The sequence below is a fragment of the Vulpes lagopus genome, chromosome 2 (genome assembly GCF_018345385.1).
Source record: "Vulpes lagopus strain Blue_001 chromosome 2, ASM1834538v1, whole genome shotgun sequence".
Taxonomy (NCBI): Eukaryota; Metazoa; Chordata; class Mammalia; order Carnivora; family Canidae; genus Vulpes; species Vulpes lagopus.
In genome coordinates, this window is record NC_054825.1 from 27596357 (window position 1) to 27734955 (window position 138599).

At 46.4% G+C, this 138599-nt stretch overlaps 8 protein-coding genes and 1 pseudogene across 18 annotated transcripts; 4 read left to right on the plus strand and 5 right to left on the minus strand.

Annotated features, from left to right (window-relative positions):
* Positions 1-4695: 4695 nt before the first annotated feature.
* On the minus strand, positions 4696-12441 carry SFXN3 (sideroflexin 3). Of its 2 annotated transcripts, XM_041746224.1 has the most exons (11): positions 12179-12321; positions 10811-10974; positions 9802-9972; positions 9340-9438; positions 8906-8981; positions 8672-8757; positions 8283-8410; positions 8043-8092; positions 7133-7182; positions 6422-6469; positions 4696-6155 (listed from the first exon to the last, which is right to left on the minus strand). In XM_041746224.1, the coding sequence occupies exons 2-11, from the start codon at positions 10969-10971 to the stop codon at positions 6059-6061; spliced, it is 966 nt and encodes a 321-aa protein (XP_041602158.1). In that variant the 5' UTR covers positions 10972-10974; positions 12179-12321; the 3' UTR covers positions 4696-6058. The 2 variants fall into 2 exon arrangements, 1 of the variants encoding a protein (XP_041602158.1); XR_005986330.1 differs by lacking the exon at positions 4696-6155 and having other exon boundaries at positions 8272-8410; positions 12179-12441.
* Positions 12442-14331: 1890 nt separating this feature from the next.
* Positions 14332-32104, plus strand: PDZD7 (PDZ domain containing 7). Its single transcript, XM_041744118.1, has 16 exons — positions 14332-14696; positions 18578-18718; positions 19054-19228; positions 19784-19960; positions 20170-20317; positions 21636-21696; positions 22081-22488; positions 22961-23158; positions 24693-24743; positions 25301-25476; positions 28788-28879; positions 28974-29065; positions 29205-29276; positions 29767-30378; positions 30690-30790; positions 31197-32104. Exons 1-16 carry the CDS (start codon positions 14474-14476, stop codon positions 31410-31412), a joined length of 2943 nt encoding a protein of 980 aa, XP_041600052.1. The 5' UTR covers positions 14332-14473; the 3' UTR covers positions 31413-32104.
* A 100-nt stretch (positions 32105-32204) lies between these two features.
* On the minus strand, positions 32205-42539 carry LZTS2 (leucine zipper tumor suppressor 2). 4 transcript variants are annotated; one of them, XM_041744121.1, is made up of 6 exons: positions 42204-42539; positions 41253-41774; positions 36473-36922; positions 35183-35845; positions 34388-34645; positions 32205-33562 (listed from the first exon to the last, which is right to left on the minus strand). In XM_041744121.1, the coding sequence occupies exons 3-6, from the start codon at positions 36878-36880 to the stop codon at positions 32879-32881; spliced, it is 2013 nt and encodes a 670-aa protein (XP_041600055.1). In that variant the 5' UTR covers positions 36881-36922; positions 41253-41774; positions 42204-42539; the 3' UTR covers positions 32205-32878. The 4 variants fall into 4 exon arrangements, with proteins under 4 accessions (XP_041600055.1, XP_041600054.1, XP_041600056.1 ...); XM_041744120.1 differs by lacking the exon at positions 41253-41774 and having other exon boundaries at positions 42204-42538; XM_041744122.1 differs by lacking the exons at positions 41253-41774; positions 42204-42539 and adding an exon at positions 39463-39598 and having other exon boundaries at positions 35198-35845.
* On the plus strand, positions 39281-42544 carry LOC121476843 (basic proline-rich protein-like). The gene is made up of 3 exons (XM_041730964.1): positions 39281-40153; positions 41768-41944; positions 42059-42544. Exons 1-3 carry the CDS (start codon positions 39281-39283, stop codon positions 42542-42544), a joined length of 1536 nt encoding a protein of 511 aa, XP_041586898.1.
* A 2092-nt stretch (positions 42545-44636) lies between these two features.
* TWNK (twinkle mtDNA helicase) lies at positions 44637-49762 on the minus strand. 2 transcript variants are annotated; one of them, XM_041737289.1, is made up of 6 exons: positions 49556-49762; positions 47826-49070; positions 47399-47639; positions 47148-47255; positions 46691-46832; positions 44637-45804 (listed from the first exon to the last, which is right to left on the minus strand). In XM_041737289.1, the coding sequence occupies exons 2-6, from the start codon at positions 49066-49068 to the stop codon at positions 45484-45486; spliced, it is 2055 nt and encodes a 684-aa protein (XP_041593223.1). In that variant the 5' UTR covers positions 49069-49070; positions 49556-49762; the 3' UTR covers positions 44637-45483. The 2 variants fall into 2 exon arrangements, with proteins under 2 accessions (XP_041593223.1, XP_041593228.1); XM_041737294.1 differs by lacking the exon at positions 49556-49762 and having other exon boundaries at positions 47399-47662; positions 47826-48228.
* On the plus strand, positions 49739-50966 carry MRPL43 (mitochondrial ribosomal protein L43). Its single transcript, XM_041737306.1, has 3 exons — positions 49739-49926; positions 50014-50120; positions 50253-50966. The coding sequence occupies exons 1-3, from the start codon at positions 49796-49798 to the stop codon at positions 50492-50494; spliced, it is 480 nt and encodes a 159-aa protein (XP_041593240.1). The 5' UTR covers positions 49739-49795; the 3' UTR covers positions 50495-50966.
* A 612-nt stretch (positions 50967-51578) lies between these two features.
* SEMA4G (semaphorin 4G) lies at positions 51579-65926 on the minus strand. Of its 4 annotated transcripts, none has more exons than XM_041737265.1 (16): positions 65723-65926; positions 62208-62335; positions 61958-62106; positions 61611-61673; positions 58315-58413; positions 58128-58221; positions 57863-57976; positions 57502-57671; positions 57249-57418; positions 56815-56959; positions 56451-56673; positions 55957-56072; positions 55658-55821; positions 55443-55504; positions 52797-53852; positions 51579-52660 (listed from the first exon to the last, which is right to left on the minus strand). In XM_041737265.1, exons 2-15 carry the CDS (start codon positions 62329-62331, stop codon positions 53023-53025), a joined length of 2523 nt encoding a protein of 840 aa, XP_041593199.1. In that variant the 5' UTR covers positions 62332-62335; positions 65723-65926; the 3' UTR covers positions 51579-52660; positions 52797-53022. The 4 variants fall into 4 exon arrangements, with proteins under 4 accessions (XP_041593199.1, XP_041593209.1, XP_041593190.1 ...); XM_041737275.1 differs by having other exon boundaries at positions 62011-62106; positions 62208-62687; XM_041737256.1 differs by having other exon boundaries at positions 51579-52656; positions 62208-62687; positions 65723-65924.
* Positions 63413-63525, plus strand: LOC121485987 (annotated as a pseudogene).
* A 4629-nt stretch (positions 65927-70555) lies between the features above and the next one.
* On the minus strand, positions 70556-118473 carry SLF2 (SMC5-SMC6 complex localization factor 2). 3 transcript variants are annotated; one of them, XM_041737221.1, is made up of 20 exons: positions 118075-118473; positions 115469-115512; positions 114251-114984; positions 112714-112771; positions 106271-107256; positions 105214-105284; positions 101618-101740; positions 101053-101220; positions 99982-100084; positions 95336-95411; positions 94377-94518; positions 89981-90083; positions 89186-89362; positions 87287-87384; positions 86611-86698; positions 85033-85164; positions 84499-84576; positions 78880-78966; positions 76025-76093; positions 70556-73914 (listed from the first exon to the last, which is right to left on the minus strand). In XM_041737221.1, the coding sequence occupies exons 1-20, from the start codon at positions 118212-118214 to the stop codon at positions 73879-73881; spliced, it is 3513 nt and encodes a 1170-aa protein (XP_041593155.1). In that variant the 5' UTR covers positions 118215-118473; the 3' UTR covers positions 70556-73878. The 3 variants fall into 3 exon arrangements, with proteins under 3 accessions (XP_041593155.1, XP_041593163.1, XP_041593171.1); XM_041737229.1 differs by having other exon boundaries at positions 106271-107253; positions 118075-118450; XM_041737237.1 differs by lacking the exons at positions 70556-73914; positions 76025-76093; positions 78880-78966; ... (14 more) ...; positions 114251-114984; positions 115469-115512 and having other exon boundaries at positions 115519-118456.
* Positions 118474-138599: the final 20126 nt, after the last annotated feature.

Sequence of the window (138599 nt, forward strand, 5' to 3'; positions counted from 1 at the left end):
GTTTTTTTTATTGCATTTTTTTTTAAAGGGAAGATATGGTGCCTGCTCTTAGGGGAAGTTTCATTTAAACTGGAAAAAATCCTCTGTTTAGGACCAATAATAATACATGCTGTAGTAAATATCAATCATGGTGATTCCCAGCTCAGGGTAATTGCCGTACTTTGGGAATAGCCTCAATCATAGAAGTAGATTTGAAGTAAAGATGTCCAACGTCCTTGTAACTTGACCCTGACCTCTGGCCACCTTCTAGGAGACAACTGATCTAAGCTGTACTGATTTCTGAAACTTTTTTTTTTTAAGATTTTATTTATTTGAGAGATAGAAGAAATGAGCTGTGGAGAGGGGCAAAGGGGGGGGGAGGGAGAGAGAGGCCAACTCCTTGCTGAGCAGGAAGCTGGATTCAGGGCTCAATCCCAGGACCTGGAGATCCTGACCTGAACCAAAGACAAGACACTTAACTGATTCAGGTGCCCCTGATTTCTGAAACTTAAATAGGCAGATCAGAAACTGAAGCTGGTTGAAGCTGCTACCTTAATGGCAGTGTCTATAAACTCCAGTTGCTGAGGTCCCCAGAGATGTCCAGCTTCCTGCTCTTTCCAAAGCCAGGCTAGCTAGCCCCATCTCTGGTTGTGAGAGCTATTGCAGAGTCCTTCCAATACATCTCTGTTCACTGAAGCTAGTCACAATCATTCTCTGCTGCTTTCCGTGAAATAACTGGAATTAAAACTCAAACCAGAAGAGCTTCTGGGGAAATAAAATTTCTGATTGAGGACTTGCTGGTGATAGAAAGGAGGTTATAGGTGGCTGATTGGTTAATTTATAGATTTATACAGCAAACCCTTGTTCCATGCATACACTTTACCTTGAAGGAACTGTTTGTTGCTTGATAACAGGAGCTGGTTACTCAACTATCGGAGGTGTGAGGTGAGGGGAGGAAGCATTCCTCCCCTGTTCTCCTGGTCAGTTGCAAACCTTGCCGGTCTAAGATTGGAGGGTGGAAGGAGAAAGTTGGAGGGGCTGGGACGAAAGGCTGGGGCCTGCCTTGTCCCTCTGGCAGCCTGAGTTGGGAGGAAAAAGGTGTGGATATTTAGAAAGAGGAGGGAGCTGCCCAGAACCTCCCCTGGAGGGAATGATGCAACCAGGTCAAGATTCCTCCACAATTCCTAGCAAAAGAATGCCTCAGCATCAGCATCAGGGCAGAGATCGCTGTAACAGGCAGGGACACTGATGTAGAGGGAATGGAGAGAGAGGCCTTGATGACTGCTGGGCACAGGCTGTGTCCCTGCAGATGGGAAGGGACTCGGTCCACCCAACAGGCCATTTCTACCCAGTGCCGGGCACAGAGCCACTCTTAGCCGAGTTCGGTAAACGTTTCCTTAACTGTGGGATGCAAGTACGTGCAAGAGGCTGCGCCGATAGCCTCTAAGCCGCAGAGAAATCCGTGCTGGCGACCTCGGAGGGGCCTCGCGCGATTCCTCGAAAACCGCCCGGATTTCCGGGCAGGAAGTCCAAGGGCGGGCGCTGAGGCGCTCGTGGCCTTCGGAGCTGGGACGGAGGGAGGCGACTTGGCGGATTTAACGGTCCGGGACCGAGGTCACCCGGAAAGCCGATCTGAGACGTAAGTTCCTAGCTCCTCCAGGGAAGAATGGTTTCCCGGCCCGCGGCCGTAAAGCCGTTGCCTGGGAAACGGAAAGGTGGTGGAGCCGAGCCTTTGACTGACAAGGGCCAGAGCAGGGGCGGGACTCTGCGCCCGACGGGCTCCGCCCCTGGGGGCGTGGCCTCCCTGTGACGGACTGACTGACGCGCTCGAGTGCGTTAGTCAGTGCGCGCCTGGCTTCGCACCGACAGCTTGGTTGAGGGGAAACCGGGCTTGGCTGTGTGACTCGTAGGGCACCGCCAGGGGACCGAGGACTAGGCTAGTCTGGCTGGCATGCGCCCACGGGGCCGGAGCTGAAACTGGCCCTAACCCCGGCCCCGAGATGCTGAGATGCCGGCCTCAGGGACCCTGAAGAAGAGCAGGATATGCACGCTTGGCCCCCTCTCTCTGGCCAGCCTAAGCCAAACAGCAGCCCCTTTTTCTCCTTAGAACATGGGCTGGGAGAGAGGGAGGATTGTGGCCTTCAGGATGAGCAAGGTGGGGACCCTGGAGCAGATGAGGCCAGGCCAGGGGAAGAAGGCTGGGGAGGAAGACCAAGGACGCCGATATAGGCTCCCAAAGAAGGTTCCCAGAGTCTGAGGAGGAAGACACGAAGAGGAGAGGCCCAAGAACGGGGGAGCTTACTTTCCAGGGAAAGAAGTGCTACCTCTGCCCAAATGCTGATTTCTGAGAAAAAGCCCAAGTATGTGGAGGCAGTCTGGAAAAGACTGTCTGGCTAGGATTTGCCCCCTAGAGAGCCCGTGAAGCGAGCCTAAAGCTAACTTTTGCTTGGAGAAACTGGTGTGGAATGAGGAAGGAAAGATGGCAGGAAAGCAGTCCTTCCTAACTGGCCCTTCTGGTGCCTTGGCCGGTCTTCTGTCTGGTATGGTTTGGTGTTATCTGCTGAGCGCAGCTAAGTATGTTATAAAATGTTCTTCATGGGCAGCCCTGGTGACTAAGTGGTTTGGCTCCGCCTTCAGCCCAGGGTGTGATCCTGGAGACCTGAGGTCATGTCCAACGTCGGGCTCCCTGCATGGAGCCTGCTTCTCCCTCTGCCTGTGTCTCTGTCTCTGCCTCTCTGTGTGTGTCTCTCATGAATAAATAAAATCTTAAAAAAAAAAATCTTCTTTAAAAAAATAAAATAAAATGTTCATGATCTGGTTTAACAGAGATTCTGGTACCTCACTCCCCAAGTAGGTTTATTTTATGTGGATTTTCCAGTAAAAGTTCAAGGTCCCCTGTGGAGGGGATTACCAAAGGCAAAAGCTGTAACTCCAGAGAGAGGCTGGAAGAGTTGACTCAGGGCCCCATGGGCTTCATGGGAGGCCCTGCTCAAAGCTGGCAGAACAGGATGGAATTGAAACTGGTTTTCTAAATGTCACCCCATATACATTTCTTTAAGTAAGCTCTAAGTCCAACGTGGGCCCCAAGACCAGGAGTCACATGCTGTACTGACTGAGCCGGCTCGGTGCCCTGTCTAAATATTGCCACATATTTAGTCAAGAATAGGACGGGGTGGCTTGCGTGGCTCATTCAGTTAAGCTGCTGCCTTCAGCTCAGCTTATGAGCTTCAGATCATGACCTCATGATCTCCGGGTCCTAGGATCCAGCCCCACATCAAGGCGCGAGTCAGGTTCCCTGCTCAGTGAGGAGTCTGCTGCTCCCTCTGCACCCCCTCTGCATGTGTTCTTTCTCTTTCTCAGAAAAAAAAAAAAAAAGAAGAATAGGAATCTTTGCTCATGTGCCTTCAGCTATAAAACTTTCAAGTTTGGAAACTCCTCAGTGGCTTTAGTTAAGGTCTGAGTATATTTGTGGGCCTCAGTTTTGCTGGCCTGTAAACAAACTGGGCCCAAGGAGGCGATGCCCTGGAATGTCAAAGGGACCAGGAGAACTATTTCAAGTTTGGCTGGTGGCTGGCAGGTGAGGAAGAAGCTTAGCATAGAGGCTTCAGAGTCACACAGCTCCACTTGAATCCTGGTTCCACTACTTCCTAGTTGTGCAGCTGTGGGCAACTTTTTAAATATCTTACCTAAGCCTTTGTTTTTGCTAAGAATGGACATAACATGTCTGGCCCCGAAGTGGGTTGTGAAGATCCTAAGAGCTAATGGACTTAAAACACTTGGCCTTATTAAGCTTGGCATCACACGCAGGTATCAATGAGCTAGTGTCACTCCCACTGTTTCTTTGTCCACGAGTAAACTTCAACTTCCCAAGAGAAGTGAGCAAGCCCAGGCCAAGGTACCAGGTTCACTTCACACTGTTGTGGGACTGTTTGGACCTAAAGATTTTCTTCATCACCTAGTGTGAGATCTTTAAGCTGAAAAAGGGAAGATGAAGGGTATGTCCTACAGGGAGTAGACAATGGATTTTATTGTAGATTCAACCATGTTTTATTCTTTTGAATCTTCTAAAGAAGGTAAGAGATGCAGTTATTCAACTATTTAATGGTAGCTTTCATTCTCTGTTCATAGACATGAACTTTTGGCCTCATTTTTCCCAGGAAAAAAAAGCGGGGGGGTGGTTACATAAGGAGGGAGTGGAAGGTCCTGGGATCGGGAAGGGGGGGGAAGGGTGTTAACTAGCAAATGGTCTGTAACAGGCTTGTTCCTATGTTGTCCTGTTGGGGGTATGGAGGATGTGCTGGTGACCTAACCTCTCTGATAGAGCTGGACAGTCCTTAGCCCTCTAGCCTTCCTCTCTCCAGAGGCTGCCCTGGGAACCAGAAGCTACCAACCCATGCCAAATGCCTGAAGGGAACACAGATGCCCAGAGCCTGGGTTGGTATGTAGGTATGTGATCAAACCTCCTGGCCAGGACTCTGTCTGCAAAGGGAAGAGAAGGCATCTACATGCCCTGTAGGTTAGTAATACTCAGGGTGCTGCTAGAGGACTGATTTTCTAATCTCACAGCGCCCTCTGCTGGGGGCTGAGGTGCCCTACAGAAGGGGAGGGAAGAGACTAAGACCCACATTTTGTGGGAAGGGAAGAAAAAGAAGGCTTCTGGAGGAGGCCGGCTCTTCCTGGACACTTAGGACACGGAATCAAGTGAAGATCAAGAAGTAGACAGGTTTTCAGTTTATTGAGTAGCAATGGCATCATAGTTTTAGTCACTGATGGCAGATAGTTGAAGGAGCAGGAAAGTACTCTTGGGGGATCCCACTGGGGCCTTCATCTGTCCCACCCATTGCTTCAGCCAGAGCTCATAAGAGTTGAAGTCAAGGTCCAGCCCTGTATTCTATGAGTGTACCTCTACACTCTACACCCCCATTCCCATGCCTATCTCCCATTTAGACCACCTATGGATGCCCAGGCTCTTCTTCCTCTTGGGAGGTGGGAGTGGGAGTGGGGGTAGGAGCAGGGCTAAGCCTCAAAAAAGAGAAGCTAAGGTCAGGGTTCTGCTGAATGTCTGACAAGAGTCAACAGAAGACAAAATTTCCTGTCTTAAGATTGTACACTCAGGGCCTACTTGCCCTTGAGGGTGTCCTAGTTACATCCACTCAGATACCTGTTGAGGTTAAGCACCATTCCCACAGCTGTGTCCCTCTGTAAAAGGGTGCAGTGGGAGCTCTTAAAGGGGAATGTTTGCTCTGCCTTCATGGCTTTTTGGTTTGGGAGAGGAGTTGGGACTGTACGTGTAGATTTGAGGTTATGATGTCAGACCAAGAACTCCTAAGATTGTACCCAAAGATGCCCACACTGCAGTGGGAGTGAGATGGGAAGATGGCAAGAGTGGTACAGGATACTGACACTCCTTTGTTCTGATAGAGGAGAGAAGAGGAAATGATCTACTTCAGGATGTGGAGGATGCATAAAACCCCTGCTTCCCTTATCCTGGTGTATCTTCCTCTGCCACCCCAGTTCCTGGATCAGCTTTGGGAGCCAGGAACCAGAAATCTGAAGGATTCAGCCCAGTTGGGCCTGCTAGTGTCCCTCAGTCTCTGTGCTGTGATCCTAGGGCTCTTCCTGGGTCCAGAAGGGGAGAGGTGCCACTAGAAATGACTTGGCCAGTAGAACTGTTGAGGCAGGAAAGTCGTGTAGCCTGGCTGACTGACAGGTGGCACAATGCCGAGGGGAGAGGCCAGATATCAAAATATCCGAGGACAGTGTGTCTGTTCCTAGCTTCCAGGACGGCATGTACACAGATACACACACGCACGTGCGCATGTCTCGTATATGTATACATGTAGACATAGAAGCATAGGAGAAAAGGATTATGTGGCCCTGCTCTTAGAAACCAGAGAGGACAGAAAAAGGTTTAATTGGGGCACCTCTCTCAGCCTAATGGATTGCTGGTCTCAATGGCTGCTTCCCCACCAAAGCCCCCAACCAGTACCAGGCAGATGGGCAAGTGGCCAGGAGGGTAAGGCTCTGCTAAAGCAGCAGCCCAAGGAGGTGAGGGAGGCGGCCAGGGGCTGATCCTCCGTCAAAGCCCCTTGTTGTAGTAAACCACTTCGATGTCAGGGTTTTGCTCACGGATCTGAGCTCTCAGCTCTGGCTCCAGCCTGCTCACATGTAAGGAGCTGCAACAGAACAGCACAGGTGGGCTAAGTATCCTGTGAGCCCCACCTCATCAGGCTAAACGGTCATCACCCTCCCTCCTCCCAGGCTGAATAATCTCCTTCAACTGTCAGACGGTCCAGCTCACTGTCATATCCTCACCCCCAGAATAAGTTTAGTGCCTGCCAGGCCTCCCCCTGGAACACACTGAAAGACCCCAAGGTTGGCTGTTTCCAGAGATGTGGTGACCAATCCAGAGGGCCCAGCCAAGCCCAGGGGTGGCACTTACCTTCTCTGGGGGAACAGGGCACAGCACAAGGGGGTGGCAAATACCAGGCTGGGGAGAAGAGCATTGGAAAGTTTTGTGAAGTTTTGACCTAAGGTTGTTCCCGCCCTGCACCCCACCTCATCTCCAGAGATAGCTCCAAGAGGTAGAGATTGATTAAAGCCAGTGCTGACATTAGGTTCTGGCTGAGGAAAGAGCCTCCGGAGCAGTGACCCAGAGCTCCACAGCCAGTGAGTGCCAGAATTAGCAATTAAATGTGTATGAAACTCCTGGATGGGACCAAAAGGTACATTCCCATGCTTTCCTCTCAGATGAAGACTAGAATCTTGGGCAGCCCAGGTGGCCAGCAGTTTAGCGCTGCCTTCAGCCCAGGGCCTGATCCTGGAGACCAGGATGGAGTCCTGCGTTGGGCTCCCTGCATGGAGCCTGCTTCTCCCTCTGCCTCTCTTTCTCTCTGTGTGTGTCTCTCATGAATAAATAAGTAAAATCTTAAAAAAAAAAAAAGACTAGAATCTCTTCAATTAGACTTTTGACCTTCAAGGATGGAGATCACCCCCTAACACACACAGTGTGCCCTACAAGTGTCCAAGACCTCTACCAGCCAAATTTATGAATGAATGATGTACATAAACATCTTGAAATCAAGAACTACCTATCACATCCACCATGGAAAGGGTACTCTCACACACCATAGCTGAGTCTCTGCACACTTACCAGAAGCCCACCAGTCCCACCTGCAGGGGTGCCCCCAGCCAAGGGCGACGCTGTGGGGAGACAGAGACAGTGGAATGGCTTTGTGTCCCCTCCTCCCCGGCCCCACCCCATTCCCCCATTGCAGCTCTACCCCACCAATCCTGCCTTGGAGCCTCTGATATGTGGCCCTTTTCTTTGTCCCAAGTCCATAACAGGGATGGAATTTCCAGATCACCACCCTCCACTACAGCCAGGGCCTGCTTGCTGACAGCCTCCCTAGTGTTCCATCACCCAGTCTCCCCTCTGAGAATTGGTTCCCCACTTCCTCTGGAAGCTGCTTTCTTCAGGAAGCCTCCTCTAATCCTCCACTCGCTTCCTCCCGCGCCCAGTGGCATGCATGAACCAGTCCCCTTTCCTGTTCTTCACACACCCTTTTCCATTCACTCCAGCCACAGGAACCACCCCTCTGTTCCTCCAATGGGCACAGCTGGTGCTCAATATATACTTGTGAATAATAAATGATTCAGTGAATGAGCTTGTATCCCTCTGCTTTTCATCTCTGCTCTGTTTGTGCACGTGTGAGCCTGTGTGTCTCACTGTTGGTAGCAGGTGATGGCATAAATATGATGTCAAGTGTGACTGTGGTGTAGTCCATCCCTGTGTGTGTCAGAGGTTCTGAAGTGACACCAGTTCTCTTCAGGACAGAAACCATGTCCTTCCTTCCCTTATCTTCTTCTCCTGCTCCCTTAGTGTTCCTTCACCCCAGCCCAATTCCTTCTTGCTGAATGAATGAAGGAGGGGGCAGCACAGGGGTGGGGCAGTCAACAGGCACATCTCAGACTCAGGCCAAGGTGGAAACAGGCTTGGGGACTGGTCACCTCTGCTTCCAGCCACCACCACTTCCAAGACGGGAAAGGTGAGAGTAACCTACCTTTAGGAAGTCTTTCTTCTCCAGAGTGTCCATGATCACGGGGGGAATGGCTGTGGGGAGAGCAAAGCAGAAAAGGAGGGAGTAAGTGAAAGTTAGGATCCTAAAGAGGGGTGGATCCCCTTCACCGTTCTAACCACTCCCCCCAGAGTCACAGCCTCCAGAGTGCTCAAAGCCCCTCTAAGAGAGGGCCCCCCATTCTCTTAGAGCCTCCCATGCCCCACGTAGGCACCTCTGCCTCACCCATGGCAGGAATGGCCATGCAGATTCTTGATATCACCACCTGGAAGATTCCCTGCTTGGCTGCAGCCACCGAGTGGCCAAGTCTCTGACTTTCCTCATCAGTCACTGGGATGCCCACCTGCAGTTCCCTGAAAAGGAAGGGGGGTGGGAGTCAGATCACAGGCCCCAAATCCTACCTGTAATGCCCTCACAGGCAGCTATTCCCTGGGGTCCCCTCAGATGTCATAGATTCAAAGGCTATTTCTCCTACCCCAGGACCCCAGAGTTAGACTGAGACCATGCCCAGAAACTTCTGTTTGGGGAAGGAGAAGGATTGGGCTTCTCTGCATGGTGGAAGAACGTGCCTACCTGCACACTGGGCATGCATGCCAGGAGCTGGAGCCACTCACCTCTGCCTCATCAGGGGGATATTGATGCAGTTGGCAGCTGCCACCGCTGCAAAGGGCACAAATCTGCCAACCAGGGGGGGCAGGTGCTGGGGGAAGCAAGATGTCACTTAGAAGCCCTAAGGGCCATGGGATAGTGAGGAGCTCTGGGGGGAGAGATGTGGGGAGCCTATAGGTTGGTATAGACAAGTGATGGAGAAAAGAGAAACAAATAAAGGGTAAATGGGGGGCATTTACCTTGGTGAGGGATTTGAGTCCCAGGGCTGTGGCCACCGCACCAGTGGTGGCACTCACATAAGCTGTTCCCAGCTGCCTGTGGGTGGAAGAGTCAAGACACAATGTGGGAGGTGAACAGTCCAGCATGTGGTTCTTTCCTTGAGGACTTGCCAAACCCTCAACACATGAGGCATGGAAGGCAGAGAAATTCCTCCCCTGCTACAGTGTAGACTTGTCTGGAAGCTCCGATCCCTCCCCTTCAGGAGGAGGGGCCCCACCCCCACCCCATAGCAAACATAGGAGGATGCTGTGCCCTCAGGCCAGGAAACTGGGGAAGAGGGACAGGCTGCAAGGAGGCTTTGGGGTCATTAGCTGAACAAGCACTCTGGGAACAGGAGCAAACAAGAGGGAGCAGTGGTGGGCCCCTGGAGAAGTCCCCGGGGACAAGCTCTCACCCCACAGTAATGGGAGCATCGCCACTGCGGTTGGAGTAGTTAACAACAGCGTTGAAGGACTGATTCACCCACTGCCAGAACACCACTGTCGGCGTCTTCCTGAGAGAACAAAGACATTTACTTCCACCCCCTACAGTACCCCTGGTCCTCAAACCTGATAATGAAATCCCAAAAGGTTATTCCCAAGCCTTCAGGAGGGACCCAACTTGTGACCCAAGAACTTGCTCTGGTGACCCCTACATGACCCTCCCCACTTATGCAACTACATACACTGTCTCTGGGGTGGGAGGAACCCCAGGGCTGAGTTCTGAGGAATGTAGGGGATTCGAACACAAGCTCCCACCCACCCACTATTTTCTGCCCAGCTGGCCTCATTGAGTCATCAAGCTACACTCTGGTTGGATAGAGTGCTCAGGAACCCTTCAGGGACTCATGGGAGGGGACACATGGGATGGGACCTGCCTGTAGAAGGTGAGCATGCAGCCAGTGATGGTCATGTTCATGGGCACCTGCGCTGACATACGGCCAATCAGGACCACCTTCTCCCCTGTGTCGGGATGGAAGGCAGAGTCGTACACATACTTGGCCCTCCACAGCTGGTCCTCAGTGAGCCCGGGTGTCACCACGCCAGCCCTGTAGAGAATGGCAAGGAAGAGACAGGTAATTCTCGGCAGCAGATCTGCCCCTGAAAGCCCTGACCAGTCAGCTCAGGGGAAGTCTGGGCAGAGGACCAGGAACTCTGGCCCCCAATCTCAGAATAAAGGAGCTCCTTGGGATCCCTGGGTGGCGCAGCGGTTTGGCACCTGCCTTTGGCCCAGGGCGCGATCCTGGAGACCCGGGATCGAATCCCACATCAGGCTCCCGGTGCATGGAGCCTGCTTCTCCCTCCGCCTGTGTCTCTGCCTCTCTCTCTCTCTCTCTCTGTGACTATCATAAATAAATAAAAAATTAAAAAAAAAATTAAAAAAAAAAAGGAGCTCCTTTATTCTCCTTTATTCTGGTCTCTGGGGGAGAACCACATCATCCCAGAAGGGTAGGTGGGCTCCTATTTCTATTTTCCTTCTAGCCACACAAAGAAGGGTGCCTTTTCTTTCTGCCTAAATCTTGGTTTCCAATGGGTTGAAATGACACACAAGGGATTTTCCTCCTGGAGACTCAACTTTGAGACCCTCTGTCCTTGCAGAGGGTGACTTAGCAGTGGGACAGGTCCCTCTAGAGGGTTTGTGAAGCATATAGCAGCCCCCTACCCACAAAGATCAATGCCACCTCCTCAACCCAAACACCCTAAAATTCTCTGGGTTAAAGTTCTGTGCCATAGTTGTCTGTGATTCCAACACAGTGCCAGGGAATAAGGGGGTTGAGGAATGGGACAGGGTCACTCTCAAGCTTGGGGAAAGAGATGCAAAATGTAATGTATTAATGGCAGGGAATGAGACCCTGGGGTACAGGGTCAGATGGGGTAGCGATCTACCTGTAGTTCTGCACGATGTTCCGTGAAGCTTCCAGCTGTGCTCCAGACAGCAGCAGATTTCGGGGGTCAGTAACAGTGAAGAAGTGCCGGGCTCTGCCCAGGAAAGTGCTTTGGTCCCAGCGAGGTTCCTGGATATTGATATCTAAGGGCAACTCACCCATTTTCTGCAGGGCAAAGACCAGAGTCGGAGGACTCCAAGGCAGTTCAAGAGCTCTGCTTGTGGGAAACTTTGGCGGCCCTGCCCTGGTCCCTGGGCCTACCACCAATCCCTACTAGAGCTCAAGGTGACTCCAGATAGGTAAGCAAGGGTTAGAGGGAGGAGCTGTTTTCCAGGCAATATCCTGGCTCAGAGGGGAGGAGGGGTAGGAGAAAACAAATGGAAAAATAGATCTCCTTTGCACTCTGGCCTGGTACAGATTTTCATCAGTGAGGATTTACATGTGTATGGTTGATGCAAGAGAAGCCACTAATCCTGTGCAGCTTCTCTTGCGCCCTATATGCACAAAAATGTACGTTCTAAGCATTATATATATCCAAGTTCATGTGAGCTTCCGGCCCCAGCTGCCTTGAGACCTAGATGCAAACCCCCAAGGCTGTTTGGGAGGATGGCATAAGCCGTCCCACGCCCCAGCCCCTGATTGGAGGAGACCAAGGGCTCACTGGCCACTCCAGGGCTTATCTATTCCAGATCTCAAATAAGTGAAGCTGCTGCCAGCCAGGCATGTGTGCTCATGGGCATGCACAAGTCACCTCTCCGGGGGCATTTTCTTCAACCCACACTGAATGACCCAAGGCCCTCCTTGTTCCCCAGCTGGACAGGGCTGCCACAGACTCCCAACTCTCCCTGAGCCATCTACGTCCAGAAAGGGAGATTCAGTAAGTGCCCTCTCCACCTAGTACAGAGAGGAAAGCCTGAAGCAGCCATCTGGCTGTGTTAGGCAAAATCCTACAATATGACTAATCCTCTCCAACCACACTTCCTCCCTCACTGGAAGGCACACCCTCCCCTCTCTGACACACTCACACTAACATACCCACACACAAAGATACACACATGCCCTACACAGACATACAGTGGACACGCCCTGCATACACTAGCCCACAAAGACCGTTACTTGCACACTCACACATACACACACAACCCATATCCATCAACTGTAGGCACTTGAATGTGTAACCACATGAGGCCTCACCCTAACATTCCTCCCCCCAACCAACCTCCCCCTGGGCCCCAGAAACCTCCCCAGAACCGAATACTGAATCCGGATAGGACGGAGAGCACACTTCAAGGCAGGCTTCCCTCCCTCCCAGTCCTCAGTCCCCTACTCCCCTGACCGCCGAACCCCACCCCGGGCAGCCAGCACTCACGCTTTCCCGAGCTCCTGGGCGTCTGGCTTCTGCAGCTCCGAGACCCGCCTTCCTCTAGGCGCGTCGCCCCTGCTCCTGCCCTCCCACCCATCACGCGTAACGTCACGCGTGACGCTGACCGGCGGGAGGGGCGGGGGCTCCCCCCTCCCGCGCGTCCGCCGGGCGTGTCCAGGGATTGGCAGAGCTTGGGGGCGGTGGGTGCCATTTGGGGAGACGCCCCCAGCCGAGGCTCCAGGGACCTGGCCCTCCACCGCCTCCCAGAGCCAATGGGGGCTCCGGGAATCAGTTCTGGCCAGTTCCCAGCGGGAGAGGGAGCGGGGGAGGAAGCGCGGGTGCCGCCCCCTTTGCTTGTAGTACCCTAGCTGGCCTCGGGGGCGCAGCCTGCCTCGGCAGCAACCGGCCGAGGTGCCCGGGACGAAGGCTCGCAGCGCGCGGGGCGAAGGCTGGTGGCGTGGAGGGGCCATCCTCGGATGGGGCGCCCGGAGGGACTCGGATTACCGCCCAGCTAGTTTACTAGATGGCTGCCTCGGCAGTGGCCGCCGCCTACTTGCCCCCCTGGGCTCTTACCCCAGTTCCCACAAGCTCTTGTCGCAGCACTTCGGCATTCACAGCCCTTTATGGTCTCGCTCCGGCCTGTGCGTCCTCTACGTTCTCACCTTTTCCTCCTCCAGCCGCCTCCTTACCCTAGCTCCACTGCTCCCAATCACTACATCCGCACCACGGTCCCTACCCTGGGATGTGTCTGCATCAAGGAAGTGGATCAGAAATTTCTTCCTCCCCTAGTGTCCTGGAGCCAGCTGCTCTACCCTGTGCCCTTTCCAGAACTGGGTGGGTGGCCAGAGAGACACTTTGTGACACAGAAGGAGGATGCATGTGAAAGAAGGCAACACACACACACACACACACACACACACACACACACGCTTCACAACTCACCCAGTCACCTTACAGAGCTCGCTGCTGCACATCCAGGAGCCAGCCCACGCTCCTGCCCACTGAATGCTTTTACGCCTCCTCTGCCCAGGTGACATTCCCTCATTGAGGCCTCAGGGGTGACACGGAGGGGTGGCAATTCCAAGAGCCCTAGTGTCTGGCTTGGCCTGGAGAAGACGCGGTTCTGGGTTCCCCTACGCTGAACCGGTAGCTGGAGGGAACGAGGCGTGACCCAAACCCTAAATTCGTGGGGCGGGGTGGGGCATCCGAACTCGAACTGCAGCGGGCAGAACCCAGCGGCCTCAGCCCAGGTGACAAACGGCTGGCTGCGCGCCCAAAGGAGGGGCGGAGGCAGTGACTGGCGGCCCTCGCAGCCAATGGGAGCCCGCGGCTACGCAGGCCAGCCCTATTCCAGCGGGCTGGGCGGAGCGTGGGCGAGATGCCCCCAGTTGCTGCAAGGGCTCGCGCCAGCGGGCGAGGGAAGCTGAAGCCGGCGGCTGCTGCACAAGCAAGAAGGTGAGGGGGCCAAGTTCGAGAATTGGGGGCCGAGAGGACCGACAAGAGTGGGATGGGATGGGATGCTGCGTTCTGAGTCCCAGAGCTGCTCTGGGGGACTTGGCTCCGGGTTTTGTGCACGCTGCTGTGGGACTCTAGGCAGCAGGTCCTCCACCAAAGCCTGGGAGAGGTTCAGGGAACCTCTTTAGACGGGAGACGAGGGGGAATGAAGGGGACGGCAGCCTGGGACCAGCGTATCTCTGGGGTTCAGGGAATCTCTGGGACCCTTGGCTGCACCTGTCCCAGGTCCTGAAGCCCTGCCCTGGAGACCCGAGCCCCCTACCCACATATACACAAAGAGAGGCGTGCAGTTAAGTTACTCTGGCCCCAATTTCTTTAACACCATTTGAAGCCCTAGGGCCCCCAAGAATCCATCTCCACTCTACCCATGACTGGGCACTGGGGTAGATGACTCAGCTGAGAGCCGGAATGAGGGATGAATGCGAGGCTCTCATTGGCCTTATATAAATGGCTCCGACAGCCGACGATGGTGCCTGGACCCGGCCAAGGGTGGGAGAGGTGAGGTGCCTAAGGCCTGGAAGGGCAGGATGCTCAAATCAGGGCAGGAGTAGAAGTTCTAGGGGGGGGGGGGCAGCGAGGGCAGCATTTACACCCTGTCCCAATCCCTGTTCTCCATCCACAGGCCTGGAACACACTCCTGAGAAGCAACAGAGGTGGGGGGCTCCCAGTCACTGAGACCCCAGTCCCACACAGAAGGCTCATGGAGCCCGGAGCGTGCGGGGTCCTTTTCTGGAGGGCTAGCAGTTTCCTTCTGGACTTGTAGGGCGCCTCCCCAGACTAGCCGCGATGGCGCAGGGTTTTGCAGTGGGCTTCGACCCACTGGGCCTTGGAGACCTCAGCTCAGGCTCTCTGAGCTCCCTCTCCTCCCGCGGCCACCTGGGCAGCGACTCGGGCTCCGCAACGCGATACCTGCTGAAGAAGCAGCAGCGGCTGCTGAATGGGCCCCCCCGCGGAATCCGAGCCTCCTCGCCCATGGGCCGCGTCATCCTCATCAACTCCCCCATCGAAGGTGGGGGCGGGGCCCAGCTGAGACCGGCGATAAGGGTGGGGGGAATGGGGCTGAGGCGCTCAGGAGGAGGCAGCAGAGCCACTATGGGGGGAGGAACTGGAGAGATGGGAACCTTAGGGCTGTGGGGGTGGAAAGCCATACACACATCCTCATAATTCCTTTCCTCGTGTTCAGGGCAATGCTTAGGGCTACAGGATTGTAGAGAGGTCAGAAGTGGGAGAGAGGAGCCTGGAGGCTGGGATAGGCGCACGTGATATGCTAGCCCCCAAGTGAGCAAGGGAAGGTATTGAATTGGCTGCTTCATCCTGTGGACTCTACCTTTCTCCAACCCCTTTGTGTATGCCCTGGGACACGGGTACAGGATGGAGAAAGATATCCTCCATCAACCAGCCAGTTGTGTGACCAGCTCTGTGTTGGGCTGTGAGGAGTCAGTGCCCAGCTGGGAGACAGAATTAAAGGTTTCAGTCTCAGGGGCACCTGGATGGCTCAGTCCCAAGAGCACGTGACTCCTGATCTCAGGACATGAGTTCAAGCCCCGCGGGTGTAGAGATTACTTAAAATAAGTAAATAATTTTTTTAAAAAGGTTTCATATGCTGAAGAAAGGAAAGGAGTAGCAAATGTTCCAAAGAGGAGGGAGGAGGGATCCCTGGGTGTTGCAGTGGTTTGGCGCCTGCCTTTGGCCCAGGGCGTGATCCTGGAGACCTGGGATCAAATCCCACTTCGGGCTCTCGGTGCATGGAGCCTGCTTCTCCCTCTGCCTGTGTCTCTGCCTATCTCTCTCTCTGTGTGTGTGACTATCATAAATAAATTTTTAAAAAATTTCAAAGAAGAGGGAGGAGAAGAGGGCTGAGGGTCAGGAAGGGAGCCCCAGATCTGGGCCCTGAAGCAGGGGGCTACCCCATCCTATGCAGTTGCTCAATGCTGTTACATTGCGCACCTGTCCTATATCAACCCTGGTTAGGTCCTGCAGGGAATCTGGAGAAAAATGAGAATCAATCTTCACCTTCCAGAAATTTACAGTGTAGCAGAGCTTAGAGACAGAGCAATGAGAAAGGCTGGTGCTGCAGTGAAGGTATCCCAGGCAAGGTTGGAAGTGGAAAGTAAGAGCACAGGGTGGGGGTGGGGGTGCAATTAGGAGACAGCCTGGCTGCAGTGACAGATGCGAGGCGACAAAGATCCAGTGAGCAAGGAAGGACCTTGAGCACCAGAGGGGGGGTGATGGGGTGCCCCCTGGGGCTGGGCTTTCTGTGGACCAGACACCATATGTGTCTCCAGCTCCCCTTCTGTTTCTCAGCCAGCAAAACTTCCCTGGCTGGCTCCCAGGGTGGACTTTTCAGATCCTCTTCTCCCCTGTGACCCAGCTGGGCATCTCTGTTCCCCTACCCCAGCCATTGGGGCAGGGGTGGAACATGTTGCTCAGGGAGCAGGCTTTCCTGCACCAGTGGCCCAGCATGCTCACTCCCATCATCTATCATGCTGGGCCTCACCCCTAGGTGAGCAGCAGGGTACTGCTGAGAGTCACCACTGTCATTCAGGTCATGGAGCAGAAGTCCTCAGAGGAGCTAGGAGACATGGTAGGGGACAGGGAAGGCACTGGGGCATGGCCCTTTTAAGTCTCATTATATTAAAAGAACATATACTCCTCCTCACACACCCACATACACCATGCTCTGGCTATGATGTAACAGCTCTGTACACTCTCCCTCTAAAGATCCTCTTGCAGAAGTTCCAGGATTGCTCTCACCCCCTGCCTCACCCTAGAGCCCTGGTGCAGCCGGGAGAGCAGCATCTCCTAGCAATGGGAGGACTAAGGTCATGGCTTTAACCAGCCAGCCCCTATCCTGTCTGGGCTGGGAGCCTCTGAGCTCAGAATCTTACCCTCTGCCTGAGCATAAACATCTCCCCACTCATTGCATCCTGGAACCTCTCCCTTTTGTTACTATTTAGACCATTCCAGAGGCCTGAAGCTACTACTGATAAGGGAGACAACAGTGGGAAGGGAGAAACTGCTACCCACATCACCCCCATGAGTTCCTGTCAGCTCCTCAAACTCAACTGATCCCAGAGAAAACACATTCTTTAATCCAAACCAGCCCTTTCTCCTCACTCTCCTTCATCCATTTATTCTTTTACTTGTTCAAAAAATCCTTGGCAGATATCAAGTGCTGTGCAACATCCTGGAGATACACTAGCAGAAAAAGGATTACAAAATCCTTACCATGACAGTTTACACTCTAGTGTAAATTACACTCTAGACAATAAATAATGAGAAAGGATGGTAAGAATCTCGGAAGTACTAGTTTGGATGGTACGATAGAGCAGTGGTTTGCAAACTTTGGAATATATCAGAATTCCCTGGGGAGCTTGTGAAAAGACAAGTTGCTGAGTCCCACACCCAGAGCTTCTTATTCAGTGTGTCTGCAGCAAAGCCCAAGAATACACATTTTTATATACTTTTTAAAAGATTTTAAGTAATCTCTATATGCAGTATGGGGCTCAAACTCACAACCGTGAAATCAAGAGTCACGTGCTCTACATTATCCCAGTGTCCTGGGATCAAGTCCCGCATTGGGCTCCCTGCTCTGTGGGGAGCCTGCTTCTCCCTCTCCCTCTGCCTGTTGCTCCGCCTGCTTGTGAGCTTGCTCTCTCTCTGTCAAATAAATAAATAAAATCTTAAAAGAAAAAAAGAGTCACATGCTCTAATGATTGAGCCAGTCAGGTACCCCAAGAATACACATTTTTAAAAATGATTTTATTTATTTATTTGAGAAAGAGAGAGAGAGACTGCAGGGGGAGGAGCAGAGGGAGAGGGACAAGCAAACTCCATGCTGAGCTCAGAGCCTGACTCAGGGCTCAATCCCAAGATCCCAAGATCATGACCTGAGCGAAAATCAAGAGTTGGATGCTTAACCAACTGAGCCACTCAGGTGCCCCAAGAATACACGTTGTTTTTAAGGTTTTGTTTATTCATGAGAGGCGCACAGAGAGAAGCAGAGACACAGGCAGAGGAAGAAGCAGGCTCCCTGCAGGGAGCCCGATGTGAGACTCGATCCCAGGACTCTGGGATCACAACCTGAGCCGAAGGCAGCCACTCAACCACTGAACCATCCAGGTGCCCCTGTTCCCCTCAGAATCTGTGAGATAGAAGGGGCCTCAGAGATCCTTCCACAACATCCCAGACAGAGATTTATCAAGTGCCAGCTTGTATGCCTCCAACGATGGGAAACTCATTATCTCTCCTGGGAAACTCATTCCGTTGTCTGATGGCTAAAGGTTTTACAAAGTTTCTCCTTACTAAGTTGGCTCCATCTAACTCCACTATGTGGGCTTGAATCTGCCCTCCAGATTACACAGACAAAAGCATCTAGTGTCTTTCTCAGAATAGCTCTTCAACTATGTGAATGAAGATAGAGCTAGCATACTCATTTCTGCTTATGATGAAGAGTCCAAACTTGCTCAACTCTGCCCCATAGAATGGAATCTTGAACCTCTTTTCTATCCATTTGACCCTCAGAGTGACAAGGTTTTTAGGAATTTATCCTATCCCAGGCCTGTGGCATGAGAAGCTTAGTAAGCATTAGAAACACACACACACACACACACACACACACACACACACACACACTCCTCTATATAATAAGGAAGGTGAACAGTATGTTCTAGTCTGGAGTCCTGTCCTGCCTGTTCTCATGCTCTCTCTGACCCATACTTTCAAAATCACCAGCAGAGAACTCAAAAATTGGCTGCCCTTAGGCCTTAGGGCCTTAGGCATCTGTGCTTAGCCTTTGCAGCCCCCAAATTGGGAAGCCCAGTAGTCCTCTGTGCACAGAATGGACATGGGAGTCATGCCTATGTCTCCCCCCACCACCACCACACACAGCCAACAGTGATGAAAGTGACATCATCCATGCAGTCCGGGTGGAGAAGAGTCCAGCAGGCAGACTAGGTTTCAGTGTGCGGGGCGGCTCTGAGCATGGCCTTGGCATCTTCGTCAGCAAGGTGGAGGAAGGGAGCAGTGCAGGTGAGCAGGGCCCCCAGGAGTGAGGTTCTGGCTTATGGTATGAGCCCCTACCTCCATGGGGTTCTGGAGTCCTGTTATCAGCAATGGCAGGAAAGGGTCCTCAGCTTTGGAGGGCTTGCTCCAATGGGGAAGTGGGGCCCCCTCCCAGGGTGGAGCAGGCTAATGGACAGGTCCCTCATCTAACAAGGAACACTCAGACCTCACTTGGGGATCCCCAATCTCATGCGAGAAGTTTTACCCCAGGGAACCTTGCGTGGTGGGGGAAGCTTAGCTTCATCCTGGGGGGAACTTCTCCCAAGTGGCCAGTGCCAGCTGCCCGCCCTCCCTTGGCACAGAGCGGGCTGGCCTGTGCGTGGGGGACAAGATCACAGAAGTGAATGGGCTGAGCCTGGAGAGCACCACCATGGGCAGCGCTGTGAAAGTGCTGACAGGCAGCAGCCGTCTACACATGATGGTGAGGCGCATGGGCCGAGTGCCGGGCATCAAATTCTCCAAGGAGAAGACTACATGGTGAGAATGCCCATGGTGAGAAGGCCCCAGCCCTGACCTTGCCCCACCCCAGCCACCCTATCCACCCCATCCAGCCCATGGCTGAGGGTACAGGGCTCCGCATGGGATTTGGCTAGTATGGCTTCTGCTCTCCTGCCCCACACCCCCCACACCCTGGGCACTGGAAACACAGGGATCCTTAGGCCCCACACTGGAATGAGACAAGGCCCTGTCTCTCCCCCTTGCCCTTCTCTCAACTCTACCCCAGATACCAGTGGCTGCTCCCACCGTGGCTGCTCCTGTGGGCCTAGGGATAGTAAAAGTACCATTCCCTCAGGGTTCTCGTGGGGATTCAAAATGGGTCCCAGCACAATGGAGCTGCTCCATAAAAAGAGGAGATTTGGGTGGTTCCCCAAATTTGTAAAGTCTACATCCCACTGAAGGTCTCAGGACTGGAGAGTCCCCCAAGGCAACCTCTCCTTTCCTGGGCAGTTGTCGAGGATGCTGACAGGAGAGGGGAGGTGGGTGGTGGTGGATGGGGGGGTTCTGACTGAGGGCTCCTTGCCATCTTCCCAGGGTGGACGTGGTGAATCGGCGGCTGGTAGTGGAGAAGTGCAGCTCAACGCCATCTGACAGTGGCTCAGAGGATGGCATGCGGCGCATTGTTCACCTATACACCACATCAGACGATTTCTGTCTGGGCTTCAACATCCGCGGGGGCAAGGAGTTTGGCCTGGGCATCTATGTGTCCAAGTGAGGGCTGGGGCGGGCCGTGCAATGGGGACAGGTCATGTCCCCTACATGTCGGAAGGCCAGGGCAGGGTCTGGGGAGGGATGGGGGGCTCCAGGAGGAGGGTCAAGGAGTTCCGCCGGGGCATCCCCATATCTAAGTGAAGAGTCTGGTCTAGAGTAAGGGAGGGCAGGCCAGGTGGCCTATCAGATCGCCTCCTGTCTGACCCCAGAGTGGATCATGGTGGGCTGGCCGAGGAGAATGGCATCAAAGTGGGGGACCAGGTCCTGGCGGCCAACGGTGTCAGGTTCGACGACATCAGCCACAGCCAGGCCGTGGAAGTGCTGAAGGGCCAAACGCACATCATGTTGACTATCAAGGTGGGCAGGACTGTGGGTGTCAGGGAGACGCCAGACTATAGGAAAGACTTCCCAGATCTCTCTAGTACTTAATGTCCATTGCCCTATAATTTGTATAAAATTTCCACAGCCATTTGAGAGAGCAGGCCTTGAGCTCATCCCTATTTTACGGAAGAAGAAACTGAGGCTCAGAGAGGCAGAGTAACTCGGGAAGCAGAGTCACTCAGCGGGCCAGTAGAGGGCCTGCTTCCAGTCCTGCTCCCCAGGCACCTAGGGCAGCACCCCTTTCTGTGAGTGGTGGGGGTCCAGGCTTGAAAGGAGAAAATGCAGAAGGGGGTGGGTGGTGGCAGCCATGGCTTTGGGTAGGACCTGGGCACGGGGCAAGGACTGCTGGGCCAAGGCCAGGGATCAGATTTCAAGGGAGGCACCTGCATTCATTATTCATGCGGGTCTCACACTTGCCTGGAGATAGGGTCCTTCTCACTCCAGCTGCAGAGGAGGTGATGGCCCCTGATCAGCTCTCCTTCTTTTCCCAAGCCTTCACCCAGCACACCCTTCAGGGCCTCCTCTGCTGTCTCCCCAAGTCTCCTCCTTTGATTTCCCCTCCCACAGTCCTCCCCACATTCTGTTTCTCTCTTTCCTTCATCTCATGTGCTCCCAAACACTCCTCATTTCTCCCACTCGGCCCCTCATCATTCATATATTCAACATTTTTGAGTATGTACTATGTGGTGGCCACTATGCCAGGTACTGCAGCTGCAACGGTGAACAAGACAGACAAGGTCTCTGCTGGGGGGTGGGGCGGAGGAGTGTGGTACGGTGGAGGATGGGGGGAGACAGACTAGGTGTGTGCTGCTGACAAATGCTGTAGGAATTAATGGACAGATAGGAGGGGTAATTCCGGAAGGCCCTTTGAGTCAGGGGGTCAGGGCAGGTCTCTCTGGGGAGGTGACACCTGAAGAGGGAGAAGGAGCTAGCCAGAAGATGAGTGGAAGGAAGAGAATCCAGGCATAAGGAACAGCAAGTGCAAGGCCCTGAGGTATAGAGGCATGTTCAGAAATCAAGTGGCCCATTTTGTCTCGATCATGATGAACTTGGAAAGAGATGGGGATGAAAAGTTTACTCCTGTCCCATCACTCTCCCTTCTCACCCACTCTCCCTTCTCATCCTCCACCCTCCCCTCCTTACCTACTCCGCCTTCTCACCTACTCTCCTCACCCACCTTCCTTCTCACCCACCCCCTTCTCACCCACCCCCTTCTCACCCTCCCCTCCTTCTCACCCACCCTCCTTCTCACCTACTCCCCCATGCCCTCCTGTGCCCACCACGCTCTTCCCAGGAGACTGGCCGGTACCCCGCCTACAAAGAGATGGTTTCTGAGTACTGTTGGCTGGACCGATGTAAGTGGCTCAGGCCCCTGAGTTGGAGGGAAAGGGCTGAGGCCTAAGGGTGGGTTGGAGTCTCTGAGGAATAACTGGGCAGGAGAAGCAAGACCTGCTTGGGACTTCCACACGGCCCAGAGCCATTCCCGGGCTCCCCTCTGAGAAGTGGCAGGTTGAGTTCTAGGCTCCCCTGGGCTCTGAAGAAGTGGCTTGCCCTGGGTCTCTCAACAAGTCAGTGGCAGGACTGCTGAGCAGCCAGTTCCCCAGAGCCTGCACTACTAGCCTGGGCTGCCACCCGACACCCCCCTTCCCCTTGCCAGCCCAAGCCTGTCCGCAACCGTGGCAGGGCCCTGAAGCCCACGGCCTGCCCCTGAGATGGCCCTGCCTTCCCACTGCCCGCAGTGAGCCACGGGATGCTGCAGCAGCTGTCCCCAGCCTCAGAGAGCAGCTCCAGCGTCTCCTCCTATGCCTCCAGCGCCCCCTACAGCTCGGTTGAGGGCTCGGGCTCTCTGCCCTCCGACCGCCTGGATGTGGGCCTTGGGTCTGAGGAGCCTGGTTGTCGGGGGCCTGGCTGGGGGAGGGCGGACACGGCCATGCAGACTGAGCCTGACGTGGGGAGCCGCGTGGAGACCTGGTGCAGCGTGAGGCCCACCGTCATCCTCAGGGACACGGCCATCCGCTCCGACGGACCCTGGCCCACTCGCCGCCTCAATTCTGCGCTCTCCGAGTCCCCAAAGACTGCTCTGCTGCTGGCCCTGAGCCGACCCCGGCCTCCCATCACGAGGTCCCAGAGCCACCTGACCTTGTGGGGTACGTAAGCTCCCAGTCCAATCCCTGCCTCATGCCCAGTCCTGGGCTCCCCACCTCCCTTTGCTCTAGGACTTGACTCAGCCTCAGTTCAACCCCAGAATACACTCATACTTGGCTTTGGGCCCTGTCTTAAACTGGCCCCAGGTCCCAAACCCACCCTCAAATCCAATCCCAGCTCCTGTCAGCTATGGGTCCCAAAGCAGCCCTCATCCATCCCTGCCACCTTACACAAACATGCACACAGACACACATGCCCCAGCCCTCTTGGAGTGTCCTGGCAGAGCTGGAGCTGGGCAGGGAGAGGTGGAAAGTTGGGGGAGCAAGCCCACCTATCTCCATCCCCACCTCCCTACAAGGCTGTCAGGCCCGTCTGCCCCCAGTCCCTCCTCTCCATCCCTCTTCACACCCCTGGCCCTGGGCCTTCCCTTCCGCCCACCACTCCAGCCTCCGGGGTGCTCCCTCCTGCCTGCAGAGGAGAAGAAGCAGCGGAAGAAGGAGAAGTTGGGATCCTCTGGGGAAAAGGGGGCCCTACAGCGCTCCAAGACGCTGATGAACCTCTTCTTCAAGGGAGGGCGGCAGGGGCGGCTGACAGGGGATGCTCCGGGAGAGGCCTGGACGCTGGACGCTGGCAGTCTGGCCAAGCCCCGCCCTCGCCTAGACCTGGAGAAAGGTAAGCCCTGGGCAGATGAGATAGAAAGGAGGTTCAGCCCACTTTGGCATCCAGCAGCTTTGCGTTTAAATCCCACACTGCCTATGATTAGCTGGGAGTAACCCCTTGCCTCCATAAGCCTGTTTTCTCATAAGCAAAGTGAGAGTAACAACCTATATCTTTAGAAATAGTGAGGAATAGATGAATGGGCGTATGTAAATCACTTAAGGACATTGGCATACAGAAGGTACTCAGAAAACGTAGTCATTGTTAAACTGTCTCATCTCCCCACTTTACAGAAAGGAAAACTGATAGGGCCATAACCTAACTAGGGAGTTGAAGGGCTTGGGTCAGATCTCTACGCTCCTGGTGGTAGGGCACTTCTCTCTGGGAATATTTGGCTTCACTTCTCCTGGCCCACAGGCCCCACCCAGTTCTAGAACCATCCTTGAGCCAGGCCATTTCTAGATCAGGGTTCAAGCAGAAGGGCCAGGACAGGCTTCACTTAGGTCAGGGGCCTCCAGGGACCCTCAAAGAGGCCTCTCATCTCTTAAGTGAGGCTCTGAGACTGGACCAAATGTGATGAGTTAAGACTCTCGGGGTTGCATGTGGCAGAAACCCAACTCCAATTAGGTTTAAAAAGCACTCCTTGGCTCAGCTACTGATTTGAGTGGGTCTGAAAGGTTTAAACAATCTCATCAGACATCTGCCCCCTTCATCTTTGGTTCCACTTTCTTCTAGGTTGGCTTTATTGTCATGCAGCTTTGGCCCACTCCAAGGTCAGATGGCCACTGTCGCTTAGCAACCCAGGGGCAGGGGTGCTTCTTAGAGTTCCAGCTAAAGTCCTAGGCTCTTGTTGGCCCAGCTGGCATCACATGCCCAACAGATGGCTGTGCTTTCATGGGCCAGCCTGGGGCATGTGCCCACCCCAGAGTACATGCACTGAGAATGGAGGTCCCCAGGTGAAACCGAAGTGCTGTTTGCAGAGGGAGAGTGGATGTTAGCTGGCAAAAACAACCAGAGGATGAGCAGCTAGACTCTGCCCCTTCTGGGGGCCTCAAGCGAGAGTCCCCTGGAAGAGACAATCTCTTCAGATTAAGCTGGGCCAGCTCCACTTCCTCAACCCATCTCTTTTTCCACAGCCCCCAGGGCCCTGCTCTCACCTGATTCTCCTCCTATCCCTCTGGCCACTCCTCTCTCTCCTTCAAAGGTTCCTCTTTTTTGTTCTGTCCCCTGAAGGTAGGTGCTCCCCCAAGCTTCGTCCTTGGGGATCTTCCCTCCATACATTTGCTTCTGAATGAATCTCCACAAGCAGAACTCAGACTGCACCCTCTCTTGACCTAAAACCTTCCCTAACTCCCCACTATCTAGGAATGAGGGCCCTAGTTGAGCATGACCCCCAAGACCTACATAGCCTAGCCTCTTGCCTCCTGATTCCACCTCCTTCCAGCCTGGCCTCTTCATTCCACCCAATGATCCAGCCATCCCTGAGCCCTCCAAGCCCCATGTTCAGATTGGGAGTCTGAGGTCGCAGCTGAGCTTTTCTTCTTCATAGCAGGAGCAGTGGGGCCTGTACAGAAGTTTGTCACCTGGAGACTGAGACGAGGTAATTCATGCATCCCTTTACCGAGGCCTGGTTGACAGTAGAGCTGCAGATGGGGTGCATGTTGGGGGCAGCTAAGGGGCTTTGGGGTCATGCATGGGGGATTGGGTGCATATTGGGGGCAGCTGAAAGAATTGGACCAAGCTTACCAAGAAAGACAGGGCTGCAGAGAGATATTGGGGTACATTTTGAGGACTGGGGAATTTGATGGGACTCCCAAAGGCAGATGTTGGGGAGGTGAGGGAACCCATGACAGAACTCCACTGAGTACTATAACAGTGAATGTTTGGGGTGCCGGGTGCACTAGACTAGGACACCATTAGGGAATAAAGTAGTATAGGAATCTGTGTTTGGGGCTGAAGAATCTGGATTGGAGCTCTCTTCTTGGGCAGAGTGCTGGAGGAGACCATGCTGGGGAGGTTCCGGGCTAGGCTGGGATTTTGCCGGTGGCATCTAGGCCACTTGGTTGACGTGTTCTGTGGTCTGACCCCAGTGAGAGAAGCCCCCACCTCCCCTGATAGCTCCTGGCTCCATCATACATCTTTGCTCCTTCCCTGCAGAGCGGGAGAGGGGTCGGGCCCTGTTCTCTGCCAGGTCTGGGAGCCCCTCCCGCCAGCTGCCTGAGGTAGATGAGCAGGTGCAAGCATGGGAGAGCCGAAGGCCCCTTATTCAGGACCTGGCCCGACGATTGCTGACTGACGACGAGGTTCTGGCCGTCACCCGCCACTGCTCCCGGGTGAGCTTCCAGCCTGCCCCTGACTCCAGCATATGGTCACCCCATCCTACCCAGCCCCTCATTTGTTCAGGCCACTGTCATTGGTCAGTACCTGGGCTCGATCCCAAGAGGCCAGTGGTCAGTAAAAGCAAAAATCACTCCTGTCACACACAGACACACACTGAGCTCACAGACAGGAAGTGAAGCTACAATAACTAGAACCTAAACACACAAGTGACAAATCATGTGAAGTACTACGAAAGAAAAGAACATGAGAAAATAATCCGAAAGGTACAAATTAGGTGGTATGGTCTAGGAGGGCCTCCTTGAGGAGGTTATATCTCAGCTAAGGAGAGAAGAAGTGGACAGGTGATGAGTGGGGGTCTGTGAGTCTCTGCAATCCCTGCCTTCGTTGTCCGCTAAAACCCAGGCTTCTCCCTGACCTGACCCCTTGTCTCCTTCTGCACCTGGGTCAGCCAACAGGCCCGGCCTCATGCCAGGCCCCCTCCTCTGTTATCCTTTGTCACCCCCACACACCCCAGTTCTCCCTCAACATCTGCACTGTTGTTCTGTTCCCTTCTACTTCAAACAAGAAGTAGGGCTCCAGGACGGGGGTGCAAGTTAGATGTGAAGAAGTCCTTGTGACCTGAATGCTGGGGAGGCTGCGGGAGGCACAGGTCATCCCTTCCCAGGGGATCAGAAGGCCCTCCACTGTCCTGCTGCCTCCAAGCCCCCAGGTTTCCTGTGCTGGACTCCCCGTGAGGTGCCAGCATCAGTGACGTGTGAGCTTGTGCACAAGGACAAGCTGAGGGCTTCCAGGAAGTAGTTTGTGAATCCCCCCCCCACTCCCTCAGCCTGGTCAGGGTGGGGCTGTTGTTGTTTGTCTGTGTGATGTGTACATGTGTGTGTGTGGGGGGGTACCTACGTGTGTATCAACTTAACTGTGTGACCCTTCTATGTGTGAGGTGTGTGTCTAGCTAAGGCATGTATGTTCACCTGGATACCGAGGCACAGTAATTCTTGCGTTCCTTCACTGAGGCCTGGTGGGCAGCAGGCTGCAGATGGGGTGTATGTTGGGAGCAGCTAAGAGCCTTTGGGCTACACTCTTCATCACGCTCAACTCTCCAAGTAGGGTCCAGAGCACCAGCCTCTGTGAACTTGCAAATCTGGGATCTGGCCATTAGGTGGTGCACTGTGTCCGTTTCTTTGTTCCACTCCTTTTGCGTTATTCCACTGTTCCTCCCACCCTGTCCCCGAGCCAGGACCACCTCTCACTACACCCCTCACAGCACCTACATACCGCCCAAACCTGACCCACACCTCACCCACACCAAGAGGCCAGACTGGTGTGGAGCTCTGGCCGGAATGATCAGTAAATCTTCCTTAGTGATTCAGATGTGCAGCCTCAAACTCCTGGCCTCCCTTCTCCCTCCTCCTCTGGGCTCTCATCATCATCTCACCAGACCAGGCTTTATAAGCCACCTCTCAGATCACTTTACACTCCCCAAGCCCCCTTGCAACCTCTTATCTTTGGCGGAAGCGAGTATAAGTTTTTTATGCTCATACTCAAGGGCTTCCCTGATTTGACTCCCCAACCACGAACGTCCCCTGTCCCATGGTCACCACATCACCCTATCGTCATCTTCTGCTGGTCATGGCCTAGGGTTATGTGGGTGATGGACTTCACAGCTCTAGGCACCACTCACACAGTAGTCCCAACCCATGTAGCCTACGTGGAGCCCCTTCTTGTTTTGTTTTGTTTTTTAAGATTTTAATTATTTATTCATGAGAGACACAGAGAGAGAGGCAGAGACACAGGCAGAGGCAGAAGCAGGCTCCATGCAGGGAGCCCAATGTGAGACTCCATCCCAGGACTCCGGGATCACGCCCTGAGCCAGAGGCAGACACTCAACTGCTGAGCCACCCAGGCACCCCATGGAGGCCCTTCTTGTACCCCACAGTCAAGCTGAACTTCTGTCTATCCATTATTCCACCTCACCCTCGGAGCAGCTTCCTCCCAATGTTCCTGAGGTTCTCTGCATTTATCCTTAAGAGTAAAAGTAAATGAAACAAACCAAAAGGGGCCAGGGTAAATGCCACTGCCTCCAAGAAGCCAACTCCAGTCTTCGCACCCTCCTCTGAGACCCCCTCTGCCCCATCACCAGTGGTTCGTTTCTTTGCAGGGGGGCAAAGCCACTCATACCAGGCTCCCTCCCCACTGGGGCACGTGACTCATTCTGCCCCTCCTTTCCCACTAGACTGACTTCTGAAGGATCCAGAACAGGGTCTTTGTCATTGTGCCCCCACTGCCCAGTATAGGGTGTAGCATTAATAGGTGCTAAATGCAAGTTTGTGGACTTGAAATGTGGACAATTGTGACTGATTCTGTGCAGTTATATGTATCTCTCTCCAGAACAAAGGGGGTGTATTTTTGACAAGGGTATATGTGGGTCCCTGTAACTTTGTGTGTGGTTTAGGGGCACATAGTTTATATTTTATTTCCAGGTATTTATGAATGTCTCACTCTGACCACCAGGGCTTGCCGGTGTCTCTGTGTCTATCTATTCCTGTCTCCGATCCTCCGTGGGTCTCCCTGAATTAGTACGTGTCTCCCTTTCACCACCAGGGGGCGGTGTGCTGCCCAGAAAGGGTGGCTCCAAGTGTGCAGTTTACCAGCTTTTCTGCGTTGGTGGGGTGTGGCGGGTGGCGTGCGGGCAGTGCCAGGCAGAAGGGCCTCCACCTCCCACCCCCGGGTACTGACTGGAGAGGCTTTCCGTAGAGCCACCCTTTCCCCAAGGTCCCCATTCCAGCCATGAACAAAGCCTAATTGGAAGGTCTCTGAGGGGACCTCTGCTGGGCCGGCCAGGCCCGCAGCCCAGGGTTTGGCTCCCATTCCTTCTTTCTGCTTGGGAGGTGGGGGCGGGGAGGAGAGTCCGCTCCCTGCGCATCCTTTTCCGGCACCAGCGCAGGCAGGAGCCAGACTTCTCAGGTTCCAGGGCCTCTTCACACTTCCTTATCCGGGTGGCCTAGGGCAAAGTCCTTCCAATTTGAGCCTCAGTTTCCTCATCTGTAAAACAAGAAAAATCAACGTCACCTCTCAGGGTTGCTGAACGCGAGACCATATGTAAAAGGCTTACAAAAGTGCCGGTCCCAGAGCTGCTGCTGCTGCTGTTGTAGGTCTGGTACTACAATTGCAGGCTTCCTCCTCGTCACCAACTTCAGCCCATCCCGGGACAGCCTGGCGATGGGGAGGAGCTTTCCTAACTGTGGGGAACCCCACACATGCCCCAGCAGCACCCCAGCTGTCTGACCTGGGGTGCCTCTCTCTGCAGTACGTGCATGAGGGCGGCGTGGAGGACCTGGTGAGGCCCCTGCTGGCCATTCTGGACAGGCCCGCGAAGCTGCTGCTCCTGAGGGACATCAGGTGGGGTGGAGGTTGTGGGGAACACTTGGGGGGGGGGGCAGAAAAGGGACCTCTGATAACTCCCTGTATGTATTGTCACCTGGCCCTCCCACAGGAGTGTGGTGGCCTCCACGGACCTCGGCCGCTTTGATAGCATGGTGATGCCCATGGAGCTGGAGGCTTTCGAGGCCCTCAAGGGCCAGGCAGGTCAGTGGCTGGGGGTGGGGATGGGAATAGGGTCTCCCAGTGGAGGGGGTGCAGAGATGACCTCCAGCTGTCTGTCAGGGAGCGCTCCCCACCCAGCCCACAGGGGCCCTGCCTCTGATGGGATCTCCTCTCCCAACAGTGCGGCCTCCTGCCTTGCGACCAGCCCGGCAGGACACACCACCCAAGCGTCACCTGGTCACACCTGTGCCTGGTCAGTCAGAGTCTGGGAGCCTGGGGAGGGAGCACACTGTGGGGGTCCTGGGGAGAATGAGCCTTCTGTCCCTGCCCCCACGTAGGGTGTCGTGGCCCTGGGTGAGGGACTTTACCTGGGTTTGAGGGTACTAATACTTTAAAGCTTTCTATTGCAATATGTGTCTTAGAAAAAATATGACTTGCACGCCAGACTGGTAATTTCTCACAGATTATTGCATAGACTAGATTTAAAAAGTGAGTGGGTTTAAAACCAATTATTAAGTAAATAATAGTACAGGTGATGAGTAGATGCGATAAGCATGGCCCCAGTGGACAAGGGATTTCCTTCAGGGAACCAGACAATCTTCTGAAGCCACAAGATTGAAGAGCCTGAGCAAGCGCAAGTTTGGGTCTCCTGGGCCCAAACCAATGAAGGCAAGGACTGGAGCCTGGCAAGGTGGTCTGGGCTGGTGAGGAGGGGCAGCCTGACCTTGGCCCTCTTCCCCCAGACAGTCGTGGAGGTTTCTACCTGCTGCCTGTGAACGGCTTCTCAGAGGAGGAAGACGATGGGAAACTGAGGGAGCGGTTGGGGGGCCTCCAGCTCTCCCTGGGTGCCTCTGCTCCCCACCACACTCATAAAGGGATCCCCCCTCTCCAAGACGTGCCAGTAGACGCCTTCACCCCACACCGAAGCACCTGCACCCCTCCTCCCCAGCCACCCCCTGTCGCTCCCCGGCCCCCAAGGCCTAACTGGCTGCTGACAGAACCCCTGACCCCAGAGGACCCTTGGCAGAGCCAGGGCCAGGGCCCTGCCCAGAGCCGCAGCCGCAGCCACAGCCGCAGCCGCAGTCGCAGCCGGGGCAGGGGCAAGTCCCCAGGACGCAGGCACTCCCCATCCCCAGCACCTGTCCCCACCCCGAGCACAGCCAGTGGGCGCTACCACAAGCCTCGGAAGGCCAGGCCCCCTCTGCCACGACCTGTGGCAGGACAGGTGGCCAAGGCGGGAGGCCATCAAGGCCCTTCTGAGAACGTAACTGGCGGGACAGCCAGGAAGGTAGCCGAGAAGGACCCTGGCGGGGAGCTGAGGACAGTCACACTGTCCAAGATGAAACAGTCCTTGGGTGAGTCCAGGTGGGACTGGGCCTGGTGGGTGGGACTCTTGGGTTTGGGTGAGTTTCCTGGGCTTGGGTTTGAGGCACAACTAGCGGGTCTGGGCTGGAAAGGATTTGGATATGGGGGTATATTTGGGAGGTTCTAGATTAGGAGGTGGGGGAACTAGAGGATTTTTGGAGTCGAAGACTGAGTAGTAACAGAATCTGGGGATTTGGGAGAAGTTGGGGCCTGGACTTGGTGTTGGGGTCCTGGGTTTCCTCTGGGAGCTCTGGCTTGAGGCGTGTGACTGCATTCTCATCCAGTGCTTCTCTCTCACTAGGCATCAGCATTTCTGGGGGCATTGAGTCCAAGGTGCAGCCTATGGTGAAGATAGAAAAGATCTTCCCTGGGGGGGCTGCCTTCCTCAGTGGGGCCCTGCAGGTGGGTGAAGAGCACCCAAGCCCACTCCTGAGGCCCAGAGCTGAATTCTGGCGGGGGTGGGGCTGGAACAAGCTCATCTTTCAGCCAGACAGGTTTAGACCAGGTCATGGGAGGAGGCTGGGGTGCAGAGGGGTCAGGCCTGCAAGATGAACAAGCCTATGGAGAAATCTGTCCCCTCACACCAGCCTGGGCCTGAGGGTGGCTCATCCTGTTCCACCCCTAGCCCCAAGGGACAAAGGGCCATTGTCCATGCTTCACCCTGCCCCCAACAGCTCCAGGCACAAAAGTCCCATTGTCTATCCCCTCCACCCAGATGAAGAGGAGTGTCCTAACTGGTGGAGGTGAGAGGTTGGGTGGTGGGATGACTCGAGAACAGAGGGCTGTGATTTTCCCACCCCCATCCCAGGCTGGCTTCGAGCTTGTGGCAGTGGATGGAGAGAGCCTGGAGCAGGTGACCCACCAGCGAGCAGTAGATACCATCCGCCGAGCTTACCGTAACAAGGCTCGGGAGCCCATGGAGCTTGTAGTCAGGGTCCCTGGGACCAGCCCACTACCCTTATCCCCTGACTTGCCAGCCCTCACCGATCAGTGCCTTCCTGCTGACCATTCCCCTGCCCGCTGACCCCTCCCACTGCCTCCCAGAACCTCCCATTAATGCTCTGCCCACCAACACCAAGATCCCTCCCACTGATGCCAGGCTCCTCTATCAAACTGCCAGCCCCATCCCTTCTCTAGCTCTCCAGACTCCTGATACTAACCCGACTCTCCCCATCCATGCTGTGACTCTTCCCACTGACTTCAGATCCTCTCACTGACTCCCTAGGATCCTCCTGCTATCTTCCAGACCTTACCTGCTAACCTCCTTGGGACTCAGGAACCTCTGTTTCTTGACTTGCCTCTTCTCAAAGCTCCCCACTTTTTTCCGTTTCTAGCTATCACTAAGGCTCCGTCCTTTCCAGATAAACTTGATGTTAAGGACAAGGTGCTACTGGATAGCCTGTGTCACCTGCTCACTGCCCCCCACCTCCCAGGGCAGGGAGAGGTTGGAAGAAAGCCAAGGTCTGGAGCCTGGGATTGGTGGACACTTTCTCATGTCCCCTATAGTGCCCCTAAGCACTGAGGGACATGGGCTCTCAGATAGGGCCCTGAGGGGTCACTGTATCCATCCCCCAGCCCCAAGCAGCGTTCTGTGCAAGGAACAGGATGGAAGTCTTTTCTAGTTTCTCAAACCCTGAGACAACTTCATGTCGTGGTCCACTAGGACCTCACACTTTCTACTGGATTTATCCTTCCCCCATCACTCTTTATCTCCCCATGACCTCTATGAGGGGTAAGGGAATATCCAGGGAATATGAGGAGTTAAGGATAGGAAAGGTCAAAGCAGTTCCCATAGTCTTTACCTAGCACACTCATCTTTTTTTTAAAAACAAAAAAATTTTTTAATTTTTTTCCTTTGGGTTTGTACAAGAAATTTACAGTGTGGAAAAATATACAAGTGAAAATGAGGCCATAAACCTGGGTGTGGGGAGGGGCCACTTGGTCACAAACACAAATAAACAAGACAATTTTGAGTTCTTCCTTTGGTCTGACTACAGCCCCCTCACCCCAGGAGAGAGGCTGCAGAGCTGGAGCCTGGGGATCAGACCCCAGTCCCAGCCCTGTCCCCCGACACGGGCAGGGTGGGGGCAGGCACATCTGAAGCAGCTGGCGCGGTCTGAGTCTCTCTGGCTTTGGGGTAGGGGAGAGGTTGGAAATGAGGGAGATGAGGGAGCCCCCTCCTCTTCCCAGCCCCCTGGCATCCGGGGAGTAATGTGGTTGGCAGACTGGCAATGGCAGTAAAAGTGGGGGTGAAATGGGTCAAGTGAGTAGGAGCCTCAGCGTGACAGTGAAACGGGGACCTTCAAGGAGTTTGATCTTGCCCATCCGGGTCACAGGGCAGCTCCAAGTCCTTGGCAGAGGCCCAGAGGCCTGGATCCCAGGGGACAAGCAGCTCTGGGGCTCTCAGACTTTGGGGACCTCAGCAGACCTGAGGCTCCTGCCCCCACTCCCCTGCAGTAGACCTCCCTCAGATCTGGGAGGCCAAGGGCCCTAGATTTCCGTGGCGGTGATCTCCTCCAGGCAGATGCAGGGGGAAGGCTCGGCCAGGCCCAGGTCAGCAAGCTCCCGGGCCTCCAGCTCCAGGCTGAGCTGCTGTAGCTCCTGCTCCAGCTGCCGGTTGCGCCGGTACATCTGGATGTAGTTGTGCTGCAGCTGCTTCTGGTAGCGGATCACCTGCTCCTTCTCCGCCTGCCAGGCCAGGCGCTCCCCCTCGAAGCTGTCCCGCTGCTCCTCACCCCGCCGCCGCTCTCGCTGCAGCTCTGCCCGCAGCCGCTCCACCTGGGCCCGCAGGCTGCCCCCGACCCCGGCGGCAGCCCGCTGCACCTTGGCCTCATCGCTCTCTGCCAGGAGGAAGGGATCAGCGGTGGCAGGGGGCACATGAGGTTCCCGGAGCCCGGCCGCCTCGGTGTCCAGCTGGCCGGCTTTCTCTCGGAGCCGCTCGGCCTCCTGGCGGTGCCGCTGCAGCTCCTGGGAACAGGCCTCCAGCTCCAGCTCCCGAGCCCGGGCCGCCTCCTGCAGGCCCCGCGCCCGGCCCTCGCTGACCCGTAGTGCAGCTCGGGCTTCTCGCAGCGCCACCCGCAGGGCCACCAGCTCGCTGCCCTTCTGCACCAGCTCTGCCTGGGATTCCTTCAGCTGCTGCTTCAGCAGGGAGATCTCACCTGACTTCTGGCACACCTAGGGGTAGGAAGGGATCAGGAAGGATGGTGAGAAGGGTTCTCCTAGAGGGTCAGGCCCTGAGACCACAAAGGGTGTTTGGGGAAAGGCTGTTTGATCATGATACCCGTGACGTGGATGGAGACACTGAGACAAGCCTAGTGACATGTCCAAGGTTATATGGCTGATAAGTGGCTGAAGCAAAATACAGACCCAAAGCAGGTGATTTTAAACCATCACAGAGTACCGCAGAGACCTGGGGACAGGCCAGTGGCAGGTTTTACAGGACTGGGAGCAACTGAGGGCAGTGCCCACATTTCCCCTGAGACACACCACCGCGTTTTGGTTCAAAGTGCAGACATTGCATCCACACAGCCTGGGTTCAAATCTCAGCTCTGCCACTGACTAGCTATAATGGTGGGCTCTAGCCTTTCTGGGCCCGGTTCCTCATCTCAAGAAATGGGGCTGTGAACAACAGCCACCACATAGGGCTGTTCTGAGGATCAAAGATCCACTCTAAGTAACAGCTAAAAAGTGCCTGGCGCCTAGCAGGCTCAACATTCTGACTCTTATTGGTCAGGGCGGGTGGAGGAGTTGGCAGTGAATGGGAATGCCACCGGCTCCATGAACACTTGACTCGACCAGTGAGGCAACCTCAAATGGTGGCACAAGGAGATCCTTGCCCAGAAAGGAAGGTCTGAGGAGGACCTTCATCTCACCAAGGTGGATGAGGATGAGGAGGACCTCTGGGAGTAGCAGGCTGAGGGTAGGGGAGGGCTGGACCCCTGTGCCCGGGGCTTATCCCAATTAGGCCCTGCTCCCTCTGCCCCTCCTGGCCTGGCCCACCTCCCACTTGGTCTCCTCGAGCCGAGGCCCAAGCTCCCGCTGCTCCCGCTCAAAGGTGGCACAGCGCCGCTCCAGCTGCTCCCGCTCCTGCAGCAGCTGCGCGAAGTCGTCCTGCAGCTGCCGCTTCTCCTGCTGCAGCTGGAACACCTGCAGCTGGAGCAGCTGTTGGGCCCGCTGTGCCCGCTGTGCCTGGGTGAAGCCGTCGTCCCGCAGTGCCTCACGCTCCCGAGGCCAGGGCCGCTGCCGCTCCTCGTACGCCTGGGGACAGAAGGTGGACCTGGGTGCCTCGAGCGAGGCTCCCTCCTCCCCGCCGCCCATGGCTCCCTGGTCACCGACTGCTCTGGCGGCCTATGGCTGGCCTCGGGGACGGGAGACTCCATTCAACCCTGAGGCTAATTACAGTAGGTCTAGTCACAACCACTGCTAGGATCCTAGAAACAACGTTAAGAGCAAGCACTTCTGTAGGAATTCCTAGGTGCCAGGCATCATTCTAAGCACTTCAAAGCCTTTGCCTTACTTAATCCTCATGAGAACCCTAGGAGGCCAGAAATCTCCCCATCTACAGCTGAGCAAAACGAGGCTCGGTACTGTGAGGTGTCTTGCTCCAGTCTGAAAGATGGTACACGGTGGTGCTGGCTCAGACCCCTCACCGCCCTGCAGGTGAAGCCAGACAGCCGGGCCGGGGTCTGCCCACCTGCCCCCCCACACCCCACAGCACACAGGGAGATGCTCCTTGGGCTCCCAGCTCCGGTGGATGTCCTGCCACGCCACCCCCGTCATCGCTGCTGACCACACCTGGCACACCGTCACCTCACTCTCGTCCAGACTGTCCCGCAGCTGCTGCAGCTCTGCCTCACGGTCGTGGAGCTTTCCTTCCAGGACACAGTGCAGCAGGGCCTCATCCGAAGGGGGGGGAGGGGGCGGAGGAGGGGGTGGGGAGCGCTCCCCACAGGAGCTGCTGTCAGGGGAGGCCCGGGCACCACTGCCCAAGAGCCCCCCAGCCATACGGCCTCCCAGGGAGCCTGTGCTCTTGCTGGAGGAAGATCGGCCACTGTCCGAGTGGGAGGGCCCAGTAGGGGCCCCTCGGGCTGGCCCGGGCAGTGCCCCCCGCCCAGGGCCATGGGAGGGCAGATGCCCGCCTGGGGAGTGGGTGGCTGGCTCTGCACCCCCGGTGCTGTAGGTGGGCAGGCTGGACAGTGAGTTTCGGCCGGAGTCAGACAGTGTCCCCGACGGGCAGCCGCTGGCCCAGCCACTCAGTGCCAGGGGTTTGTCAGCAGCCGAGGAGGAGGAGGAAGAAGAGGACGAGGCAGGGCCCCCAAACAGCTGTGTTAGGCTGCCCTGGCTCCCAGACAGTCCGGCGGCCCGAGGACCCAGGAAGCTAGGTAGGGATGGTGCCCCTCGAGGTTTGGGTAGCACTGGCTTGAAGGCTGTTGGGCGGATCAGGATTTTCTCCATGTTCTGAAATGAGGTGCCATGTGACACTGGGGATGAGCTGCCCAATCTTTCAAAGCCCTTATCATATTCCCTGCCCTCCCATCTGGGGTCCCCAATCCCCACACATTAATAATAATTGCTACCACTGGCTGAGGGCCTCCTGATGTCCTTTATATCAAGCTATTTAAAAGGTTTGTCTCTAATCATTACAACACCCATACGAGCAAAATATATGTCCATATTACAGATGAACAAATGGAGGCTCAGAAAAGTTAAAGGCCTCGTTCAGCCAGACACATAGCTGTTGCACAGTTAAAGGAATCTGAGCAGCTAACATTTATTGAGCACATGTTGTGCGACAGGCCCTAGGCTAAACACTGATATACGTTATGTGATGGAATGTGCACGAAATCATAGGAGAGCTGCCCTGGTGCCTCCATATTACAGACACAGAAACTCTGGCTCAGAAAGATTAAGTGACTTCCTTGAGGTCATGCAGCTAGAATGAGGCAGAGGTCAGATTAAAAGCCAGGTCTGGTGGTCTGGTGAATCTGGAGCTCAAATTCTCTCCTCTAAATCGGCCCCCAAATTCCAGCTTCTTCAGGGGGGTCCTGATTCCACCCAGGCCCCAAAGGAAGGGCTGGTCCTCACCTTCTCCAGCTTTCCAGAGACAGGGATGAGCTTGGGTGGGGGGCCGCGGAGATGGGCATTGCGTGCCCGCTGTTCTCGGGCATCCTCGATGTCACTGCTTGGACTGGGCGGGGACTCTGTCCGGAAGTCTTCATTGATGTAGGTGAAGCTGGTGCTGGGCACGGCCTTCCTCGGGGGCACAGCTGGGCACAGCGGCTCCTGTGCCTCATAGCCACCCCGCAGCAGGCCATCCTGCTGGCGGAAGAAGGTGGGCCCAGGGGGGCCATGGTGGCGGGGAGGAGCTGGCCCCCCAGGGCAGGGCCGGCCTGAGATGAGGCTGCTCACGCTGCCCATGGCTGGAGCTTGTGGGGCAGTGGTGGCCTCAGGAGCGGGCTCCAGTGGCACTGGCAGAGTCTGCACAATGGCCATGGTGACAGAGGCTCAGGCCTGGCCAAGGGCCTCCAGGGGAACCTGTGAGCAGGGTAATGGTGTCAGAGTTCCCTCCCTATACAAGTCCCGAGTCCCTCTCCTGAGCCCTTGTCCCTGGTCAAACAGCCTCCTGACATCAGTACAAGCCTTGATGTCCCTCAGGCTCCTCCCCCAAGCACTGGCAGGAAACTCCATTCTTCCTGGGATCCAGATCACTGCCCAACTCTGGTCTGGACAGGGCAAAAGACTGACCCTTCCGAGCAAGGACACCGAGGGGACGGGAGGCCTGGTGGTTATGCATGGCCCTTGGCAGCGGGGGCCCAGGCCCCAGCCCAAACTCACATCCCTCACAGAAGCCAGGACCCAAGTTTAGGAGGGAGATCTCTACCAGCTCCCAACACAGGTTCCTGGTCCCCTGGGACAGGTGGCCTCATTAGAGGGCAGCTGAGGCGACCTCAGGGACAGTCAGCAACTCAGACAGTAATTAGGGAATAAACAGCCAGTCCAGGCAGTGCCAAGCCTCCCGCACCTGGGCCTCAGTTTCTCCCAGACGGAGAGGCGGCAGGGTGGAGCTGGCCAAGCAAGAAACCCAGAGCTTTTAGGGAGCCCACAGGTGCCCTCTGGGGTCTCCTGCCTTCCAGAGGTGGATGCAGGCTCCTGCTTGCTTCCATGACAACTCCTAGCCTCACCACACCCAATCGGTCTGGCCTAAAGGAGCCTGCACAGGCCTGCTGCCAACCTCTGGTTCTGCAAAACCATCTGGCTTTAGACATTCTTCAGAGTAACCCTGAGGGGATGAAGATGGAAGCCCCACCGTCACCTCTGGCAGCTGCTTTCAGATCTCACTTCCCTGGAGCCCAGGGAAGAGGGCCCCACCTCCCTGGGCTCTGCTCCTTCCTGGAAGGGGACAGCGAGTCTCCACCCGGAACTCCCTCCCCCGGTGCGAAGACCAGGACTCAGGCATCTGCTGAAGTCATCATGCAGAGCCGGGGCCAAGAAGTGGACATAGAATCGTGTAGGAACGGGAGCTTGTGTTTGTACTTATTTGTGTGTGTGAGACTGCACAGGCGCATGGAAGTGAGGACTTTGTGTGTAAATGATTATGTATGAAAACATCAGGGATGAGTATGTGTGAGTATATGTGTGTTGCTACAGTTGTATCAGTATTCCTATTTTTCCTATATGTGCATTAATATGTAATAAAAGAGTATGTGTGTGCATCGAGATCCCTCAGGAAATATGTAAACACAATAATTGCATCGTAATGTGTGAATGTGTGGTGTATGAGCGCAACTGAGAGTATCTTTGGATAGATGTGCTCAAATAGACATAGGTCTATATGTAAACTCACGTATCTCTTACATGAGCATAGGAACAAGGAAGTGAGTGTGCACAAGTGTATACAGAGGAGTGTGTGTGAACAGAGCATGTGTGAGAGTGGGTGGGAGCCTGGGTGGCAAGCAGGGCCAAATGGGTGAGCAGGAGCCTGGTTCTTGTCACTTACTGGAGTGCGGGGAAAGGAGAGACACATTATCTGACTCCTTTGCCTGTCCCTCTTTACTCTCACTTGGATTCCACCAGGCCCACCCTCCACCTCCCCACTCAAGTCAAAGGACCCTGAAACCAGGAAGGCGTCCAGACTGAGGGTTGAGGAGCTGGGGGGGTGGGAGCTGGGGGTGAACAGAGCCCACCCACCAAATGCCAGCCTTGAGCTAAGCAGATGGCACATCCCCTCTGCTGCCCTCTTCCACACCACTCCAGGGCATGGAGAAAGCTGGGGGGAAGGGGCTTCCTGGGGGCAGTGGAGGCTGGCACCTCTGCATTTGCCCACTTCAGTGAGCACCAAGAAAGTGAGAAGTAAGGGGAGGAGACAGACACTCAGAGAAAGACAGGGACCCAAAAGACCAGAGACAAAGACTCAGAGAGGCCCTGGGGTCAGGCAGACAAGGAGGCAGGCTGACCCAGGGAGCCTGGGTCCCTGAATCCCACGGAGCCAGGGGCCCCTAAACCCACAAGAGATATAAATACTGGGCCCTGAGCGCCAGACACACAGGGAGCCAGAGCCAGGCCTCTGGAAAGGCAGGCCCAGCCAGCCAGGCTCCAAGAGCGGGAGCCTGAGAGAGAAGGAGGGGCAAGTGGAGGCTCCATTTTGAGAAATGCGCCGTGGCTCTGGGAAAGGGAACCCCTGGCCCTCCCCAGCACTCCCCGAGTGATCACGGGGCCCAGCACGCACACACACTCCCCCTTGGTGGGCCCGGGGCAGCTGAGCGCCGGGTGCTGCTGGGGCCCGGGCAGGTCTGGCCAAGCTGAACTCCCACAGGCCTGTTTCGGGGGTGAAGAGTTGGGGAAAGTCTCCCCCCACCAAACTCCAAGGACCAGCCAGGCGGGATCAGGTCCGGGATGACGAGTTCCCATTCCCCGACAGGAAGCCGGGACCCCCAACCCACCCTCCCGGGCCTCCCCCGCCTTTCCCCGCTTCCACTGCGTGGGGGCGGCTGCCGGCCTCCGCCTCCCCACCGGCCCTCCGCCGCGCAGAAGTTGGGGGCGCCCCCGGTCGCCTCCCAGCCCTGGCCCCCCCTCACCTCCGCCGCGCCGCTCCATGCTCGGCCCGGGCCGCCCCCAGCGCTCCACAGGCGCGCCGCCCGGCTCCAGCCCGCGCGGCCACTCGGAGGCGCCCGGCCCGGCCCGGCCCCGCCTCCGCGGCGCCCCCGGCCCGACCGGCCCCCGGCGGCCCGAGTGGGCGGCGCAGCGCGGGGGAGGGGTCCGAGGGGCGTCCCCGCCCCGGGCGCGGACACGCGCAGCACCCCGCGTCACGCGAGGCCGGCCGGGCTCACGCGGGGCCGCGCCGCGGGCCTCGGGACCCCCCCAAGCCCGGTGGGCTCGGGACTCGGCGGCGGCGGCGGGTCACCCTCTACCCCTACCCGGGCCCCGGGGCCAGCGGCAGCTGGTCATTGTTCCAGCACAAAGGGCCAGGCGCCACGGCGGCCGCCCTTCCCCCTCCGCTCCTCCGGTCGAAGCCTCCCCCGCAAGACACACTCCGGCTTCGGAGTCCCGAGCGGGGTGCGGAGGGTCAGCCCCCCAACCCTCCCGGGCCGCCGGGGCCCTGCTCCCCAGGGCCGGTCGCGGACCCCGGCTCGGGCCGTGCCTGCCCCACCCCCAGCGGTGGAGGGAGGCAGATTCGGATTTGCGGCGGCGGCGCCACCTGGCGGCGCGTTCGGAGGATACACCGCCACCCCACCAACTTTGGGGGCCCCTACCGGACTGCCCAGCACTGTACCCTACCCCCCGCGAGCCCAGGCCTGCCTCGCGCGCGGCCGTCTGCTCCCCAACCTTCCCTGAGAATCATTTGCTAAGAGAGGTCACTGCTGGGAGAGAGGCAGCCCCTGGCCCCCTGGCAATCACTGGGGTGAGGCGGTCCAAGCCTACAGTCAGAACCTACACCAGTCCCACAGCTGACAACATCCCTCGGTCTTCTCAGGGTCACAGATAGTCTCACCCTCTCGCAAACAACACAATCTTCATAACACCCACACGACTTTTCCCACATTCGGTCCCACGCAGCCACAATCACAGTCTCCTCCATCACGTGATTCCAGGTTCCTTCCTTCCATAATCTTTCAGGCCAACTCACACACAGACACACTGGGTGTCACACACCTGTGCACAATCTTTCACAAGGACTCAAAGTCCTTCCTACCGAGTCACAATCTTAAATGGGCTTCCTCTCCTAAACATCTTTAACACACTGGTGGTCTCATTCAGTCAGACAACTTACACATACCCATTGTGTTTCACGAGCATTTTTTACCACAAAGACTTTTTTCCCCCCTGAGGGGTCTCTGGTCAGGTCAGCTGATGCCCACACCCCCGGCCAAGGACAGCCTCCCACCCCCTACTTGCATCCCCACCCCCAAGGCCAAGGCCTGCCAGGGCTCCTCTGCCCCAGGAAGGAGCATCCCCCCCTTCCAGGCCACAGCCCTGGCCAGCTCTCAGCTCTATTTTTAGCTCTATGGAAAGGGTTGTTTTTCTTTCTTTTTCCCTGGAAAGGGAGGCTTAGCCCAACCACCCTCAGGCTCACCCCAGACCCTGAGCCACATAAGAATAGACTGAGCCCCCCTCCCCAGTAGAGACCCCCTCCTCTGGCCTTGCCCTGATCCCAGCCTCTTGGGGCACCAGGAGCCTCCTCCCCTTTCTGGCAGCCAGCCCGGAAGCTCAGGCAGCAGCTGGGCTCAGCATGTGTGTAGGGGTGGAGGGTGGGGCAGAGAGGGAGGCCGAGGGCCGCTGCCCACTCCCTCATTCCCTGGGGGAGGGGGCTCATCCTCCCTTCTAGGGGAGGGGGATAGGCCCACTCCCGTACTTCGGGGACATTTACCTTTATGCATTCTCTGGGAAAGGAGGACTCCCACTCTCGCACGAGTGGGTTTTCGGCTCCTACAGTTGAAGGGAGGAGCTCCCAGTTCTGCAAGGAGGGGTGGTGGTAGGAAAGGGACCCACCGGCTCTCAGGCAGCTGCTCCCCAGACTGGAGGTATGGGGCCGGAGCTGCCGTATACAGCCACCCGAAATAGCGCCCTCCTCCGATACCTTCCGGGATGAGGGCCCCACGAACGTGTTCGTTAGGGTGAAGGAAGGCAAGGAGCCCAGGTAACCCCACCGAGCCCGAGAGTCTCCAGGCCTGCGCTACCCGGACTCCAGGGGGCGTTGTGCTCCCATTTCTGGGGGAAGGCTTAACATTTCTTGAGGCGGAGAATGGAATACAGCCCGACAGGAGACCTCGGAGACTCGCCCAGGGTTGGGGAGGGAGGTCCTCGCCCTGATGCGGGGGTGAGGGAAGCACAGCCCACTCGTCTGCGAAGCGATCACGTGCTCGGCGCCTGTTTACGTCTTAGTCTTCACCTGTGGGCGGCCAGGAAGCAGGAACCTCCGGAGGTGTCCCACCCGGCCCGCCCCCGTCGACGGTCACCGGGCAGCCCTTTTCTCCCACCCCTGCCAAGTACGGGACAGCAGAGCACCCTGTCAGCTGGGGGTCCGTGCGGGCCAGTGGCGCCGCTCCAGGGACTGCAAGGGTAACCCACTGGGCGCGTCCTCTCCTGAGTGCACGTGTGTCCTATGTGCGTGGGTCTCGGCGCGCGCGCGTGTGCACCCACTGGCGTGAGTTTCCGTGTCGGTTCCCTGTTCAGGCTCCTCGCCTGCGGGCCCCCCGACCCCAGTGTGGGACCCTCTCCTCACTCCACTCCCTAGCTTCCCCAGACCGGGAAAGTTCGCTCCGGACCCGGCATGTGCGGGAGGCCGGAGTGCCGACACCTCCGCGGCCCCACCACTCACCCAGGCCACCTGCGCCGCCGCCGCCGCTGCCGCTCCCGCCCAGCTCCTGCTCGAGCGCCGGCACCTCTCCGCCGCAGATCTGCCGGCTCCCAGCCAGCTCCGGGCTCCGGACTCCCGGCGCCCGCCGGGCCCGGCCTGGTGGAACGGGGCGGGGCGGGGCGGCCGAGGCCGCGCCCCCGACCCAGGGAGGGGAGTGGTCTGCCCAGCACCCCCTCTACGGCGGACCCGGTACCCAGCCCAGCAGTAGCTCGGCGGCGGCCGGAGGTTGCCCCTCTGGCCTCCGACTTCACAGCTTTCTGGATTTGGTTTTCGACCTGGGGAAAGGGGCGAACAGCACGTGACCGGGAGCTAAACTACCTGGCCGCCCTAACCAAGTTGACGATAGGACTTTACTGCCACCTGCCCTACCCTGTAAGGAGCCAAACCCGGTCGGCTCTCAGCTCATTCCTCAGGAACAAGGAAAACCCCTAGGAAGCAGACAAAGAAGGCTCGGGTTTCACTAAAACAGACCCCGCCCCACCCTCTGGTCGGAATTGCCCTAGCAGAACCAGCCCCTTCCCCCCTCCCCGCAGTAGGTGCCTACCCAGGTGAGCATACTTGCCAGTTCTGGCCCCGCACAGAGCATGGCCAGGCTTCCCTTACACTCATAAAATTCCACCCACAGGAACAAACAGGAAGTTGCCCTGTATTGCAGGAAGGCACCTAGGGCTCCATCTGTGGCACCCGAGGCAGCCTGTGGGAAGGCACAGACTGTCATCTACAGGTATCTGAGCCTTACTTGCAGCACGAGTATCTGCACAGGAAGAGTCCAGTGAATTTAATCTCTTCTCCAACTCACCTGCAGTAAAGAAGCGACTGGAAAGCTGAAAAAATGACACTAAATCTGAAGACAAGGCTGAAGATCCAGCTGGACCCAGCTGGGCCAGGCCCTTCCTAAACTCTCAGGGTGATTCTAAATATCTGATTGGATAAAGAGCCCGGGTAATTTGCCTCAATCCACTCTGGTTGGGTACAGAGACAGTGGCTACCGGGGACCTTATTCAGGACCCAGGGATCCCCTACTGCTTTCTAGGCTCCAGGGACTTCTGAACATACTTTTGGCTAATCTTGATGTGAGTTTAAGACAGGTGTGCAATGGAATGTGTGTGTTCGGGGTGGGGTTGGGGGAGTGTTAATTTCCCCTCTCCCATCATTCTGATTTGTGCTTTGTGTGTGTGTGTGTATGGGGGGGGTGTCTGCTAGGAGGGTGGGGCAAGACAGGCAAGTGCGTATCTATCCTTCTCTCCCCAATTCACAGAGACCTCACAAAAGTCCCCTAATGGAAATAGCTAAAGGATTTTCTGAGAACACACCAGGCCTTCCAGTAGACCAGAATCCTTAGAGGTAGGAATGACCTGGTGGTGTACATCTGGAAGGCATGGCTGACATTCAATGTTACAGACCCTGGATGAGGCATAGACCAGCCAGCGGCTGGGAATGATTACTGCAGGATTAGGAGGCCTGGCTCCAGCCAGTCTGGGAGAGACCCCCAAGAAGGGAGGCCCTGGAGGAACTACCCCCTCCCTCCACCCCAGGTTCTTCCCCAGAGAACAGCTTTGTTCCAGGGTCTGTTTCAGGAGATAATTGTAGTCAGTCCTCACAACAGACCAGAGACCCCAGAGCCTTCTACAGGGCCCGAGGCAGCCCTCTTAGGTAGACCAGAGAATTCAAGGCAGCAGGAAACCTCTGCCCACCCTTACAAAAGCCTTCTCCCCAGCCTCCTCACAACATTTTGCATTCTGACCATTCTTGCATGCAAATCTAAAGGGAAAATGGGACTTTAGGATATCAGAATAAGTGAGATGGGAAAAGTGTCCTCCCTTGGGACTATTTCTGAGTAGGTCTCTAACTTTACAATCTCCTTCAGTACTTGTTAAAAATGAGGAATTCTGTACATTTTCTGAGACCTCCAGAATTAAAAATGTCTGTGTATGTGTTTATTGGGGGGAGAGTAGGCCCTAGGTTCTACATTTTTAAAGAGTCCCAGGAGTTCTGACACATACAAACATAAGAGAAACACTGAGTGTACAAGGATGAGGGAAGTGGGTGGGGAGCCAGATAAGAAGACACTGAGCATGATACCACACTGAGAGGTCAGTGAGTGGCTTCTATCACCTAGGGACAGCTGGTCAGGGAAGGAAGGCCTAGGCATGTGGCCCGGTGACCCACACCTTTCACATGGAGATCCTCAGGGAAGACAGGGATAAAGAGGCACCATCCTGTCATCCCTAAGCCAAGAAGACACGTAAAGGGATATGAGGGTCAAGGCCCTTTAATGCCCATGCTTCCTTGTAGTACACAGTTCAAAGACTCCCAATTCCAAGCAAGAGGAAAATCCAGTTATAGACTGGGGAGACACCTGGTGGACAAAGAGGAAAAAACACAGAAACAAAGGCAATGGAAAAAAATTTTTTTTTTCAGTAAAACTAGAAAAGGCTCTACAATCATTTGAGGCAGCATATCATGGAATCATTGTCCAGGTGGCAGGCACTCTGAGCTCACAGTTTTCTTTCATGGCTCTCTGGCCAGCTTCCACCTCTGGGGCCTTGATATTACAGGGCCAAGCACCTAGGAATGGTGGCGAGTGCCACCTCGTGGCAGGGTCCAGAGTGGGCAGCAGAGGAGTCTGGTACCCACTGCGTCAGCCTTTGGCTCCAGAAACCTAGACTGGAGTTTTGGCAAGTCCTCTATTCCCTTCCAGGTTCAGGGGGCCTGAACTCAGTGCTTTGAACTCCATTTACTCATTCTCACCCCATGGCCTCTGTGTCTAATTTTCCCTCTGCTTGGATCGCTCTTTCTCCAGATGTTCCCATGGCTCAGTCCTAGTTCTTTAGACCCCAGCTCCAATGTCCTCTGTTGAGAGATACCTGTTTAGACCTTAATCTAAACTAGCCTGTAAGCATAATTGCATGACTTTTTTCTTCATAGTATATCTCACTGTCTAAAAAACACGTTTTGTGTTTATTACTCTTCTTGTCTCCTTTACCAGACTGCAGGTTCTAGGGAAGCAGGGTCCTCATCTGTCTTGTCAGCGCTGTAGTCCCAGTACAGGCACACAGAAGTTCTCTTGCTGAATTGAATTTTCTCAGTATGGAACTCTGCTCTAGGTTAGGCTCCTCTGACTGGAGAGCATCCTTAGCTTAGGACTGCAGGACAGAGATAGCCTTAGCAGAGGGCCAAGAAAGTCTGTGTCCCAGCCTATCCTGTCAGGCTCATTTCAGTGTTCAGCTCTGCACTGCTTTCACCTTGAGGGCTTGGAGAGGTCTGGCTGATAGGGGTGGTGGGACTGACCCAAGCAAGTCTCAGAATTCTGGGGCACAGCCCCTTTTTTGCCAGAGGAGGGCTTCTTGGTCACAAGCCCGTTGTCATCCTTGACCTTCTTGAGCCGAGCCTTGCTCTTGGGTGGTATGGAGAAGGTAAGAGAGCTCTTGTTGAATTCAAGTGGAAAGACACCTACGTCTCCATCAAAGCGGTTCTTGGACACCTGCAGATACCGTTTCCCTGGACCAGTTACCAGCTTCCTGTCCTGTAGGATCAGAACATTGTCTGCTTCCTGGCTTGCCTGGGGAATGGGGGCAGGAGGAAGGAGCAGTGAGAAGACATGAAAAGTGGAAAGGAAGGCTGAAGGTCCAGGGAAGAATGGAAAAGCTCCTGGGACTACTGACCATGATGCTGGGGCCACTTGAGTCTTTCAGTTCCTTGACTACCTCACTGCTGCCCCAGATTTTGTACATGCTGTTCCCTCTGCTGGTAACACTTCTCCTCCACAGCTTACCACCCTCACTTAACTCCAGCTTATCATTCACGTCTCGGTCTAAATGTCACAGTTCATCAGGGACCATTCTTGATCCTCATAAAGAACCACCATCTTTCCACTTCTGCATCACTCTCTTCTCTAGCTCCATGTTTGTTCCATTGTGGCACAGTTCGTGCTCCTCACCCTGTATTCCCTGTGCCCAGCCCAGGCCTATTGAATGACAGGCCCTCAGCATATCCCTGGAAGTTCCAGGATTGGGCTGGTCCTGCTGCCCAGAAGGCCCTCCTATTAATTTGATTATTTAACACTAACTGTCAGCCAAAACTCAACCCAACCTCTGTTGACACACCCTTTCCCCAACTGGGTGAGGAAGTCTCCTCAGATGTCCCAGGCTGACCCAGATTTCTTGTTTCCCAAATACCTTTGTTGCTCTTATACAGAGTTATAATCACTGTCTATTTTCCCCACGGGACAATGTGAGCTCCTAAAGGGCAAGGAGGGCAAAGGACCAACTATTATCAGCCTTTATATTCCTAGTACATGTGTTTCTTATGTCATGGCCCCAGAGGCTGCTGTCTCCTGCCTCTTCCAGGTGGATAGTCAAGACGATTTAAGGCTGAATAAAGGCCATGCCTGGTCATACCTGCCCCCTCTACTCTCCAAAGCTTGAGCTCCTCTAAAGGCCACTTACTTTGGCTGAGCCAAAAATTGATGCTGTCTGCAGTTCCTTATCATCATCCTCTTTCCGGGGATGAATGACCAGTGTCACATGGCAGCTATTGTCTGTTGCAAACTTTCGAAAGGCCCCAACGATGTAGTCTTGAGCTGCAATCCTGTCCCAATCCCAACAAAGTAAAGACATTATCAGACACAGACAAAAGGACATGAACATACCCATACTGCTGATTCATTCACATCTCCCCACAAACCGCCACGACCCCACTCTACCCAAGGACTCACTCACACTTAGGTCCCTATCTATACTTCCCACTGCCACAGCCCACACGTCTGAAGACAAAAATACACATGGGGTGGTGTGTGCCAGCACACGTGTCAGAAAACAAGAGAGTACAGTGTGTGCCTAGGGGCCAGCTGCCTGAGAAGACATGTGTGTTCAAGTGGGTTCCAGTGAGACAAGAGAATATCACCTGTCTGTGGACAACTGCTCATGCCCCATCATGAACTGCAGATTGTCGATGACCACATGGCAGATGTCATAAACGTATACTGCATGTTGCATTGTGTCTATTACAGTCCTGGGAAGAGGAAGAGGCAATGAATTCAAGAGTCAATCACAAGCAGTCTCCCACCAGAGAAGCCAGCATTCCTGAAAATTCTGCTGGAGATTTGTTCTTCTGCCCTCCCATTCTTTGAAGACCCTAGGCCTCGGAAATCTCACCTGATGCTCTGCTGCCCATGGAAAGTCATGAAATAGAGAGGCAGGTCCTCAAAGCGGTCGGCCCACTCGTCGTATTTGTCCAACTGCTCTTCTAGCCGCCCCACAGCGAACTGTGTCAGCATGACTCGGGCTAGTCTCACGTTGCTGATCTCAAAGCTACCCCACAGTGTGTTTACCCCCTGGGTACACAAATCCAGGGCATACTCACTGATGAATGTCGTCTTTCCACTGCCTGTTGGCCCTGCAGGGGGGTTGAACACAGACCTGGGTGAGGGAGGAAAGTTCTACCCTTAAAACCAAGACCGGAGCAAGGGCTTCAAAGTTGGGAGAAACATCCTCTTTAACATTTACCATGGCCCAATCCTACTTGATTCTGTCACCTGATCCTTTGCCTCTTACCCCAAGTAGTGATTTCCCAAGGGCTCACCCGTGAAGACTGTCAGCTCGCCCTTCCGATGTCCCTTCAAGAGACGATTGAGGTCTGGGAAGCGGTTCCAGCGGATGCCAGCTGCCTGCTCCACATTTGACAGTTCTCCTAGCACCTCCTCCCGAAGCTGCCGGAAAGACACAATAGACTTGTGCCAGGCAGGCAGGGCAGTACGCAGAATACGAGAAAGATTCAAACCTCGGTTCAGGGCCTCCAGGGGACGGGGCTGCTGGTCCCCAGGCCGCACCAAGGAGCATCGCTTGGGATTCAGTTTTCGGGCAAACAACTTGGCAGCTTCCCAGGACCGAAGGTCATCTCCCAGCCAGAGCACGATACGTCGAAACTGTTCGAGATAAGGGAGCAAGGCAGGGGGTAAGCAGGCTATTCCTCGGGGCAGGGCCAGAGTGGGCAGCCCTGTGGCTTGGTTTAAGGCCAAGCTGTCCAGCTCACGACTCGTCAATACCACCTCAACATCTCGCCGACTGATCAGTGGTAATCCAAACAGATTGTAGTAGACACCAGGCCGGGGAATGGTGGTTTCCTTATACTGCACTCCGTCTCCCTGGCCTTCGGCACCTAGTAGCTTCAGGCCTCGTAATCCCAAACCTCCAGGGGAGAGCCAAGGGAAGACAAGGCTGCGAGCCGACCACAAATACCGCACATTGAAACGCCTGAGCGTGTCATCAGTCACTTTGGTAAGGCCAAACATCACACGAGCCAGCTGGCCCTCCACCGGCTCAGGCAGCTCCCAGAGAGGTATGGCTCGGTCCCAGATCCTCCGGACCTCCTCACTGTCCTCGGCTTCTGGGGCCTCACCGAGCAGGATCCCTTCTCTCGCCCCATCCCCTCGCCCCTCCACGCTGGCCTGGAAGTCTTCCCAGCTCCCCTCTGCTAGGCTGGTCATGCAGAGAAAGCGGCCTGTGGTCTTGTCAATGAAAAGGCTGAAGGAAGCAGTAGCACCACTCTGGTCCTTGAGCTCCAAGGCCTTCACAAAGGGGCTCGGTGCCCGCAGGCAGCTGTGGCCATCCTGGAAGGGGATCCCATGTGCCCGCAAATATTGGCGGATTTCAGTTGCAGTTACAGGCAACACTGGTACCTCCAAGGCTGGGAGAGCCTCCTTCCTGTAACGCCTGCGAGGAGGGCCTGGGGCCAAGCTTCTGGGCAGGCCCCTCCGACCCATCCACTCCGCACGCAGGGGCAGCAGCATACGGAGGGGGTACCCGCCTCGAAGGAGTACCCACATTCCTAGTGAAATCGAGAAAATCACTGTTTGTAATGCCTTCAGTCCCTGGTTCGGGTGCCTTTACTCGCTCAGACTCTAGGGATCCTCTGCACAGCACTCTACAGAGCCCACTCGAGGTTAACTTCTTTCTTGCAACTTCTCCCTCATAAATATCTCTTCGAACCCTCTTCAGGCCCTCTGCATTGCTACTTCACATCTACGCTCATCTACAGGAGCCTTTCGTGTCCGGTGCCCTGTACAGCCGTCGCCTCACCTCTAGGACCCTCCACACTGCCCCCTCCGCTGTGCTTTCTCTAGATCATCTCTTTACCACTCCCGCTCCGCCAAGAGATCTCTTCGCCGTCCCCATCTCTACTGCCGCCTGCGTCGTTCCGGGCTCCAATGCGCTAGAACCCAAGTGGAGGCCCTCCTCGCCGCTCCTTCCCTCAAAGGGGTCCCACCAGGACTAGAGCGCCACCGGGCGGCTCCCGCCAGTCCCCGCGCTCACTTCGCCCCCGCGACCGTGTCCTCCCTCGGCGCTACTGCCAGAACGTATGCGGCTCGCAACCTTGACCGCGTCTCACTACCCTCCTCTCGCCACTCTAGCCCACAACGTGGGTCACTGGCGCGCCTCCCGCGGTGACCGCGGAAGCAAAACTGCGCGCGGGTGTTCCCGGAACCGGAAGCTTGGGCCTTTGTCCCGCCCCCGCCTCTCCAAGCTCGACTGGGCTGCCGGAGCGCCGTGGCTATGACGGCGCGCGGGACCCCGAGCCGCTTCCTGGCCAGTGTCCTCTACAACGGGCTGGGCCGGTACGTGCAGCAGTTGCAGCGTCTCAGCTTTAACCTCAGCCGCGATGCGCCCTCGTCCCGCGGTGCCAGGTGAGCCAGGCGAACGGCGCGGGGTGCTCTCCGGGCAGAGGTCGCCCAGGGTCGGGTCTCTGTGCTTATTCTTCTCGGCTTCCTCAGGGAGTTCGTGGAACGGGAGGTGGCCGACTTCGCGCGACGGAACCCGGGGGTCGTAATATACGTGAACTCGAGGCCGTGCTGTGTGCCCAGAGTAGTGGCCGAATACCGTGAGTCGGGCGGGACGGGGGCTGGAGGGCGGCACGGGGGTGGGGTCGAGGGGAGACAAGGCCGGCTCGCTTCTCTCTGCTCTGACTCCTGATCCATCCGCTTTCTCTCCCCGATCCCATCCCTTTGTCCAGTTAATGGGGCAGTGCGCGAGGAGAGCATCCACTGCAAGTCAGTCGAGGAGATTGCGACGCTGGTGCAGAAGCTGGCGAACCAGTCGGGCCTGGATGTGATCCGCATCCGCAAGCCCTTCCACACTGACAGTCCTAGCATCCAGGGCCAGTGGCACCCCTTCACCAACAAACCGACAATGTTGGGTGGGCTACGCCCGCGAGAAGTCCAGGATGCTGCGCTAGCCCAGGAGCAAGTGCCGTAAAGAGTGGCCCCATCAACTACAATCTCGGGCTCTGGACTCTTACCTCAGTGGAAGTGGTTCTTCCTCTTTCAGAGGAATTCCAAGCCCACGCAGGCAGATGGAGCTCCCCAAAAGAGACATTGACGCCAAAGCTTTTGCTTGGGATAAAGAAGAGCTCTTCATTGCTCAGGAGGAGGGCAGTGACTTTGTTAGTCTCCTAATTCTTCCCTGTTTGACATCCCTGAAATCTGACCATTCAAGGATATTGCAGGCATTTATTTCTGAAATCCAGATTGATAAGAGTGATCTCGAATCCTGGTGAGGGGTTTCAAGGTTGGCTTCAGAAGAGCCTCCAATGCCCTCTTTCTACAACCATTGAGCTAGAGAGCTAGCTAGCCCCTTATACTGTGCTGTGAACCTGGTGTTAGGATAACCATTTTATAGCTGTGTGTTTAGATTAGAAAAGTAAGGTTAATAAACTTGCCCAAGGTTACACTTGAGGTCTTCAAAAATATGTGTAGATTTTAAATATAACCCCACTTTTCATTATCCTAAAATCAGAAATGGAACATACGACACTTCAGGATGGTTAGTACCAAAGGCCACGTGATTAATCTAGTACTGACCCTTGGAGAGTGATTCTCAGGCCAGATCCCTGGTAATAAGCTTGCCGTGATCCCAACTACTCTCCTAGGCCCCTCTGCAGAAATGAATTCATGTTGTCTCTTGATAGGTGAGGGGAGGTACTGAAAGCTTCTTGGAGGTGAGCAAGAGAACTGATAAACAGGGAGCATCTTTTAGACTTAGCTAAAACAGAGGAGTGGAATGGTAAAGAAAAGAGCCAGGAGGTAAAAACCTAGAAAGCTTTGTATGAATTCTTGAACGGTTGTAATTTGTCGTGCTCTTACCATCCTGATCAGTGAATAATGAGAGCCTTGTAAAGACCTATATACCTGCCTAGAGCAGCCAAATGGAAGCTGAGGATCCCAGTTTTCTCTGCAAATGGTTTTATGGGGAGCAGAACCAACCCTGCAGCACTGTTCCCATAGGCTCAGAAGCCTAGTGATCAGGAAGGCCAGTCTAGACCAAGCGGAACACACATAGCTGTGGGGAAAGAGGGTATTTATTAACCAACAGGAGGGGGAGGAGCTGAGCCCAGGCTCCCCACTCTGTCACATGCCTGTTCTGCCCACCTAGGTGGTTTAGTGGGGGCATTCATAAAGAAGTGTAGCCGTTCTCACAATAAATACATTCATTGTGGGGTGGAGGTGGGAGAAGTTGGGTGAAGGGCAGTAAAAATCCGTGGGGATTCCACGTTCTCAGCTACAAAAATAACAGTCATCCTCACCCAAGGGGAATGGGGGAACTCAGGATTTGATTGTCCCATATGGGCCTGGAGACTTCAGAGGCCCCTGGACCCTGAAAGTGCCCCGGTGAGGTAGGACAGGGATGGGAGCCAAGCATCCAAACTCCCAGCCTCTGCCCTTTGCATAGTTCCAAGAACGGGCTTCATGTGCCAGGTGAGACATCAGATCTCCTCCCCCTGCTCTGGTCAAGGGGTAGCAAATGCTTGGTCCCCAAAAGAGAGACTGGCTCATTGCAGTGTTGGTCACCCGTCCTGGGGAATTGTCTGAGAGGACAGCTGAATGGGAGAGGGCTCTCCCTCTGAAATGTCCATGGACCAAACCCAACAGACACAGGTCCGAGGCAGCAAAGGGAGGCTCAGAAATGCATGTGGAAATGTAAGCACATGTGCATGAAGGGACATGCCTGGGGCTCTGTCACCCTTGAGAGAAAACCAACGGGGTAGGGAGGCTGACTCACGAGGGCTGCACATTAAGGAGAGGGGAATGACACAGTCTTCCTTCCCCAGGCTGGCCTGTTCCCAAGCTCTTGCCAAAGAAGTCACCATATGGGGCTGGAACTAGGGGACAGGACTAGATAGGATGGGATGTGGCAATTGGAAGGGTACCCAAAGTCCAGGGGAGATGAAACAGGAATGCACCAGGAAATGGGGGTGGGGGCCCTGCAGCCCAGCTGACAGACATTCATCCATGTGCACGTGTGAATGTGCGCAGGGCTCAGGTGGCTCTGGTGGCTGGCAGAGGTCTGGTTTCGGGACCGTCCAGCACAGAGGCCATGCAGAAGGTGGTGATGTTGAGGTCATCTGGACCTGCAGAGCCCTGCCTGGGAGAAAGAGGAAGGGTTGGAGCAGACAAATAGGGGGCAGGAGGATGGCCTCCTCTCCTCCCAAGTGTTTGGGTTAAAGGAATAGGACCTGGGACTGGGTCTACAGAATACCAGGCCCTGAGGGAGTACCCACCTCTGAGGAGCACCGGTTGGCCTGGGCTGCTCACAGATGGGTCTGTGAAGACTGAGGAGGGGGCTTTGGCTGGGCCTGACTCTGCCAGCCCTACAGGGACATCAAAAAGTTGGGAGAAGGGCCTGGAGTTGGGGGGGTGAAGGTAGAGTGGCTGTGTTGGGGAAGCAGCAGCCCACCCTGGAGCAGACAGGCTGGCTTGGAAGAGCATTGTCCTAGGAGGCTGGGCTCAGACAGAGCTCTCATCCAGGTGCTCTACAAGCTGTGTGTGTTTCCTTTTCTCCAGGATGCGGCTGAGCTCCTCAGCAAAGGAGCAGGGCCCTGCTGGCACTCCATTGTTGCTCTGCCTCAGGAGCACGTAGCTGTTGCCATTCATCCTGCGCAGCCGGCTGGGCAGAGCAACCAGCCCATTGGTCAGCTCAGCCGGTGGGGGTGGGGGTGGTGGAGGCGGGGGGGCTGGGGCTCCCTCCCCAGGGATGATCTGGAGGCAGCCACCTTCCAGGCCCCCAGCCCCCTCGCCATCATCGCCCTCATCTTCCTCTTCAGGACACTGGCCTGAAACAGTCTGCAGCTGCACAGCAGAGCCCCCTGCCCGGCCAGCCCGACCCAGAGAGTATTTTCTTCGACGTCCTCGTCTGCCTCCTTGAAGACAGGCCACGTAGAGGAGGGAGGAAGCTAGGATGAGGCAGAGGCCCCCAAGTGCAGCAATGGCTAGCACATAGAGCAGCCTTACGTCAGGTGCCAGCTGTGCCCCAGGCATGGCAGGGGCTTGTGGAGCTGGGGCAGGAGTGGCTGGCCGGACTGTGAGACTGTAGGAGGCCAGGAGGGTACGGAGGCCATTCTCCTCAGCATAGCAGCCATAGTTGCCACTGTGCTCGGGCTGTATGTCTGTCACCAACAACCCGTCCACACCCACACGGTAGCCGTGCTGCCCGTCGCTTAGGCCCATGCTTCCATTGAGCAGCCACAAGGCCCGGGCCAGGTTGGATGGCTGGTCACAGGGCAGAAGGACATCATCACCTCGGAGCACAGAGCGCATTTTCAGTGGTGGTGGTGGCCCTGGAAGGGTGGGTGAGAGACAGTAGTAGTCAATGCTTGTCTTTCTCAGGGAAGGCACTGGAGATAGCACACCAGATGGTTCACTGTCAGTATCTCTGGCACCAAGCACAGGAACTGGAATCATGGTGACATCTAACCAAGGTCTCCTGCACCTCATGTTCCCACATAAGGTTTGCAACCACCCAGTGGTTTCAATTCCTGCAATCTGCCAGTGATTCATAATCTCGACCTCTAGCAGAGTTCTCTCCTGTCAGACTTGAACATCTTTCACCTGCAGGGCATCTCCATAAGAGGCCTCTTGGACATGGCATAGGAACTAAGGCCAGAGCCTCCCTTCCAAACGATACCAGGTCTTTTCCTTGAATTGTCAGAGCAGCGAATGGTACCATGAGCTACTCAGCTGCTTAAATCGCAGAGAAATCTGGGGAGGAGTCTCTCTTGCTTCTCACCTTTGTATCTAACTCTCACCAAGATTCTGCTTTCAGAATCCATCTCAGACCTGTTCACTTCTCTCCTTCCCAAACTGGGGAAGCTGGCCCACTCTGGCCCATATCTAATCCATTCTCCATGAGCAATGGGGGTAGCCTTTTATCTTATTTAAAGATTTTATTTATTTATTCTTTGAGAGACAGAGAGAGGAGCAGGCTCCATGCAGGGAGCCCGACGTGGGACTCAATCCTGGGACTCCAGGATCACACCCTGGGCCAAAGGCAGGCGCTAAACCACTGAGCCACCCGGGCTGCCTGAGGTAGCCTTTTAAAAACACCATACTGATTAGGCCGCTCCCCTGCCTTAACATGGTCCCTGCCCACTTCTCCAGCCCCTTCTCAAACACATTAAGCTCATCTGCTGCTGTTCATTCTGCTTGGGTGTATCACCCCCACTCCCACCCCCCCTTTCTATGCCCTCCACTGGTTCCTTTGGAGGAAAGAACACAGCAGTGATGAAAAGCATAAACTCAAGTCAGGCTGCTTGGGGTCAGGTTTGAATTCTGACCCTGCTACTTAATAGCTTACTAACTTTGGGCAGTTTACCTATTCTCTCTGTACCTCAGAGACATTGCCTCTCGAGGGGATGGGGATTGTGACACCTGCCTCCCAGGAATGCTGTGAGTCTGAGAGAGACTATGTGTGTGTGGTCAGTCAGTGCCTGGAGCAAGTACTCAGTACACGTTAGCTGTGACTATTAACTTTTGCTCTCCAGGCATCAGCTCAGTCATCTGATTTTCCTTAGGAAGTACCCATTATCCTCAAACACTTGTCATAGTTGCAAGTATTCCTTTTGTAACAAAAACCAATGAAAATAATTACTTGCCGGTTCATTTAATTGTCTGTACCACCCTCTCCCTTGGCTATAAGCTCCAGAAGTGACAGAAAACTTCATGTCTTGAGCCTGTCTCCTCATTTGTGATGTTTTAAGGCAACAACTGTCTGTGAAGCACTTACTCTGTGCCAAACTCTGCTGGGACATCCTTGCTGAAAGCCCACAGACACAGCCATTCAGAGACACACACTGGCAGATAAATGGCAATAAATGTAAAGAGGCCAGGCTGTGCAAGCAGGCCTACATACGTCCATGGAGATCACCTACCTGTGTCCCTGTTGCCTTCGCAGCCTCGGTTTCCTCTCTCCATGTCCTGAATCAGTGCTGTCCTGGACACAGGAACAGGAGGACTGAGCTTTAGTGTTCCCTAGTGGCAGGACCTGGGAGGCTGTCCCCAACAGCTACCCCCGCTTTCCCTACAGCTGGCAGGCCCTGATCCCCTGCTTACCGGGGACCCTCACCTCCCTTACCACACTTCTCACCTGCTACCTTGGGACCTGTTGAATACGGTGCAGGCATGGGTGCTGGGGTCCCAGCCACAGTAGGGGTCCCGGGCCAGGATGCAGTCATAGCAGGAGCGATAGCGGGAGCAGCTAGACAGTGGTAGCTGGATGACTCCACTAGGGGCCCCCACGTAGAGGCTATGCTGGGAGCCAGAGAGGAAAGCTGGTTGGCAACACCCTCAACTCCCACCTACAGACACACATGGTCACTGCCCAGCCATCTACTTCCTCCCCCTATTCTGGTAAGGCCATATTGAAAGTCATGAGTCAGAGGCTACCTGCATTGGAGAAATGACCAGATTTTCCACAGACTGGGGCTCCTTGAATACTTGCGTCTCTTCGATAATGTGCATTCCAGAGCCCAGCACCACAGCCTTGTGGATCCAGCCATCAGCTGGTATGGAGAGAACAGAGGATCAGAATCAAATAGTGGAATCTGGTTTTGGCCTCCTGTAATAGCCTAATGGGAGCAGCTTGGGAGTCATGAGGTCAGGGACAAGGCTTCAGCCAGTAGCAGTTCCTCAGGGCACTGGGAACTCTGGGCTAGTCATGGCAGAAATTATTGGATTCAGAAGCATTAGTGATCAGGGCCAAATGTCACTGTGTTTGGTGACAGGAGTCAGCAGTTACCAAGGGCCAGTGTGAGTGTTCATTGAAGAATCAATATCAATGGTCACCGGGGCTTCATGATCAAAAGTCATCCAGGGGATTAGCAGTCAACGAAGATCAAGGACTCAGTTAGCAAAGGGCTCAGACCAAGGGTCAGAAGTACCTGTGCCCAGAAACAGCAGGTCATAGGTGAGCCCGGCAGGCGTGGTGACAGGTGTCCCTGTGAGGTGTGTGTAGCGCACACTGCGCTTGAGCAGCAGGGGCCGTCCGCGTGTGGGCACCACGGGCCGAGCCATCAGTGGGTGCAACTTCACAAAGTCCAGGACCAGGGACGGCAAATCCTGGGATGAGTTGTAGCCGCGGGTGCGCAATGAATCTGTGATGCACTGGAGTGGGTGGGGGGTAGACAGAGGTGGTGAGCCTCAGCAATCTACTGCCTGCCCATCCCCCATCAGCCCCAAGGCTAGATCCTTCTGCCCTCCCAGGGTTCTGTCTACCCAGCGCCAACCCCAGACTTGGGGACTCACTGAGCCAGGCCGGGGCTCTGGCACCCCACCCTCATAGCGGCCCCAGCGCCGGGCACCATCCTGGTATTCCATGTAGGGACCTGCGAAGACAGCCTGCAGCTCGGCCAGGTCGTAGCGGCAGATGGCTGAGGCCTCTAAGGTCTTCCTAGGAAGGGGACATAGGGAAAGGTGTTGAGTCACACTGAGTGGGACTTGCTACCTGCCGAGTCTGGAGCCCACTGCTACCCTGGCCAGCCCCAGCTCTAGGCATTAGGGCCTCTCCTAAGGGTCAGTAGGCCACTGTGGCCTCTGGCCCCAGGTTAGCTGGGTGTACCCGAAATTCTCTCTCAGCAGCCAGCCGCCCCCACAAGGGATCCTCTCGTATCCTCACTGACCTCTGCTCTAACCCTCGTGCTGTCCCCAGTTCCTTATCTCCCCACTATCCCTGCACTCACCACTGTGTGGTCAGTGTGAAGGCTGCATAGAAGTGCGTGTGGGCTGAGGTGTCAGCGTCCAGGCTGCAGACAGCACGTAGCATCTCATACTGTGGAATGTGACAGATGAGACGTGCCTTTAGGAAGGAGGTCCACTTCTTCTGCAAGATCTTCTTTCCTCCCAGGTCTCCCTGAAGAGATAGGGGCACAGAGTCAGGGGTCAGATTCAGGGGTTCAGCTTCTACACTCTTGCCCTGAACTTGGTCCTACTCACCTTGCACACGCGGGCCACACGGGCCACACGGTGGCTGTTGCGGCTTTGAGCAAAGCTGTTGGGGCCCTCGTCAGTGGCACGCTCCGTGAAGAAGTAGTAAACTTTGTCATCGTCACCCACTGCGCTAGTCTCACTCTCCCGCACCAGGACAGAGAACACAAACTCAGCATCTGTGGGTTAGGCAGTTTAAGTGGCCTCAGACAGGCTGGGGATCTCCTCCACTACTACCCCTCACTCAGCAGCACACAGGAATAGACAGGTTCACCTGGGAGTTTAGGGATGGGATGGTCAACTGCCCAAGGGAAGAAAGATGAAGAAATAGTCCCCTGCCCCCCATCATCCTGTGCCTCATCCTCCTGACCGTTGAGCCAGTGCATCGGAGCCTCCTCGGTCCTCAGGGAGTGTGGGTGTCGGCTCCGGCGGATGTCAGGGATGCTCCGGAATTCATACCGGGTGGCTGTGTAGAGGCCTCCATCTGGAGCAGAGACATGCCAAGCATGACAGACATGTCACATACAACAAGGCGCATAATACACATGGGTGGCAAGTCCTAGCAATGAGATCCGTGCCCCACAAACAGCATGCTGGTAGAAGAGGAGCTAAGGTGGGGAGGAGAGCATGTTCACCAATGATAAGGCCTGTGAAGCCACGGGCTGGGTCGTAAGGACATTTCTCCTTCCCCTCTTCAAAGCTTGTTGGCAAGGTGAAGGCCTCAGCATCCTGGGGAAATATGGGGCCAGAAGTCAGTGGTCTGGAGGACATGAGGGGTTGTGGCCTGGAATCGGCAATCAGGGCTGGGGCAGGCATACTCACAATGGCTGCACAGAGGGGCTGGAAAGCATGAGTCCCGCATGCATAGAAGTGGGTAGCATTGAGCCGCTGAAGGAATCGCACGTGGTTGAAGCACTCCGTCTATGGAGTAGGTGGGGGAGGGCTGTGAGACCTTTTCCATTAATCAATCCAGCTTTTTTTTTTTTTAAGATCTTATTTATTTATTCATGAGACAGAGAGAGAGAGAGAGAGAGAGAGAGAGAGAAGAGGCAGAGGGAGAAGCAGGCTCCATGCAGGGAGCCTGATGTGGGACTCAATCCCGGGTCTCTAGGATCACATCCTGGTGGCACTAAACCGCTGCGCCACCAGGGCTGCCCGTCAATCCAGCTTTGTAGTCCGCCTCTTGCCCCCACCCACCGGACATGGTTCTTTCTGAGATTCCAAAGGGCCTGCTCACTGCCCAGAACACAGAATATTCCCTGAAACTCTCTGTCCTTTGGCTTCCCAGTGGCAAGACCCCTCTTCTCTCTGCTCTCTCACTGTTAGGATGATCTGAAACACTTTGCCAGCTTCTCCTACATTTCCGGCAGTCCTCTGCATCCCCAGTCCTGGCCCCCCCACCCAGGTTCCCCACTACCCTGGAATGCTGCTCTCACATCTTCTCATCAGTGCCCCCCACTCCTGGAGTCCCCACGCTCCCTCTGGGGTGACACTACCAAATCGATCCCCAGGTTCTGGCCATCTCTCCACCTGATAGCCCACGGAAAAATCAAACTCACCAACTCACAAACCAAGCTTACTCCCTCCTCCCTAACCTGTACCTTCCCTCCTAAACCTGTTCATCCAGTCCTTCCCACCTCACTTCATCCATCCATCCTATTACTCAGTCCAGATACGAGGAGTCATCCTTGATGCCTTCCATTCTCTCACCCCCATGTTCGGTCCTTCTCTAAGATTCTTTGCTGTGTCTCCTCACGTGGTCCACTTCTCCTCCACCTCCACCACCCTAGTCCACATTACCGCTGTCCCCTCTTCCCTGGATAAATGTAGAGATTGCCTGACTGTTCTCCCAAGCCGCTGTGACTCTATAAAAGCTACTTATTTATTCAGCGAATGAGGAATATAAGTACACAGTGTAAAATTCAAAAGGTACAAAGGGATAGGTTGTAAACAGAGGATCTCCTTTTAGCCTTGTTGGCTTCAAAGGGGACTGCTGTGACCATTGTCTGGAGTCTCCTTTCAGAGATGCTCTACCAATCAGCACCCTCTGGCAACCCACTTTCCAAGGCATATTTTAAAAATATAAACCAACTCACGTCACTGCTGTATTTAAAAACCTTCAGCGGCTCACCAGAGTCCTAAGCATAGGGTCCCACCACGTCTGGGCCTGCATGAAAGGCCTCTGCCTCTTCCTCACCCCCTCACCCCTCTAGCCACACTGCCTTTCTTTGCCCATTAACTGCTATAAGCTAAGCCCCTCTTGACTTCTTTGCCTTGCTAGTGATTTTTCCTCCTGCCTGCTACCCAGGGTGTGAATCCACGCAGACCTCTTTGTCTCATCCCATTCCCTCCCTGGGTATATCTGTCCCTCCTCTCCACTAGCCTGTTCAGGCCTCCCTCCTCTGACCCCATGATGTCACCAACTCCCATTGCCTTTCCTGCCTCCAGACTCATTCTATTTTAATCCATCTAGTGCTTGAGACTGGATTAATATTCCTCTAGCAGTGTTTCCCTAAGTTGTTTACATAAAAAAAGAGGGGTCAGGGAGGAATTCTGTGGTCAAATAAGTTGGGAACCATGGCTAAAGCTTGCCTTTCCAGCGGACTTTTCAGAGCCTTAAGGATATTGCTGTGCATTGTAGAATTGAGCATACAGCACTTCCCAAACTTATGTGACCATTAAACTTTTCTTAGAACATGCCTTGGGAAATGTTCTCCTCAAGCCTTGCTATCTGAAGGATGGCTTGGGGACTGGCAGGATCAGTGTCCTCTTGAAGCTTGTTAGAATTGCCGAATCTTGGGGCCTTCCCCAGACCTACTGAGTTAGTATCTGCATTTATAACATACCCAGGGGCTTCATGCACACATTAAAGTTTGAGAGTCTGTAAAGTACCAAATGGTGAGGGTGCCCATTGTCACAGAATAAAAATCCATCCTCCCAGTTGGGCATTTACAGTCCTCTGTGATCTGGGCTCCACTTCCCTCACCAGCCCCACTTTCTACCTATGCTGCATGCTCTATCAGCAGGCACCTTTGATGGACTCTCTTAGAGGTGCCTCTTTAAATATTTATTTTATTTTATTTTATTTTATTTGAGAGAGAGAGAGAGAGAGAGAGAGAGAGAAAGAGAGCATGAGTGGGTGGAGGGGCAGAGAGGGTGGAGGAGCAAAGGGAGAGGGAGCAGCTGAGGGAGTGGGAAGGGGGAAGTAGACTCCCTGCTGAGCAGGAGCCCCAGAAACCCAAGGAGCCCAAGGTGAGCAGGGAGCCCAATGCAGGGCTTCATCCCACTACCCTGAGACTTGAGCTGAAACCAAGAGTCAGATACTCAACCAACTGAGCCACATAGGGCTGCCTGAGCTCTGTGGGCTCCTTGTGAGGAGCCTGCTTCTCCCTCTGTCTATGTCTATGTCTCTGCCTCTCCTCTCTGTGTCTCTCATAAATAAATAAATAAATAAAATCTTAAAAAAAAAAAAAAAAAAAAAAAGAATCCTTGGGCCAGGACTGTGTTTTTTTCTTCTTCTTTTTTTTAAGTAATCTCAAAAAAAAAAAAAAAATCTCTATGCCCAATGTGGGGCTTGAACTCATGACCCCAAGATTAAGAAGTTACACGCTTTACTGCCTGAGCCAGCCAGGCGCCCCTGGGAATGCATATTCTTAAGAAGCTCTCCATATGGATCTGTTACATAGCCAGAGATGGGACCCTTGCGGACACCCTGTTTGTTCTTAAGCCAGAAAGAGTTGACAATTCACTACCACTCCTCCATGGCATTCCTTGACCAAACCTATTTTTCTCATCTGTAAAATGGAGGATAAGACTATTTCATAGGGTTATTTTAGAATTAGGAGAGAAAACAGCTAAGTTAACATTTACTAGAGATTATTTATTACTCTCATGATTATTATTCAGGAGCCCAGAAGAGATTAAGATGCTAGGCCACCAAATGTTTGGATTAGAAGTGCTGCACCTAGGGCCTGACACTTTGGCTACACTCACATGTTTGTTGTGGTTGTTGCAACTGACTGGCTGATCCATACCTCTCAATCTGTGTCCCCACCAACCCTGACATTCCCAAATGAAGAGGAAAAGGAAAGAAGTTGGGGACAGGGCAGACCACATACCTGGTTGTTTTTTCCTTTTTGATGACATTTGCTTTGCATCTCTGGGGAGGCCTCCCAGTGGATCTGGAGATGGGGAAAGGGAATGGGTTGAAGTGCTGACCCCAGTACCCTTGTCTTTCACCATTATCCATGGAACCAAGTGATAGGACTGCAGGAAACAGGGGAACCTGGGGTATAGGTAAGTTTCAAGAGTGGCACTGAATGGTAAAGGAGACTTGGCTTGGGAAGGGCAGTGCTATCTGATCAGGGGGCTATGGAGAGCTGGCAGGGCTTCTAGGAAATTGAGGTTCCCAGGGAGCTGGATAAAGCTGGAGACCTTCCGGGTGCTCCAAGTTCTAGGGGCTAACCTCTTTGTGAGCCCCATCTCCTATGTCACGGGCATTGAGAGAGAACAGGGCACCTCGGGCTCCAACCAGCAGTCTTGCAGAGGACTCCTCCAGTAGCAGTGTTGAGTAGTTCTGGGCTTGACCCTTGAAATGCCGGGTCCTAGAGAGCTCTGGGAAGAGCAGGAGCAGTGAGCCCAGCCCTGGGGCTGCCTCTCTATTCCCAGACCTGGCTCCTGCTGTCTTTCAAAATTTGAGGGTGGGGGGATCTAACCTTCATAGGGGATGGTCATCCGCGGGGTGGCATCTAGTTCTCTGGATGGTCTCCGAAGTGAGGGTCCAGGGACTGCAGTGGCTGTGAGGAAGCTCAGGAAGAGGGGCCAGAGCCTCCCCCACATTTTCCTGGGGAGGCCCAGACCTGTAAGACCCCCCAGGGGAGCCAAGGCCAGAATCACAGGGGATGATGGGAAGAACAGTCACGGGGGTCAAGGCCCAGGGAGGTCACTTGGAAGGTCAGGGGTCATGGGGCCAGGGAGGGTCCTGGAATCGAGGGGACATGGAATCACAGGGTTGTGTGGCCATGGAATCCCAGGTTAGAGATCAGAGAGAGGGATATATCACACACTGCCTTTCTGCATCATATATAAACTCCATGGTGGGAGGAACTTGTGGGGTCATAGAGGGGTTGTAGGTCACTGATGGGGTCACCCTGCCCCGACAGAAGGACTAGTCTTGGTTCTCTGAGGTCCGTTTTCTAAAGAAAAAACAGGAAAAAAACTCTTTGATCTATGTGTGGGTGGAAGGTAGATGGCATTACCCCCCAGACATCAAGGGGTACTGGGGGAGGTGGCCTATAGAACTCCCACATCAGGATCAGTTCACTGTGACTCTGTCCACCTCTCTGTTCTTGTGCGAGTTGGGCAGAACTTGCTCTCCTTACAAGACCCTAGACTCCTCCCAACCCAAACCCAAAGTTAATGGCCCTCCTCTGACCAAGTCGGAAGCTAAGCTAGGCCTCCATCTCAACTAGAGCTCTGTTTTCAGGGAGAATGCCTTCTCCATCCAACAATGAGACCAAACTTGGGGCAGCAGTTGTCCTGGCTGCCTGCGGGGGTGCCTTATGCAAGAAGGCTGGGGCAGAGACATTTAATGGGCCTTTGTTTATTTTGTCCTGTTTTCCCTTTGTTTTTTCTTTTCCCTGGCCTGAGAGCTCCCTCTGGAATTTCTCTTTAATTAGACACTTCTCTTCCTCAGCATTCCTCTCTGAGGGGGTGCACATCTCTACTCTGCCCATGCGAGTCTGTACTGCACCCTCTGACTAGGCATCCACACATGCCCCTACCTGCAAACAGGCACTCATAGACATGGGGCAGGAGTGCTGCCATCTGGGCCCCCCTGGCTGCATTGGTGTAAAGTCTGTACTGGAGGCTCCCATGTGCAAGACCAGTTGAGACATAAGCTACATGGAAAAGGTGAATGATCGCTTCTCTGCCTTTTGGCTAAGATCAAGTGTAATATCTGTTCTTATCAGTTTAACATAAGTTACATGGAAAAGGTGAATGATGAGATCCCTGAGTTCTTGGCCACCTCCCCTGGCACATCTTGGAGACTATTCCCACACCTGGACCCTCAAGCCAACCAGTTGGGGATGGGGTGGAAATAGGTGGCAGGCCTTCTGTGACCTCTGCAATAGACCTGATCTCTGAGGTGGCTCTTGAAGGCTTCCTAGATTGGGCTGGGTGTGAAGGAAGGCTGATCCACCCAATCTCATCAGACACCTACAGACAGGGCCTTGGGGCCACTGACCTCTCCCCTCCTCTCCAGGTCAAATATTAACTCTGTGGCCTTGAAGAGAGGGGAAGGACCAGGAACTGGCAAGAGGGAGAACAGGAATTTGGAGCATTTGTTTAAGAGGTAAAGGTCAGCACTGTGGTGGTCAGAGCCCAGAGAGGGAGAATGTAGTATGAGTGGAGAGAAGAGGGTCCTTGGACCACAGAAAGGGCATCAGCTCCTCGCTTGGGGGCTGGGCAGCAGGAAGTCCCAAGCAAACTGCCCATGCCCCACCCCTCACTGTGGAGGCACACCTGTTTATCTTTAGGGCCTATTTGCTTAGTGCAGAAGTGTGTGTGTGTTGGGGGGGCTATGGCTGCGAGGTCAGTTCCTAGGATTGGGCAGGAAGAACACATCCCAGGGTGAGAGGAACCACTCAGAGTGTGGTTCATGACAAAAGTCACACATGTCCAGAGAGGGGTGATGTGCACGCAATAGGTGCACATAAACACATGTTCACAGAAGGGCTGTGAACACATGTACTCACTGGAGAGTCATGCATACATACATTCACACAGAGGTTTGTGCATGCTTATGTCCTATCAAGGGCCTGCCAGATGTGTTCATGCAAAATGACAAATAAGGTTGTATTCACACATTCACATCTATTCATTCAGCAGGTCACACAGCCTTAGAGATTGACAAGGAGGGTTATAAACCCACACATGTGCATATGAAGGATTGTACACCTACTCACAGAAAGGTCCAGCACATATACACATATGTGTAGGGACATGCACACAAACCCACCGATACAGTAGGTCAGGCATGTTCATGCTCACAGGTCAATTACATGTGTGTTCACACAGTGCTCAAACACACCATTACATGTTTGCAGAGACAAACATTATGCACAAACAGGGGTCCAGTTCTCACTGCAGGCTTGGAGGCTGCCAGTGTCCACTGAGGTGCAGAGCAGATCCTGCCTCCCTTCCTGAAAGTCCCAATTTTAAGGCCAGATTCCAAGTGTGTGTGTGTGTGTGTGTGTGTGTGTGTGTGTTTAGCAATGTGGGGAGGCATCTGACCTCGGATGCTTAGATGGGATGGCCTCTCTGCAAAAGACTGAGGGGGTACCTAGCCCAGGAAGAAGGAGGCTCCTAGCTTTAGCAATGGAAAGATGGAATGAAACGTGTAACTTAGCACTGCTCTACTCCCATGTGTATACTGCTGTTCTACATGTGAGCATTGGGCAGGGGCTCTCAGCCCCCATTTAACCTGTTGGGAGGGAGGGCGGGGCTAAATGGGGGTGGAGCTGCTGCCCTCCCTCCCCCAGTAGCGACAAGGTTTCAAGGTCTCCAGTCCACACCCCACACTCCACCCTCAGGTTCCATAGTTTGGGTTCCTCCCCAGGGCCAGCCCCCTGAACTCTGGTCACCTCCGACTATTAGATTCTAGGGCTGAAGAAACTGAGGAGGGGAGACACCTCCTCCCCCAAACAGGATCGATGTTGGATCAGCAGGCTCTCGACCTTCATCCCAGATGTCCACCTGCTTAGATAGGCGGCATCCCCCTCTGGCCAGTAGGATGGCTGCCTCTTCTGGCCCGAGAGCCCCTCCCCCCGCTACCCTCTCCATCCCCCATCCTGGACAGTCCGCGGGTCTCCCCTCTCCTCAGATCTAACCTCAGTCTCTACTGCTGCAGCTCGAGGACAAGCTCTCCTTCGATCCCGCCGGACGCCAGGAGACGTGACCCAGATCCCAGGGAACACTGTTCACCACGCGGGTCCCCGCCCCGCGCGGGTCCCCCACTCCGAGGTGGCGGCGGGTCTGCGCCCAGCACCACCCGAGGCCTGGCCCGCGCCCCTCCAGAGCCTTTATGCGGGACCGGGAGCCTTGGCGATGAGAAAGGCCTGGCCCAGCTTGGAGGGTGGAATGGACGTGTGGAAGGCTTGGCCTGGCCTCCGCCCCCCCACCTCCCGGCCCAGGCCCCACCGCCGCCCGCACTCCCTGCCTTTCTCACCTTTGCGCTCGGATCCCCTGCCATAGAGACAGCGACGCTGCTCCGCGGCCCCACAGCACCAGCTGCGGGAGGAAGGGGCCGCGGCCGGAGGCGGGGCGGGGGTGGAGGCGGAGCCGGGGGTGGGCGGGGTCAGGGAGGCGGGGCTGACTGGGTGGTGTGCAGGGAAAGGCGCGGCTCTCTTCTTTTTCGCCCCCCACCCTACACTACAGAGAAGATTTGAGGCCAAGGCTCCCAAGGCCTCCAGGCAGCTGGCGTCCTCTGTCCCCCCAGGGCCGTGGCCCCGGTATCGCCCCCTGGTGGTGGCCTCACCACGCCGTGCAACGTAGATAGGCTTATAGCCTACCTTCCCTCCCCTCTGGCCCTGGGGCCCCTCCGACTTGGGTACTGCTGGGGATCTGCAAACCTGTCCTCTGGGGATTTAACCTCCCGAGGGCCCTCTGACCTGTCCTCTAATCTGGACCTCACTTCTTACGCTCCTCCCACCTCTTCTGCTCTCTGCCTAGGGTGTAGAGGGCCACAGTAGGTGGAGGGCAGCTCTGAGTAGCTCTCAACACAGAATAGGTCTGGATTCCCGGCTCAAGAGCCTCTAGCTGCTTGGTCCTTTGGCTTGAAGTCTGAGTAGATCCGGCTTAGGGGGATGAACAGCTTGACCAGACGTTCACACAGAAAATGCTGTTTTTCTGGATAAATAAGCCACAAGGGTTTGCACTTGTCCACTCAACCAAACCTTATAGTAACTGGGGTTTACCTCCTCAGGGACTGGGTCACTCAGGTAACTGCCTTCCCTTTTAGCTCACGATGAGTATCATTCTTACTCCAGGTCTTCCAGTGAACTCTCCTCATAAGCAATCAGATATCCTGTCCCTTCTAGACTCAATCACCATACCTAGGAACCCCCCCCCTCAGAATCAGCTCCCCAACCAGGGGAGGTCCAGGATGGTCCTCCCATGCAATCTCTGATGCTGTAGTTTCCCTGGCAACTCAGGCTATATCTCTGCCTCATAGACTGTTAAAGATCCCACTAGGGACGCCTGGGTGGCTCAGTAGTTGTGCGTCTGCCTTTGGCTCAGGGCATGATCCTGGAGTCCCAGGATCAAGTCCCACATTGGGCTTCCTGCATCTCTCTCTGCCTGTGTCTCTGCCTCTCTCTCTCTCATGAATAAATAAAATCTTAAAAAAAAATGATTAAAAAAAATCCTTCTAGGGTTTGAATTAAACTGGGGCCCTAGCCATGATCTGGCCTCATCCCCTCCCTCATCCATGATAGTATTGTAATTGGCCCAAGAGCAGGACTAAAATGATGAAGGCCATAGGGCCATAGATAACTGACTCTTACATGTGCCTAGGAGTCTGAGCTCTGGAGAGGCAGGGGGTAGGAGAACAGGCAGATGCATACTGGCCTGAGGGAGAGTGAACAAGATTCAAATGGCTCTGTCATTATTTAACTAAAGGGACCCTGGGAAAGGCATGTCATCCCACTTTCCTGAATTCCCCAGAACTTAGTTTGGCACTTCATCATATACAATATTGTAGTTTGGGCTGCTGTGTGTGACTGCAGATCGCTAGACAGCAGGGCCCACGCTACACTTCCACCTCCCCCAGCACTCTGTAAATAGGATGTGTGTGTACATGGAGGAGGAAGTAGCTGGGGAAGAATGCTTATGTTAAAGTGTGCACACTTACAGAGACTATCCAGCTTCATTTAAAGAACTGTGCCCTCATTCTATCCTGAGGGATTAATAGCCCCATTTTATAGATGAGAAAACAGGCTTTAAGAGGTTAAATAACTGGCCTTGAAATTCATTCTTGTGTTTACAGAGAGAATAATCAGTACTGGAAAAGCCTGAGAAGAGGGAAATAGGGTAAACCTGAAGGAGAATTGTCAAAGGCATAAATGTGCAAATTTGTACACAGACATGTATTAGGGGAATAGGCAGAAGGGAAGGGGTGTAAAAGAGATAAGTGAGCTTGATGTGATGAGATGGGCAGATTCCTAGGGGGAAACAGAAGGGAAAAGTCAGCAAATAGTTTGGGAGAGACCACAGAAGAAAATCCTAATAGATTATGGAAGCCCAAGCTGGGAAGCCCAGGAAAGACATGGCTAAAAAAAGTAAGTCTGCAGTACTGTGGAAAAGTGGGCTGGGGTGGGGGTGGGGGTGGTGGTAACAGTGGAGGGAGGGCAGGAAAACTGCTAGCCCCACAGTACCAGACGGGAGAGAAATTAACTTGCAGGGGCCCAGTGGGCTAACAGACACAGCTCCTCCTGTTGTCACAGCACTCACATTACCAACTTCAGGTGCCTGTGTAGCTGTAGTGATCTGGTGGCAGGTTTAGCATCCCACTCACACCTATACTGAGGCAAACCCTTCTTCTCCTCAAAGGTGCCCTGTTGGCGGACTCAGAACCTCACACATTTTAAATAAGCAAAATGTGTAAATCACAATGTGGAGTTCCAGCATGGCACTTGCAAAACTATAGTTGAGCAGTTACCTAGCTCTGATAATATAAATTTAGATCACAATCCATTTCTCTCTGCTCTCCTCCCACTCCAGTCTCCGAACCTAATGAAAGATCAGATGTGATGGCAATTAATGCAGCTTTACATAGGAAGCCCTTCTGACAGTACTCTTCTCTGCAAATCAAGCTGATAAAATATGAATGAGGGGAATATTGACAGTGGAAGAGACTCAAAAATCAAAGGAAGAAATGATCCTAACCTAGCCATGAATTTGGGTCCTGAGACACAGGGCATTCTCTGAGCAGGCTGTTACTCATCTTTAAAGTTACTACTCTGGCTGTTTCACAGGGTGGTTATGAGAAGTTGCTGTTTGAAAACCTTCTGGTGTACTTCACAAACACAGAATGTAAGAAGTGGTTTTGTTTTTCCTAGGCTATTCTCCCCATCTCTGCTCTAAGAAAAATGGCTGTTGTTCTCAGCCAGCTACACACCAGCGTTTGGCTCCAGGCTTCGCACAGAGGCAGTTACTCACTGTAGCAGGGATCCTAGGTGAAGGGGGTAGGTATGAACTCCTGAAACTTGAGCAGAGGTTCCCTGAGGCAAAGAACTCTGGCCTAGTCAAGTTGTCCTGCTTCCTGTTCACTGTGGCAGCATTTCTTTTCCTGCTTTGCCATCTCCACCTCTGGTTTGCCCAGCACTCTCCCTTTAGGTGGCGTGATCTTTATTTTGGCCATATATACAGCTGAGGTGCTTCTTCAGTAGGGACTGTCACCAGGGCACCAATGCTGTAGTCTCATTGTTCCACTGTGCCTCAGAAGCCTGTTTTGCCTGTTAAATTTTCCTCCCAGCCAGTCGTCTTGGAGTCAGACCCAAAGCTGGGCCTCTGGTTTGCCCTCTCTTGACTCCAGCCTGGGAAATGGTTAGCAAGGAAAAGGGAGTGTCAGGACATGTCGACAAATGATGGAAAATAACCCCCCACCATCCCTTCTCAGCTTTAGCATGCTGAGTTCTAAAAAAATCATAAACTGATATATACATATATAGGTATTTATTGGTAGAGACAGAGCTGGACAGAGAAGCCTCTGGAGCTGTCAGAAGGAGTAAGTACACACACACTACAATTTTAAGGTATGGTTGCTTAGATGTCAGTGAACCTTCCAGTATCTTAAGTTCAATTTATTTATTTATTTTTAAAGATCTTTAAAAGCAAGATCTACATCCAACAGGAGGCTCAAATACAATATGAGTAGCATGCTCTAGTGACCAAGCCAGCCAGGTGCCCCTCAAGTTCAATTTTAACTGGCATCTGAGAAGAGCTTCAAATTAGAGCTAAATAATACCTAGAATATATGCCAGGCACTTGGCTAAGTACTTTCCATGCACTAGCTTATTTAATCTTCCTAAGCTCTGAGATAGATGCCATTATTATTCCTCTTAACAGATGCAGAAACCAAGGTTCAGACAGGGGAAGTAACTTGTCAGAGATCAAATGGTTGGTACGGTCAATCTGGGATCTGAGGTCAGGACTAAGATCAAGGTCAAGGCCCTAAACTTGCACAAGGCTATGCTGCCAGCATCCCAGTCCTAACGGCAATGTTTTTGGTTTTGTCTGGCTGTTACTCCCCCACCACTGCTTTATGCCACTGTCAGAAAAATGCTCACAAGTGGTCTTCTCCAAACCAGCCTGTCAGAAGGGAGAATTACTGGCATGGTTCTAGAACCTGAGGCCTCTGGCAATCATGCCTAGCCCTCCTATGAGCTCATAATAGTTTCTTCTGTGAGGAGCTGTCAACCTGTGTCTCCCCTCAACTGGTATATGCACAGCTGAATCTGCCTAACAGGTTGGAGGTGGTCCTGAGCCCTGCCTCTGCATTGTATGGTTTCCCCCTTTTTTTGACCTGGGCTCTAGACCAAGGGAGTCACGCCAAAGGGATTCCTTTCTAGTCCTCTTTGGCTAATTACGAAATATATTCACCTGAATACCAGAAGGTATGCTTCATCAGAGCCCTGTTTGTGTCGTTCACCACTGAATCCTCAAAAGAGTGCCTAGCATGTCGTAGGTACGCATTAGTTGAATCAACTGAGTGAATGAGGTAATATAAGAATGAGATTACTGAATTGCTGACCACCAAAGTATGCAGCAAATTATCAAGTGGATCATGTAAAAGTGAACTGTATACATCCACAACTTTATGTATTCCAGAAATACAAGCCAAAAAACAGACCAGAGAATCCAAAGCAAGAGGGGAAAAAAAAAAATCAATTTAGAAACTAGGGGATGGGACAGGGAAATAGATGGGACAGTCTATTGGGATGGTTAAGTATCCAGATACTTAACCATCCCCTACTCCCAAACAAATATTACCAAACACATATTCAAACTGAGAAAAAGCATTTTTAATAACACACGCATACATTCATGGGACTTTAAACAAGATGTAGTAAAAAAAAATCTTTTTTTAAAAAAAAGGAAAGAGAAAAGAAATCTGCATTTACTGTAAACTGCCTATGAGCTGGTGGATTAACTGGCTCACAAGACTGCCCAGGGAAAACAAATGCACAGATAATGAGGTGCACCAACACTGTTAATGAATAGAAATAGCCACAGATCATGCTCTATGTGCCCAGCCACTGGTACCCTAATCTTGCCTCCTTAGAGACAAACCAGGACAGTCTCTTCTCTAATTTTCCAACTCAGTCACTTGTTACTGGGTCACCTCTTAAATTTTTTATTTTTAAATTTAAAAATTACCCTTGGTTTAAAGACTCCACGCATTATTACTGGCCAGTCCCCACCAACTATACTTGTTTGCACAGAAATAAAAAGGCAAATGCTCCTAACTGAGCCTGGATGACAACACGTCTTTTTCTCTTTTTTACATGTGGGGAGATTTTTGTGAAGTCAAAAGCAAGCTATTATTTGTACTTCAAAACAAAACAAAACAAAAATGCCAACCTTCCAAAAGGTGACAAAGGCACCATTGCCATCAGAAGACAGACAGGAAATGTACAAATGCTGTTACTTTACTGCTACATAGATGCATTTTGTGCATGGAGAGCCTCTTCACTAACATGATATAACTAATAGAATTCTATTTTCCGAGAACAAGAAAAGCAGTTTAGAAAAGGCCAACAGTTACACACAAAAGCATAATAAACACAAGTACCTTAATTTTCGCTTGCAATAAGGGTAATAAGTTTGACATACATATCCAGAAAATTAGACAAGGTTATTTTTGGCACAGTAATACTGCCAAACACACCACCACTCAGTGCAAGCTTTGTTTGCCAAGTCCCAAAAGTGGCCTGACATTCTCTGTGCAATGAACATTTTCTCCCCCTGCTACTATCCCATTAGCTAGGCAATAACAGCAGGAGGGAGACAAAACATGGGGACTCAAGAGGGAGAAGGGTAATACTTGATTTGGGAGAAAAGTCATGGGCTACTTGTGCTAAAAGAGAATCACAGAATTTGTATGAGAACCCAATGCAAATACTGACCGGAATGTGACCTGGAGATGGAGACATCTACCAGAGTCATAAATACAAAGGGCCCAAACTGATGTCTGGCCATTTTTAAAGGGACAGATGAAGTATTTTTCTCTAATGAAGAAAGACAATTAAAAATAGAGACTTTTCTTATTGGAACTGCTAAATAAAAATGTATCAAAGTGGTTTTAAATTTGATGAGCAGTTATCTGTTGAAACTGCAATACAAAAGGGTCACTTAAAAAAAAAAAAAAACCTGAATAACCCACTTGTCCCCCGTCAATGTACACGATTAGAAAATATTTACACGCTGTAATTACAAGCAATATAAGCAGTATTTTATACTTTGAGATTTTGTACACTTTACACAATGCAAAATGAGAAAAATATGAACACTTATAAAATTACACACAAATAATGTATCTACAAAGTATTAAATTACAAAGAGTGAAAGCCCCCATTGTTGGGCAGATAGATGCCAGAGTTTCAAGCTTCTGTCAAATAGAACTCTCTGTATCTATCTCATTAACCATAAGTGGCATTTTCTAATAATACCCTTGAGAGGTAGTATCAAGATAATAATATTCTTACCAGTAAACTCAACACAGAATAAAACTTTTGTTGGTCTGACTCTTGGGGCCTCATTCAACCGGGGTTCTTGGGAATCGGATTTACTTATCTTCCCTATAAAATCTCTAACTGCTCAATGCTTGACATGGGCTCAAAAGTTACTTATATTATTGTAAATGATAAATTTAAAATAAAATGCTTTTTACTTCTAAGCCTCAATTTAGAGGTAGAAAGCTATTTTTCAAAACTTGTTTTCTCCCCTCTTAAACCATAAACCCCAGCCCAATTCCCATCTTCTCCACCATCCTCCCACCCCCCACAACTGGAGACATCAGAATGCTCAGGAAAGTAGTGTTATCCAAGTCAATATTGAAAGAAAAAAAAAAAGTTGACATTCTCAGTCAAGAAATAGCCCCCCCAACCCAAAAAAGATATACTCAGTCAACAAAAGAATTTTTCAGTTAGCTAGTAAGAGTCTATTACTACCAAAGGCTTTAAAGGGCCCTTGGGCTAAGACCAGCATGTGCACTTCTACTAACCCTTTACCATTTAAACCCAAGGATGGCTTTCCAGTGTTTAAGAATATTTAGAGCAGCTGTGGTTTTCAAGTGCAACAACTTTAAAATACAAGCGCACACACGTGCGTGCACACACACACACACACACACACACATATGCGCGCGTGCAATGTCCCAAAGAATAAACACCATCCAGGTCTCTGCCAAGCTTATATACTCATGAAAGTAAGGTTTTTGGAAACTTGTCCAGATCTTTAAGCTTCTATACTAGACTTCTGTAATATGGCTAACCAAGGGCCAGGATTCTAAGATTTAGCCAAGAATCTAAGATTTAACCAGTATTTAAAATATATATATATACATTTAAAAAGTATCCAAAACAAACTGCATATGAATGTTTTGGCATAAAAACAGAGACACTATTTTATAGCTTAACCTCTTCCCCTTAAGGGGATCTGACAATATAAGAAATTTCTGTTTCTTAACTGTTTAAATGTATTTTAAAAACCTAACAACAACAACAAAAAAACTAACAGGTTTGTATCTTGAAAAGTGAAGGAAAATGTATGGATTGAAACCTCTCTGTAGTTTATAGGAGTTACAGAAGAGATTTATTCTTTTTGTTATTAAACTCAGTTCTAAGTTTTTTGAGTCCTAAAATAACCAAGGGGAAAATTAAAACCAACTGGAACTTGGTCTTGATTTCCATGTCCAACTACTTAAGTTGGTCCAAACCCCTTCCTACATATTTCCTGTGATTATCCAAGTGCCATAAATACAACTGGAAAAAAAAAAGGATAACTGGCTTACAGTTTAACAAGAGGAGTTAATAGGGGCAGGTTAGACATGCAACTATTAGCTGCTTCTACCCCTCCCCTCTTGTTATAGGATTCTGCTCTTCTTTAAAAGGCCAGTTGCCTTAAAATAAAGCAGATCATGTTTTCTATCTGCTTCAGAAACGGCAATTTCTTCATTACCAGCTTCATACTAGATATTCAAGTGGCACATTTGTAGCACATTTTCTTAGCATTCCATTGGAGTTCACAGCATTCTTTCTACTCTTCTAGGAAAAGGTCTTATTGAATTTCTCTTGGTTCATATTTTCGCTGCTTCAACTCCCGTTAAGAATCTGGTACCCAGAAGTCATGAAGCTGCCCCTAGAAAAGGGAAGGGGAAAAAAACAGGATAAAGGAAAGTCGGATTATGAATTAATCCTTATAAAACTACTAATCATCAAACAGGGTTTTGATAAAGGAAGTAATAAATCTTTATATCGTGCATTTCTCTGAAAATTTATGGTAATTGGATTGTCTTCACATTTTGTGGTCTAACAATTAAGAAAAGTACAAAATAAGTGCAAGATGTTTTCCTCATCAACACACACATGTGGAGGATATTTAAGAAGATTATGTAAAATTAAGCTAATAGAAAAGTTTTAGTATTAAATTCTTTTAATACCACATCAGCAAAGATGGCCAGGCTAAAACAAGATCTACTGAGATTAGAAACTGAAACAACAACAAAACACTAAGATTTCTAAGAGGCTTCTCTCTCAAAGAGCAGGCATTTATGAAGGGCAATAACAGCAGAAGAGTCAAAATATAAAATAGCTGAGATTACTTTTTCTAATTAATCTTTAGTGTTCCTGTGGCTTTGACATAAACTATAAAGCAACTTCTAGGTCCTATCTACTGAAATTATGGCCCTTGGACCAGCAGCACTGCCATCAGTTTGAGAACCTGTTAGGAATGCAGCATCTCTCAGGTCCCATTCCAGCTCTATTGAATCAAAATCTGCATTTCAACAAATTGATGCCTATATGCACATTAAAATTTGAGAAGCATAATTTAGACAATAACATATCAGTTTGTAAAAGGCAAATTTATATATGGCAATGTAATACCAGGTGCTTAAACAATGCCTCTCTTAAAAGTCCCTTTAGATATGACACCAAATGCCTAACAAAAGGAAAAATAATAAATAAAACTGGACTTTATCACAGTTAAAAACTTTTCTTCTACAAATGATACCATCAAGTCAATGAAAAGACAACACACAGAAGTGGAGAATATATTTGCAAATTATATACCTAACAAGGGACTTGTATTTGGAACAAATGGAGAATTCTTACAATTCAATAATAAAAAGATAGAAAACCCAATTAAAAAATGAGCCAAGGGTTTCAATAGACATTTCTCCAAAGAAGCTACATGAATGGACAATGGATAGCAAGCATATGAAAAGATGCTCAACATCCTTAGTCATTAGGGAAATGTGAATTAGAAGCACAATGATATCCTACTACCAACCCCCTACTAGAGCTATAATAAAAAACATGATAATAACAGGTGTTAGCAAGAATGTGGATAATTTAAAAATCTTATACATTCTGGTGGGAGTATAAAACAGTGCAGCCTTTTGGAATAGAGTCTGACCAATTCCTCAAAACATTTAATTACCACATGACCCAGCAATTCCATTCCCAGGCATATACCCAAAATATTTTCATTTGAAAACATATGTTCACACTAAAACCTATGCAGAGCTGTTCATGAAAGCATTATTTGGACAGCCAGGAAGGAAAAGCCTACTCAAATGTCCATCTAATAAGTGGATAAATCAAATAAGATATATTCATACAATGGAAGATTATTTGGCAATAGAAATGACATACATGCTACAACATGGATTCACCTAACATTATATTATGTGAAAGAAGCCAGTCATAAAAGACCACACAGTGTATCATGGTGTATCACTTATATAGGCAAATCTATACAGACACAAAGAATAGTGGTTACCTATAGGCTTAGAGGGAGTGGGGATAGAAATGCAGGTGGTTGGGGAATGGGCAGTGGCTGCTAATGGGTTCTGGGATTTCTTTTTGGAGTGACAAAGTGTTTTAAAATACATTAAAACATTTGGTGGTGATGGCTGCACAACTCTGTGCACATACTAAAAATCATGTTAAATGAGTGAAATATGATATGTGAATTTTATTTCAATAAAGCTGTTTAGAAAAATGCTCCTCATGAAATAACCTACATTTGATGCAATGTGACATTTTAAAACGGGCTCAACCATCTTTGGAAATAAGTAATAATAAAGCAAACCAAAATGAAAAAACATACACAATTAAACTGGAATTTTCAGTTTATCTTAAGACATGGAGAAGCAAGTGCTCTGCATACTTTTTTCAAACAGTATAAAGAAATACCATTTAGCAATACTACTAAGAATAAATAAAACTGTTTAATAAAATGACACCTGAGTAGGCCGACAGTTCTGGATTATTTCCTGCCATTTTCCATGTATCCTGGCAACCAAGTCTTTAACCTTAAAAATATCAAAAAGGGGAAAGGGATCAGATCAAAACATTCTTAACTAAAATCAATTTAATGCTTGATATAAAAGATCTGGTAGTTGTGACAGGCCCACACTCAACAATTCAACTTAATTTTTGTCAAGAAAGAGAAAATACTCATCTTCTGGAGAGACTTTCAAATCAGTGATTAATATAAGACGTTTATCCATCACCATCATCTAAATTACTGAATGCTTAGGACTCTATTTTCCCACTTGTTACTAAAGATCATCCAGAAAAAACATATTCCTTCCCTACCTTCAAGACACTTATATTTTTAACTTGTTGGCTTTTGAACACCCATATAGAGCTGAAGTGTGGGTTTTGTATACGGCCTAAGGCTTTAGCTGTTCATTGTCTTTCCAATTTCTGTTTGAAAGACTCAAGGCCACAAAAATAGTTGTCATTTGTTCCTTTCCACACTATCAGAAGATCCAAGATTCACTCTTCTGCCTCTCTAGGTTTCTGCAAAGTACTATGAATTGTCTTTAAATAATAGGTATATTCCTACATTTGAAGGCTTAGTGAGTCTCTGCCTGAAACTCAAAATTTCCTACCACTCTAGAGATGTTCAATTAGCTCTTAAATATAACTGCTTCAGAAAAATGTTTTAAACCAGTCAGGAATTTTATAGCTGCTTTAAAGTTATAAAGTAAATTAAAAGGTCTACTTTTTTCTCCATTTAGAGTTCAGCCGATTCAGTTTCTCTAAAATAATCACCATCTTTTTCAATTACAGGTTGTGAAGAGGAAACTCCTTAGCAGACCATCCCCAACGCAATTTTCATAGACCTCTGTGTCTCTCTACACTCTAAGTAAGATGAGCTCTGGCACCAATCTATGCCGGCCCTTAGCTTTAAGAAACAAAAACCTTGGGTGGTCCCCTTTTAGCATGTCTGTCAGCAGTAGCCACTACCACCAAGTTCTACGGGCCAGTAACTCTAGTCAATGTTCAAAAGAATGTGCTTCTCTGAAACTGGTTTCCACTCTAAGGCAAAGAGCTATCCCCTACATTTTTCTGAAAATCTGCAATCTGATACAACTTCATTAATTGCTCATCTTTGTATTTAACTTAAATCTACTAAAATATATACACATACTAAATCCAAATGGGGACTGTTGAAACGACTAACCTTTATAGTTAATTAATGTAAGATATAAAGTTACAAAGCTGAAACTTCATTTAATGACTTATCCAAACACAATGCCAAAAAAGAATCAGCTACACTACAAATGCTCAAAGATGATTTAGAATTAAAAAAATCCAAAAAAAAAAAAAATCCTTAAAAGAAAAGGTTTTTTAAAAAAGTGTTTAGTTTGTTTTAGGATAAAATGTTAAAAATAATTTTATTAATACTAAAGTTGCTTTCCTAACTCCATACTCATATTCAGCTTTTCTATGGTTTTTGAATACACTAAACTTTAAAAAAAAAAGATTAGTAAACTTACTGCTGAATTATTTCTATCATAGAGCTCAGATTGGGTGATGCAGAACTCAGAAATCTTCTTCTCTAATTAGAAACCTTGCATTCTCTAATTAGGATATTCAAAGAATAACAGATAACTTATTTCTTCTCTATGAACAAAACAAGTTTTCAACCATCACAAAATGTTATAACCACTTTTAAAACATATATTTAATTAAACAATGCTTTTAATCCTCGAAACTAACTTAAGCCTAAAAATCTTAATTTTGTACCATGAAAAAAGAAACTGTAAGTTTTATTAGTACTGGAAGAATTTTCTCTTCAGGTGTCAGGAGTTTTAGAGTAGCGAGTATAGTAAAATGAAAAATGTATTTGTCTTGAGATTTTTTTTCTCTTTCACTTTTTTGACTTTAGGAAAGTGTTTTATTATTTTTTATTTATTTTTATTTAAATTCAATTTGCCAACATATAGTATAACACCCAGTGCATTTCATCGTGTGCCCTCCTTAATGCCTATTAGCCAGTTACCCACCTCCCCTTCGGCAACCCTCTTTGTTTTTCAGAGTTAGGAGACTCTCATGGTTTGTCTTCCTCTCTAATTTTTCCCCACTCAGTTTCCCTCCTTTCCCTTATGGTCCCTTTTACTGTTTCTTATATTCCACCTATGAGTGAAACCATATAATTGTCTTTCTCTGATTGACTTATTTCAATCAGCATAATACCCTCCAGTTCCATCCACATCAATGTAAATGGTAGATGTAGATATTCATTCTTTCTGATGGCTGAGTAATATTCCACTGTATATATATTCTCTTTCATTTTTTTTAAAGTAATCTCTTCACCCAATGTGGGACTTGAATTCATGAACCCAAGATGAAGAGTCACATGCTCTACTGACTGAGCCAGCCAGGTGCCTCTCCTTTTATTTTATTTTATTCTTAATGTTTTATTTATTTATTCATGAGAGATACAGAGAGAGAGGCAGAGACACAGGTCAAGGGAGAAGCAGGCTCCCTGTGGGGAGCCCAATGTGGGACTCAATCTTAGGATTCCAGGGTCACACTAAGCCAAAGGCAGACGCTCAACCACTGGGCCACCCAAGCATCCCTACTTTCTTTCTTTTTTTTTTGAGGCATTCCTACTTTCACTTTTAATCTAGCTAGAAGTATTTACTAGAAGTTGATTTGTTATTAAAGGAAAAAGTTATATTTCTCATCTTATATTTTCTTTTAAAGAGAGGCTTATGTGCTTCTTTTTCTCAAATATTAATTTCCATTAATTAATGGCCAAACAACATCAAAACCTAACAATTCTTATAAAAAACACACTTACCTTAGTTCTATAGAATAGTCTAGCATCTTCCCTAATATCACACTTAACATGCTTTTCCAAAGCCCCACAGAGATGCACGAAGTGTTTCTGTGCAAAACAAACATGAGGGATGAAAACAACTCTGAAGCATTGCAATTTAACAGAGGAGATGATGTTGCTAGAACAACTAACAATCATTTAAAAATCTCTTTCTCTAGTTAGTGATTTCTGATATTAACCATAATGTAATAGTAGTCCTATTAGTGAAAACAGTAACTGCCACAACAGTAAGACTGTTAAGGTTTACTGCTAATTAACATAAAAATATATACAAACATGAGAGTTGTTTTGTTATATATTAAGCTACATTAATGAAAATGTGAATTCTGACTGTGATTTATGCTCAGAAATTTAAAGAGTCCTTTTTAAGATTTTATTTATTTATTTCAGAGAGAAAGAGAGCATAAGCAGGGGGAGAGGGAAGGACAGAGGGAGGTAGAAGCAGACTCCCTGTTGAGCAGGGAGCCTAACAAGGGGCTTAATCCCAGGACTCTAGGATCATGACTGAGTCAAAGGCAGAAGCTTAGCTGACTGAGCCACTCAGATGCTCCTCCTTCTTTTTTAACATATTCTCTAACGGAATATTCAAGTAACAGCTTACTTTTTCTCTATGAACAAAACAAGGTTTAAAAAGTTTTTTTTTTTAATAAAGATTTTTTAAAAAAATATTTTATTTATTTATTCATGAGTGACACACACACAGAGAGAGAGGCAGAGACGCAGGCAGAGGAAGAAGCAGGCTCCATGCAGGGCGGCCGATGTGGGACTTGATCCCGGGTCTCCAGGATCACGCCCTGGGTTGAAGGCGGCACTAAACCGCTGAGCCACCTGGGCTGCCCTTTAATAAAGATTTTATTTATTTATTCATGAGAGACAGAGAGAGAGAGGCAGAGGGAGAAGCAGGCTCCAAGCAGGGCACCTGATGCAGGATTCAATCCCGGGACTCCAGGGTCACGCCCTGGGCCGAAGGCAAGCATCAAACCACCGAGCCACCCAGGGATCCCATAAAAATAGTTTCTTGAGGGATCCCTGGGTGGCGCAGCGGTTTGGCGCCTGCCTTTGGCCCAGGGCGCGATCCTGGGGACCCAGGATCGAGTCCCACATCAGGCTCCCGGTGCATGGAGCCTGCTTCTCCCTCTGCCTGTGTCTCTGCCTCTCTCTCTCTCTCTGTGACTATCATAAAAAAAAAAAAAAAAAAAAAAAAAAAAGTTTCTTGAGAAATTAAGTGTCTTAAGTTTTAGATGTGTATTGTCCAAAACATTCACTGTCATACATACAGTATAGTAAGGTTGAATATATTAAGGTGAGAATATAAATAGACACTTTTTTGAAGGGAAACGTGATAACCATTATTTTACAATAATTTAAACTTGAAAAATTGACAACCTTTGATCTAGCAATTCCAATTCTAGTTTTCTACAGAAATGCTTATATAGGTTGGTAGACATGCAAATAGCATGTTCAAGTTAGTCTGTGTATAATTACAAAGAGCATAATACAATGTTCATTGGTAAAGATTTTGAAATACTATAGTTATTAGAAGTGTTAATATCTTACGGCAATAAAAAAGATAAGTTGCAAATAATATGAATAGTATGACTCCATTTTCATTAAGGTAATAAGTTAGTATATACATAAATTATGGAGAAATTTATAGGAGGGCATGGGAGTCTTTTACTTTCTACTTTATATAGTTTTATAATAATTGAAATTTTTTTTACTTTTTTTTTTTAAGATTTAATTTGTTTATTCATGAGAGACAGAGAGAGAGAGAGAGAAGCAGAGACATAGGCAGAGAGAGAAGCAGGCTCCTTGTAGGGAGCCCGATGTGGGACTCAATCCCAGGACTCCAGGATCATGCCCTGGGCTGAAGGCAGGTACTCAAGCACTGAGCCACCCAGGCATCCCTTTTTTAACTTTTTAAAAAAGATTTTATATTTTACTCATAAGAGATAGAGATAGAGAGAGAGAGAGACAGAGACATAGAGAAAGGGAGAAGCAGGTTCCCAGCAAGGAGCCTGATGTGGGACTTGATCCCAGGACCCCAGGATCACGACCTGAGCCAAAGGCAGATGCTCAACCACTGAGCCACCCAGGTGCCCTTATAATAATTGAATTTTTAAACAGTAATCATTGCTTTAACCAAAAAAAAAAAAGAAAAAAAAATTAAAAGAATGTGAAGACCACATAAGAGTAAAACAGATAGATGACTACATTAGGTTCCAATCAGGAGAGCAGTTTTAGGGGCAGTGGCAGGCTCAGTCAAGGGAGCATGTGACTTAATCTCGGGGTTGTGAATTCAAGTCCCATGTTGGGTACAGAAGTTACTTAAATAAATAAACAACAACAACAAAAAGAGGAGAGCAAACAAAATTCTATTTACAATGGTGTTTATAAAAATACACAGACTATGGGATCCCTGGGTGGCGCAGCGGTTTGGCGCCTGCCTTTGGCCCAGGGCGCGATCCGGGAGACCCTGGATCGAATCCCACGTCGGGCTCCCGGTGCATGGAGCCTGCTTCTTCCTCTGCCTGTGTCTCTGCGTCTCTCTCTCTCTCTCTGTGACTATCATAAATAAATAAAAATTAAAAAAAAAAAAAAAAATACACAGACTACTACACAGAGAAGGAAACCATCAACAAAATGAAAAGGCAACTACTAAATGTGAGAAGATATCTGCAAATGACATTATCTGATAAGGGGTTAATGTCCAAAATATATAAAAAACAAAAAACAAACAAACAAAACCCTACAATAAAAAAATGGGCAGAAGACCTAAACAGATATTTTTCCAAAGAAGATATACAGATGGCAAAAAGATATCTCATTGTGGTTTTGATTTTAATTTCCTTGATTATTAGTGGTATTAAACATCTTTTCATGTATCTTTTTGCCATCTGTATACAGGGGTGCCTGAGTGGCTCAATCAGTTGGGTGTCGGCCTTTGGCTCAGGTCCTCTTCCCAGGGTTCTGGAATCAAGCCCTGTGTTGGGCTCCCTGCTCAGTGGGAAGTCTGCTTTTTCCCTCTGCTTCTGTCCTTCCCCACTGCTCTTTTCTTAAAAAAATATTTTATTTATTTATTCATGAGAGATACACACAGAGAGAGAGGCAGAGACACAGCCTGAGAGAGAAGCAGGATCCTTGCAGGGAGCCTGATGTGGGACTCGATCCCGAATCCTGGGATCATGCCCTGAGCCAAAGGCAGAAGTTCAACCGCTGAGCCACCCAGGCATACCTCTCTATTTCAAATGAATAAACTCTTAAAAAAAAAAGTGAAAGAAAAATAAATATAATTAAAAATAAAGTTAAAAAAATCAAATCAAATCAAAGTTTACTCAAGGATATAGAAGACATGGAGAAACATCCCAAAATGATCTATGAATGCATAAGAATTGCAACAACATTTTTTAGGGGGGTGGAGGCAGAAATTGATTCTTTTTTTTTTTTTTTAAGTAGGCTCCACACCCAACATGGGCCCAAGGAAGGGCTTGAAGTCATGACCCTGAGATCGAGACCTGAGCTGAGATCAAGAGTCAGAGGCTTAACTGACTGAGCCACCCAGGCACCCCAGCACAAACTGATTCTAAAACTCACTTGCAGTTCAGCGTTTCAGTGCCCCATCAGCCCAGGGTGTGGTCCTGGAGAACCGGGATCGGGATCGAGTCCCACGTCAGGCTCCCTGCATGGAGCTTGCTTCTCCCTCTGCCTGTGTCTCTGCCTCTCTCTCTCTCTGTGTGTGTGTGTGTCTCTCATGAATAAATAAATAATCTTTTAAAAAATATATAAATAATAAAACTCACTTGCAGAAAAAATAACTATCATCTTAAACAGAAAATGCTGGAAAATATTTTAAAATATTTTGAAAATAAGTGAACAGATCTATATCAGATATCAAATACACTACGTAAAAATAAAGTTAATTAAAACTGTTGTCTTGGGACAGGAAGAGCAAATAGATTGATGGAAAAGAGTCCAGAAACAGAACTGGGAATTGAACATGTAATAAAGATGGCATTTCAAATTGTTGCAAATTGATCCTTGAAATGAGACAATGGGCCACATCACCTTACACTTAACAGAATGGCTAGAATCAAAAGACAAGAAATAGCAAGTGTTGGCAAAGATGGAGAAAAAGGAACCCCCATGTAACTACTGGTGCGAATGTGAACTGGTGTGATCAGCATGGAAAGCCGCATGGAGGTTCCTCAAAAATTTAAACAGAAATACCAAATGACTCACTCTATTACTGGATATTTACCCAAAGAAAACAAAAGTACTAATTTGAAAAAATATATGCACCCCTATGTTTACTGCAGCATTATTTAAAATAGCCGAGAATGGAAGCAACTTAAGTGTCCAGTGACAGGTGAATAGATTAAGATGTGGTATATATGTGTGTGTACACACATATATATGTGTATATATATATATATATAATAGATATGTGTGTATATATATATAAAATAGAATACAGCCAGAAAAAAAAATGAAATCTTGCCATATGAGACAAATGGATGAACCTAGAGTGTTAAGTGAAAGTGAAATAAGACAGAGAAAGATAAATACTGTATGATTTCACTTATATGTGAAACCTAAAAAACAAAGTAAGTAAATAAACAAACAAAAAGCAGAAACAGACCTATAAATACAGAGAACAAACTGATGGTTCCCAGAGGGTAGGTGGGTGGGGGACAGTGAAAGGCTATGCAAAATGGCTGAAGGGGAGTGGGAGATACAGATTTCCAGGTATGGAATGAGTAAGTCATGGGGATAAAAGGGTATAGCATAGGAAGTATAGTCAATGGTATTGTAATAGTGCTTCATGGTGACGTATGGTAGTTACACTTGTGGTGAGCATAGCATAACATATAAACCTGTAGAATCCCTATGTTGTACACCTGAAACCAATGTAACACTGTCTCCTTAAAAAACAACAACAAAAAAACCAAAAGCCAAACAAACAATAAAACCTAAGAAAACCCCTCATTAACCAGTCTTATGTCCTTTTCACAATGCCTAAGGAGGTAATATTAAGTTTTAAAACAGGTTGGAATACCTACAGTATGAAATATGATGACTTAAATAAGAACTTTCTCCAGAAGTATGGATTATGGAAGTATGGGAAGGAAAGAATAATTCAAAATGAAAATCTTGACATGGGGATATAATTAAGAAATGCATATGTAAAGTAGCCTGACTTACTATTAGTTTAATTTTGAAGTCAAATATTATTTTTTTTCCCAATATTATTTCTAAAGAAAAAAAAAGTATAGTGGGAGAAGAGATGGGAAGACACCAGCTAAGAGCTGGTCCATTTGGTGACCCTGGTATTACACTGTTGTCAAGTTATGATGGTTAAATTACACTCCACTACAAACAGAACTAATGTGCAGATAAATAATTCTTGCCGAAGATATGGTTGCAAAGTTACTATTACTTCTCTTTTTCCAGTGTATACTGGGATTTCTATAGTAAACCCAAAGTTAACTTTTACAAAATTTTCTACTATATAAAGAATGTTCATTCATTCCATCAATAGTGGCACTTATTAAAAACAAGAAAATACTAAAAACTACCTACCCGTTGTCCAGAAGAAAAAGAATGAGAACAACTAACTTCACCAACTAAATGAAGAAGAATGTACGTCAGGTAATATGCCTGTTAGAGAAATAAAAGAAAACACCCATGAATTAGCTAGCATAGATACCATCCCAGTTTTTTACACATTAGGAGAGTTGCCCAGGAAGGACTAAGAATTTGCTAAGTTGACTGAGGTGGTAAGTCAGGAAAAGCCAAACATTTAACCTAGGCTTCCTGATTTCTAAATCAAGTGCATTTCCTTAGCCATCTTGCAACTGCCCTAGTAAAGGAGTACCAAAAAATATTCCCAGTATTAAATTACCAACAACCATCGTTTGACCTCAATTCTCAACTCTCAGGGTTACTGAAGAATTTCATGACAGCTGTAAGTAAAAAATATCATGCACTTTATAAATGTGTTGCTAGAATGTACCTAAGTCTCTAAATCCAGAAATGCCTATGCTATTAGCTTGTCATTAGGAAACTGGCACCAGTTATATGTATTCTTTTGAGAGATGATCTAGCCCCAGATACCTGCTTTTCAAGTTCCAAATGAAGACTATCATCAATAGTGCCATTTGGCTGTTCAGCCCTTTTCTTCAAGACCATTTTCTTCAACAAATCAGAAGGCTTCATTTGTACAAGATAGCGATGTAGGACTGATATCTATCAACAGAAGAGGAGAAATTGAACAGTTGCTCTTTCTTAATCTTTTTTTCAGTGGTCCTCTGTTCATTTTGCCTTCTCTAATTTTGTCCCTTTAGCTTTCTTTATAGTCCAGGGATATCCAATTCTCCTTTACTTAAAAGTTCTCATTTGCTTAGAAGGGATTTTAAATTAAAAGATTTGATATTTGTAATTGAGGATAAAAGCTCAAGGAGGAGACCAAATGGCATTACAATAGAGGCCAAACAGAATGCTTTCTCTGTGAAATTATTTTAAAGTCAGCAAAGCTAAATCTCTCTAAGAGTAGAAGTCCCTGAATTCTGAAAAGAATTCTTTTTTGATGGAAGTATCACTGAAAGAACTGACAGCTATTTGCCTGGTGGCTCAGAAATGGTCCCCATATATCTGGAATCAAATCTACTTGAACTCTGCTAATGAAGAAACCAGCTGTCCCTTGCAATCTCTCTGTCTCACAGCACCCTGTGCATACTTCTATCATTCTTACTACACTGTACTAAAATGGCTGGTTTATTTAGTTTCATCCTAGATTCTGTTTTCAAGAGCAGAGTCTCTAATTTATATTTTCATCCCTAGGTCCTAGTAGAGAAAAGAGCATTTGTATTAAATTGCAATTCATACAAGAACACATCTAGAACAGGTTAGATGTTGAGTTTTAAAATTCCAACCATGTGTAGCCCCCATAGCTCCCTCAGTGCTATTAATGTTTGTAAAAAGCTTTCAGGACCTCTCAGTGGAGCTTCCTTTGGACATACTTAAACCCATTCATATATACAGGATATATTTACTACTGAACGAGTACTAGAGGACAACCATGTTTAAGCCCTACAATTTAAGGATTATTTAATATTAAAACAGGCACAAGGGGATGCCTGGGTAGCTCAGCAGCTGGGTATCTGCCTTAGGCTCAGGGCATGATCCCGGGTTGGGGAATCGAGTCCCGCATTGGGCTCCCTTTGAGGAGCCTGCTTCTCTTGTCTTTCTTTGCCTTTGCCTCTCTCTGTGTCTCTCATGAATAAATAAATAAATCTTTAAAAAATAAAAATAAAAAAATTTAAAAACTTAAAAAAACAAGTACAAGATGCAATTATGTATAATAGTTCTGCAACTTCTAATCTTATGATAAAATCGCTAACCTTGATAAGGTGAACTAATAGTCTCATATATATCACATTTTGATTTTCCCACTAGTATTTATACATTGATTCATCTAATTGTCCACAATTAACCTTATGGTATTGGGTATGATATCATGTCCATGTAATGGATCTCAAGAGTTAAGTACCATTTTAAAGTTTATATGAACTATATAATTATGCTTGAGAGTTGAGACCTAACCTCAGAACTTTTGACTTAAGAACCATCACTTTTCCTTATACCTCACTATCTTTCCCATTTATGAAAAGAAAACAAAAATATTATTTATACCTGCAGATTACTGGCATTAGGGATATCTTCATGTTTCTCATCCAAAAGCTTTGAAATAATCACTAGGCTGAGGCACTGTCTTAGTTGCCTGGAATTAGAATTTAAAGTATTTAGAATGCATTTTAATCAATACTGTTTGAGATGCAAAGATGCAAATAAATGAGCCCAAAGGAGTCCTTCTAAATGGAAACATAGCTAATATTTCAAGAGACGGCAGTACAAGAACATATAAACTTTAATAGAACTGTAAGATTTTCACGTAAAATATTTGTACATTAAGTTAGAATTGTCTGAAACTCAGGCAAATCATTAAGAGCCTTTATCTTTGGCCCTGCTGATTCACTGAAAGAAAATCTATTTTATTGCTCACATTTATGTTTACTAAAGTAAAATAAAAAGAAAAAAAACTCATTTTCTTTTTTTTAACTCATTCATTTTCATGATATGTGCCATCTGTATTGTTATAAGCTAAAATTAAAAATCAAGGATATCACAAAATGCAAGGATATCACAAAAGCATTAGAATCAGGCTGTCACAATGCCTTTCTCCATGGCCAACTATGAAATAAAAGACTGATCCAACATTCAAAGAATGATGAAAGAGAATAAAGGACCAAAGTATTTCATTAATGTAAATATAAATTTTTCTTGATGTTTATTTCTCAATTTTCTATACCTTCCACGTGATGTCCAGTTAGGGACCAGCTGTACCAACCACAGAAGGTTGTGTGGATGACTAGACAGCTCATTTATGGCCAGACAGAGTTCAGGCACCTGAAAACAAAGAATAAGCAAGATTTTTCAAATAGGTCAGTGGAACTAAATCATCCACCATCCCTTCTTGCCATTATGGAAGCATTATTATAAAAAGAGCCTCATTTTCAGAAAAGCATGGAGTCTAGGACCTGCTAAAACAGACACAGTACACAGATTCAGTTTTAAACTTTGGAAGAGGGGATCCCTGGGTGGCTCGTCGGTTTAGCACCTGCCTTCGGTCCAGGGTGTGATACTGGGAATCGTGGGATTGAGTCCCGCGTCAGGCACCCTGCATGGAGCTTGCTTCTCCTTCTGCCTCTGTGTCTCTGCCTCTCTGTCTCTCATGAATAAATAAATAAAATCTTAAAAAACAAATAAATGAACTTTGGAAGAGACTGAACAGATATACTAATCAGAATCTCACTTGGCTTTCATGTTTTGTGCTATGGCATACCTATACCTGCATCTAAACAGTCCTCTCCAGGAGAATCTAAATCTAAATAAATCTAATTTAAGATTGATTGATTGATTAATTTTAGACAGAGAAAGAGAGGGAGCATGTTTGAGTGGAGGGAGGTGCAGAGGGAGAGAGAAGAGAATCCTTAAGCAGACTCCCCGCTGAGTACAGAGCAGAACTGGGGGCTCCATTCCAGGGCCCTGAGATCATGACCTGAGTCGAAATTAAGAGTTGGACACTTAATCAACTGAGCCACCCAGGTGCTCCTAAATAGACCTAAATACAAATACCCTAGAGGTATATAATGAAAGCTGCAGAAGATCATGTTTCTGACCTGGGATTTCTTGCATTTTAGGGATCCTCAACTATTTCAGTATTTCAAGTCTAACAAAATTGCTTCAAAATAATCTCTGAGTAGGGGAAGAAACTATGGGATGAGGGTAACAGATGGGACAAGGTTGATTATGTCCTGTTAATTGCTGAGGCTGGGTGATAAGTACTTATGGGTTCATCATACTTGTCTATTTTTGCACTTTTGAAATCTTCCACCAAAAAAGGTTCTAAAAAATAGAATTCTTAAAAACCTAACAAATATTATACACATTTACCATTAATATGGCTATAGATATTCAACTCAAATTTTTGTTGTGTGACTTTGCCTCACCATTTCATGTAGGTCTTTCCTAAAGGTCACTTCAGAAGGGCCTTCCCTGACTGCCTTATCTGAAACAGCAGAGGATCCCTGCCTTGCTATTATTCTCTACACCCATGTCTTGCTTTATTTTAATTTGTGGTCCTTACTACAACTTGACATGATATTATAATCTACATTTACTTTATTATTTAACTCTCTAACATAAAACTGCCATAAAGGCAATGGATTTGTCTTTTTCATGGCTGTATTTCTAACACATTAATGCTGGGCCCACAGTAATTCCCAAAAAACACTTAAAAAAAAAAATGAATAGCTGCAGTTTTAGAGAAGATTCAGTTACCATAAATTTAAATAATACAGTTCCTTGGGTGCCTGGACGATTAACTGATCAGTTAATCACATGCCTGCGGCTCAGGTCATAATCTCAGGGTCCTGGGATTGAGCCCCGAGTTCAGCAACCTGCTCAGCAGGGAGTCTGCTTCTCCCTTCTCCGGCTTCTGTTCTCTCTCTCAAATAAATAAATAAAATCGTAAAAAAACAAAATACAGTTCCAGCGAAGATAGTCCCTTCCTTAGTTTATTTTTCATATGTTAGAGATCTTAACAGGCTAGAAAATAGTAATTCCATATGCACCATGAAAGTCAAGTTGTGATGGTATATAAAAAAACAATGCTAAAATCAATATAAAGGCTTTAAGTATGGTTTACCTTTGTGTTCCAATCTCTAATATTTTTCATCAGATTTATCAGGAGGCTCTGAAAGTCCACTAGAGGAATCTGTTTCAGCTGTTTCTCCAAACTCATTTTAAACAACATTAAAATCAACAACATTATTTCACGATCTTGGTAACCTTCTGGATGTATGGATGTACACAAGCCGAGAAACTGTGACAGAAGTGCAGAGATAAAACAACTTAAGGAGATAAATTTCACTTGGAGAGTTTAAATTATAAAAACTTTCTGACAAAAAATGCAGAAGTAAAAAACATCAAATGTCTGGAAAAAGAAGGCAAGAAATAAAGAAATACTCATTTAATAGTTGAAATAGGTGACAATATAAATATTTTATTCTCCAATTTTGACTTTTGAGATTTTTTTAAATGGTTCGGTATCACTGATTTGATTCAGCCACTGAAAAGTTTTAACACTTTTATTAATTCTTAATCACTAAGTTAAAGTAATAACTTTTTCTTCAAACATCCTAATTCTAAAAAATTATTGGTTCCAAAATATACTGGTTTCTAAAAGCTTCTCGGTAAAGGTATTCCTAGAACTGTATTAATTCTGTAAATCTAAAGTTCTCTTTTACTCCTAATATTAAAACAAAACAAAAAAAAATAGCAAGAACGACATTTGATACAAATACTATTACAAGCAATTTCAAAGATTGGATATTAGTAAACCTCTAGTAAAACACTAGTCATTTTGTTTTAAAACCTCCAACCACAAAACTAAATGGTTCTAGTTCTGGGCTAAAGACATAAAAAAGTAGTTTTCCCCTACCTTAACCACATTTAAAATGTTGGTTTCAGGAAGAGTTGAAAAAATTGGCTTACAAGATGAATCTTCACTTCCATCCCGTCCCAAAGTCATCTGTGTTTCAGAACTATTGAAAAGTGAATAAAGTAACATGAAATTAAGCACAAGATAATTATTTTAAGAAATATCGAACAAAAAATAAGTTTCATTGGGGCATAATTTACACACAATAAAATATACTGATTTTAAGTTTTGACAAATGTATATAGTAGGGTAACTGTCAAAAGAATAAAGAAGTAGGAGGACATTTCTATTACCCACAAAATCCCTTCATGCCAGATCCAAGTCACTCTGCTATCTCCCACTCCAGGTAAACACTAATCTGATTTCTATCTCTATTCATTAGTTCTCCCTTGAACAGCTACTTTTTATAAGGCACTATCCTCACTGATCTTGGTGGTGTCAGAGAACTATGTAGAAGGTGTCTTTGACTACAAAAGAACTCAATATTTGAAGGTCTCAATGAATAGACAGCAATATAAAGAAACAATTCTAAGCACCTTAATTTTGGTTGAGGTAATCTGTGAAGGTTCATGGAGGAGGAGATACATGAATTTGGCCTTCAAAAGTTATTTTGTTTAATTTTTTGAATAAATAATATCTTCATATGGTTAAAAAACTTCAAAAGGTATCAAGGCACAGTATGCTGTGAAGAACTATCCTCAGTCTAGGCCTTTTGCCCCCTACTTGCCCTCCCCATAATCACTACTAGTTTTTAGTCCTTCCTTCTACAGGCATTTTTTTTTAAATTTTTTATTTATTTATGATAGTCACAGAGAGAGAGAGAGAGAGAGAGAGAGAGAGAGAGAGAGAGAGAGAGAGGCAGAGACACAGGCAGAAGAAGAAGCAGGCTCCATGCACCGGGAGCCCGACATGGGATTTGATTCCGGGTCTCCAGGATCGCGCCCTGGGCCAAAGGCAGGCGCTAAACTGCTGCACCACCCAGGGATCCCTATACAGGCATTTTATGTATATACAAATAAATATGAATCTATGCCTTCCTTTACTATAAACTGTACATAGCACACTATATACTGTCGTATACCTCTCTTTTTTCACTTAATGTATCTTATACTTCCATAACTATATATGAAAAGCTTTCTTAACTACTAAAGTCTTTGTTTGGTGGCCCTGTGTGCCTTCCTAGCTATATAACCTCAGGCAAATTACTTAAACTATCTATGCCTGACTCATCTATAAAATGGGAATGAAGTTAGTATCTAATAGTTGTAGTGACCATTAAATGAAGTACTACATGTTAAGTCCTTAGGACTGTCCCTGGCACATAGTAAACAATATGTAACTACTAGTAGTTGTGATAATTATTAATGTATCATGATTTATTTAATCTGTCTCCATACGGATACTGTCTTGCTCTTAGAAACAGTGCTTCAACCAGTGAGACAGGTAATATTCTGATGAGCAGACACTGAGGATGGAGCTGAGGGATCAGTATGAGAAGAGCCAACGCAATGACTAATACAGAGGAACATCAAGTAGACCAATTTTGTTAGAACAAAAGGGAGGGCAAAATAGAAAATAGGTCAAATTGTAGAGTCTTAAATATAAGGTGTAAGGGTTTGAGAACCAAAGAGTAAGAAATTCAAGACTATGTTTCATAAAAGAAATCCTCCAAGAATGAAAAGAATGAATACCTTGGAGGTAGAAAGCTTCCGGGGAAAGGTTATTTTTTCACCAGGGTAGGCATGAAAAGACGATCTGAATTAGACTGATACTGGTAACAAAAAAGGAAAGAACAGCTGTGACATGAGCAGAGGAAGTGGAACACAGGGATGTGAGAATTGATGGAATGTAAAAGAGAGAGGTTAGTTGTGACTCAGATTTTTAGATTTTATTTATTTATTCATGAGAGACACAGAGAGAGAGAGGCAGAGACACAGGCAGAGGGAGAAGCAGGCTCCCTGCAGGAAGCCCAATGCAGGACTCGATCCCAGGACCCCGGGATCATGCCCTGAGCGAAGGCAGACACTCAACCCCTGAGCCACCCAGGCGTCCTGTGTCTCAGATTTTAAGTCTGTACATCTAACACAACAATGGTCGAGAAAAGAACTGTTCTACTATCCTTTAGTATCGTATTTTCCCTATCTGAATATTTAAGAGCCTTCAGACATTTCATACACACCAATAAAAATTGTTAAGTTGCATGTGAGTCTTAGAAGAGAGCGTTGCCGTCATATCTCAATAGGATTCAGTCTTGTACTCATGTTGGTTAAACAGGGATTTCATCACAGTTCACTCATTCCTTCACCAGCTCCTTCCTGCTTTCCTGTGCTCATTGATGCCTACCATTACACTGCAACAGTTACTACAGCCACCATCTCCCTGCTGTAGTCACCAAACCTAAGGCCAACTCTTCAACTGGTAAGTAACCAAGAAAAACAACTATCTCACCAAATATCATTTGCATGCATTATGTCTTAATGCATTCATTATATATCTTTACTTCACTATTTCTACTTCAGTATCTACTTGCAACAGTGAAGGAAAATTCAAATCTGTTGCATACAACATACAAAATTACCACACGTTACTGAATTCATTGAATGTTAAATAATAAAATAATTGGCATTTTAACTTTTTAAAGTATAGGTAGTTTGAGTATTTTAATGACGTATGGAGGAAATGTTGAGTTTTTCTGGATGGGCCAGGAAAGCATTTTTTCCCCCTATTTAAAGTGACAGAGAACATAGTTTTAATCTGAAAATTTGCTATCCAACATATTTTTAGATACAGATTACATCTGAGCAACAAGGGATCCTATTATGGAATGGAAAGAACTAGAGAAATAAGAGTTTGGCTTTGGATATAGCAAGTAACAAGAATTTACCTTTCTCTCAGAAGTGAAGATGAGTATATTTTCATAATTAAGAACATTCTTATTTCTATGCTGTTTATTTCTTCGTCCAATTTTCTAATAGGCTATTGATCTTTTTCTCTTTTAATTTGAAACTAAACCAAACCTATGTCTACAACCAGAGTTGTTTCATTCACACATATATGCATGAATATGAAAAATTATATGAATATATACCTCCCTCTTATCCCTTTTGAGGCTTTTGATTTTGTGTATAGTGACTACTATCATGGCAAGTTGTTTTTAATGTGGTCAAATAAGTTAATTTTTCTTTTTATGGCTTTCAAGTGTGAGTTCATTCACAAAACCATTTTCTCTTTTTCTAGGATTATAAATACCTGCTGGTTTCTTCTATTACTTTTATGGTTTCATTGTTTACATTAAAATCTTTAATCTATCATTTTGAGATATGGATGCAAAATTTTTCAGATGGCTACCCAGTGTTCCAAACAGTGGAAAATACCAGATACTTAATATCCTACTCTTTCCTCATTTATGGAAATAGCATCTTTAGCATAGTGTCTCTGTCTTTGCTTGTTTTGGACTTACTTTCTTCCACTGATAGAGCTTTGCATCTTGTCCTTGTCCTATACTATTATCTGCTAAAGCCAGTCCTGCCTCTTAACTCTTCTTTCTCAAAGCTTTTCTGGAAATTGTTTTTTTCCATATGACTTTAGAATTACCTGTATAGTAACAACTCTCCCCCCTTCCCCACAAAATATTTGATTGGCATTTTAAAAAATATTTATTTATTTTTAAAAGATTAAAAAAATATTTTATTTATTTATTCATGAGAGACACACAGAGAGAGGCAGAGACACAGGCAGAGGAAGAGGCAGGCTCCTTGTGGGGAGCCTGATGCGGGGCTCAATCCCAGGAGCCTGGGACAGAGAGAGAGAGAGAGAGAGAGAGAGACCGCACAAGGAGGAACAGCAGAGGGAGAGAGAAAAGTAGACTCCCTGCTCAGCAGGGAGCCCAACACCAAGCTCGACATGACCCAAGCAGAAGGCTGATGCCTAACCAGCTAAGTCATCCAGGTGCCCCAACAGTGGACGGTCTTATTAAATTTTTTAAAAAAATTTAAATGTTTCCATTTCCTCCTTGTTAAATATGATGATGACTTTAAGACTAAGACAGATGTTAAGGGGCACCTGGGTGGCTCAGTCGGTTAAGCATCTGCCTTCAGCTTGGTTCATGATGCCAGAGTGCTAGGATAGAGGCCCAAGTCAGGATTCCTGCTTAGAAGGGAGTCTGCCTCTCCCTCTCTCTCTGCCCCTCCCCCTGCTCATGCTCTCTCAAATAAAATCTTTAAAAAAGAAAAAAAAAAAGACAGATATTAAGAATGTATCTAATTCAAGACCCATTTCAATTTTGAGAGATTTAAAAAACCAAAAATGGGTATTGAACCTAACAATTTATTAATTGTTATTATATTACAAATTATTAAAAAGAATGTTTTTAGGAGTTTATGAAAACAAAACTTACACCAGATTGTCTTCATTAAAGTCTGGCTGAAGATTCTCCAGAGGAAACAAAGATCTAAAATCAATTCCCATATTGAAAAACACAGCTGCTATATCGGATAATGATGGGATCCAGGGCCAAACTGGTGAATCACTGAAGGTATCTAGTTAACAGAAGAAAATATTTTATCCCAAATCCCAGGTTCACAAACACACAGTTGCAAGATGACACTATGTAGTGAAACATGGATATTATGATGATTTTAGAGAAATGACATCTGATAATGATATGTTAACAATATAGTTATTTAGAATGATCATATAGGAATTATACATTTTCAAGTAATGTGAAGGAAATGACATTTATGAAAATACTTGAGAGTGATGATGAATAAAAGAGAGAGGGAGTGGTACACTTTGAAAAGACTGAAAATAACAATCGTAAAATACCAACTACTTCTAATACAGGATGATTTTACCATTTTCAATCCCCATATAGTCCTAATTCTCAAAACAAGTGAAAGATATAAATCACAATGCTGTTTAATGAAACAAGGGATCTCAAAAATGAAAAAACAGTTGTTACGTTTTTGTAGTAGATACTTTCAATCTCCTTAGTGCATAATCAGTACAATACTTGCTCATCAATAAGCCAGTTAAAGTTAATTGGCTAAATAAACAAACTTGCAACTATTTCCACTTACCCAGACAGTAACTCATGAGTTGGTAAATATTAAGTTAGGGCTGTTCCTTTAAGATCTTATACCCCTTTTCTCAATGCAACTAGAAAAATGCAGATACTCATTTTTGATTGGCATTTCATTTCATTTCATTTCATTTCATTACTAGAGATTTTAGATCACAAAAATAATTTTTTATTCTATACTTCTGAATATCCTAAATGTTTAGCAATTAGAAATAGACTCCATACACAGCATTCAATAATTCACACTACTAATCAGAGTATACTTATATACTCACCATTTCTAATCGTTATTTCCATCAATGTACTTAAAATCTGCACAGACACAATACAGTCTGTATGAACTGACATCATCTGCCAAAGTAAATAAGAGTATTAAGAAAGAAGAAAGAAAATGAGCATTTATTACTTGTTAGGGAAATATAAAGGTATTTTGCGTGTATTTTCTTTAATATGCATTTTACATACATTTCAATATTTAAAATAACCTTATGAAGTGGTCATTCATTATACATAAGGCTCAGAGAGATTAAAATACTCCACCTACATAAGACACGAGGAGTTGGAACTTAAAATCCAGGTCTGATTCTAAAAATCAGGGCCTTTCTATTCTAACATGCTGTTTTTACAACTTTCATTTATAATTAGACAAACATTTGAAAACTATCAAAAAACAGTTTTCTAATTCATGTGCAATGAAATCCAAAACCCATAAAGGGAAAGGCTACTTGCTAGTTGTTCATAGGCAAAAACCAAACCACAAACTAGTAAAAATGTTTGAAACGGTACAATATGCAAATTAACATACCAATATACTTTTTAAAAGATGTCTAATATCACCAGTAGTCAAAGAAATGCACCCCCACCCCCACTAAACTCACCTGCAGACTCAAAAAAAAAAAAAAAAAGAAAAGAAAGAAATGCAGAAATGCAGAGAAATGACAAGCTATTATTAGCTTGTCAAGAGAAACTGGACATTGAGATTGTTAATGATCAAGAATATTGATAACACCCAGTGTTCATCAGAGTATTAGGAAAGAGGTAGCATGGCCAGTGTAAGTATAATTTGGTAAAATTTAAAAAGTAATTTGGTAGTATTTATGCAAAGTTATTGTCCTTATATTTTGATCTAGTCAGCCTTTTTACATATAGAAATTTATATGCAGAGGCACATAATTAACATAATTTTACAGTAAAAGATAATTTTGGGGGAACAAAATTTCAATTTAAAAAACATTTTAGGGGAGCCCCGGTGGCTTAGCAGTTTAGCGCCGCCTTCAGCCCAGGGCGTGATCCTGGAGACCCGGGATCGAGTCCCATGTCAGGCTCCCTGCATGGAGCCTGCTTCTCCCTCTGCCTGTGTCTCTCTTCTCTCTCTAATAAATAAATAAAATCTTAAAAAAACACAAACATTTAAAAAAATCCTATGACAGGGACACTTGGGTGGCAGCTCAGTTGGTTAAGCCTCCAACTCTTGATTTCAGGTCAGGTCATGATCTCAGGGCTATGAGATCAAGCCCTGGGTTAGGCTCCCCACTCAGCTGGGAGTCTGCTGGAGATTTTCCCTCTCCCTGTCCCTCTCTCCTCCCACTTCCACTTGTGTGCATGCTTTCTTTCTCTCAAATAAATCTTAAAAAAAAAAAGAGAATTATGTGACATGTTGAAGGTAATTTTATTTTTTTAAAGATTTTATTTATTTATTCGTGAGAGACACAGAAAGAGAGAGGCAGAGACACAGGCAGAGGGAGAAGCAGGCTCCACGCAGGGAGCCCGACGTGGGACTCGATCCCAGGTTCCAGAATCACGCCCTGGGCCGAAGGCAGATGTCCAACCGCTAAGCCACCCAGGCGTCCCTTTGAAGGTTAATTTTACAGTGGTTTTGTAGGGGAAAATATTTCTCTTTCCCTTTTGCTTTGGAGCTATAGATTATGATTATAGTAAATTTAAATCTAAAATGCAAGGGAGAATAATCCAAACTCTGGTTTCAATCAGGCATATTTGTATCATCGTATGTTTGTATTTGCATCATTTGCATGTTTGTGCCATTTTCAAAATCAACTTCTGTCAAAAAAGTCTGTTACATGTTTGTGTTATGTTTTGCCACTAGGTTGCAGCAACATTCAAAGGCATGTTGGAAACAGGACAAGCTTTGGTAACAATCTTTTTTGGGCAGTAATGAATTCTAAGGTAGGCAACACAGTTCATGGAAATAAGTAAATATGTAAAGAGGTGTATATAACAATCTAATGTCTATCAATTGAGACTGGGTTAAATAAATCATAGTATAACACTACAACAGAATATGATAAAGCCATTAAAAATGATGACAACATTTCTACTGACAAAAATACTCAATAATTTGTTATCAGAAATAAACAAGTTACAAAATAGCACATATTCTGTTCATATCGTCATATAGTAATCTATGTACATGCAGAGAAAAATCTAGAAAACACTAAAATTTAAGAGCCCCCAGAAACTGGGGTGGCAGTAAGCCTTTAAGAAAATTCTTCTTTCCATTTTACTTGAACTTCGCACAATCAAATGTGAATTACCTTTGAAAAAATTTTTATTTTTATTTTTTATTTTTTTATTTTTAAAGATTTTATTTATTTATTGAGCCACAGAGACAGAGAGAGAGAGAGAGAGAGAGAGAGAGGCAGAGGGAGAAGCAGGCTCCATGCAGGGAGCCTGATGTGGGACTAGATCCTGGGTCTCCAGGATCACGCCCTGAGCTGCAGGCAGCTTTAAACCGTTGCGCCACCGGGGCTGCCCTGAAAAAATTTTTAAAAACTAGTGTCTTTCTAGTTTTATATACGCATAAAATCAGGAAAATGCAAACATTTTCATTACATTTTAACAATTAAATTTACAAAACGTTAGGACCATAGATTTCATTCTTTTTTCTTAATGGCTGAATAATATTCCATTGTACATGTACACGTGTGCACGTACATCTGTATCTACTCATCTACTGAAGGACACTTGGGCAGCTTCCATAATTTGGTCATTGTAAATATTGCTGCAACAAATACAGTAGTGTATATATCATTCTGAATTAGTGTTTTTGTATTCTTTGGGTAAGAAGGGTTTAAAAAAACATGAGAACCACAGCATTAAAATAAATTGAGATACTTTCTAAAAAAGAAAGTCATAAATTGGTACATCTCTCAATCATGAAAAATGCAACTGAAAAGGAGAGATGAGACAAAGTGTTTTACACAGAAAAAGTGATTAATGAATAATTATTAGTTTAGTTTTTCAAAGAATATGAAGAGTATAAAAACTACTTATATGAAGACATGCTTATACGTTACAATCAGGGTTTTTGAAGGCTATAATGAGGACCCACATCAACAAGATAAAAATTAACACAGATAAATGTAAAGTCTTACTTGTAAGTTTAGGAAAAGATATATTATATAATTAGAGAATGACAAAGCCCTGGCATGACAGCAAATGGAAGTTTTGAACTGCAGTAATAGGAATATGTCAGTGGGTAGATGGTAAGAGTCTCACTGGAAACTATTGTTAAGAAGGACCTTATCTAGAGCATATATTCATTTAAGGGGTAAACACTAAGAGTTAAAGGTCATTTAGAAAGATGATCAGTAAAGGGACCAGATATTTAGTGACTGGAGAAAGTTTAGTGTTGGGAGGAGATGAGGGTCATCATCTTTTAAGATTAATGAAAGACTATTAAATGAAGCATATTTTGGGAAGCTCTAGAAAAGATAATTAGTACTACTATATAAAAACCACAGGGAGGCAAGTTTTGATTTAATTAGGACTGTTTGAAAAAAAAAAAAAAATTTACTAGGGTCAGAGTAAGCTCCTAACCACTGGAATTAAAGGCTCCTGCCCCAGAGCCTGTTATTTTCCTCTGCCTAGAATGTTCTTTTACCATAAAGTAGCAAGACTCACTCCATTACTTTCTTAGATCTTTACTCAGACCTCACCAATAAGGCCCTCATTATCAATTATCATATATAAACATTCAAAAAATTAAGTTTTCCTCCCACCCTGATACTTCTCTGTATCTACCCTAGCCTACTCTTTCTTCTTAGCACTTAACATCTAACATAATATATCTCTAAATACGCATTCACAGACATACAAATTTACTGTTTCCTCTATAGTACTAGAATATGGCTTTCATGACATCAGAAATGTAAATTTTTTCATTGTTGTTCTCTCTAGTACCTGGCACAGCTGGCACTCAAAAAAAAAAAAAGCCAGTTATATGAAAAAAAGATGAATAAAAGGCTGTACTGGAATATCTAGTTCTTGCCAAATATGAGATTGTTTGCAGTGCTATCTTAAAGCCCAAAACAGAAACTTATGTTTTTCCCTACTTCATACCACACATTCTTTAATAGTCATATTTTTGATACCACCGATATTTATAAAGTTATCATGCAGATAATTAAGTGGATTTAAAAAATAAATCTGAATGAGGAAAAAAATTTTGGTTGCAGAGACACACACACACACACACACACACACACAAATGGGGAAATATTAGTATACAAGTCAAATCCTAAAAATACATATGTAAGAATCTCCATAAAAATGAGAGAAAAAATATTTAAAAAAAACCCAAAGTCCCCCTCTACTCCCCCTAAAAAACAGGTAATGTAAGAATAAGAAGAACTCTTCTAAACTAACTATAATAGTGATCTGCCAGTGGGATAAAATGTCTTAGGCACAATAAACATTACTATCCCACACATAATCTGCATTTGCATTTCCTTTATAATCTCTTTACATGGACTCTTTTTGCCTCATTTTAACCCACTGAAATCATGAATTTGATTGTGCTTAATTATTTTTTTTCTCTAGTAATGTGTAGATATAATTATATTTTAAGTTTGTTTTTGACTAGGAAATGCAGACAACTATACTTCTCAAACATTTTTCTTACCCGAAACAGCCACTTTAACACAGGTACAGGACACTGGACATAGTGATAAGCAGAGGTAAGAAAGCCTTGTGTTGTCAAAAAAATCTGATCTGTTTTTCCTGATCTGAAAAAATAAAGTGAAATCAATGACTGTTACTTTATGGCAAGAAACTTCTACCACCACATCTGACATAACCAGGGAAATGCGCAAGCATACCATCCTCAGTCCATGGAAGTGGACTCTACTCCAATATGGATGAATTACTGATAAAGGAAATTCAAATGATGGTCTAATGCTGATCTGTTGGCCTGTCTCCAGATTTATCTAGTGGATAAACTTACATTAGCTGGCAGTGTTGAGAAGGCTCCTATTAAGTCTCAGAGCATCGTCTGCTTTTGCCAGCTTGGGTTTGTACTTCCATAAAACTCAGCACCAGAATTAATGTGATCTCTCTGGATCTGAGACATCATGCATTGAGAGAAATTAGACCAACTCGGGCACTGTGATACAGACTGCTAATTGCCCATCCCAACATCTATTCTTGCCTTTCCTCTTGGCAACTGAACCCTGATTTTTAGATCGGTACACTGGCTCTGCCTGAGACAGAAACCATTTCCCAGCCTTCCTTGTAACTAGGTGTGACCATACTGAGTTCTACCCAACTAACCATAAGTAGAAATGTGTAGGATTTCTGGGAATTTGAATGTAAAGGCTGGAGTACCAGTAGCACCTGAAGCTAAGTCCTTAGGATAGTGGAGAAGAAAGACTATATGGCAAAACACCAGCCCTGGACTCCCTATCTCTGAACTTCTTTCACAGTAGAAAGAAATATACTTCTTGCTTTAAGCTACTATTTTGACAGTTGCTGTTATTATACACTGATATTAACCCTAATTAATAAAGGTGTGTAATATACCAAGCAACTATCTTACACTGATTCCTATAATTAAATAATAAATACAAAAAGCAACAGTAATAAGGATTAGGAAACTGGATAGGTCATAATAGAAATCAGATTATGTCAGTCAGGAATCTTTTAGGGTAATTTTTAAATAGGAAAAAGTAAAATGTTTTTCTATTTTTCTACTTACTTAAGAATAAGCTTTTCTACAGCGCTCTGTCCTATAAAACCAGAGTCTCTTAAATCCAAGGTATACTGATTGAAAATTTTTCCGGAATTGAGGAAATTAAATATTTCTTCACCTGGGTGATGATCAGGAATAGCATCAATTGTAACTGAAAATTTCTTTAGAAATTCCCTAGAATAAAAAAAGTTATTGAATACCAAATAGTTACATTGGATATGGTTTTGTGTTTAAAGGTTTTGCTGCAAAGAAAACTTTTCTTACGAATGTTAATCCCACATAAGACTATCCCACATAAGAAGACTATCATGGGAACATGTGTTTTGCGCCTCCCACTTTTTGCTAGTAATCCATAGCCACTAAATGGGTCTGTGTGAAAAGAAACAATAACCAGGAGAAAAAAATATGTAACTTGGCCTTAACATTTGTCCTTCAAATACATTATAGATGGGTTAGAAAATGATCATAGACTACTCATTAAGTAAATAACCATCAATGGTCCATTTATTTCACAAGAACAAAATTTAGAAATGTAAACTTAATAGGGTATATATTATGAAAAATGCTATACCTGTGCTCTTCTAAAAGGCCATCCTCATCATCTGTACTGTCTTGATCTCCAATTCTGATGGGGGATTTAATACCTCGGCCCTGCCTTATATCTTCCTGTAGTTGCTTCTGCAGTTCATCTAGCCTGAGAATTGAAAAAGATAGTTTACTTTAAAAATGATCTTTAGTTTATGTCTAAAAGCAGCACCAAAAAAACAAAACAAAACAAAATAACCTTCCCAAAAAACCCAACCTCTTATTAAATTACCTTGTTATATGACAAACTTTGTTGCATTGCAGGCCAAATTATGTTTCCCTAAACATCAGGATGTAGAAGAGACTTTTACCCAGCTACTGGAATGATATTAGAATAGTATTAGTTGGAACACCTGGGTGGCTCAGTTGGTTAAGTGTCTGCCTTTGGGACATGGTCTCAGGGTCCTAGGATCAAGCCCCATGTCTGGCTCTCTGCTTAGCGGAGAGTCTACTTCTTTCTCTCCCTCTGCCTCTCACCCTGCTTGTGCTCTCTCTCAAATAATTAAATAAAAATCTTAAAAAAAAAAAAAAAAGAATAGTGTCCTTCACATAGAAGACTTGAATATTTCTTTATAGCTAGGACTTCAAGAATGATATCCAAATCATTTAGAGAAACGGGAAGGAAAAATGGCAAAGAACAATTTGATCATCCCCTTGAATCTTTAATGCTCAGCTGACTTCTAGTAGACCAACAACCTGATAATGTTAATTAGGCTTTCTAGCAGCAGTAATCATTATCAATGTCATCATGGTTACCATCACAACACCTGACACTGAGCCCTTACTATGTGACAGGCACTGTATTGAGAACTTTACATATTAAATCTTTCAACCCTCACAAGAACCCCATGTGTAGTTTATTACCCATTTGACATATAAGTAAATAGACATTATTAGGAAAGCTAACTTGCTCAAGCTCACAATGCAGGAACTGGGATTCAAAGCCAGAGTCTAGCTCTGGAGTCCTTCCTTATACTGTTTGCCAAGATTAAGTTATTTTAACCAAGGTCCTTATTCCCAGCTCCAGAGCCACAGTAGATGAGTATAATACAACAGTAAGTGACTGGTAAATATACTGATCAATACAGGAAAAAGTCAACCATCAGAGCAAACTAGCATCTCTACTTCTGATCTGTACAGTGTTCATTTTAAATAAACAACTTCAGGTCTGACATTACAAATCACATGAATTCATGAGAAGTTTAAAGAATCTTACAATAAAGAGAATTTCTCTAATTTAAAAAGGGGAACACTTCTGACTAATTATAATTCCTACGTTCTATAATTCCTACGTTCTATAATTCCTTGTCTATCAAGTTTGAGACACATACATACCAACTTCAAGTCAGTTGAGATTTTTTTTTTTAAAGATTTTATTATTTATTTGAGAAAGAGAAAAGAGCGTGCACAAGTGGGGGTAGGGACAGAAGGAGAGGGATAATCAGTGTGGAGCCCAATTCAATCCCAAGACCCCAAGATCATGATCTCAGCCAAAGTCAGATGCTTAACTGAATGAGCCACCCAGGAGCCCAACGTCAGTTGAGGTTTTAGTGAAGTTTTCTGGGCTAGTTTTGTGCATATTGCTTAAATAAGGAATGTATTTTTCCCCCTCATTAACAATAGCAGCTTGTAACTAGTGACACAAATTTTATTAGGTCCATTATGATCTTCAAACTTTTTGATTTCTGTGTGTGTGTAGCAGAGAGAAAGACACAGACAGAGATAGAAGGAGAGAGAAACGTAATTCTAAATTTCTTCCTTGGGACGCCTGGGTGGCTTAGCAGTTGAGCGTCTGCCTTTGGTTCAGGGCATGATCCTAGAGTCCCAGGATCAAGTCCTGCATTGGGATCCCTGCATGGAGCCTGCTTCTCCATCTGCCTGTGTCTCTGCCTCTCTCTCTGTGTGTCTCTCATGAATAGGTAAATCAAATCTTTAAAAGAATAAATAAATGAACAGACTTCTACCTCAAGGGTAACTTGATGTAGAAATACCATGTCTGGCTATGCTGGTTTCAAAATTTGGACTATGTGAACATAAGAATGTTTTAAAAAAAAATTCTACCTGTACAAACAAAAAACCCCAAACAACTCAATTAAAAAATGGGCAAGGGGCACCTGGGTGGCTCAGTCGGTTAAGCATCCGCCTTCGGCTAAGGTCATGATCCTGGTCCTGGGATGGAACCCCAGGGAGTCTGCTTCTCCATCTCCCACTGCCCCTCCCCCATCTCGTGCACACTTTCTAATAAATCAGTAAAAAAAAAAAGGGCGGGGGAAGGATCTGAAAAGACATTTCTCCAAAGAGGCTATACAAATGGCCAGTAAGGACATGAAAAGATGTTCAACATCATTATTATTAGGAAACTGAAAATCAAAACCATAATGATGTACCACTTCATACTTTTTAGGATGGCTATTATCAAAAAACCAGAAAATATCAAGTGTTGGTGAATGTGGGAAAACTGGAATCCTTGTGCACTTTCGATGGGAATGTAAATGGTACAGTCATTGTGGAAAACAGTATGGCAATTCCTCAAAAAATTATGTACAGAAACACCATATGATCCAGCAATTCCACTTCTGGGTATATATGTAAATGAGTGCAGACTTGAAGAGACATCTGTACATCCATGTTCACAGCAGCAATACTTCAATAGCCAAAAAATAGAAACAACCCAAGTGTTTATCAAAGGATGAACAGGTAAATAAAATGTGATATATACATTCAATAAAGTATTATTCAGCCTTAAAAAGGAAGGAAATTGGGCAGCCCCGGTGGCCTAGCGGTTTAGCGCTGGCCTTTGGCCTGGGGTGTGATCCTGGAGACCCGGGATTGAGTCCCACATCAGGCTCCCTGCATGGAGCCTGCTTCTCCCTCTGCCTGTGTCTCTGCCTGCCTCTCTCTCTCTCTGTGCCTGTCATGAATAAATAAAAAATCTTTAAAAAAAAAAAAGAAAGGAAGGAAATTCTGACACATGCTATAACATGGGCAAATCTTGAAGACACTATGCTAAGTGAAATAGGCCAGTTAAATGGACGAATACTCATTTATATGAGGTACCTAGAATAATTAATTTCATAAAGACAGAAAGTAGAATGGTACTTGCCAAGGGCTGGGGGAAGAGGTGGATGGGAAATTATTATTTAATGAGTATGGAATTTCAGTTAGGGAAGCTGAAAAAAAGTTCTGAAGATGGAAGGTGGTGATGACTACACAACAATGTGAATGTACTTAATGCCATTGAATTGCACATTTAAAAATGATTAGGATGGTAAATTAAATTATACATATTTTATTACAATAAAAAAATATACACAAAAAGTTCTTCCCCTACATTTGATCAAGAATTTCAGCTACCAGTTAAGATACTGGTTATGGTAAGCAGAAAGGAAAAACCATAAAAACCTGATCTTCTGACCCAGCCTATGAACAAGAATACTTTATTTCTAACATAGTTGACAGCAAAACTTACTATACTATTAACACAAAATGCACGTTAATTTCTCATGATTTTTAAAGGAAAATTAAAAGCCAGTCACACAAGCAGTATGTTAAATTTACCAAAGTAGTCACGATCTAACTAACCTTTGAGTGTCTTCCATCTCCTTCACTAGCCGGTCTAAAGTATTTGTGTAAGTTCCACTATGACCATGTTCCTAAAACAAGAAGAAAATTTAGGAATACTTTATAACATATCTTAGTAGAAGAACTGGGATGTTTTGAGTTATTCAGAGTACTAAAGAATATTTTCTATTTCAATAACCTAGGTCAGGAGGATACCTTTCTTAGAGAATTTTCACCATCATGCTTTAAGTCTAGTATTTTGTACTGCAGGCAATTTGATTTTACCACTTATTAGGAAAGGCACTACTTATAAAACCCTGCCAGTCTTATGAACTGACTGCAAACACCCGAGGGCTCCATGGCTACCCTGTTTTTATTTTTAAATTCTATTTTAATGGAATCAAACTATTAATTTTTAGGTGTTACCATGGAACATTAACATCTTCCCCACCAAATTTTACAGACATATTATTAGAATTTAATGCAGCTTATTCCCAAGATAGAATGAAGCACTTTAGAAATAAAATTGCACACCACAATTAACAACATTTCTACACTCTACCTTCATTTACAGCAGTGGTCTCCAAAGCAGGGGGTGTGCAAGGTGATCCATTGGGGTGCAGGAAGAAAATAATAGAACTTCTATTTATATGGAACTTCTATAGAAACTCCAGTAGAACTTAGTCTATAGTAACTTCTATATAACTTCTATAGGAAAATACTTTTTTCTTCTTCCTTTTAAATTCTGTTTTTGCATTATGTTTTAGAAAGTACATAGTAGTATAGTGGTACATGTATATTATCTATAAGTATACATATATATTGGAGTACATGCTTAAAAATTTTTTTTACTAATTAGAAGTGTGTGTGATCAAAAAAGTTTGGAGACCACTGATTTACAGTAATAAAACTAAAGATATGGGAAACCCATTAGCCAAACAAGAACTATATCAGTTTCAGTCCAATTATGAATAACAAATACTGAATTTTCAATTAAGTTCTACCAATTTAACCCTCTTTCACTAATCAATCCAACTTTCCCTCTTCAAGTAAAGATAAATGTCACACAACTACTTACTGTATAGTCTGATGACTGAGATCTAAGCCCCTTGGAAAGAGGAGGCTTTCCTGTAGATGAAGCAGTCTGATTGAAGTTCAAAGCCATTATTTCTTCCAGTGATTTTAATGTTTCCTCTTCCTCATCACTGTCTAGGTTGTAACCTAAACTTTCTTCATCACTATCAAAATCACCCCTTAGTTTTCTTTTCAGTGCATTGCTACCTGCATTGGAATTTCCTGAACTCTCTTTATCTGAAGGGGCTTTATCTGAAGGCGCTGTAGGGCTTGGGATACATGGCACAACTTCCAAAGCAGCTGGGGGAGACTTTGTAGGAGTGCTATATTCTGAATGCAAAGATCCCCCAGAAATTTTCCCTGAAGATACATTAGAATCAGCTTTATCAGTCTTTGCTTTGTGTTCCTTGTGTTTGGAGGATTCTGTAGAATGCCCAGAACATTCTTTAGATGAGGAACGCTCTTTTTCTTTTTTAGGAACTGGAAGAGTGCAATTTTTAGCATTTAATGGTACCCGAGAGGAACCAGCACTTGGAACATGGGAAAGTAAAGGTAGAAGTTTTGTTTCCTTTGATGCCACAGAGCTAGCACTTTTATTTTTCTGAAGGTTGCTAGCTTTTTTAACTGCAGACTTTTCCTGAGGTAAAGATAAGTGGGGTTTCTGCATCTTAGTCTCTTTGGTACTTGCCACACGGATTTGGTCACTATTCCTGGAAGAATGGTGGCCAGAATTTGAAGGTGCCAAGCCTCCAGAGGAGCGATCAACTTCTTCGCTGGGTTCCTTAGATATATCTTCCAAGCGCAATACATCCCCAGGTGTCTTCAGTGCAATATGTTTTATAAATTTCTCTCTCTGATGTGGTCCGTCAGGACGCTTCTCAAGGAAGGACTCTTTTACTTTTGGAATTATGGATTCTCTTGTGCTTTTCAGATCTGAGTCCACAGAGTTCCTTTTTCTTTTGTCAGGGAATTTATTCTGCTTAGACCCTGCTAAAATTTAATTTTTGCCAGATTAGTGAAAAATATATTTTCCTATAGTAAAGTTTTATTCAGCGAGTGTCTAGAACACTCTGACAAAACGTTTAAATTGTAGAAGTTTAAGCTGAGATCATTCAATGTATGTGGGATAAGGAAAAAGTTAATACTACTATTTATTTATTAACTAATAAAGTATGGGCATCCAAATTTAAAGCTGATGACAGTGCTTTTCTTTTTTTTTTTTTTTTTTTTTAAGATTTTATTTACTTATTCCTGAGAGACAGACAGACAGACACAGAGAGAGGCAGAGACACAGGCAGAGAGAGAAGCAGGCTCCATGCAGGGAGCCTGATGTGGGACTCGATCCCAGGACTCCAGGATCATGCCCTGGGCCAAAGGCAGGCACTAAACCGCTGAGCCACCCAGGAATCCCCCGACAGTGCTTATTGTCATTCCAAAGCTATTAAAGGTTTAGTACGTGAACAAAATTTAAGGTGTTGCTCCCCAAAGCACAAAAGCTGTATATCTGTATCATGGAAAGGACTGCAAAAGCAGTCCTTTTTCCTAAAAGTTCATATATTCTTCCTTAGACCAAGGACTGATTCCAGAAATGTATTACTTCTACATCTAAGCTTATAATACCTTAAAATACACACACGATAACTAGTTTAAAGCAAATTTAAAATTTTCAATTAAAAAAATATCCACCCAAGGCTTTCTTCTCCAGTGTTTGTTTATTCCTTCCTGTGTATCCTTCTAGTCTTTAACTGTGTTATGAACTGTGGCTCCCAAAATGATATGTTGGAACCCTAACTCCCAGAATCCCAGAACGTGACTTTAGTTAGAAATAAGAGGGGCACCTGGGTGGCTCAGTCAATTAAGTATCTGCTTTCGGCTCGGGTCAGGATCCTAGGGTCCTGGGACCCAGCCCCTAGTCATGCTCCCTGCTCAACAGAGTCAACCGAGGGCCTGTTTCTCCCTCTCCCATTGCCCCTCCCCCTGCTCATGTTCTCTACATCTCTCTGTCAAACAAATAAACAAAAATCTTAAAGAAATTTTCTAAAAAGAAATAAAATAAAATTAGAAATAGAGTCTTTACAGGGATAATCAAGTTAGTCATTAGGGTGAGTCCTAAACCAGTTACGTTTGGCTTCTTAAAAAGGGGAAATTTCCAGTCTTGAGGTGTTTTATTTTGTTTATACTATCATACCATGAATTCATAGGGAATGGATGGCAGCAGTTCAGGCTCCTTTCCATTGGTTCTCACAAAATGTACTTCTCTGGGTAGACCAGGCTGGCATTTTATTTTAGTTAGCGTAAGTACCTTTCTCTTTGGCTTACTTCAAAATGGGAAATTTGGACACGGAGACAGACTTGAAGAGGGAAGATGATGTGAAAACACACAGGGAAGGGGCACCTGGGTGGCTCAGCTGGTTAAGTGTTCAACTCTTGATTTCACCCCAGGTCATGATCTCAGGATCCTGGGATTGGGACCTCTCCCTCTCCCCCTGCTCGTGCTCTCTCTCAAATAAATAAAATCTTAGGGAAAAAAAAAAAAAGAAGAAAACACACCGGGAAAAGATGCCATGTGATAGGAGTGATGCATCTACAAGTCAAGGAATGCCAAGAACTGTAGGCAAACACCAGAACCTAGGAGATGCAAGGAAGTATTCTTTCCTAGAATTGTTAGAGCATGGCCCTGATGATAGTCTTAATTTTGGATTTCTACCTTCTAGAACCATGAGAAAATAAATTTCTGTTGTTTTAAGCCACCTAGGTTTAGGTGCTCCATCCAGGAGAACTTTAATAAACCACGTATATTTGCATTAACCAGATTTTTAAAATTTCTTATGGTGTTTAAAAATATGGTGTAGGGATTCCTAGGTGGCTCGGTGGTTTAGCATCTGCCTTCAGCCCAGGGCATGATCCTGGAGTCATGGGATCGAGTCCCACATCAGGCTCCCTGCATGGAGCCTGCTTCTCCCTCTCAATCTCATGAATAAATAAAATCTTAAAAAATAAAATAAAATAAAAATGTGGTGTATCATTAATTAAAACCCATTATTCATTAAATATTACTATTTCTGTAATCAATATTCCCCAAATCAAATTTCTCTCTGCATATGGGCAGATGTCCTCAAATCCCCAACAGTTTGGTTAAAACAATAACAAAGGAACTCAAGAGTTAAGCAACTTTTTGGATAGCCTGATCAGTACATAATCTGAAAAATTTTATAAACAGAAAAAAAAATCAATTAATGGGCAGCCTGGGTGGCTTAGCAGTTTAACGCCACCTTCAGCCCAGGGCCTGATCCTGGAGACCCAGGATCGAGTCCCACGACTCCCATGTCAGGCTCCCTGCATGGAGCCTGCTTCTCCCTCTGCCTGTGTCTCTGCCTCTCTCTCTCTGTCTCTCATGAATAAATAAATAAAATCTTAAAAAAAAAGAAAAAAAGAAAAAAATCAATCAATAACCAAATACCTCTAACTCCATTTTTCTACAAATATCTCCTATTACCTAAAGAAATCATTCCATGCCCACTTAGTTTACTGGGGTTAAATGTCTTGTAAAAAAAAGGACAGTAGTATAGGATGATAAATCAAACTAAGAAAAAGATGTGGCATGGACTTACACTGATTAAGTTTGGGGTTACAAAAAAAGGCAGCTACAAAGCTGCCAGTTTGAGTTCTGTTCCAGTTCCTAAAGAAGTCAATTTATATATAGATAGAAATGAGAAGGGATGCCTGGGTGGCTCAGCAGTTGAGCTCTGCCTTTGGCTTAGGGCATGATCCCAGAGTCCTGGGATCAAGTCCCACGTCAGGCTCCTTGCATGGAGCCTGCTTCTCCCTCTGCCTATGTCTCTGCCTCTCTGTGTGTCTCTCATGAATAAATACATAAAATCTTTAAAAAAAAAAAAAAAAAGGAAGAAGAAATGAGAAATTCCTAATTTTTCAGGAATTGAAGACCTGACCAGGAGGAGAGAAAAACTGTTTATGGGCAAAGTTTAGGAAAAATCAGCTGATTAAGAGGTTTTGACATCTAGAATTAGAGGAGGTTTAACTGGTACTTAGGTAAGCTCCTCTTTTTTGCAAGTTCTCTAGGGCAGCGGGCTAACTACATGATTCCTTTTGCATCACTTGTACAAACTGTAGACTGTTTAAGAACATTTCAAGTATCTATTCATATATAAAACACTCAGAGAAGACAGGGGATTGAGTTTGTAAATAGAAAAAAAGTAAAAGTTCAAATACTCATTAATTGGGGACTGGTTACTAATAAATTATAGAATAAACAAAGGATGAATTAATTCGGACCTCAGAATGAAGCCCAAGGACAGGATTCTGGAAGACTAAACAGCTAAATGCCTTTACCAACATTTCTGAAATCCTCAATTTGTGTGTGATTAATAAATGTGTGATTATGTGTATCATGATCACAACTGAGAAATATAATAGCAGTAATTTGAACAAAGCAGTATATTTGAATTATTAAGATTTACTATCAGATAAAGATAAGTTATCTAGAGTGAAACAGCCTCTTATGTCCTTTATATTCTGTTGACAGTGAAATGCAGTATATATGTGTATTTATTAAAAAGCACAGTATGATAATTAAAAGAGAATTATGAAGCCTGAAAAATATTAGAAATAAAAATGTAAGTGAAGGTAACTTCTTAAATCTGCTTGTGAAAATATGCAGAAAACATCTTTTTCAAGCACTGTTCAAAAACTGCAATATGTGGAACTGTAGAATTGAAACTACTTCATTCACCACTGATGAAATCAGCAAACCTATGAACTAAAGAGAATTTTTATTTTAATCATTACTAAAAAAAAGCTGAAAAGCTTGGTGGTAAAACTACCACCAGCAGCCCTTTATACTGGCAGAGCAAGCCTAAAAATATTTGGTTTTTCCATTCACCTCACTGGAAAGTGATCATTTATTACAAATGTGTAATAAAGTGAGTACAGGGACAATCTCATGCCTGAGAATTTTTTGTTTTTGTACTTCAAATGTCAAAATTCAATGAAATTTGATCACTAAAAATCAATGACACTATAAAAATTAAATAAAAATTTAAAAAACTACATAAAACTTCAAATTTATTCCTGTATCCTAGAAGCTCTTTCTACGATGGTAAACTATGGTTTCAGCCTTGGCTGAGCATTGATTATAACACTTAAGATTGCCTGCTCAAAATGCAACGCACCTCTGGAATACATAGTTTTACATGAAATCTGAGGAACAAGGAGTCACATCTGTCTCTTTGTACCTGTTTCCTCATCTTTAAAAGTAACCATCTTATAAGGATGAAAGTCAAATGAATTAAAAGCACAGAGAACATGGCATGACACACAATAAGTGTTCAATAAATGCTGGCTATTACCATTATGTCCACTCTCTCTTACTGAGTGTGGAAATTTGTAAAATCCATTTTGCAATGTTTGCAATTATGGCAAAAAAAAAAATCTGATGTATCAGACTATTAACAGTTGTTATTTCTGGGAGCCTTTCATTTCCTGTGTTATAAATTTCTGCAATGTTTGACTTTTACACTGTTCTATTTCCTAGTTAAAAAAAGATAAAGATATCTTAAGAATTACTGAAATAATGGTAGTATTTATTATATATTTCCTCAACTGACAGATACAAAAAGTACAAACTAAATATAAGTGTACTTGAAATTTGGTATTAAAAAGTTATTTTTGGGACACCTGGGTGGCTCGATGGTTTAGTGCCTGCCTTCGGCCCAGGGAGTCCCAGGATCGAGTCCCACATCAGGCTTCCTGCATTGAGCCTGATTCTCCCTCTGCCTGTGTATCTCTGCCTCTCTGTGTGTGTCTCTCATGAATAAATAAATAAAATCTTTAAAAAAAAAAGTTTTCTTTGTATATGAAATATTAGGAAACACTGTTTTGGAGCATGAGAACAGTTTCAACCTTATACAAACCATCTATAATACCAAAATCTCAGTCCACAATTTCAATAATATTAAGACTATGCTTCTTACTATAGCTAAGATTCAGTAGTAGTACACTGAATACCAAAATGAGAAACATGTTGCTAGGAAAAGCAAAAAAGTCAAGGCAAACCACAGGTTACACATACTAATTCAAGGACTATACTTTTTGAATATAATTTTACCAAACTTTTTTTTTTTTTTTTTTTAATTCATGAGACACAGAGAGAGAGAGAGAGGCACAGACAAAGGCAGAGGGAGAAGCAGGCTCCATGCAGGGAGCCTGACATGGGATTCGATTCTGTGTCTCCAGGATCACACCCTGGGCTAAAGGCAGCGCTAAACTGCTGAGTCACCCAGGCTGCCCCAATTTTACCAAACTCTTAACTAAATCTGAGACATTCAATTTCCCTCTAGGAAGGAAACTGCATATTTAAACAAATCTGTTTTAAAAAGGTGCCACTGATACAATATTATTTAAAAATTGATAAATTAATTTTGATTCTACCTGAAGCAGGTTCCCATGAATCAGAAGAGGACCTTTTCCTTGAGAAATGTCCATTTTCCTATCAGCAAAATGAGAAAAAATTAATTAGGAATGGGGGCCAGTAAAGAATGTGAACTTTTCTTCATAACTTTAAACATATTCTAGACCAAATAAAGCAAGCACTTATATTTGGAGGTAAGTTCAAACTTCTGTAGTAAAATATTTTAAAATCTTAAGTTTTATAAAAATGAAGAGCATTTATATTATAAAAATGTAAGGATGTATAAAAATACAGTTTTCAAATGCAAATTTACAGATTTATATTAACTCAAGATTGTATTAGAACACTATACCATGATTTTGATAAAGTTATAGTAACCCTAATATTTGTCAACTAAATGGACATAACACAGGGGTGCCTGGGTGGCTCAGTCAGTTAAGTCTCTGACTTTGGCTCAGAGCATGTTCTCAGGGTCCTAGGACTGAGCAGGTCAAAGATTCCCCACTGAGCGGGGAGTCTGCTTATCCCCCTTCCTCTGCATGTGCGTGCTTTTTCAAATAAATAAAATCCTTAAAAAAAAAAAAAAAAGGACACAATGGACTCTTCAATACTGCAGTTCAAGTACTGATTGATGCTCAACCAAACACTGAAATCTTCTAAGAAAGGACCAGATGTTACTAACCTTTATAGTTAGGAAATCTCACTGTTGGAAGACACCAAAACTCCTTGCAAACAAACCCTAGAGTTTACAAGTATGTTTTCCAGCAACATACAAGGCAACACTCTCCATTTACTCCTAAAATGTCATGGTTTGATTTACTTTTGGTCTGATTTTAAAATCTCTTAGTATCTTATCAACATAGGCCTTTCTTGATATCCGATCTTCCAGGTAACACTGTATGTAGAGAAGTTCTTTGAAACAAAGTACTTGTCTTTCTAGGGGAGAGGGTCAGCTTTTATGATAATCTAGCTTTGGTCTTTTCTCAAGGGATAGCTTTCTAAGTATTACCATCTAAGTTGTCTACCACCCATTCTCAGGTATTTAGGACCAGTGATTCTCAAAACTTTAAAGTACATCAGAATCATCTGGAAGGCTTGTTAACTGCAGACTGCTGGACTCTTGGCTCCAATTTCTGGTTCAGTGAGTCTGAGGTGGGGCCTAAGAATTTGCATTTCTAAGTTCCCAGGTGATGCTGATGTTGTTAATCCAGGGACCACATTTCGGAAATTTCTGTTCTAAACCATTTCCTACTGTTTTAGATTTTCCATTCCTTCAGCACAGCCTAATTTAAAAATGCCTATAACTTGCCTAAAAAAAGAATGTTTACTTTCTTAAGAAAGATCTTTGTTCATGGTCTGAAAAAAGGGCAAGAAACACTACTGAGTCCTATGGACAGCTGGAGGAAACCTAATGGAGTTTAGGTTTTAAAAAAACTGTATATCAGCATTTCCTTAACAAGAGATACTAGTATGATGTCAACAATTATTATTTCTAAATTTAGCATTCTAAATATAATAAAGCAATAGCGAAGCTAATTCAGTAATTATTACACATACCAGGTTTGAAAGATTACTTTTTCCAGCTGTGACGTCATTCTGTTTACTTTGTTCCTGCCTTGGTTTACATTTTCTTTCTATACTAGAGGATTTTAAGGAAAGATTGCTTGCTTCTGAGAAAGAATTTTCTGAGTTGATTCTCTGTTCCATTTGTTCCCTTCTCAACTTCTTTAGTTCTCTTTCTCTGCAGTAAGAAGCTAATGACAACCGGAATTTAGCGCCCAGTGGACTTTCTCCTGGGTGGTGCCTGGATAAGCTGCTCCTGCTGCTAAGACTTCTAGAGCTGTTCTTGAAGATGTCAGCTTCTGTCACTGTGGCCTGCTTTTTGGAATCTGCACTGGTCTTGTCTCGATCTCTATCATTCTTCTCCCTGCTATTTTCGTGAATGAACAGCGACTTTCTTCTCTCTGGAGATCGATGTTTTTTCTTCAGTGCCTTCATCTCCTTTGATAAGCAATATGGAGGAACATAGACTTCTGTAACCGCCTTAGGATATTTGGTGGCTATTGACACACAAGGCTGACGTGATTCATGTATACCACCATCTTTATGGTGCTCTTTAACACCTTTCATAAAAGCCTCTAAAATAGTGCCCTTTTCTGATGGCACCCTTTTGGGTTTAGACTTTTTTGGTGAGGATAGTTTCCTTTCAAACTGCTCTGTCCCAGTGATGGACAATCCACTTCCTCCATATTTGATGTCTGATTTTTGTGGAGAATCCAACATATGTCTGTCTAAATAGCCAATTAAAACACAAATTTCATGTTATTAAAAATAAACAATTACATTTTGTATATACTTTTAAATTAATAGTATTTAAAATACTAACCTATCACAAAAATTTTCAAATTCATATTTAAATGATGATACACATTTTATGGGGGGGGAATTATCACACAATCTATTTAATAACCTTACTTTCATAAACTCCCTTTTGCTATTTCTTGTAAGCTCACCATGGCTCTATTTATGTTACTGTATCAAGAGAATCAAAATAGTATGCCTTATGAACATTGTTGACTGACATATTTTAAATATAATAACAGCAAAAAGCTTCATGATGGTTAGAATTTATCTTTGAAAAAAACTCTGCATCTTCGTTATATTTTCAATTTGAACATTATGCTTAATCAAGTAAGAGCTTAGAGAAATTTGAAAATTGAATCCATCTCCCTCTTGAAAAGATCCTGCAAAAAAATGCATTAGTAGTATACATACCTTGCTTTGAAGCTGGTTTGAAGAAATCTATAATTGACTGCTTCCTGAAAATAAAAGCATAACTAATATGGTATCACACAAGCAAACATTAAAACCTCAATAATTCAGATTAAGGTGAGAATAATAGTAGATTTATAGAATATAGATTGGATTTAATCAAGTTCTGACAGTGGCAATAATGCTTTCCTAAGCTGATTATAAAAAACTGAAAATATAGTTTACCATTTCCTGTAGAAGCAAATTTATAAAAGCACAACTGAGACTTATATAACCTATAGTACTACAATGATTAACATTGGAATATGGATCCAGGGAATTGACAGTATACTTCCTACGACTGAAAATCATGAGGGGATCTGATCCTATTGCTTGGTATCTCCAATGACTGGTACAAAATAATGCTCAATAGATGTTTGCTGAATGAATAAACAGAGATTATAAAAACTGAGTAAAACCTAAACAGATTCATAACAAGAGCAGATGACAGAATGGCAGTATCAGTGATTGGGCCTATCTAGGGAGGCAGCTGAATTGAAGTGCATGCTGGCCAAAAGGCAGAAAGGATCAAGTGCCAAGCCTGTATTATCTTCTTTGTACACTACAGTATGATGTTAATCTAAGTTAAACAGCAGAAATTAGAATGAGTCTTCATAACTAGTGTTTCAAAATCTTAACTTTTATATAAAAATTCTTAAGATATTTGCAAAAATAACATTGCCTAGGGAAAACACAAAACAAGAGAAAAGGAAGAAAGTGAACAATTACAAAAACCAACTGTTTTAATTTTTAAGGATATCTGTACCTTACAGTAACACAAAAGTGAACCATATTACCAGAATTTGTATTCGGATTGATGTATTTAGAATTATTTGTCAGCTGCATAAGGAGGAATGTTATCATATGTAGAGCAAAAAATTAACTTCCTGGCAAAATTCTGGTAAAACATATTCATTTTACTTAAAGAGAAGCAGTACACTATCAGTTTCCCTAAACAATTATCCACAGTGAGGTTGGAATGCTCAGACAAAACTTGAACAATCCCAGTCCTTTGTATGCTTCACAGGTCACATAAGAAGAGCAACACCCATCTTTAATGGTTTACTAAGAGTCCACAATGTTTGTAAGATGTTGGTAGAAAAGCTAACTGGTTATGAAACGAGTATCAATGACAGACTAAGGAAGAATCTATGCATTTGTTTTTATAAAATATAAAAAATCAATGCCACAGGAGAATAAAGGAAGAAATGCTAGAGGTTCTGCAAACTGGTAAAGGACGATGCCTTCCATTACTGGTTGAGGAAAGAGATGGGAACAGATTAAGAAGTGGCTAATTCAAAACAACACTAAATATGCTTTTACAGTAATCACTAAAAGAAAGTATATTATATCTTAAAATTTTAGATCCCAGGCTCCTTTTCGAGTTATACACCAGAGGGAAAATGGTTTTGGGTAAAACATACAAGAAACCTGTAAAATAACCATGAATGTAACTTTCAAGTAGGAACAGTTCTCTAATTTCATATGCACAGAAATGTCCATTAGTTATTTATAACTAGCTCTTTAAAATTATAACAGCTCACAAGCCCTTACCTGAAAATTTGGGGTCAAATATGTTTTTGAATTTGAATTTACTGGATTTTAGAAAGGGAGTAACTTGGATGCATTACATAAAGTCCCCAGTGGGGTCTGACACTGCACCCCGGAGCATACACCAATATTTCTCCAGCAAAGCTTACAAATACACTCAGTGTGATAAAGCCCATATATAGTCTTCCATTACTTCTAGTCAGATTTGGCTGCCAAGTAAGATGTGGTGCCAAACTTACTGAAAACTTTTGATTTTCATAGCATCCTGGCTTCCACAATTAAGATAAGGGATTGTGGACCTGTACCACAACATTAGAAGATAAACTTACTGTGACACTTAAGTTACAAGCTTTTTAAAACTTAAAATAAAAAAGACAGTACCAAGTGCGTAGAGAATTTAAACATCTTTTATTGTCAGAGGATGTCATTTGATAAAACTCCCCATCTCGTTACAAAGCTCCCACAAAATCTTCACAAAAAAATCTAGCCTCTTGGAGAGGCGGAAAGCTGCCGAAGGAAAAAACATATCACATTCCAAATCTGCATGTTCTTTAAGTATGAATTATCGTGCATACTGGACTATAAAGTAATTAATGGAAGGGTCTCCCTTGTCACATCGTACATAATTCCACCCACAATTTAGAAAAGATTTTAGACTATTATGCTACTCCGATCAGCAGAACTGAACGTACAAAAAAACCACCTCAATATGCACTTAGCAGTTAGGGCCCCGGGTCCAGCTCTCGGAAAGGACAAAAATCACGGTCTACCTAAGGCGGGTTCTCCGTAGCCACCCAGGCTGTGGTCACTACACCGAGACCTGCGTCCCAACTACAGAAAAAGAAACTCGAAGTCCCAGAAGCCCCCGCGCGGAGGCGGGGCAGGGGTTTGCCAGGCCCCGGAACGCCGAGGCCTGAGCTCGCGGAGGATGGCGGGAACTGAAAGAGCGGGCGTCCGCAATCCTCCCTCATACCCTTGCCCCCGCGACCCGGCCCCTTCTCCAACCCTCTGCACGGTACCTGTCCCCAGGACTCTTTGTTCTCTTTCCCGCTGCAGCAGGGGCGGTACTACCGGGTCTCAGATGGCAGCGCGGGGGCGACGACCCCGGGGCTGGGGATGAGGGGAAACCTGGCCTAGCGGGCATGCAGCGCCTTGTCATGTCGGCGCCGCTGGCGACGGCGGCATGAGCTGTGGCTGGAGAAGTTGGGTGCGTGGTTGCCGTCTTGCTGCTGGGACTCGGGGAGGCTGTCGGAGCAGAGTTGGGCGGCACCCCCTTCTCTCTTCATGGCGGTTCTCTCTCTTCGGAAGTGACTCCTGTGTGAGCGGGAAGGAACCTGAGGACCAACAGGGGGCGGGTCTTACTTGAAGGGTCGCACTCTGACTGGCTGCCGCGCCGGTCTTTCCAGTAGTGGAGCAATAGAAAGCGGCAGCCTCTCGGGAGAAGGCGGGGCTTCGAGAAGGGGAGGGGGTAGGAAAACTGCCCCCCCCGTCACGTGCGCGGCGGGGGGTGGGGGGGGTGGGAAGCGCACAGTCGCGTCCGGGCCGCGTCGGCCTCGGCAGGCACGCGGGGGCGAACCGGCGCGGGCCGGTGCGGGCGCTGCGGCAGCTGGCGACAGCCGCCTGTTCGAGGACGAAGGTCGAGGTTTGCAGAAGCAAACCCGAGCCCGGCAGCTGCCCTCAGTGAGGATGGCCAACGGTTGGGCTTCCTGTGTCATACAATTGTGCCTCAGAAATCCCCAGCTGCTCATTACATCGTCTCTTTAACGTCTTAGGCCAAAGTGCCCTAATGCTGTCACCATTTCCTTGGTAATCTGCACAGCCCAATCTGAAGTCTTGTCCATTCTGTGAGAGTTCTTGTTAACGTGTTGTGGTGGGTGCTTTTTCTCTTAAGGGGGAAAAAAAAACCCACTGAAATAGAGGCTGTTTTTCTTCCACAGAAGCATTTTCTCAGCTGTTGAAATGAGTTATCCATGAAGTCTGCAACCCGATTCCTTGGAGATTTTTGAAAGGATCATAGGGTCAGCTTTCAATTACCCATGTTAAGTGTGGACAGCATAGATTAGTGAAAGCTGCCAGCAATCTCCAAATCTCCTTTGTAACGGGCTTGTGAGTTGGAGGCTGTCAGCCAGGGTTTTTCTTACAAATGGAGACTGGTCAGAATATTTCTGAGCCTCAGTTTCTACATCTATAAAATGGCTATTCTACTTTTCTGGGAAATTGTAAACTATAAGATAAGCAGTGTAAACTTCACAGTTTGGAGTCTGTCGTATAATAAGTATTGAGCAAATTAGCCTTCCTTTTCCTTTGCTCTTTAGACCTACTCTTACATACTTTACTAGAAAATCTCCCAGAGACAGATCAGATATTGACATCTTATATACACAGACATATAATATATGTAATATACTAATAGTTGTAATGCACTGTTATGACATATATGTCAAACCAAAATACCAATCTTCAAGATGTCCAAGCTTTGATTGGCAGGCCTGTTCAATCATCTGGGTGGAAGAAAATCTTAAATGACAGAAAAGAATTTAGGTCTTTAAAGTTTATTGTACTGAGATTTGACTGCCTCTGTAGCTAAGTAAGGCTGACTGACCTGAGGTTCACCTCTTTTCCTTTCTGTTTAGCTCTTAGGAGGAAGAATTAATGAGGAATAAAAATGGCCCACAAAGTTGTGAAGTATAGGGTAAAAGATAAACAGTGAATATACAGATCTCTCATACATCAAAAAAAAAAAACATATATACGCAGCTATATACGATGTAACAGGAATGCAAGAAAGGAAATAAATAAGGGGCATTTTTCTGTTAATAAGTGAGAAGTTATTGTACCTAGCATCATTCTTTACCTAACAAAGAATATAATAGATGCTTGAAATGTGTTGAATAATGATTTGCACATTTGTTTATTTGGGGCTTTTTACATGTATTATTTCCTATCTCTTGTATTAGCACTTTCTGTTGGGTGTTGTTACACTAGTAAATTCTACAAAACATTTACTCTGATACATTTCACTGCATGCTTGGTCCATAAGAAAAAGCGATGCATAATAAAACAATATACTACATGATCAATCAGTTGCTTTTCTTGGATTATTGTATTTGAATCATCTGACCTCCAAGGAAGGTATCACTTTAAAGTCTGTACTCATGCTACCAAACAATAGTTTTCACATTTTCTTAATCTGAGCAGCAGATTATGGAGTTAAGTGAGGCAAGAAATCCCTTGATCAATAAATGGAGATGGAGTCATAATGAAAACACAATTTAAAAAATCTCTTCTTAACAGGGAAGTAGTTATCTAAAGCCTCAATAAGCATCAAGGCTCTTCTTTGTTTAAGCTGTGTTTGAAAATGATACAGATTTGGCCACAGGGTGAAATATGTTCAACATACTAAGTAGAACTGCTGGGAGCCTTTCAGGTTCTTTTTCCCCCCAATAACATCGGGCAGTCTGTTTTGTAATTTTGCCCCTTCTCCTCGCATTGAGTGTGTACATATGCTGCATGCACAGATTGTTCATGTAGGGTTCATATAGTGGGCCAGAAATAGGTAGCCAGGAGCTGTACACCAGGGGAAAGATCAGGTGTTTGCATGTGAGGAAGGCATGAGGACAGTAGAACTGGAGTGGAGCTGGGGAGAGAGGATGATGAATAAAGGAGACAAAACTGAATTAGAGACTTAAGACAAAACTTCAGCCAGGATTGGATAAAGAATTTGGAGAAATTAAGGCCAGATGACCATAAAAGGCTAGTTTGAGAAGATTCCTAGGAATACAGGTGGGGATGAGGAAGCAAAAACCATAGGAGTGGAGTGGCTTCTATGCATGAAGCTTCTGTGGGGGGCATCTCAGCTCAGTCTGGCACCCTGAATTGTTAAAGACCCTAAGGAGGAATGCAGACTCTGGCCTTGCCAGGAACGGATGGAGCAGCAGCCGAAACAATGTTACAGGAACAGCAGATCAAGTTTGCTGGGAGTGTGATGGGAATCCTGGGAGGAGTGACTGGACAACTGATGCCAGTGATTGCAAGCAGTCACAAAGAAAACAAAGTGGACAAAGCTGGCTCACACCCTACCTTAGCAGGCAAGGAGGAGAAGAACAAAAGGTCAGTAAGTTACAAAGAATGTTACTAAAGAGAACTAAAGTAAGAGTAACTTCTGGTTCTACAGTAATGATGCACTTTTGCTCTGAGATGGCTACCCTCTGGTAAATTTCAAGGCTTTTATTGGAGGGTTCTCTAGGGCAGGCAGAGGGACAAAGATGGGTTTACTGGGGAGCTGCCTGCTGAAGACCAAGACTGTATGTGTGGAGGGGAGGGTAGAGGGACCTGGGAAGGAGGATGAGGAACAGACCCAGAGAAACAGGAAATAATTAACTTGAACGCCTGACAGAGAAAGACCACGTGATGATCTGCAGAAGGAAAGGCGAGCTCCTGCTTTTCAAGATCCACACGGTTCACTTTGCAAATGGATGCCGAACTCAAAACTGCCCAAAAAACGTGTTTGGAAAAAGCACTGGCTTGGTTTTAAGGGGCTGCTAGGGAAATGCCAAATGTAATATAATGTAATGTCATATAATCTAAATTTCCTGGGAATAATTAGTAACACTCTGAAAAAGCAGATCTGATGTTAGGGAAAGTATGTTTCTTGCTATTTCATTATGGAATGATGCAAGATAATATTTCCTAAACTTTAAACACAAGTAACATATTTGTGATTTTTGACATACCTAAAAATTTCCTGTATCATTATAAATCAATCTTAAACACATTTATTTTGGAAGAAACCTTAAGATCATTTCCATAAATTAAAAAATCAGTATCACTTGGAAAATGGAAGCAAACTGTAGAAACTAATAAAGAACTAAATAAGAACTAGAAAAAATATCTCTCCATGTTTCTCCTATGGTCACCTTGTTTGCTAGTGGTGGTAGGCACAGGTATTATTTATACATGTGTGAAGTACAAGAGACTCTTAGGGAAATACTAGTCTTAGGGAAATACTAGTTTTAATCAGGTGTTTTTCACACTTGGTTAGCAACTCATTAGAGGGTTTTGAAATTGATGTAATGGATCACAGACTATACTGAAAAAAAGGCAAGTGAATGGCATAGAGAATATCAGTGCACTGCACATAGTTTATAGTAATGTTATTTTGCCAAACTTCTTCAATTGTATGCAAAATTTTTATATGACAATGATGCAAGAGGTAGTTCAGTGGCTCCCACTGTGGACAGTGGTGGAAATGTTTGAAAGTCTTTGCTGTAATCTGTATTCATACTTCACCCTTGTCTATTGGTGGCACTGAATAGCGGAAGCTGCTTGAGGGAGAAAAGGTGGGCTTCCTTTGTTCACCACTGCTGGTGGGGAGGGAGGGGAGACACATCAGGCTCCCCCCCCTTTTTTTTAAAGATTTTATTTATTTATTCATGAGAGACACAGAGAGAGGCAGAGACACAGGCAGAGGGAGAAACCGGCTCATGCAGGGAGCCTGATGTGGGACTTGATCCCAGGACTCTGGGATCATGCACTGAGCCAAAGGCAAAGGCTCAACCACTGAGCCACCCAGGCATCCCTCAGCCTCCCCTTATATCATTTTAAGGCCATTTCCCCCAGGAGTGGGGAGTCGTGTAGAGGGAGGCTGACTGTGTTTCCAAAGGAGCTTGCCTTTACCCTTCTTGTGCTGTATTAGCTTCAAGATGGGAAAGATGGCCCTCTCAGGTCCAGCCTTGTCCTTAGTGATCTAGGAACTGTGAGTAAAAATGGGAGAAGGGAGAATGGTGCAAACAGGCAGAAGGATCCCCTCTCCAACCTGCCTCTCATATAAAACCCCATCACCCGGAACTGGAGAGGGTCTGGGAGGGAGAATACATTTGACCTCACACCTTTGCAGTGCTCTTCCCAGAGTTTCTCACATCACGACCCTTACATTATCAGGACCTGACTTGCCTCTTCAGTCATTCTCTTCCAACGCTATCCTGAAGCTGTAAGTTTTCACAACACCAAAATACTGAACCTTCTGTGCCAGCCTTCCTGAAGATATGCTTCCCTGAGTTCGCAAAGAGTTTGTTAGAGACACAGAGGCAGCATTTAAAAATAAAGGGATTGGGATCCCTGGGTGGCGCAGCGGTTTGGCGCCTGCCTTTGGCCCAGGGCACGATCCTGGAGGCCCGGGATCGAATCCCACATCGGGCTCCTGGTGCATGGAGCCTGCTTCTCCCTCTGCCTATGTCTCTGCCTCTCTCTCTCTCTCTCTCTCTCTCTTTCTCTCTCTCTCTCTGTGTGTGTGTGTGTGTGACTATCATAAATAAATAAAAAAAATTTAAAAAAAAGAAATTGCCACACTTTATCTCTGATGAATACCTGTGAGCGTTTCAAGGAACCAATGGCCAGTATCTATCAGAAATATAAATGCACATGTCCTTTGATTCAGCAATTCCCCTTCTAATGCCTCTTAGAAATATACCGCTACATTCACAAAGATAAATCTATAATGTTATTTGTTGTAGCATTATCAGTTGTATAAGGCTGAAAAGGAAATAACCAGCCCAGTAGTTGGAGACAAAACAAATGATGGTACATCCATACAGTAGAATACTGTGCTATAGTTAGGAAGTCACTTGGAAGGCACAGCATCCTTCCAGGGAGTCTTGGTATATATATGCAAATAACCCCTTTTATTTATACAAGCAATAACATCATCTGTGTATACACAGTAGCATATACTGCTCTGCAACTTATTTTTTTCACTTAATACATCTTCTAAAATATTCCATACTAGTTTATACTGTTCACCAGTGTAGAGAATTCAGCTAAACAATTCTGTAATATTGCCACCTTGGCATCTATTTTGCATGGCCAAGCAGCCCGCAGGGGCCTTAAACTAACATTTGCCCTCCCATGCACATGCCAAGATAACAGCCTGCAGAGTAACAAGTAAACCTAAGTTCCTGATATGATTCCCCCCCCCCCCCCCGCCCCATAGTCCCTGTGATCCACAGTTTCTCCTGTCTCCCAGGGCCTTCCCTGGATAAGACCTTCATGAAGTTTACCACAATCCACCTCTTTTTAATTTGAATTGACCAATCGAGCCTGCTCCTGGGCACCCCAAGATATTCCACTGTGGACCCTTATAAAGTCATGTGCTCCAGGTCCTGCTGCTCTCTCTGCCTGCAGCCTGCCTGGACCTCCCCATGTGGGAGCCCATTGGTCCTGTTAAGTGGCCATCTTGATCATAGGTAAAGAAGCTCATAACAATGGTTGCCTCTGGAGAGAGTTTTTCCCCTCCTTGTGAAATTTGTATTTTACCAGTTATATATATGCCATTTCCAAAGAAACATATCTCTTTCTCACCTACACATAATAAAAGGACCAATTATTTCAGATGAAAAATTATGCTGTTATATTAACTGCTTTCAGTGAAGACCCTGCCAGATACTTGCCACTATTTCTGGTAGCCTCTGCCCATTTCTCCTTCATCTCCCTTCCGTTGGACCTTGACATTGACACCCCTACTCCTCTCTGCTTGTTGTGTGTTACGTAGAGGCCATTTGGTTATGTTGCCCAAGGAGGAATTTGGGAGTACAAACATTTGATGCTGGGTTCTCTGTGTCTCTTAAATGTAACTCATTATCTCCCCTCCCTAACCTCCAAATGTAATGCTCTCTCCTCCTGTATTTCTTATCTTAGTGAATGGTGTCATCATCTCCCCTCCCCTATCACCCAAGCCAGAAGCCTGGGAATCCTACTAACCCCTCCTCTTTATCCTCTCTATCACCCTCAGGCCCTACGTGTCATCAGTCACCGAGTCTTAGTGATTTTGTACCTTAAATACCACTTGTATCCTTTCTTTTGTCTTAAAAATACATGCACACACACATATTTGGTTCTTTTTAGAAATGTAAAAGATATAGACAAAGAAGACTGTGACAAACACATATTCACCCCTCCAGACTCACAAACTGTTAGCATTTTATTCAGTTACTCTCTCCTCTTTTCTGTTTTTTTTTTTTAATTTTAGATTTCATTTATTTATGAAATCTACAGAGATTCAGAGAGAGATACAGAGAGAGCACAAGTAGGGGGAGAAACAGAGAGAAAGGAAGAGCAGCAAGCAGACTCCCCGCTGAGTGGGGATCCTGAGGGAGGTCTCCATCCTAGGACTCTGAAATCATGACCTGAACTGAAGTCAGAAGCTTGAACTTAGCCAACTGAGCCACCCAGGAGCCTCTCTGGCCTTTTTGTTTTTATAACAAAATGTCACAGAAGTAGCTGAGACCTTTTTAATCAACACCCCAGTTTAATTCCCCTTCCCCCACTATTGTGGATTTCAAATCTGTGCCACAGGCTCATTATTTTTTACATATATCAGTATTTAGTCATGAAGAATATATAGGATTATTTTGTATGTTTTAAAAGATTTGCATACATCCTATTTGTGTATGTAGTTCACATGCCACATTTTATCCATTACAAACAATGCTGTCATGAACATTTCTGTGCAGACTTTTTTGTGCCCATGTGCAAGAATTTCTGTGGGTTATATAATCAGAAGGGAAATTGCTGGGTCATAGGGTATTTGCATTATCAAATTTATTGTATGCTGCCAAATTGCTTTCCATAAATGGCTGAGTTAATTTATGGCCCCACTAGCAATGTATGAGAGTTCTGCATTCCTCATGTCTCCTCTAATCTTTGATATCATCCTCCTTTTTTATTTTTATCTGGAAGGTGAAAATGGCTTCTCATTGTTTTCTTTTGCATTCCCTTGATTATTAGGTTGACTATTTTTTTATTCATTTTTGGGGGGAAACCTATCTGGATTCCTCTTTTGTTAATTGTGCATTTCCTTATTTCACTCATTTCTAAGCTGTTTATGTTTTTCTTAGTGGTTTGTAGAATTTAAAACTACATACTTTGTATATTCAAAAATCCTTTCTATTTCCTCCTGTAGCACCCCAATACATGTCCTAATTATCCCCTGCAAAGTATCTTGAAACAGCTTCCAAACTGGCTTCAGTTTGTCCTCCTTCGATTCATGTTCCCACTGCAGCCTGAGCTATCTTTCTAACAAGCAAATCTAAGTATGCCACCCTCAAATTCATTATTGACAGGGAAACATAACAAAACAAAAATATCATCATCAACAACAACCAGATCCCCAGCAAACAAATTTTAAAGCACTGAATCTACAACTAAATTTTTTGGCAGGCCAGATCAGGTACTCCATGATTTGATGCCTTTCTAGCTGTGTGAGGCCATCGCATTGTTCTTCCTGGTGCATCTTACATCCAGCCATTCAGAACAGTGGTATTGGCTATTCCTTGAACACATCGGCCTCACCCATGCTTCTGGGCTTTTACATACCTCATTTGAACTGCTATCTTGTCCTCCTAGTACAATTTTACCTGATATTCCTAAAGGGACCTGGTTACTTCTTGCTCGACCCATATATGCTATGACCCCACTATAATATTTATGACCTTGCATTGAAATGATTTGTTTTATACATGTCTTCTTTATGGTTGAGAACTTCATTTGGCCAGGGTCTGTCTGTCACAAGAGGCAGAATAGTAGAGTGGTTAGAATGATGGGTTCTGAAGCCAGATGACCTGGGTTTGAATCTCAGCTCTGTTATTATTTGAGAAGTTGCTTAACTTCTCTGTGACTCAGATTCCTTATTCGTAAAGCAGGGACAATCTATCTAACTGGCTTGTATTGAATCAGTTAATACACATAAAGTGCTTATAACAGTATATAGCATATAATAGGTGCCCAATAAAGGTTAATTCTGATGATCTATGTTTATTAACATATTATTAATAACTATTATGGGTATATTACCCGAATGCTTTTGGTATATTTGGTATATTTACCCGAATGCTTTGTCTACCCCCGCTGTACGTCTTAATGCTTTTTCCAAAATCAGTACCAGGAATGTTGAAACACACGTCCACTGCCTTTGGGGCATTACATCCTCCATGTGGGTTCAGTTCCCCCTGTTTGTCTCCTGCCAGTCCTGTTTTTTTTTTATCTCTGGACATGGGCCCATTCCTCAAAAAGGGATTCCTAGGGCAAGAGGATATACTTAGTATAGGAGCAGTGCTAGCCTAGGTGATACATGGACATCCCCAACAAAAATTTCAGGAGTAATCCTCACTATTCATTTAGTCCTGTTTTGGTCAGTGGGTCTTGTTCAATGGTACCCGTTCTGCTTCCCTTCTTACCCAGCTCCTCCATTCCAGACACTTAGACACCATACAGAAATAGCTGTTTCTGGTGTTTGAAAATGCATTTGAAAAATGCATTACATTAAATGAATCTGGGAACATTTTTTGCATTTAAAAAAGCTTAGCTAGCCATTTTATGCTACTTCCACCCCAGTCCTTTCCAAGCCACTCACCAAATCCGCCTTTTCCCTCTTCTCTTCACCCTTGAAGCAGGCTTCAGTCTGAGGTCTCAGAATGTGATAAACCCAAACCATCCGTTCTAAGAGTCCCCCAGAATCCGCAGTTTCCCATGGTAGGGACTCAGATGGTCTTTACTATAACATTCTCTTTCTGAACTCTTTCAAGCACAAAATTCTCACTTTGTGTTCTTATGACGAGAGCAGAAACAGACCTTTCCTGGGTAGTTGGAAGCAGGAAAATATGCTTTGTTTTTGTTTTGTAGAGCATAGCCTAGAAATGCCATGCCTGATTTTCTGGAGGCCCTTAGAGTGCTGCTGGCTTAGATCACAAATGAAAAATTCAGATGTGGACAGGTGTAAGAGTCAAGGGATCAGCCTGGAGGATTCTGGGTGTCTACAACTCAACATAACAAATGGCAAAACAACAGGTGTCCACAGATGGACTGACCCACGAGACATTCATACCCAAAGCTCACTTTGGGATTGAATTCTCTCATGAAATCTACCCTCTCTGTGTGGCCTCCTTCACCCAATATCTGCAGGGCTTGGGAAATTATGCATTCTGCTGGCCTTATGTTACAGGTACTAGGAGGTTTTATATGACTCACTCAGAATTAGCTGGCTTCAGGACTCAAAGTTCTGACATTTTCAGGCTGTTTATTAGTCATTGAATGTTGCAGCCTACCTAGAGATGTTGTATAAGAATCAAAAATTATGATTGAGGCAAATGCCCATGGGTGGCCGCAGTGACAGAACAGAGAGAACTGTTGACTTGAGAATCCAGTGTAGGGTCCTCAGAGCCACGAAGTCCCCTTTTGAAATATGACAGTTTGGGGAGGAGAAAGGAATGCCATGGAGAAAAAGAATCAATATGGCTTTCTCTAATTTGAGGATCAGAAATGGAATTGGTGAATTTTGGAAATTAGCCACTTCATGAATAGAAACCGGAGCCAGGGACTGCAAAATAAAACACTTTGTAAGCTTTGTACCACCCCACATTTGTTCTTATTGTTATTCCCTGTTTGCTTCTTGGAGCAGTAGAAGAAAACACTTACAGCCAAAACAGGCCTGCGTGCTGGTCATCAGGACCACCAGCCAAATAGGGAGCTTAAGGGAACTAAATGCTGCTCCTTAGCTCACGTGGGTAATGGTTTGGTGGCCTCCAAAGGACAGGAAAATAGATTGAATATCTGGGTCTGCAGCAAAGAAGGACGGGAGAGCTTTGGGGAGGTACATGGTGAGAAGGGTCAGCTCTTCCTGTGAAAGGACAGAGCGGAGCAGCAGCAATTGCATGTGTGAATGAGGTTCCTCAGAGCTGCACTGTCTGTAACACAACATTGGTAACAATGTATGTGGCCATCAATAAAGAATGGCTAAAGTAATTATGGCCTAGCTTTACTAGTGGATACTATACAACCAATAAAAAAGAGTGGAGAGGAGGATATAAGCTTACTGATATGAAGAGATACTTGAGATACATTAAGTGAAACAAGCAGAGCATGGAACAGTGTGCAGATAGTAATATCCTACTTCTGTACATTGTTTCCTTTTAAGGATGGGTGTATATGATGTATTTACATATTCTTTTTAAAAAATATTTTATTTAGGGGATCCCTGGGTGGCGCAGTGGTTTGGCGCCTGCCTTTGGCCCAGGGCGCGATCCTGGAGACCCGGGATCGAATCCCACGTCAGGCTCCCGGTGCATGGAGCCTGCTTCTCCCTCTGCCTGTATCTCTGCCTCTCTCTCTCTCTCTGTGACTATCATAAATAAATAAAAATTAAAAAAAATTTTTTATTTAGGGATCCCTGGGTGGCTCAGCGGTTTGGCGCCTGCCTTTGGCCCAGGGTGTGATCCTGGAGACCTAGGATCGAGTCCCACGTCGGGCTCCCGGTGCATGGAGCCTGCTTCTCCCTCTGCCTGTGTCTCTGCCTCTCTCTCTCTCTCTCTCTCTCTCTCTCTCTCTGTGTGTGACTATCATAAATAAAAATAAAATTTTTAAAAAATATATATATTTTATTTATTTATTCATGAGAGATACAGAGAAAGGGGTAGAGACATAGGCAGAGGGAGAAACAAGTTCTCTGAGGGGAGCCTGATGCGGGACTCAATCCCAGGACCCAGGGATCAGACCTGAGCCAAAGGCAGATGCTCAACCACTGAGCCACCCAGGTGCCCCTATTTACATAATCTTGTGCATACAAAGACAGCGTCTGGGGAAGTTCACAAACTGTTCTCTTCACCATGCCTCACATCCACCTGGGATTCATCTTAGGGAGACATCGGAGAATTATTACTTTCAACTTTATAATCTTTATTCTGTTTGAAAAATTTAAAGGCTGTTTATAATTTTTAAGAAGTATTTTTTTTGTAGAGCTATTCAGGGTTTCAGGTGGGCAAATTTCAGGATTTATAATATTTGGAAACCAGTCCCTGAATGCCAATTTTTAAAAAAAGATTTTATTCATTTATTCATGAGAGAGAGAGAGAGAGAGAGAGAGAGAGAGAGACAGGCAGAGGGAGAAGCTGGCTCCATGCAAGGAGGCCGACGTGGGACTCGATCCCAGGACTCCAGGATCACGCCCTGGGCCGAAGAAGGCGCCAAACCGCTGAGACACCCAAGGATCCCCTTGGATGCTAATTTCAAATAGGAATATAGACTTTAGTTTTCTTATATCTTCCTTCACCCAGGATGGTGGACAAAATTTCAGTATTTCAGGCACATGCCAAATATTTACAATGAGCATGTTCTAAGTCACAGCAGGATTCAAGAAGATGCCAAAGAACTGATAACATATAAACATTCTCGGCCCACCATGTAATAAAATTAGAAATCAGTAACAGAAGTACCATGTTTAAGAAATAGTTAAATACCAATTGAAGATGTAGTCTAATTCTAAATTCTCTAACAGTGATAACAAGGAAATCTTATATTAATAAATTTTCTCTGATTTTTACTTTTCCCCTTAGTAATGATGTGGATATTTGCTGCTTCTAAGGTGAACTAGTTGTGAATAAGTGAGCATGTCAATTTTTTTTATTTATATCTCATTCCTTTCTGTTAAGTTTTGAAGGCAGTTCAGTTCCTTGTGAGTTCAAGCTCAACATGGAGGGATCTTCCTTGCCAGTGGTTGTCACACTGATGTATTAAAGCCATGAAATTTCTCCAAGATCCTAACATTTGGCTACAGACACCAGCATTTGAAGGATCTTGTTTTTCTTTGGAAAGGATCCCACACCTGCCAGTCACAATGTTGTTTAGATACTGACATGGACAGGTGACCAAGATATAGCTTATATGAAAAACAAAACAAGTTGCAAGACAATGTGTATTGTATGTAGTGTTAGATTATTTAACTGCAAACTAGGCAAATATTTGGGGTGCCAAGAGAGCAAAAAAAAAAAAAGTTTTGTAAGAATATGTATAGCTTTTAAAGTGCTGAAATAACAGTGAAAGGGAAAATCAAAACTTTGACTTCCACATGCTTGTTTTACTGTTTAGTGTTTTTCTTTTTGAGTGAAACACAGGTGAGGTAGGGGGACACCATAACCATTTCCAAGCTTAGAGCTGCCGAAGTTCTAAGTCTGGCTGTGATTTTATGAGACTAATGTTGTAAAACTTTACATATATGTGTATATATATTAAATGTTCATATATGGAGAGAAAGCAATCTGGATAAATACATCTCAATTTAAAAGTGTTTATCTGCGAAGGATAGAGCTTTGATTGCTACCTTACATATTTCTGTAACTTTTAACATTTTTACAATGCGTTACTTCTGTAATCAGGAAAATAAGATTAGAAACAAAAGAAAACAAATTTGTTTTAGGTAATGTGCAGTTGGGCCTTGCCTGGGAATATCACTCATCGACTGTGTGGTTATGTGATTTTACTGCCTATTTCCAGCTACGGAGATCCTACTGCCAAACTCGGGAACAAAATCTTTCCCACAAGCCCGGCCCGAAGCCTTGCCCTTGATTCGCTCAGATTTCTTTGTGTCCTGCTGCTGCCACCTCTGACCTCTGGCCATGGTCTACCTGTCCCCTTGTACGCTGACCTTGGTGGATATTCATCCATCTGATTGTTAAGATTCAGTTGGATTGACCCCTTGGATATTACCTCAGACCTTCTAATAAAACCCTACCTCTCTTTCCTATACAAACAAGCCTTCTGGCCATTTTCTTGCATGATTCAAAAAATGCTCTTGGTAGCTGGATGAATGTAAAATGCGGGCACGATCCATTAAAGATACTGAACACCATGGGTTTGCAAATCTGTTTTTAAAAAAATATTTTTATTTATTTATTCATGAGAGACACAGAGAGAGAGAGAAGCAGAGACACAGGCAGAGGGAGAAGCAGGCTCTCTGCAGGGACCTCAATATGGGACTCCATCCCAGGACCCCAGGATCCTGCCCTGAGCCGAAGGCAGATGCTCAACTGCTGAGCTACCCAGGTGTCCCTCGTAAAGCTGTTTGAATGAGAGAAGGCAAAGACAGGAGCAAAAGGCAGCCTCTCCCAGGTGGAGGATGCTCACGGGCTTCCTGACAGTCTAGGGATGAAGGCTAAACCACTGGAACAGAGGAGCAGGACAGAAAGTGGCCAATTGGCAGTGAGGCAATTACAGTATCTAAGGAGGTGGTGGTATTGAGTGGTGATGGGGGCTTTGGCTGGCTGGGTGGGGAATTCATTCATCAGAGTCTGGAGCTTCCTGGAGACAAGGCTGTTGGGACCAACTGGGATTTACTGGGATTTAGCTAATTCTTGGCTCTGAGACTCACAGGTGACCCATCTGGCCTATTTGTTGGTATGTTATACAGAGATCACACCCAGGAAAAGGGAAGCCTGGAAGAACACGACTATCTGAGGTAGAAGGACCCTTCCCCAAGGTAAAGCTCTTGCTTCATGAATGGTTGGCCACCCCAGGAGAGAGAATGGGATCAGGGAAGGGGAGTGTGGCAGCCCAGTGAGTGCTTCCGTTACCAGATTAGAAAGAAGCAAGAGCCAGGCCTGGAAAGGAAACCTCCTGACACCTGTATGATTCTTAATGTGTGTGGCTTCCCCAGTTTATGTTTTTCCAGGTCTGTTTCCATGGCGATTAGCAGTAATCAGTAACAGGAAAGCAGCCAAAGCTTTAAAATAAAATGTGTTTGTCTTTGGGGGCAGCAGAGAAGGAGGGAGTGGGGATCTGGCAAAGGCACCTCCTGAGGGAGACTAAAAAGGCGGCTGGCCCAAGACTCACTGCGACAAGGGGAAGGAGATCTGGACCTGGCAGCAAGTCTGGGGCAAGGAGAGCCTGCCTGGAGGGCTTAGTAAAAAAATGAAAACAAACAAAAAACAACAAAAAAACACAGAACATTAACAGCAATAAGAAATAAAATGCCTCCCCTGTGGGATTTCTCACCCCTACCCTCATTTTACTTATCCCTCTATTGTGGTGCTTATTTTATGCCTAATAGGAGTTAATAAATTGCCCTGTGACGATTTGCTTTTATATTTCCAACTAGATATTGGAATGAAACTATGTCTCACGTGTTTCCAAGAGCCTGCTGCAGAACTGGCATGTATCAGAGGCTCTTTATGTTTTTTTAATTAAAATGAATTTTACTTTTATACACATACATATAATGTATAAATGTGTCCTTTTTGTTATTTTTTCCCCCTTGGCTCTCTCCTTCTTCTCACATTTACATAATCATGTATAAACAGAATGTACACAAGCACACTTGTGTGCACACATTCACATGTAGTTTTTTTTGGTCAAAATATGTTTTACAAAAATATAATGATGTCACCTTATATACTTTTCTGCCTTTTGCTTTTCTTCCTCAGCAATAGCTCTTGGAAATCTACCAAGTAAACTTCCGTAGGACCATCTTATTTTTAATGCCTGCATAATAGTCCCAGGTGTGGCTGTGCTAGTGCTCCCAAGCGATTGTTCACATCTGTTCTCATCCCAGCATTCAGTAACATCAGGTTGGCAGCTTGAATGAAGTTAGGCGTGGTGGGACTGGTTACATTTTAGGAATTTACAAAAGCTACAAACCACAGCTTTTTCCTGGTTTTAACTAGCCCATCACTGAGCCTTATTCATGGATTTTATGTTGTGTCTAGCTTTTTTCTGGGGGAGAGATGTGGAGAGAGAATTGCCAGTACAAATAAACAATGTTAATACACACACCACAATACACATACAAGTATCTCCTTATGCACTGGTGTTTTCATTTCTGTTGAGGGGTCAAAATGAATACATATTTTCAGTTTCAGAAGATGTTGCCAGATTGTAAAGGGTTGTAGCCTTTTAATTTTTGCTTTTGAAAGGTATGAAACAATATCTCACTGTAGTTTAATTTGCATCTCTTTGAGTACTAATAATTTTGAGCTTCTTTTCCTATGCATGTTGGCCATTCAAATATGCCCTTTTGTGAGCATATTGGAAATGTTGGAAATATGCTCTTCCAACAGCTTTTGCCCATTTTGCTGTTATTTGCCTCTGGTCCATTTATAAAGCCATTTTGTTTATTTTTGTTTTCCATTATCTGTCTGTCCTGTACATTATGAATATTTTCCCCAAATCTATTGTTCATCTATTGACTTTGTTTATCTATTGCTATACAAGTTTTTTTTTTTTTTTTATTGTTACCAGGTAAAATATGTCCGTATTTTCTTGTATAGATTCTGGACTCCAGCCTTGTTTTACAAAGCCCCCCTCCCCTGACTCCTATATTGAACATGTAAACTCCTAAATTTCTAAGATTGTTATTGTCTCATTTTTACACTTGTCTTTAATCTACATGGAGTTTAAATTTGTATGTGGTATAAACTAGGAGTCCAGTTTTATTTTCTTCCAGATGGAAGTTGCCTTGGCACTATTTATTAAATAATCTGTCCTTTTTCACAGAATTGAAATACCAACTGTGTCATATAGTAAATTCTCATATATACACTTGGTCTATTTCTAGCTTCTCTATTTTATTCCAATGATACATATATCTATTCCTATGCCAATACGAAATTGATTTAATTACAGTGGTTCTATAGTAAGTTCTGGTATCTGGTAAGGCAAACCTCACCCTTTATTTTTCTTTTTTATATTTTATTTGCCATTGTAAAGCAATTATTCTTCTATATAATTTAAACTTATTTTATTCAGTCCAACCCATGAAAAGTTTCTTGTTATCTAATTAGAATTGCATCATATGTGTACATTAATTTTGGAAAAATTGACATCGTTATCAATATTTTTTCCAAAGATATTTACTGAGTATGTACTTTGTGACACACTCTGGGGATATAGCAATGAAGAAGACGTGATCTCTGCCCTCATTGAGTCCAGGTTATTGTTTTGTTTTAAGATTTTATTGCTAAGTAATCTTTATACCCAATGTGGGGCGCCAACTTACAACCCTGAGATCAAGAGTCACATGCTCTAATGACTGAGCCAGTCAGGCGCCCCCAGGTTGTTGTTTTTAATAAGTAAATGGCCCAGCAATTCCACTCTTATGTATATACCCAACAGAAATGGGTGCACAGGGGCAGCCTGGGTGGCTCAGCGGTTTAGGGCCGCCTTCAGCCCAGGGCCTGATCCTGGAGACCCGGAATTGAGTCCTGCATCGGGCTCCCTGAATGGGGCCTGCTTCTCCCTCTGCCTGTGTCTCTGCCTTTCTCTCTCTCTCTCATGAATAAATAAATTTTAAAAAAATCTTTAAAAAAATGAGTGCACATTCACAAAAAGACATGTACAGGAATACTCATAGCAACTTTATGTATAATCGACAAAAACTGTACGTAACACAATTGTCCCTACATTAGAATGGATAAATAGATCATGGCAAAATTATACAATGAAGCACCACACTACAATGAAAAAGAATGGACTTTCGATATTCACAACATTGTAGATGAATCTCACAGATATTAACACAAGAAAAGTACATACTCTATGATCCCATTTGCATGAAGTTTAAAAATTGACCAAACTTATCTAGACATAGAGTAGAATGATGGCCACTTTGGGGGGATGGATGCATAATAACCATGAGGGGATACAAGGGAAAGTCCCAGGGTGGTGGTCATGCTTCACATATGATCTGGCTAGTGATTGCATGACTACATATCTACATCCATCAAGCCATTCATTTATGAATCATCCACTTTGCTGTTTGTAAATTACATTTCAGTTAAAACAAAAAAAGAATAAAAGGGAATTCATCCTCACAGAATGCCCTCCTCCCTTTCTTGGTGCCTAGGATGAGCAGCCATCTGCCCACCTCTGTCTTCTGCTTTCTACATCTCTGAAAAACTGAGCTTTCTAGTGCTTTCTAGGCTAGGCTATTTCAATCTTGAAGTGCCTGCAGCTGCTGTTCACATCACAGTTTTCCAGCTTCCTCCCCTTTAAAAAATATATATATTAAAAAAAAATCTTTTAATGGAATACAGTAGAGTATTGTGGAAAAGCATCCAACCTGGACCAGCCAGCTCAAACTCCCTCTCCCCCACTGGTCAATAAGAAACCCTGTTTTTTTTGTGCCTTACCCCCAAAAGAGTTATAAAGTTCAGTAAGTGCCTAGAAAGCAAGCAAGACTCTGCGATGCAATCTGGATCACCCATTACCAATTTGCTTTGCTCACCCACCGTAGTGGCTGGGCCTTATGCTTCCTAGGGGAAAATGAGCAGTTTGAATGCCTGTCCCCTCCTTCCCCCTTCTCCCATCTCCCCCATTCTCTTCCCTTTGTTCTCCATAAATGGTTCCTAATATGGGGGTGCCTGTGTTTGTGGCTCTTTGGGGAGAAAACTTTGAGCCCAAGTTGGGGTTTCACATGTAACCCCAAGACTGCAAGCACTGGATGCAGCCTGCAGCGGTTACAAAAGGCAGATTACCATGCAGTGCTGCTGAGTTGCAGTTATTTTATGCCATTTTGTATTTCTACCCTCTATGGTAGTGACTCATTGCTTTCCAGTTCAATGTGAGGACATGTCCCACGGTGTTGACTGCCTGATGCTCCTGGAGGACATTCCTAAACCACCACTCACCAAGTTATTAGAAATCTAACTCCGAAATCACTAATCCCCAAATAGCCTCTATTCTCTCAACTGCTGGCTTCCTTGCTTTGATTTTATGCACAGTAGTTCTAAACTCAAGGCCAAAAATTCTACCCCATGCCGAGCCACTTTCAAAGGAGAACCAATATGCTAAGACTAGAGGGGGATTTGAATAGCGGCTAATTGTCAGTTTGTCTAGTGAAAAAAGCTTCCTCTTTCCCCTGAGCGGGCTGGTTATTTGTTAAAGTTTGCTGGGGTTTTGGAACACCTCGCTGTTAGGGGCAGCTCAGACTCAGCAGTTTTAATTATTAATCAGGTCAAAGGCTGATGACAATTTTTCTTCTCTTCAGGGGAGGGTCTTGAAAGTTCACAGGAGGGGATGTCCAAGCCCTTGTCCTGTGATGGGTGGAAGGGAGGGAAGGAGGGAAGTGATTCAAACCAGATCAGTCCTGAGTCCTTAATGGTTCCTTGCCCTAGACAGATTGGGTTGGAAAGTTACTAAATCTGCCTCTGGATTGATTTTAAGTGAATATAGATCTTTATCCTTTCCGGGGCTGGGGAGGGTGTGGGGGTAGGGGCCTGGTGGTTTGTGGCTTTCTGAGTAGAGAAAATTCCAGACTTGACAGCACATGTGAAAGTGTATCCTGTTGTACCCTTGCAAGTTGGAGTGTAGAAAAGGTGTTATGCTCTTCAAATTTGTCCACTTCGGGGCATCAGCTCATTCTGGGTGGGGATGGGGAGGGCTCTTTTCTTCAGCACATTTTGAGAAAGGCAGGAGGCTTTTTCTAGTTTAGGTTTGTAACGTTTCCAAATATGCTGACTCTATTCCTGCCCTGCCTCCCACGCTTCTCTCCTGATCTCTGCGGGTCTGCTTTCTCTCTTTTTGGCCTGAGACCCCAGCTTGACAAGATCCAGAAAGGTCTCCTTCCCGTCAGCCATTCTACAGGATTCCAGCAGGCCCCGCCTCCCGCCCCTGTTGCTAGGCAGATTCCCCTGTTGCTAGGCCACCACTGCTTCTTCCCTGCCTCAAAAAGAGGCAAATTCCTGGTGACCCGCTCAACAGTCCACCCACCCACACACTGACAAAATGAGTGGATCCTAAATACCTAACATATGTGAACCCTTGTGCCCAGTGTAGATCAATTCCAAATGGGAGAAGAGGCAGCAAAGCCAGAGGTGTCAGAGATGGAGGTGACCAGTTGTTCCAGGGAAGGTGAGCAGGTTGTCTCCTGGGAGGTTTCTCAGGGGACAGCCATTAACTTGGAGACTTTTCTCTGGTCCAAGATCTGACCCTCAGCCTTATGGGCTCAGAAAACTCATTTTATCTGCAATGAGAAACAGATCCTTGTCTGGTAGCAAAAGCATATTAATCAGGCTTGAAAGATTGATGCCTAAAACCAGAATGTGAATTTATTAATTTATAATGAGCAGTCTGTCACATGGATCCAGGAGACTCCTGCAGGCATCACCATCTCTGAGGAGGCAGACTTTTCTGGAAAAGACAGCATCACTGAAGAGTGTTGGAGAGTTAATATGGAAAGGGAGCTATATCTATTTCTACACTTAGATCTATTGTAACATTCTTGCTGTATGTCAGACAAAATGCTAGATGTTTTACAGACTTAATTTTATCAATTCCTCACATAAGCCATGAGAGGGCGCTACAAGCACTCATCCTCTTTCACCGAAAGAAAGTCGTTCAGGTTAAACGACTTAACTGAGGTCATCTAGGTGGCAGAACCAGTAGCAGAAGGAGAAGCCCATGGTGGGACTAATAGATCCCAGCTACCTGGCAATGGTGAAGTGGCAAATTTGGGTGAAGGTGAATTGGATAATGGATACTGAGGTGCTGGTGAATCAGCCAGGTGGAGATATTCTCTAAATGATGAGGTGTGTGGAAGCAGAATTCTGCTGAGCCAAGATCTAGAGACAGAAATTAGTGGCATCATCCGGCATATGCCTTTCCTCTTCTGGAGGTTCTCTGAGAGAAAAGCTTTGACTTTCTTATTGATAGTGGGTAAATATTTGTGCGTTTTAACTTCACTGTGGTATTAGAATGCAGGAAGGTCCTTCGGGCAGGGTAGGCATCTGAA

What these genes read in the sequence shown, in the direction of transcription:
- SFXN3 (XM_041746224.1), bottom strand. Translation starts at nt 10,971, where the DNA reads ATGGGTGAGTTGCCCTTAGATATCAATATCCAGGAACCTCGCTGGGAC. An exon ending in TGCATGCTCACCTTCTACAG is followed by an intron (nt 9,439 to 9,801) that starts GCAGGTCCCATC and finishes TTGTTCTCTCAG; the next exon opens with GAAGACGCCGACAGTGGTGT. An exon ending in ATCCCCCTGATGAGGCAGAG is followed by an intron (nt 8,411 to 8,671) that starts GTGAGTGGCTCC and finishes CTTCCTTTTCAG; the next exon opens with GGAACTGCAGGTGGGCATCC.
- PDZD7 (XM_041744118.1), top strand. Translation starts at nt 14,474, where the DNA reads ATGGCGCAGGGTTTTGCAGTGGGCTTCGACCCACTGGGCCTTGGAGAC. An exon ending in CATCAACTCCCCCATCGAAG is followed by an intron (nt 14,697 to 18,577) that starts GTGGGGGCGGGG and finishes CACCACACACAG; the next exon opens with CCAACAGTGATGAAAGTGAC. An exon ending in CTGCTCCTGAGGGACATCAG is followed by an intron (nt 28,880 to 28,973) that starts GTGGGGTGGAGG and finishes GCCCTCCCACAG; the next exon opens with GAGTGTGGTGGCCTCCACGG.
- LZTS2 (XM_041744121.1), bottom strand. Translation starts at nt 36,880, where the DNA reads ATGGCCATTGTGCAGACTCTGCCAGTGCCACTGGAGCCCGCTCCTGAG. An exon ending in GTGAGGTGACGGTGTGCCAG is followed by an intron (nt 34,646 to 35,182) that starts GTGTGGTCAGCA and finishes TTCTGTCCCCAG; the next exon opens with GCGTACGAGGAGCGGCAGCG. An exon ending in TCGAGGAGACCAAGTGGGAG is followed by an intron (nt 33,563 to 34,387) that starts GTGGGCCAGGCC and finishes TCCTACCCCTAG; the next exon opens with GTGTGCCAGAAGTCAGGTGA.
- LOC121476843 (XM_041730964.1), top strand. Translation starts at nt 39,281, where the DNA reads ATGACGAGTTCCCATTCCCCGACAGGAAGCCGGGACCCCCAACCCACC. An exon ending in CTACCGGACTGCCCAGCACT is followed by an intron (nt 40,154 to 41,767) that starts GTACCCTACCCC and finishes TTTACGTCTTAG; the next exon opens with TCTTCACCTGTGGGCGGCCA. An exon ending in CCGCTCCAGGGACTGCAAGG is followed by an intron (nt 41,945 to 42,058) that starts GTAACCCACTGG and finishes TTCCCTGTTCAG; the next exon opens with GCTCCTCGCCTGCGGGCCCC.
- TWNK (XM_041737289.1), bottom strand. Translation starts at nt 49,068, where the DNA reads ATGTGGGTACTCCTTCGAGGCGGGTACCCCCTCCGTATGCTGCTGCCC. An exon ending in GAGCAGTTGTCCACAGACAG is followed by an intron (nt 46,833 to 47,147) that starts GTGATATTCTCT and finishes GGATTGGGACAG; the next exon opens with GATTGCAGCTCAAGACTACA. An exon ending in CAATTTTTGGCTCAGCCAAA is followed by an intron (nt 45,805 to 46,690) that starts GTAAGTGGCCTT and finishes CCCATTCCCCAG; the next exon opens with GCAAGCCAGGAAGCAGACAA.
- MRPL43 (XM_041737306.1), top strand. Translation starts at nt 49,796, where the DNA reads ATGACGGCGCGCGGGACCCCGAGCCGCTTCCTGGCCAGTGTCCTCTAC. An exon ending in CCCTCGTCCCGCGGTGCCAG is followed by an intron (nt 49,927 to 50,013) that starts GTGAGCCAGGCG and finishes CGGCTTCCTCAG; the next exon opens with GGAGTTCGTGGAACGGGAGG. An exon ending in CAGAGTAGTGGCCGAATACC is followed by an intron (nt 50,121 to 50,252) that starts GTGAGTCGGGCG and finishes CCCTTTGTCCAG; the next exon opens with TTAATGGGGCAGTGCGCGAG.
- SEMA4G (XM_041737265.1), bottom strand. Translation starts at nt 62,331, where the DNA reads ATGTGGGGGAGGCTCTGGCCCCTCTTCCTGAGCTTCCTCACAGCCACT. An exon ending in AAAAAGGAAAAAACAACCAG is followed by an intron (nt 58,414 to 61,610) that starts GTATGTGGTCTG and finishes CCTACTCCATAG; the next exon opens with ACGGAGTGCTTCAACCACGT. An exon ending in CAGAGCCCCGGCCTGGCTCA is followed by an intron (nt 56,674 to 56,814) that starts GTGAGTCCCCAA and finishes CACCCACTCCAG; the next exon opens with TGCATCACAGATTCATTGCG.
- SLF2 (XM_041737221.1), bottom strand. Translation starts at nt 118,214, where the DNA reads ATGACAAGGCGCTGCATGCCCGCTAGGCCAGGTTTCCCCTCATCCCCA. An exon ending in GGAAATAACGATTAGAAATG is followed by an intron (nt 94,519 to 95,335) that starts GTGAGTATATAA and finishes TCTGTTAACTAG; the next exon opens with ATACCTTCAGTGATTCACCA. An exon ending in TTTAATGAAGACAATCTGGT is followed by an intron (nt 90,084 to 94,376) that starts GTAAGTTTTGTT and finishes ACTTTTCAATAG; the next exon opens with TTCTGAAACACAGATGACTT.